Genomic DNA, 144179 nt, shown 5'->3' with positions numbered 1-144179 from the left:
TCGTTATCACTAATTGCACAGACAGAAAGGAGAAAGCAAAAACCTTTCAGGACAAAGTCAGGAAGCAGAAAACTTCAGCACTCTCTAAGCCAAGGGTGACTCCAGCACAGGAAGCATCACCAGCCAGGGCCACAGTCCTGTACAAGCTGAGGGCAGCAGGCAGATCCAGATGTTGGCAGCCCCAGATATGGTGAGGGAGCAATCCAGGTGTGAGGTCTGTCCAGGGGTACAGCCAAAGGCAAAAGATGAAGCAGAGACAGGCAAGAGCAGAAGCCCCCAAGGCAGCTGCCTCCATCCCATGCCTCCTCCTCATCCTTCTCTTCCTTTCTTGTGTGTGGGCCAAGGGCAGGAACATGCAGCTCCTCAGCACCCCGTGGCACAGGCTGCCACCACTCCCCTGCCCACAGAGCTCCCAGGATGCTGGGAATCACCAAACCATCATGTCAAGCCAAATGAAGGATCCACAGGGGCTGGAGAAGAGCGGCCAGCCATTCCCCAGGTGCATTTCTCCAGATGGAGAAAATCTACTCTGCCACAGCAGCTGCACAGCCTGGAGGGGAAGGAATTCCAGCAGCAGGAGCAGCTTGCCTGCCTGACATGATCTTGGGGGCTCAGTGACCAACTCAGGCAGCTAAGTGCCAGGGACAGGTGGATTTGGAATGTCTACAGAGAGGGAGACCCTAAACCCCCTGGGGCAGCCCCTTCCAGAGCTCTGTCCACCCTCAGTGTAAAGTTCTTCCTCAAGAGGTGAAGTAGAACTCCTACAGAAACTCCTCTCTGTCTTTTCTCATCTGCCAGGTGAACTCACTTCTCAGCCCTGGGCAGCCAGAGCGGCTGGGAGCCATCCCGAGCACGCAGAATGCCCTGGAAGGGCTTTAAGGCCATGTCCCAGCGAGCCAGAGACCTTGGCCAAGGAGGAGGACTGGAAACACAGTATTGACAGAGGCCTGTCCCAAGGGAGGTGGAAAGACAACCTAAAATCTCCAGTGCCCTTGAAGACACGGGAAGAAAGCTGGTTTGGATGGAGCTCTGAACGGCCTGGTCTAGTGAAAGGTGTCCCTGCCCATGCAAGGGGCTCAGAATTAGCTGATCTTTAAAATCCCTTCCAATCCACACTCTTCTTTTGGTTCTGTGATCTACAATAACATCTCCACTCCTCTAGCTTATATTAAAATAGTTCTAGTTTCTTATAAATTTTTATTCTAGTTTATTTTTTTAAAGTCTTTTTTTCTATTTAAAGGAGATATCCAGGTGTTGTAAAATTATTTCTTTTCCAAAAAAAATTAAAGCTTAGACTGGTTTTATAATATTTATAAATATTTATATTTATAACATTTTTGTCCTTGTCTTTTTTCCTTTTGGGGGGTTTTTTTGTTGTTTTCTTTAAAAAAAACTCATGTATTTATTAAAGGATCTATTCTTGTCTTTATGTATATGATCTATGCAGCCAATTTTTGGAAAGAAAAGTATCACTCCAAAAGAAAACTGAGACACAGAGGAATCTGATGGCTGATCCATGTACACATGCTACCGAACAGAAACACACAAACTGTGATCAACAAAATACCATCTCTCAAAAACCCATCATTTAACTCCGAAGAAAATTCTACAGAGTAAAAAATGGAAAAAAGTTTTCTTAATGGGCTTTAGTGAAGGGAGGTTCATTTAGAAATCACTTTCTGGTTTGTGGATTAAGATTGGAGCTGTCACACTCCAGAGAGGTTTCATATTTTATCCTTAATACTTTTCAGCAGTATGACATTTTATGTCAAGTTTCTCCAAGTCTCCTTCCCTCCTTTCCTTAATGCATTTTAGTGCTTTTCTCTGTTGGTTCTGCTCTCATACACTGCTGTTTCCCAGACCTTCCCTGTACCAGCAGTGGCGAGGTTACTTGCTTCCACAACTAATTCACATATATTTATTTGCATATATGAAGAATATCCACAGAATCACTCTCTGAGCCCCACAAGCAGACATTTTTTGCACAGATACAAAAAACCTAGAGTTAGAGAGTTCGCAAATCAAATTTAAATCCGCTGATATAAGTCCCAACATATTTATTCTTTTAGTGGGGTCAGAAACTGTAAAGAGGTCCCGCCTGAAAAATAAGTATGTCAGCAAAATACATGTACATTCATTTTTTTCCCCCCTCTGTTTAATATTCAAAAACTTGACTGAAGGATGGACTTCACAGCATTATTTACTGACATACTCCCATAAAATAAATTAATCAAGACTGGTTTTCAAGGAGACAGATGACAAATAATGAACGTGGGGGTTTAAAACTGGAGACCAGCATCACACACAAGCATTGGCCATTTTTCCTGAAGAATCACAGCCCGTGGAAAGACCAGTATTGGAGCCAGGGACCAGTATGAAGAGGGAGCATCAGACAGAGTGTTATGCATTGAGCACAACCTCCTACCTCTCATGACCCCTGCACCATTCAGGGTGAGGAGAGAAGACATAGAAATGGTTGAAATATATCATAGGGGAAAAAAAAAAAGGGAGAAGGTATTTTTATATTTTTTTGTTGTTTTTCACTACTCAAATCTGTTTTAATGGGAATTAACTAAAGTAATTTTCACTGACTTGAGTCTGTTTCGCCTCCAACTGTAATTGGTAAGCAGTCTCCCTGTCTTTCTCTTGACCCATTTACTTTCTCATCCTCTTTTTCCCCCAACCTGCTGAGGATGGGGCAGTGAGAGAGCAGGTGGAAGGACATTTGGCTGCCAGCCAACGCTGGCTCACCATAACACCAAAATTCAACAGCCTCCTTATCTCCTAATTTTTTCCAAATTTACCAGACCTCTTCCCTAAACACTACAGTTTGTGCAAAGAGCTGAAAGGAGCTAGCTTACACAAAGTGATGAGCACAACGATGACTCCCTTGCGAAATGGAAAACTAAGGAAAATAAATGTGAATTAATTGAAATAATTATGTAATAACATCCAAAGCCTTAATCAGAATGAAATTAGGCAACACGATTAAGAGTTGTGAGCAAGGTCTCCTCAATCTAAAGTCCCAAATCCTCTCCTGCTAATGAGATATAGCTAGATGTTAAGAAATAAAAGAACACTGAGCAAGGATCTTCCTTGGAGAAGTGAGAGAAAGGTGTCACAGTGGGCTACCTTTAATTATTTCCTTCTTAAGAAAATAAGCCAGCAAATAGGAGACCTGAGGTCAGTGCTTAACTGAGCCTGAAGGGATTCAAATTTATATTTTCTGCCTCCTCAAGACCCACCTTACATGCTTGGCTAAATGGGGGAACCCTTCTGGGTTCTCTGGGCCAGAGTGCAGAGGAGAGGGCGATAATCAGCCCATTAAGTCTTGCTGGTGGTCATGGGTTCTTCCTCCTCCTGTAATGTCACTGAAGCAAACAGAAGCACAACCCAAAGCACAGAGAAGGCCTTAATCACTGCAGTAATGCCCTTCCTTGTGCTCTCTCTCTTTTGATCAAAGAAATGTTCAATTTTTATACCAGCCCTGTTTACTGGAAGGCAGCCTGATTCAGGCTAGGAAAACAGCTGCCACTCAGCACTTCCTCTGCTCTTGGAGGTGAGTAACAAAAGATAGAACTCCTTCAGGCTGAGAAAGGAATTTATCCTGGTCACACATTCTCTCAGCATGTGTTCTAGCCAATTAGGCTGTAATACAAAAGATGTGTAGCTGGACCATCACATCCCTTTTGCAGCTTTGGAAAGGATCTGTTTCTCATGAAAGATTCTCTGTAAGCAAGCATTAACTGAAATCTATTTGATCTGATTAAACTTCTGAAAGATGAAAGTAAGACTTCCTCCTTTCTGAGCCTTTATCAAGTCAGGGGGCTTTGGTGCTAAGAGAAATAGCTTGGGGAGAGCAAAGCTCAAAACCAAATCTTGGCCCCCATACTGGCACATCAACAGGGAGCTACGTGCAGGGAAAGAGGCTTAAACTTCTAGCTCTGATGGGCTGTATTTTTGAAAGGAATTTGCCCTTATGATCTGTGCTTCTCCTGCACTGAACTGGAGGATTCTGCTCAGTTTTCAAGCTGAAAAAAACACAGCTTCACCTCCTTGCCTAGTTTATAAACCAATTCACTTGCCATTTTATCCAACCATAGTGATTCCTTATCAGTTTTCTTTTCTGTCATGGACTAACCTTTCTGCCAGGCAGTTTGACTTCCAAAGTTCCTTTAAAAAATGCATAGTTCTCATTCTGAAATTAAATTACACCACAGGAGCATTGGTGATAAGCAGTATGCACACCTGCATGCAAAAATCCCAGGGTTAAATGAGCAGCTCTTTTATGCAAAGAAAAGAGCGAGCAGTAGAAACCTGGAAGGGTGAAATAATGAATCAGATACTTCACTGGCAGGCCAACATCTGGAAGTTGCTGCTAAAGCCAGAAGGAGCAGTTATTTAAAAGACTTCTCTCCTAATTCTATCCCATTGACCAGGCTTGAGAGAGTCAAATTAAAGGTGGGCCTGTCCCTTGACACTGAAGAAGCCCAAACTTCTTAAGTAATCCACTACCTATCCCACAGAAGCAATCATGGCTCTGACTCTGAACAAGGAGACCTTTTCCTGCAGGACATTCTTAACGATGCAGCAGGATCCAGGATTTCACAGTTATACCAGTCTCCTCATGTCAGCCTCCACTTCAATTAAAACCCTCTCACTTCAGCTTATCAACCACTGAAATATCTTTTCTTAGGAACCCAGGCTTTTAGGCATGCAAAATGACTAGGGACTTTAAATTATTATCTCAAAATTGTAGGAAAGGAGCGTTCCTTAGGTATTTCCAGAAGGTTGTGACACTCAAAGCAACATTCTCTGCCCATGTCCACATAGCACATCAGGATGACACCAGGATGCACATCCTTTCCTCCTACTCCCTGCTAGCCCTTGAAAGACCTTGGTGGCATAAGCAAAGGGTGCCACATGCACTCCAAGACCTCTCCCCTGATCCCACGAAGGATGGCTGGGGATCTGTGTTCAACAATACCCATACAGTAGCAGACAGTCCAGGACAGCACATCTAACATGCCTACTGACTTCCAAAGCAACTTCAACCCACCACTTCGGCCTGGGGAAGAACAGAGAGCTCTCTACTTAGTAATCAAATCACAGACCTCTACAAACTTCACTTCCTAAATCAAATAAAGTTTTAACAAGAGTTCTCCAAATATTTTAATTTACCAGAATCCAAAGGGACACCTGCACTGCTCCCACTGCTCCACAAGCTGCTCCTTCACCTAGTTTCATCCGGAAATCCCATTTATTCTTGTCCATACTCACCATCAAATCTCAATGCTGATTTCCCCATAATTTTTTCCCCTTATATTTTGAAGAAACATCACAGCCAAGTCAGTGTATGCTGAGGCTCTTTTTGTCAATGTACTTGTCATGATATCACTCGAAAAGGCTGTTGTTCTCCACATAAGAATTTAAACTACCCAGATCTCACACATATCCATAGCAAACTAAGGCTGAGTTGCTTGCAAACTAAACTGCTACCTAATGATCAGAGCTGGGGTGAATGATGATGTTTCCAATTTTACCTCACTTCAAGATAGCAAAATTACCTGGAGAGCCTGGGTAATTGAAACACCAAGAAAAACGTGGCATGGACACTTACAGAGCTGTACACAAAACCACCTTGTGCTCAAGCCAGTTTGAGCTGGGCATTGACCCTCCTAGACCCGAACTAACTCCACAAAACACAGGGCTGCCTCTGCCCCAGGCTGCTCAGCTTCTCTACATTCTATCAAGACCCATTAATCTATGGATGGCAGTGGATGAGCCCCTTGGCTAACAGGCAAACAAGACAGCCCAGCAGGAAGAAAGATGAGCTCTCTTTTATGCTACTAGGCAAGTAATTGTGGTAAATAAACAGTTAACCTGGGCAGTAACTCACAGAAATTTTGGGTGCTTTCTGACAGCCAAAAAAAATTGCGTTTTTTATCCCCCCCCAGGGCTTCTTCTTTTCAATAAATAGTTCACTGCTTGGACAGTGTTCAGCAGAAATTAGCCTTTAATTAGTATTTAACAAAATACATTCCTTAAGCTGGCTGGCTGGACTTCCCTCAACAGTCTCATTATCCTTCCTTAATGAAGTAAACAGCACATCTACAATCTTCAGGAGCAATTTAATATTTTTGCTTTTACTATTAAAGGTGCCTTTATGTTCATTTCCTAGCATGGAATCAATGCCTGCACCATGAAGACAATGCAACTCTCCCTTAATAAGGTTAGTTGTGCCTGTGATTAATTACTTTTGGGTCTTAATGATTCTCAGCATGGGGTGTCTTTTCCTCCTGCTTCACTTCTTGGAACATCTGAGTAATTTTTTCCCTTTCAGCTGTTGTCAAATATCACTGGTTTCAATCCTAATTAAAGCACTTAATTGTTGAGCTGACTTTGTTTTGTGCTAAGGTGGGACAAGATACTGTTTGCCTCTATTATTTCTCTATTTTTATCTTACATCTTTTAAGGAAGAACTTTCTCATTGCATTCATTTAGCAAGGGTTTTTTCCTACAAGAGGTGAGTTTCTCTTTCTATCACATGCATTTTTCAGTCATTCCAAATATAATACCTCTAATCTACTATCTGGCACGTCTCAATCCTCTGCTCAAATCACTTCAAAAAGGATTCCAAGCAGAATATTCAATTAGGAAGTCATGACTGAAAAACAAAAATGAAACTTTAATGATTTAGTTAAAGTCCATGGGTACTTCAGCTAGGCTATCTTCAGTTCTGCTCTCATGAGCCCAAACTGTATTCAGTCAAAGCTGTTCTGGCTGTCATCTATTCCTTGGCAGACACCCCTGCCTCTCCCCACAAAAAATCCCACAAACAAAACCAACCAACCAAAACAAAACCAAAAAAACAGACACAAAAAATCCACACAAAAATGAAACAAGAGAAGGGGAAATAAAAAGCAAGATGTCTGATCATAGATCTAGAAGAATATCTCCTGTAGAAGCAGCAGATCCAGACATAAGAAATGACAATGACATGGAGAAGGGGACTTCACATTGATTAGTGCTTAAGGGACAAATGAGAGCTAATTTCTCACTTTTCACTATAGTGGCTCTTCTAAATCAGCACAAATGAATTGCTCAATACTCCCTGTCCTAGCACATGAGTCACAGCATGGATTCCAGCCACTCTTAAGAATACAGGGGACAGAAACAGATAACCAAACTTCAAACAGATGCACCCCATCCCACAAATTGTTTCTATTTTGTAACCATCACTCTCAGAAGATGCAGCACACAAGAAAACTAAGTGGCTTATCATCCAGACAGTTGACTTTCACCTTGCAAGGTAGTTCTGATTATCTACTAGATTATACCCTGGCAAGAAATTGGAATGCAGAACTGTACACCTACAGGGCTTCTGGCAACAGTTCTCAATGGGATCATTAGGGAGAATAAAAGCACACAAAAGTGGAAAAAGAGAACTTTCTCCCATGACTAACTACATATTTTATAAATGCTCAGCTATCATTAGTACCTATAAATATTACTACCAAAAAAAAAAAAAAGCAGAAAGGGTCAATACAAAAAAAAACCCTTTTCAATATGTTGGTAATTAGAGGACTGACCGAGTCACAAAAATTTAATATGGGGATAAGGGAAAACTCATTAAATGCCTGAGACAGAAAAAAAAAAAAATCAAGGCTGTGCTATGCTGCTGAGATTTCATGAGCAAGGTGGAAAAAAAATCTTAGCTAAAATAAAGTACCACCAGGGCCTCTTGCCAAATATAACAAACAGAGGGAAAATCACTCCTCAACAACAGGATACATGCAAAATGTCCAGGGCATGATACCAAGAAGGCTGCAGGCGATCAGGAAAACCACAGGAAGTAAGACAATCTACCTTGCTCGAAGATGTTAAAATATCAGCCTTGACAGAAACCGAAGGAGAACAATTATCATTAAGGCCACAAGAAATTGCCTGACACCAGCTTTCCCACAGTACAAGGAAATTACCTAGCTTACCTTGCTTCTGCGTTTTAGTCACACTGGTTGTTCAAATGTTATTTAAGGCATTGAAAGGATAAGGATTAGAGGGTACAACCTGGGTACCTACGCCAAGTCCAAAAAACCCAATGCATTGCCAGAAGGGATGTGGGGGCACAGTGGGGAGCACTGAAGGTGTAACACACAGTGAGAAAGTACAAGTGTATGCCCTAGGCATTACCAGTCCTCACTACAGCTCTGGATGATGCAGGCTCACATGGGCTCACAGAGAGTTTGCATCGAGGAGGTGAACTCAGCACTGAGGGAGGAATTAGACCATCAGGCTACAGCAAGCAAGGACTTCCTGGAAATCTGTGGTTTTAGCACTACCCTGGTAGATCATAATACATATGTTGTGGCAGAAGCAGTTCATAAGCTTAGGAACTTATGGATATGATGAAAGCAAAAAGAACCTGTGACAAAATAAACTCCAAGCCTGCATTTGGCTGAGGTGATAATGGTGTGGTGGACTTCATTAAAAAAATAAAGAAAGAAACAAGCAAACAAAAACACCCTCCCCCCCCAAACAAAACTGCACAAAAGAATTACTCCAAAACCACCAAAAAAAAAAAAAGCCAAAAACAAACACCCAAACAGACAACAACAAGAAGATAAGACCCCATAAAATTAACCAAACCAATTTGAATGCTATATGACTTTTCAAGGGGTTTGTGTACATGGATGTAAGACAGCTACATCACTAAACTATAAGAGAAAAAATAAAAAAGAGTTTGAAGGCTCTAGCACTCAAAGAAGTCATTTGGCATTGTAAATGTTTTTACCCATGTTGTAGATAATTTAGTAACATCTACCTTAAAGTACAACAGCCAGTCACCGAGTGGGACTATTCCTCAGCAGCTTCAGGCTGCAGCATGCAACTGTTTCCTATGCATTTGTAACCTTTTGCTACGCAGATTTTGCCCATTTGGGCTTTTTAACAAAAAAGGATTGTTTAGAGGAGAGAGCAAAATGGTTTTAAAGTGCTCTTTCTGAATGTGGGATATAGGTTTGGCTGGGATAGGGGAAGAAGTACAGTCTGAGCTCAGTTTCCATAGTGACTTGAAGAAATCACAGTACAGACAAAAACTTCAGAAATATTCTAGTTTTGCCTCCCAGCAAGGTTTTGTGCTTTCCACATTAGTGACACGCTGAAATCAGTCTTGCCTGCAGAGATAAGCCTTTATCATACTAAGATCTAGGATACTTCTACTTCTATCAAAACACATAATTTGAAATATTCATTTGACTTTTCTGGTTGTAAATTCTGGCTTTGGCTTCTTTTTCCATTTTTCTGCAGACCAAGGAAAGAAAAGTCTGAGCCTGGGTGGCAAAATTCTTCTGAGTTCTCTACTCCTTGTATTCAGAGGGGAGAGGTCACACTGTAATGATAAAAATGTAGGAAGCCAGCTATGCTAGAATTAAATTAGAATTCATGCTCATCCTCTCTGCAACAGCCTGACAGCTTCTCTTCTCCTTCATTAGCAGAAGGAGGCTGAGAGGGGAATGTAAAGCAATAGTATGATTTGAACAGCAAATCTGAAGAGGAGGGAATGCGATAACCACAACCATCATTACCAAATGTGACTGTATGGAAAATACCAGCATACAGTTATTTTGCTTTCATGCAGTTCCCTCAAGGAAAACAGTATAAAAACTAGATGTTCAAAGATTTTGCATCAAAATGCCTCTTGGAGTAGTCATTCTGAACCAGTATCACATGACAGCAAAAGTATTCCAGCACTAGCTTTCAACCTTTACTCTGTCTACACCTAAGGAAAACCTGGAAAAATAATGGCAGACTTCCTTCTGTTTAACTCACCTACTTAAGAAACCAAGACATACAGCACCAGATATCTAAGGAACAGAACCACACATCCATCTAATGGGAGCTTATCCATAAGGAAAAAAGCACACTTCCAGATTACATTTTGTAGCGAATGCTGGGCATCTCTGATCCATTTCAGTGTATGATAAGTTGTTTTCTGGGAATACACAAGGTTGCTTTCAAATGGAGAAAAATGAGTTTGCACACAGCTCTTGGCATAAAATGGTGAAGCCCAACAAAGAGTATACACGCTTGAAGAAATACTTGGGAGCCTATTAAGAAGGGAACCCACTCAGGCTCTTCATAACCTTGTTCTCTGTAGGGAACTCAGATGACTGTTGGCAAATACCTCTGAAGGCCATACAGCCAAGTCTCACAGTTCCAAGCTTCCTACAAGGCCACTGGAATTTGACCCCAAACTTGCTAAGTGCTGCACAAAAGGCCATCAGCTCTCTCCCCAGCATATGTGACACAGGGGCTTCTCATTTTGGGAAGACAAGAATAAAATTGAATTTAAAAACGTGATCTGCCACAAGGCTTTTGAGAAACAGCTTATCTGGTGTGAAGATCAGATCAAAAAGTGCAGCCCCTGTGTGTCCTCCTGTTGCATATGTTCACAGAGAGGGCGGATCTGTAACTAGTGAAAGAAAGAAGAAAAGCTTTCTAAGGTATTTATCAGTGTAGTCCCATCTGTCACTAGCTTTCAATGCCAGTGATCTAAGGCTAACCAAAGGGATGAGCTACTTCACCAGGGCTATTTTCATACACTTTTCAGGTATGAGAATGGATCATTTTCCATTGGAAGGATTGCTACTTCTTTCAGAAATGTCATGGATGCAGTGAATTGAAATCTCTATTGCAAAAGTTGAATAGCTCTGTTGTGCTTTCTCTCCATCTTCACATACATATATACACACATACACACACGTGTTTTTTTATCATACGTATATATGTTGCTTTCTTGTTGAATAGCTGCAGTTGCTTTAGCCTCACAGTTCTTCCAGACAACTGACAGAAGCAATGTCTGCATTTTACAGGCAAGCTAAGCATCTGTCCAGTCTGTGACAGGGCTGAGAACTGAACTCTGAAAATAAAAATATCTTTTTTCCTATGGAGGAAAAACACAGAACATTCATTTTTCTAACTCTTAGTGAAGAACAAGTGTTTCCCTGATGTAATTTTGATAGATCGATCTATACCATGAATCACATTAAGATTCAGTTCCAGGAAAAATCATGTCCTCTCCACAACTGCTAGGGTGACAGGAGTCTTAAGCACTTTAAGAGCAGAGGACCTTTGCTAACTAAACTTCCTTCACACTGTGATACACTCACTGATCCCACTCTCAGGACACTAAGCATGCTCCAATAATGGCAGCACTGTTGGAAGACAATTCACAGACAAACAGCACAGCTCAAATATCCTGCAAACATCTTGGCTGAAGCTGAGTTACATGTATAGTTGAGCAGAAACACATGGGAGTGCCCTTCTTGCCAGGAAAGCCTCTGGTCCTTTCCCATGTATGAAATGCCAAGGAAGGATAAGGAAGTTGACAGAAAAGTTACAAGGCTAGTACCTTCTGCAGTCATATAATAGAGTTTTGTTTTGAATGTCATTTGGAGGTGAAGGCAGACACTGGTGAAATGGAAAAATTGAAAAAGGGTCACAGCACCAGGATATCAAGAGTAGCCATCCCTCACAGTAACAATACAAATCTAGCACCATTACCAAATCTCTCAGCTCTTTGGATGAAAAAACTACAGCCTTGATGTCTTTCAAGGTAAAAGAAATGGGACAGTTTGCTAGGAAAACAGACCCTCAGGTAAATGTAAGGACACAAGATGGTAGTAGGGACACCTTACTAAGTGGTGACTAAGAGATGCACTGCATCCTCAAAGGTTCTCCCTGACTCTGGATCTTGCAGTGCAGATGCCTAGTCCAGGAACTGCCCCATGGTCCATTTCTCATCCCATGACCAGGCACAGCTGCTCAGCAGAGCACAGATCTAAGAGCAACAAGCACAGGGCTGATCTCCAGCACTGCTGTTGGCCTTGCATCAAGGATAAAACAAGACCAGGGCTGACTGTGGGATGCTGATGCTTGTGCACAGCACCTGGCTTATCCAAACCACAGGGCATGGGAGAGGCTTACACCACTGATAGGAGACTTCAGGAAACAGATTTTTATTAATAAACTGCTGTACCTGATATTCTCTGACACCTATACAGAGAGGCAGGACTGTGAAACTACTGCAGAGTAACAGTGATGTTCAAGGCCTGGTATTCACCAAAAGGAGGTACTTTAAAAAAAAAAAAAAAAAGCAAAAACACCTAACTGCATTTCTTTCAGCACAGACATGAAATTCATTTCACTTCTATTTGACACTTGCTGTCAACATAGGGTCAGTCCTTTGTGTGTTGGGTTTTCACACAGTGCAGGAAAATGCCTGCATTTGTTTATTTTAAAAAGAAAAGATTTTTTTTTCCCCTATCAGGCATAGTATATTTTACAGCTTATTTATACAAGATGTTAACGATGGGTGAGATTTAAGCTGACAATGTCTCCTTAAGTTAAGGCTAGTTAATTCTACCGTCTAATAAATTTCAACGTTCCTATAAATATATGAACTTCTCCTTCACGCCAGGCCTAGCTTGACTTTGACAGTCTTTGAGAGAAGGTTATCAGGTCCCTTTATAAAGCTGGTACAAGAATGGAGAGCAACCCAAAAGCTGGACCACACTTTGAAGGGCACCTCACTAGTATGATGAAAACGATCTGCTTTCCACCTAGCATCAGTATGACTGTCTCCTTCTCTCTTGCCAATTCACTTACAGTAATACTAGTAGAATATAATTCTTTAAATGGAGATAGTTCAGCTGGTACACAGGAAAATCATGCTAAAAGAGTAAATTAAAAAGTAGCTTAAGAGCAAGTAAAAATATGACCAAAAAGGCACACCAAATTACCAAGATACAGTTACTGTTTAAACGTGCCTGAAGAAGAGGGAATACCTTTTTGTCACTTTAATGTTAACAGACTCTCTTAGTTTTTAGCCATCATCACTAGGAACCATTGTACTCATCCTTCATCCATGAAACCCTCGCAGAGGGAGAATCTTGGACAGATAGGTCATGCAAGTCCAGCATCAGCAACATAAACAGCCCAGGTACTTTGTCTCCCCACTCTGTTCTCCATCTGCCTGGTGCACTCCGTGCCTCAGGTAAGAGCAAAGAGGGGCCTGAATTGGTTACAGGGCAGATTGCCTCTCTTAGCATCCAGTCACGCACAGCAAAACACCACTACTGCCTGTTACTTCTTGCCAGGAGGATATTGAGATGCTATCCTTGGTTATTTGGGCATAAATTGTTCAGGTGACAGTGCCCTTTGGCTGTGTCCTAATGTTTTTGCATTCAAACCTGTCATTTCAGCCTGAATCTTATGTGCAGCTGCCTACATCATAATGAATGAATTATTTTAACTTTCCAAAAATAAGTATTCACATCCTTTAAAAACATCTAAGCTATTTGCACTGCCAAGGTCTTTCCCTGTCTCCTTGACATCTCTTCCTGCATTGGGATGTAAAATAAAATTCTCTGCTCCTTAGAAAAAACTGGAAAAAGCTAAAATGCAGGGAGAGGAAGGAGAGTTGCTTCTTTCCACTTTAAAGGAGTGTCCATCAAGTTTCTGTAATTTGTCCTCACGTCTGTCCTTGCTCTTTGCTTCCAGTCCCCTCTGGCTTTAGCCAAGCTCAGCTGGACAGCTTCCAGTCATTTACAGGAATGAAAAGTTTAAAAATAAAATAGTAGCTTTGATCAAGAAAGAAGTTCAACAAGGAAGGAAAAAGAGAAGCACAAACACTGACAACTCAGGCGAAACCAAGGCGAAAGCAGGTTCATTATGAGCTGACAGACGTTTCTATGTCTGCTTGCAAAGCCAAAACCTTCCCTGCTGCTCTTTCTTCTTCAAAACAGTCTGCATTAACAATGAAAATAATGTTCTGTTTTCACCTCTGGTTTTCCCCCATGTGGCAGCATTCTTTGCTTTTTCAATTGCAAAGAGTTATTTTGCAGGAGACATCAACTGTACTGACCTCTGCGCTTGTGCATGCGCACGTACGTGCATCCACACACGCACCCACAATCATCTGCTCTTGGATTCCTGTTTATCCATAGCCAATTCTCCCTCCCCCTCCTTTACTTATTTATGCCTTATCTTGAAATGTCCATGTCAGCTGCTGTTGATGGAGAGAGCTCTTCACTACTTCTCTGTTCTAAAGAAGTCATAAAGCTGACATGGAAAGTACCAGGCTTCTCCCAAATTTTTCATTGTAGACATAACCTAGCACATTTTGCATTATATCACAACCAGTCCTCCACCCAAATTCTAAATGTCCAAAGCAACCCCCACACAAACACCTTCCTTGCTTTAGTGAAAAAGATTGAAAAAACCTGCTCCATACGTGCAGTCTGCGTTGTTTGGGATCTTCAAAAACACCACTGCTTGGGGTGTGCCCTAAAATGCAGGCAGAATCAAGAGCAGGGCAGTTCTGGAGAGTCCATTTACAGTAGTTGGGGTAGTTATACTGCATTCATGACACTGGGGAGCCAACTGGCTGCTGCCAGAAAAGTGGTAAATGTCTGCAGTGCAGGCCTGATGGAGAAACCTTTGGGCAAGGGGTAGCAGCACTCTGGTCAGTATATACTGGTAACAACAAAAGCAGAACCAGGTTATTGCAATCCTAATACTCCTGGCTTCTTAGCTTAAACCAAATATCTGCAAATGAACTCTGGGTTCTCCCTCTTGAGCCCTTACTTTGTTGGTTTTTTTTATGACCACAAAATAAAGTAACTGTCACACTAATTAAAAGCACAAGTGAACCAGAGGAAGATTATCCTCAAAGTCATAAAACTACAGGGCTTATTTGACTAATTCTTCTGTATATTACACTTTCAGATCGTGTTTTGATATTGAAAGAAAAAAGCACACATAATCCAAAATGAATACACTCTCTGCCCTTCGGAGTTCATGTTGAGACACTGGAAAAATGCCCTTTCTTCAAACTCTAATACATGTTTTGACTTGTGACTAGTTTTTTGCTTGGCTTTGTTTTTTACTTTATCATGAGAAGCCTAATTTATGATAAAGAAAAATTACAGCAAAAACATCAGTTAAAGTAACTTCAGGTACTGGAAACCTAGGTATTTTTGAGTAATATCACATTTCCATTTTGACAATTACCTTTACACCCCATTTTGACAACTACCTTTATACCAAAAAGTGATTTTTTTCTCTTATTATACATGTAAATTAAATCAATAAAAATTGCATATGACTGCTCGGCACTATGTATTTTGGAAAAGATGCTAAATATTTAGAGGTACAATCTACGCATATAGTTCAATATTTATTATTTTTAAATTACTGCATGCATACATATGGATGAAGAGACGTGTTGTGTGCACAGAATTCTGTTTTAAAATCAGAAATGACTACTAGATAATTTACTTCAATCTGCCATACAATAAAAGCCTGCTGCAACCCAGAAATTTCTATTTTGCTACAGTATATCTTGCAACAAGGCATCACATTCTTTATTAAAAACTTCAAGGGCTTGTTGTTTTATCCCAACAGTTAACCACTCTCCCCGTTAAAATCACATCCATTGTCCCCCAAACTCAGCTGTTTCTCTTTCAAATATATATTTGTCTGCTTTAACTCCCAGCCCTTGCTTCTTGTTATGCTTCTTTCCACAAGACAAAAGGGCTTTTTAAGAACCCAGCATTTTCTTCTCATAAAAGTGCTTGTGAAATTCACTCATCAAGTCACCTTTCTGTGCAATGAGGCTAAACAAATGGAGTTCTGTAAGTCCTTCACTAGAAGATGTATCTTACAGTTTCCCAGTCATGCTTTGCAACCCTATCTCCACTTTTTCAATGTCATTCTCAAAGTGTATGCAGGAGATCCAAGCATGACATAACAATCTTCCGAGTATGAAGCCATTATAATCCTCCACAAGTCAATAAACTCCCACCTATTTTAAAATTAACAAAACTGAGGCAGTGAAAAGGATTGGCTCAGCTCTTTGAAGAGCAAGTATTAGAATCAGGATAAAAATACAAGAATAATTTGGTCACAGACCTGATTCTCATACCTTCTATATGACTGAAGCTCTTGCCTCTACAACAGCAGCTCCTAGGAAATGTGCTACATTGACTCTTTGCAGCATGTTTAAAAAGGGCCTGTGTCACATTCTGGGGGACAAGACATTGGAAAGAAGTCCCACAGAAAGGCACCTGGGGGTCCTGATCAATGGTAAATTGACCAGGAGCCAGCAGTGCCCTGGCAGCCAGGAGGGCCAACCCTGTCCTGGGGGCATCAGGCACAGCATCACCAGGGAAGGGAGGGGATTGTCCCACTCTGCTCTGAGCTGGGACAGCCTCACCTCAAGTGCTGGGGGCAGTTTGGGGTGCCGCAGTATAAAAACTATATTAAATTATTAGAGAGCATCCAAAGGAGGGCCACAAGGATGATGAAGGGTCTGGATGGGAAGCCTTATGAGGAGTGACTGGGGTAATTTGGCCTGTTTAGCCTGGAGAAGAGGAGATTGAGGGGAGGCCTCATTTTGGTCTTCAACATCCTCACAAGGGGGAGTGGAGGGGCAGGAACCACTCTCTTCACTCTTGTAACCAGGGACAGGACTCCAGGAAATGGCATGAAGGTGAGGCAAAGGAGGTTTGGGTTGGGCATGAGGAAAAGGTTTTGCACCCAGAGGGTGATTCTTGGGCAATGGCCACGTGCAGGTCTAAGAGTTGCACTTAATCTTCGTGGGTCCTTCCAACTCAGGATATTCTATGATTTCATGGTTTGCATTATGGAAATTGGTAGAGAAATCTTAAAACTGGAAAGTGAGTTACTTTCTCTCCTCCTTGCAAAGTTGCCCAACAGAAAAGCGAGAGACTAGGCACAATGGGCTGGAGCTCAGGAACAATTAAGACAGGTGGTTAATAACAGGATCTCATTCCAGCCCCCATTCTTCTGCCTTGTGTGCACTGCTGAGACTCTCAGCACCTCTACCATCATGTTGCTCAAAGCAGCACAAGACAACCAGCCTGTCCCATTCATTTCATGCCTAGACCCCACCAGTTTCGGTTATCTTTATCTCATCAAGATACAACCTCAAAATGCAGTAAGAACAGGTCGCTTTCAAGGAAATTTGACAGATACTCAAATTTCAGCCTTGTCTAGATTTACATAGGGTACAGAGGAAGTTTTCCCGATTAAAAAAAAAAACCACACACACAAAAAACCAGAACTTCTTAAAATTCAAATATCAGAAGAATACCAATTGGAAGGATTAAAGTGTGAGCGGGAAAACTCCAGCCTAACTAATTATCTGTTGTAGATAGAAGTGAAGGAGTCCTAAAACACCTCACAGACTGTCATTAGATTCAACTTGGTCATGTCTAAATAAGGCTAAGGTTTCAAGGAAACTGCACACATATAGACAACTGCTTGTAACCCTGTTTACTGCCTGCAGGTGACCATCCATGGCCTGGGGACATGCACATTCTGTGCAGACTGGATAGATGCCACAGGAGACTGAAGAGCTTCTGGAGGAAGCTCTCTGATGGCTGAGGGACAGCATCCAGCACCTGCACAGAGTTATGGAGAACGGCAGGAGTGCCCTGGTGCAGGAATAGCCATCTCCACCCACAGCACTGCCTCTCTCCAGCTGTCAAAGAGAAATGCTCACACTGAACAGAAATTAGTTGGCAGCTATGTGTGTGTGTGCCAGTTATAACCGATTAATTCCTCAAGATGAACGGTCCTAATACTGAGGGTTTGTTCAGTGTTTGGTTGGTTTTTAAAAGAAATCCATGGCTTGGCCAAGTTTTCATCCCATAAAAAACAAAACAGGAATCTATGTCATATTCTCACTACCTTTCTATTACAGGCACTCACAGCCTGCATTCATAGTTGTGGTTGCAGTCCAGAAATTGCTCCTACAGCTTAACAACCATCCAGCTCCATGGAGAACTGATATTCAATTTTGTTTTAGCCCACCCTGCTGGATTCTATACTCGTAGCTAGAGTAATTGCTGTTCCAAATTGAGAATGAATCTTATCTTCCCAAGATATCTATTCTACTCTTTTCTCCCCAGTCCCCACATCTCTCTGGCACACAAACAACATGGTTGAACTTTGCAGTTCAAAAAATTTTATGAAATGGGCTCTAGGGTTTGTTTTGTGGAAGTGGATATAAAGGGTGGAGTAAATGACATTTAGAAAATCATTAGCTTCCACTTCCTGTCAGAAGTCACAGGGCCATAACAAATAATCTTGACACCTTACTACTTAAAACCCAGTGACAGGACCAGTGCTCCAGGACAACGATACACATCTTTGTAAGTCAAGACAAGCCACAGGAAATCAACCTTCTGCCAAAGGATATGAAATAAATATATTTTTACAGGGTTTCAGAGAAGGAAGTAAAGCACAAAGAAAGTGTCCATGCAACATGCTGTTCAGCTCTGGGGAGCAAAAGGCAACCAGTTAAAAAGAGAATGTCTCTACAATAATGATGTGCTGGAGTGCCCCACTTTCAGCTGAAAGAATACCCATTTAAGAGCTCGCCCTGGGTATTGTGCCCTCATCAATACTTATTTACAGGGTTTAGTAATAATGCTCAGTGGACAAAACCAACATTTTTCAGAAATGTTTGAAATTATTTCCCCAAATAACTGCCTCCAGTCTGGGGAGGGTGCCATGTATTGCTGCCCAGAGTGCACTACAGACCTCTGTCACCTCTGCTCGTGGCACCTACACAGATGGGGCACTGGGGCTTGCATCGCCCTCTGCAATGGTGCCTCAAGTTTTCCCACTCAGAGAGGTGACATGTTGCCCAAAGACACTTCAGGCATACTGGAGACTGAAAGGAGACTCCAATCTCAAGACTTGTGCCACAGCACTTTCAGAATAACAGGTCACACCTACAGACCTGTCCATGCTGCAAGTCTGTGTGTGAGCACTACACCTTGCCAGAAAGCAAAGCTACTGTTCAAGGCACAGTGTTGGACAACCTGCTGGCTACCAGAACCCCTAACCTTGGAAAGTTTAGTGATGCATCCTCTACAGGCACCTCACACGTGGGAGTGTGAAACTCCAGCCTATTAACACAGTTATGTCAGCTCAGTGATGGAAGCCTGGTATTGTATTTGCATGGGCAGGGAGGAATGATGAATCTGACTCCATGTTCTCAGAAGGCTAATTTATTACTTTATGATACTACATTACATTAAAGAATACTATACTATACTATACTAAGGAATACAGAAAAGATACGTACTCAATGCTAAAAAGCAAATAATGAAAACTGGTGACTCTTTCCAGAGTCTCAACAGAGCTTGGCCCTGATTGAATGAAAACAACTCACTCCAGAATCCAATGAAACCATCTCCAAACACATTCCACATGAGCAAAACAGAGGAGAAGCAAATGAGATAAGAATTGTTTTTCTCTGAGGCTTCTCAGCTTCCCAGGAGGAAACTCCTGGGTGAAGGGATTTTTTCCAGAGATTGTGAATGCTACGGCCTGGGACAGGTGGACAGGGAACACATCTGCTTTCTCCTAATAGCCTGTGGCTATTAAAGTTGATCCATGCTTGAATAAGGACTACATAAGTTAACTTTCCTCTTGCATTCTGTGTCCAGCTATACGACTTCAACATTCTTTGAAGAGTTACTGGTGCTGTCCCAAGAGCACAGCTAATCACCTCAGAGCCAGCAGCGTGTGTTTGGCCTGCCAGTGAGGATTTAATTCTATTTCCACTCAGGCCAAGTGGTGGCATGCAGATGCAATATGTTTCTCTGTCTCAAAACCAACTCATCATTGCACTTTGCAGTAGTTAGCACACTGGGTGGAGACCAGACATACATCAACCATTGAGATTAAACTCATTTCTGTTCCTAAGAAAATTCCTTAAATTTCCACCTTCCATTCCATACATGTGCAAGGCATGCTCGCACATTTACGTATGAAAGTCACTTTTTCTAGTTAATATTCTTCCACAGCACTATCAAAAGGACATCTCTCACCAGCACTACATCCACAGCATTAAATAAAAAGGGACAAGTGGTGTGTGAGAGAATTATCAGTAGTGCAAGAAGGGTATCATCTTTTGAGTTTTAGACCATGTCACACACTAAGCTGCATAATAGCTGGCTGCCAAATCAGTCCAGGAGTGCTACTTGTGGGCTTTCACTTAAATAAAAAGGCCCTCAAGAGTTTGGAAAGTCTCCCCCAGCAGCATCAGAGAAGTACAGATGAGATCTGAGCAGCCAGAACCCAAAAAGAAAGGCCACAAGAGGATACAACACCAAGAAAATACATCACCTAGTAAAGAAATACACTGGTGTTGCAGGTCCACCTTACCTGCAAAACCACTGCAGGCAGTTTTTTAAGAACTCATACAGCCACCCAACCCATGTCAAGGGATGTTTCTTCCATAAGATCAATAAAAGACAGGTCACAGCATTGCACATACACTCACCTTTCTTTCCAGAAAGTTAGATTTAACAGGAAAAAAAAGAAAAAGAACCCCAAACTGTAGATGGCAAATAAAATTTCTAAGAGCTACCACATTTTAACTGAATTTATTTCTATGGCCCTTAACCATAAATTAGACTATTGGCCATCCCAGCAACAATCTTTATTTAAATAATTAGCCTGAAATATTCCTGGAAGACTGGAATATATGGTGGTGGCTGCAAGGTGACTGAAAACTGAGTGGTTGTCAGCCGATTGCAAAGATCTCATACCTTCTTGGTGATTTCTCATGTGCAGCTCCTCACAGCACTGACTCCTTCTTCTTCACAGCACAGCCAACAAACTCCAGCTCTCCTCTCCACCAGCTAACCCACTCTTTTGTGGCACTCATCCTCAGTGGACACAGCTGTGGCCTGTTAAGGGCAGGCCTGTTCCTAATCTTAGGTGATTAGTACAGCTACAACTCCTCAGGGCTGAGATTGCCTTCTGCACCATCTTTATTTTCTTACATTCTATCCCTCCACACTAAGTTACATTTCAACTTACAGGTACAAATTGCTTAAACATGTCACAACACTTCCTGTACATTCATAAGTGCTCTCAGGTGGGCATCATTTAGAAATGAAGTTATTCTCTAAATTCCCTTCAACCAAAAACAAGAATGTGGCGAAAAGTGTCTTGATGGGTCATTGGTTATCTAAGGGCTGATTCAGTTGAATTGCAAAAGCTTAGACTTGAATTTACACATGATAATTGAGGAAGCAAACAATATTGATTGCAGCTCAGTATCTTCTTTCCATCGAAGGCCAGAGAGAAGCGAGACTTGAAACGTTCTATCCAAATCAATTTCATGTAATTACCCTTGAAACATGACTTTACCATCATGATTCTGTCATGATAGTAGGGCAAATAAGACTGTCAACCCAAGGCATATTATAGAAAAAGGTAGTCATGCAATACAGATATTTCCATCACCTCTAGATACAGCACTCATGCACGCAATTTTTAACAGCCACATTATCTCATCAACCCCCCAGTCCTCCCCAGAAGTGTCACAAATAATATTAGAGACAGTAGAGTATTTCCAAAAATTGATGCCTCACCTATCAAATTTGCCAAGCTTCAGAAATATATACTCTTTCACACACCTTAAAATATGTATAATAAGTCAATAATCTGTGTCCCTCATTCTGACCTTGGGAGGAAGCCAGAAGTGTCCCAGAGCATTATTTTTAGGGCAATTAAGCCTTACATAAATGTGTGTAAGCAACCTTCTTGTGGAGCAAGTATTTTTGTCTTTTCCTTTTTTCTAAAGAAAAAGAATCAGAACATTCAAGCCAAACTTCTCAGAGAAAGTTGAAACAAAGTCCTCCTTGATCATGCCAAATTTCTTGTCTAAATAACATAGTACCCTAATCTAAATCAAGTGTGAAGAAATAAATAAACAGCTTTTAAGTTATCCACCATGTAAGAAGATATGCAAGAGTGATGTTTGGAAAGGTGAAATTGAGACAAATGTATTTAGTGTTCTGGAAACCTTTTGATAATGATCCTCACAGAAGCTTTATTTGGAAAACTCAGTCCATCAAACCTCCTCTCATTAGCTCACAGTATGGCAAAACAAAGCAGGAGACTAACAGAAACCAAACAAATAAAACTGAACTTGAGCCAAGCCTCAGCAAAGCACACAGAGTGGTTGCAGGCACAAGAAGTAGTTCACCTACTTATTAGTGACTCACAAAGAACACCAGAGTACATTTTTTGGTGACATTAAGGTTTTCTAGTTGTTAAACGCTGTAAGTTTTGGGGAAAAAAAATCCCCCATGTTAAATTAAAGAACTGAGCCCCAAAATGGCAGAAAAAGTTGCTTTTTATACATTTATAGTAAATAGAGCACTAACAAAGAACATGCATTCTTCCCACAGGTGCCAGTACATGCAGTTGGAATCATATGGCAACATTCAGGAGTCGACTGAGGTAGCAGTGGTAGGTCAAGGAGGACATTTCAGTAAGAACCGTGGAAAAATTTGCAGCAGCTGAGCACAAGTTCAGCCTGAAAGTGACTGGGAAGCATGGGTTGGATAAATGCAGTATCAGAAACAGTGATGTGAGCAAGGAGAGGGCTGTCCCAAAACGTGCTTGGAGGGTTTGTCATAGTGAGCTAACCCTCAGTAGGAGAATGAGGCAAGGCATGGGGGTAAATGGCAAAGGTGAGCAAGTGCAGTTTCCAACATTTACAGGGGCTCACTGAATTAGAACAGGTCCATGCCTACATGGCACACACAGGGCAGGGGCAGTGAGCAGCCTGAGGAAAGGTGCCAGGGGAAAATGAAGGCTCTGAGCACTGTAAGGTCTGAGCTTCAGCAATGACACCTGCATTGGGAGCTGCTGGTGTTGTGTTCAACGGGAAATAAGAATGTGTTGTGAGAAACACATTAGGGATCTACAAACATTCAAGACAAAACCAACAAGCGAGAGAAAAGCAAGTCACTCACTATAATCTGGAGTCCAAGAGCTGCCACCAAGTCAGGTAAATTATAAATTATGCTATGTACAACTTGCAGAGGAAACAGCAGTTATTAAAAAAAAACAAAAACAAAACAAAAAACACCCAGACAACTAAAGAACCCTCTAAAGTTGCCATCAAAACTAAAGTACCCTCTAAAGTTGCCATCAAAAATGACATGTCTAGAGAATCAGGTGCTAACCCAAGATGGAAAATAGAGCACCCTAAGACTCTAATAGGTCTAAAAAAACCCCAGCATTATATTGATCTTTTGACTTTGTTATCAAAGAGAAGAAAGGAAAGCCTAAATGTTTCATGAAAAAGCATGCAAGCCATGTACAGACTGGCTGTAATATGACAATTAATTTAAGAACTGCTCCCTATAATAGCTGACTTTATTAATTTCAATGTTCATAAATTCTCATTTTTATCACTTCCAAGCATACTTTCAAGACTTTCTTTTCTTTTGTTTTCAGCTGATGTTAAAAAAAAAAAACAACCACTGTGACATAACAATCACAAGAATGGGTAACAATGCCTGCCATAGGAATGGAAGTGTAATTGCTTGAGATGTATTTTCCCTTATTGACTTTTTACTTTTCCCTTCTATCTGTTACATTCTACCTCCATGACTATCTCTATTTCTGCCAACTCTATTACAGGGCTTTTGTACATACCAGATATTTTTTATTATAAGGTCACAAAATCAATCTGCTTGTGTGACCTCAAAGAACAGATTCACAAACCCTCCAAGGTTTCGCTCATCGCAACCGACTGCTGCCTTTGAAAAGGAGTATAAAATGTCATCTCAAAGCATTCCTCAAGGCATCCAAGTCCTGGGTAAAAATGAAAAATTGAGGCACTGACCACTCACGATTGTGGATACAATCCTGCAGGAAGGACTAACCCAAACTCACACAACCTTTTCTTCTCCCTCTCCTGTCAGCATTTTTTGTATATTGTAAGTAGGATTGAGTGCTTGCTAATGAATTCACAATACCTTCTTGCCCCTCTTTTTCTCAGCTGCATGCAGTTCTCTGTGCCTCCTGAAATGCACTTAAATAGAAGAATTGCAAAAGGTGAGTTCTTTTTATCAAGATACTTTCTAGTTATGGTCAGTCATGTCAGATAGGAGACAGCTGCCTCCCTAATAAGATTGGCATATACCTCTACCCAGACTATGCATGCTTAACTCCTGTTTGAAGGTTGACATTTATTCTTTCCCTCCTTCTTCAAAACATATCAAAGGTAACTGATTTGAAACACATGATCAGTCTTCCTCTTTTCTCTACCTTCCTCCTGAAATATTCAGGAACCTGAAAGTTGAGAGATTCACCGTACTGAAACTTGCTGTATACAAAACCTGGTTTACACTTTACTCAAAAAATATCTGCATGTCACTTACATATCTTTAAAAAATTATACATTCTATTCTGAAGGATATAAACTATCCCACAAACTTTGCCTCTGTTTTTCAGTTCTAAAGGTAACTTAAAAAGTGTCTGGAAATACAAAATCCATCTCTTTTCCATTTTTCCACCTCTAAATTCTTTATTTGTGTCTTGCCCTGTATCTGTTTCCTCCTTTACAGCCTCCACACCTGTTCCATTCCTTCTCATCTGGCCGACATGCTGAAAATAATCACAAAGTGTCCCCTGTCACTGCTGCCCCATCACTTCATCCCTTAACTCCATTATCAGAGTGCCTTTACATTGTGCTGGGCCTTAGCCAGTCATTCAAAGCTCTCCAGTTGCACCAGCAGCATACCAAAACCCATCTCAGAAATCTTTTTGCACTCCACTGCATCCACATTTTACTTACCCCTTGCAGTCACAATTCCCTGGGGTCTTCCCAGCTGCACTGTTGGGCATTGCTGCCACCAAGCTCCAGTTCCCCAGATCCTACTCACTCAGGCTCTTTTAAGTCACCTGGATCTGAACAGGGTCTCTCACAGCACCTGGTACATCAGTAGGTTTGGAGTGCAAAGCAAAGGGGGGGGGGGGTGGAGTCAAACAAAAGAGCCCATGTTCAGGGAACTGAAAATGAGCACTGGAAGGGGGTGAACTAAAGGAATGCTTCCAGGGCAGCTCCATCTCTGCTTTCGGTGACACTGCCCTTGCCCTCCCCAAATGGATCATCAGCTGGTTCAGCAGCACAGGGAAAACTGCACAGGGAAAACTGCACAGGCTGCAGGGGCAGCACTCCTCTTGCATCTGAAAAATGTCAAGCAGGTCTGGACTGCAGTAGGAGGTGAGAGAGGACAGAAAAAAAATGCATTTTTATTTAGCTCTAATTGAAGTATCATAGGATTAAACTAAGCGCTTGATAACTTGAGAAGTCACTCTTTTTCATGAGAAAAGTCTGTCACCAATCACTTGTCCTCCTCTCCCCTTGCTAGCTCTTCTCAGCACACATTTCAAACATGCTTGCTATCCCAGTGTCCTGGCATAAATGCAGCATGCAACAAACCCAATCCTGACGCTTGATGTGGCAGAACAAGTCTAACCCTGAGGCAAGATCTGTCCATAATCATTCCTAATTTTTGCCCACCTCATCGGAGCAGTGGCAGACTGGACCTTCAGACTTGAAGTTCTGGGGGTGCTGGAAGAATCTGGCACAGAGCTGCTGCCTGTGGGCAGGTTACTCCCCTGCAGAGCAGCACCCTCAGAGCCCTTCTGCAGAGCAGCCTTGCAGCCCTGAGGTTATTCACAGCCTGCTTGTGCTGCCAGGGGAGCTCAGGGAGCTCACACAGGAGGAACAGCATCAGCTTTCTCCCGTCAAGGGCAGAACCACCCTGAGAGCAGCAGGGCTCCCAGGCTCCAGGGGAGGGACCCAAACTCTTCAGATGCATCAGCAGGAAAAGTCAGAAACACAGCTGATCACAGAGATTGCTGTTTGGCTAAATAGTCTCTTTTCTCACATTCACTGCTGTGCAAAATCACTTCCCCTTGTTTTAAGCTCTTTTATCAAGTGTTTCCCTAAGGAAATATTTCTTATTATCCAAATCAATATCCACTGAAGTGGATTTAAGAACCTTTAAGGCCTGGATGCCTGCTATTAACATCAAGTTAGATAGCTACTCTGTTAAACACAGGCTTTGAGGGGTGATTCATTCACTGGAGTCTATGTGCCACAGGCAGTGAATTGTTTTTTCACCAGAATACTCTGTACCAGCTTCTAGAAGGCATCACTGGATTGTCACTGCTTGTGGCGGTGATTGTTTTATTAGAAACCAAAATATTTTCCTGAAAACACTAGGTTTCTTCCTCCTATCCTATATTATCACCCTGTGACTCCTATCTACCTGTTGCCATGAGTAAATCATGCCCACTTCCTACTGGATGAGCATGAAGCATTCAGAATAGAAAAGTCCCAAATGCTTTACCATAAGGTAACTATCACATTTCTTCATATTTTAAATGAAGAAACACATTGTAGTTTTATGAAAATGTGCAGTTATTTTCTTGGGAAGCTCCTGTTCTCCTAACAAACTGTATTTGTGCCTGCATTTTCTCAAAAAGTAAACAACCATGCATACTTATGTAGTAATTTCCAACATGACTCACACCTTCCTCTTAAATGGTTTTGCACCACGTGCATACTCCTTCAACCCATTCCTGCATCTTTCCTCACTGCTGAGAAAGCCTCCTCACAGAGGGCTTGACCTCCTGAAAGGAAAACACTCCTGGCTGCCACTGATTGCTCACAGTTGCAGGTGCCCAGCACTTCCCAGAACTGAGATCTTAAAGCTGTCAGCTTGAATTGATTCCAAGGAAAATATTATAAAAATCAAATCTTAATTCTACCTTGATATATACCTCCTCCTTCACAATGTATAGGAAACCAAGGCTGGAGGACAGTAATTAACCTCACTTCACCTATTTATTCTGAAAAACTAAGTGGTCTTAGCTTAGCTTAGCTTGGTCAACCAAGCTGCATGTGTTTAAATTGATGCACCCTCTATCTGGTTTTAATCTTTTAAAACTTGCCAAGTTGTTCTTAATTGGTAGGTTAATTATTTACTCCAATATTTATACAAGTTCCTGTCTGACAAGTACACATATAGAAGAAATTGAAGTTTCAGAATTGAGGAATCTGACGATCCATCCTACATGAAACATTCCAGATGTGGAATGCGTTCACTGTGTGTCACAGGTGCCGATGCAACAGTCTCTGACTTGGTTAAAAGTTGCAGCATTTAACATCCTTATGTTTTATAGCAGGGTGATTGATGGGTTTTTTGTAGGGGGGAGAGAGGTTTAGGTATTTTTTTTATTATTACTTACATTACCTTAATCTCTCAAACTTGTATTTAATGTTTCCTTATTTAAATTTTATTGAACTTTTAAAAATCAAATATGAAATAGTAATTACACTATATCAAAATAGGGAAAATGCATCAACTTCTTTTACACTAAGAGAAAAAATATCTTTAAAAAAGGAAATCTAGCGCATTTACATGGCCTTAACTATACTTTGCACCTGCATGACAAACAACCTCTGAAGAAAGTTTAAATCTTCATGAAAGTTATATTTAACAGTAATTTTTCTTCCACACCAACTTGTAAAATATATGTTCAATCTATTCACAAAAGTGTGACATGGAATGATTTTAGATAATTTTTTTGGTTTTTTGCTTGGTTTGGTTTTGGTTATTTTTTTAACTGCTTTTGCACAATTTTTCAGACTGAAGAACCTTATGGTTGACATTTCATCAGGCAGCATGTGACTCTGTTATTTCCACAATAGCAAACTGCATTCTTATGCTCCAAAAATCTCAGCTCTTCATGACACTGATTCAGAGGGATGGTTACAAATAACCAGTGGGAGGCACTAGCTGTATTCACTGAAATGGAAAAATTTGCAGATGTTTGATAAACACACAGATGTAATTATCACTTCAGATTTTTCAGCTAAAGCTAAATAAATTCTTTGCTGTCTCTGCAATGCAGGCACAAACACACAACAACTATGATTTTTCTTTTTTGGGCACAGCCCTCCAGCTGCTTGCTCATCCAATACAAAAAATTACTTTCATCATTATTTTGGATAAACATCATTCATATTTATAAAACGTTTTTGTATTTATTCCACTGCAAAGAGTGTAAAAACAATCATCTGATAACTGTTGTACTTAGCGTTTTTGCAGTAGGAAAGGCAAGAGGAAACCAAGACAAATTAACATGTAATTCATTTGCCCCCCCCTTTCTTCCTGCACCTCAGAACACCCCTTGCAGAAGGACAGGCTGAATTCCATCTTTTCTGAGGCACTGCTGAGGCCTCAAGATTATCATACACAAAGGATATCTGTTATCAGCTCCAAGGCAGATCTCCCAGGGGGTACCACACAGTTTCTGGATAACAGCATCTAGCCCTCGTGGGCTACACTGAAAACAGTATTTAAAGAAGTCAGTTTTGAAAGTTTGAAAAGTTTTGAAACTTTTGCACTTTTAAAATATAACTATTACAAAGTAAATCCAGTGTTTTCTTAACCTTTCCTGTTAAAACAGAAATTAAAATGTCAAGTTTTTAGCATCACACATTTATATTTCTGTGCTTTACTATGCATGAAAAAAATTATTTTCCTCCCTATCTTTTCCAGAGGTGATGCTTTAGGGCTTGAACATGAGCACCAAAACAGCTGATGGACATGCCCCAACACCAGGGAAAAGACAAAGGCAAGGCAACTCTGCTGAAACACACTTTATTAAAACAATTTGCCTTGCATTTTCCCTGGGCTAAGAGCACAAACAGAGACAGGCAGAGCTGCTGCTCTGAGCCTCAATTTTGGCCTTTACACTACAACTATAAGAGAGCTCCACAATAACTGGAGTGAGAGACTGAGGAGAATGGGAAATATCTCTGTCCCTGTACTCTCCAGCTAAAACCCATCACCAACTGCAGCTAGAGCATTTCTCTGCAGCTTTAAGCAATTGTTAGAGACAAAAGCAGAAATCTGTAGCCTGTGTCTCTAGCAAAGAGCCTCACTACCCTCCTGCAGAACTTCCCCCCTGCTGCAAAGCTCAAGCCCAGGCCAGGGCTCTGCTCAGGGTTGGGAAAAGCTATGGCTGAAGAGCACTGCTGTCTCAAGGGAGCTTTCTTCAAGGACACATATAAACATGCAGTCAGTGCTGTCTTTGGTATCTCCATCTCATAAATCCAACTGAATCACGTTTAGACTTGTACAATCATGCTCTGACTTATTTGCAGTCTCTGGATTCCTGACTTGTCTCGCTCAGGATGCAGCTAAGCTCTCCAAAGATCACCCAGGTACTCAAAATGAGACTTTCCTGCACCATTTCAAAAATATCCACAAGCAGTGTGTGGCTGATCTCCTTTCTTTTGGCCAAAGACAAGACAGATGGTATAAAACAAAGGAGAAAAACAATACAGCAACACCTGAAAATCCAGTGAGAACGTCAACAGCAAAAGCACCCTTTCCTTGACAGACTCCAGAATGAAACTGGCAGCAGTGTCTTTTTATATGACAAATGTATGCTTGAGGTAGAAATGTTCAGCTGTCAAGGGAATATTTATGAAAAAGTTGTGTAAGAGTTGCCTAAATAGCTGCCAGCTCTATTGTAAAAGCCATAGTTGAGATTTTAAAAATATTTCAAGATAAGAAATAAAAAATTATTCAAATGCATGCCAGCATTATCTGTTAAATGCTAAAGCTTTTCAGTGACCTTTGCTTTCAGATGTTAATTATGCATCAGACAACACAGCCTTCCAAGTTCCTGCTAAGACAAAGCCAATCAACAAATACTTTCCCCAAGATAAAACAGCCTTACTGTACAACAGTGTAAGTCTCTTGACAACATTGCATACAAAATTCTGAAATAATCCACTGGAAGTAGCAGTTTCTCCAGAACTGTTGGCTTAAGAGTTAGCCAGTAATTGCACCTGATACTAAGCTGTTCCTAGGATGAAACTATTTGCTGACTCTGATGATCATGGGATTATTATTATTTATCAAGTGTCAATGAGATAAAACTGTAATATATGCAAATACCACACGTCTCTCCCAAGGTATTTACAGGACATATTAGTAAGATAATGCAGTTTATCACACCACAGCGAGTAATTAGATAAGTTCCCTGCAAAGCAGGATCTCTTCCCTGGGAGTCACAGTTTTAACAATGTTGTTAGGCCAAGTTTGCAAACCACGCTTCTCCTGAACCAAAGGAACTGCCTTTGTTTTCTAAGGTCACTGCTGAGTGCTTGCTTTACAAAAGCATTTGGATTATAGAAGTATATTGAGTATACTGTAGACTTGGAAATTTCTAGCTTGGTAAACTACTACTACATTCCAGTCCATTTTATCTTCCAAATAATCTATTCCTAAGCTAAGGATAGGACCAGTAGCAATGTCTTTATGCAAAAAAAACTCTTATTTACAAAGTTTAAAGCCTATTTGTTGCTTCCCTGATCTAGTATCTTTTCCCTTCCAAGAGTGTTGGTCTCCCCAGCAGCATTGTATTTTTAAGAAGAAAAATATACCACAGCTGTAAACTCAGGAACAATTTGCCAAGTAAGTGATAATATTGAACGGCAATAATTACTGTGCATGTTAAACACAAGCCTTAAGAGCATTCTTATGACATCACTTCTATCTGGTGTTATTTACTGGAGTCTGTGCCTATTTCTCAAATACACATTTCTATAACCAAACACATTACACTCTTTCCTATCAGTCATTGCACTCATCACCTGCTGTACCTACAAATTTACTTTAAAGTAACACATGTAACTATTCATACCTAACTTCTAATTATTGTTTTGAACTGTTTGCCTAAATGTCTATTTAGCTACTGTTCCAGGCTGCTCTGAAAAGGAAGGTAGTCATGAATGAATTTGGGGGTTCAGAATAGGTAGGTGTTACTTCCTGCTGCTCACCATGTTCCAGACCAGCATATTTTAACTCTTTCCTAAGCTGACCAAACAGTCCAAATCAAACATATCAAGGTGGAGCAAAGGAAGCATAGAGACTTGAAACTTCCTTCTTTCTCCAGAGTCTGCTTTAGGCTGTCATTAAGCATGAAGCTTATGAGCATCTGTCTCTCCCATGGCCCCCAGGCACGGCAGCAAGGTGCAGCAGAGCCCTGGGCTGGACTCAGGTTTGCAGGGGCATTCCACTGGTGGATTCACTGTAAGAGCACACAAAGTACCTGAAGTGAACAGATCCAGCACAATCCCTGAGTGTTCCTTCTCAGAAAGGACTTTTCAGAGCTGAATCAATGAGAATTTTGACTTGTTGCTTCATGAAATGTGAAACAAGAAGTGTAGAAACATTCTCCCACATCTTTTGGCTGTTGTTGAAGGTAAGATGAAATTTGTTTTTAATCTGGTGTGCCCCACGATATGCCAGCACTCAGTTTTTCTCTGCTGGACTTCTGGGCTCCCATATCCTCTGAAACTGGGACAACTGAAAATTTTTCATAAGTAATTCACCTCTTAGAAATTTGTCAGTGGATTTTTTTTCCCTTACAGGGACATGACAGTCCCTAGCAAATATTTCAGATAATTGGTGAGGAATATTCCAGTGAAATTTCTGGATTCAATGCAAATATTGGCCTGTGTTCACCTTGGGAAAGGTAATTTGAAACTTGGTCAATGACAGATGAAAGAAACTCTAAATTCAGTTTTCAGGAAAACCACATTTTAAATTTGCCATTTCAGGGGGGGAATGCTTGCATTTGCATTTTGTGCTATTTTCCTATGGTTTCACTTCCTGTTTTAATCACAATTTTATTCTAAAACATCAAAATTCTTTGCAAGATAATAATTGTTCTGAAGAGTTGCAGGTCCTAGAAAGAACATGGTCATCAGCAGAGCTGGAAAAAAGCAAAATCAAAACTTGCTAAACATAAAGATCTTGAGAACTTTCTATAACGTAAGCTGCCAAGTAGTTCTTCATTTTTAACTGTGCAGCCTCACCCCAGTCTAGGAGAGTTTACTCCTCCATGAAAATGGGTACACAGCCACGATGCCTTCACTTTTTGACAAAATGCTTTTCCTCTGAAGAGCAGTGTCTGCATTTCATGAAGTTCTAACCCAGTCAGGAACCTACTACACAGATACTCTGGAAAAGGCAAGTTGAATGGACACATCCTGCAGAATTCAGAATCACACCTTTTTATTTCCCTTCTGCTCCAACACAGACAGCCATCCCCTGAGCTCTGCTTACTGGGCATTCATGGCAAAGATGTTTTACAACCATCTTCACTGGTGCCTCTGTTGGCACTGCTGGGGCAACACTTTTTGGCTTAGGACTAAAACTTGGAACCTCTCCTAAAAGCTTGCTTCTGGTGGACAAGAGCTGGGTATAATTCTTTCCTTAACAAGCATCAAAACCAAAGGGGATTGCATCCAGCCTGGTTTTACCCAACTGCCTTGTGTTTAAAGACCTGCCTGAGAGGGTTCAATACTCTTTGCTGCCTAAAACACCAAGACATTACTCTTCCCTCCTAACTGCTTTCCCCATCTAGAGCTGGGAAGGTGGTTTCTTTGCTCAGTTAAAGCTGTTCTGTCACCCACTGAATATTTAAAAACCTATTAAAATGGAGTGAGCAGCAGCCTCTAGCCTCTACATATAAAAATAAATTCATCTACTTCACATGAAGTTGTTACCGTAGCAGCAGCAAGGAATTAGCATCCCTTTCCACAAACGCTGCTTTCAGGAAGAAGAGTAAGCTGATCTTGCACCCCCAATTAGTGTTTAAACCACCAAGCTAATTTAAAAAATCCCATATATAATGCTTATGTTGGCCCTGCTTTACAATACAGTATCAGCCACTTCCCTGTTGTGCAAGAGCCCAAATTCAAACATGCAAAATCGGTCAGCTGAGAGTATGTGCAGCTACCAGAAGCAGAGGAACCACGCCTTGTTTCAGGATTGGGAGAGCTCAGGTGTGTGTCTGCTTCTGAACTGCTTAGCTCTGCCAATATTCATCTAAAAACAGATTTTAGCTCTGCCAAGATTCATCTAAAAAGAGTTTTTAGGGAACACAATAATAAAAACAGTAATCCCACAAACTTCAGTTTCCTCAAGGATTAAAATGAACTCAGTAGTTCATCAGAGCAATTGTGATATTGGTCATACAAATCCCAATTCCCTTTCCCCCACTTTGTTTCTCTCAGTGGATGTAGAGCAACACCCAAATAACAGCTTCCCTTGCTTGTCTATATTTTATACTAGTTGGCACAGAAAAGAAATGGGTTGCCTGGAGAGAAAAAGAGGAATGAAACCCAAAAGATAATTAACACTCTCAGTGGTCAGAATGAGAGTCCAAGACTTTAACTGTGACAGAGCCTGAGGAAACCCTGATAAAGCAACACTGCCAGAACCATCAGCAGAGCCACGATTGCTTTTTAGCCTTTCAGTGGGGAAAAGGCAGCTGTAAATCGTCAGCAGGGAAAAGACAGCCATAAACCCAATCTGCAGTGGGCAGCAAGAAGGTTCAATAGTTTACAACTGGTGTGAACCTTAAACAATCCCTCAGAAGTTATTAGGGTGTTCACTGAGTCAAGAGACAGCTTCAGACTAGACCCAGGAGGGGGTGTCCCCTTCCCACAGGTTGGTCAAAGAGCAGAAGGCCACCAGGAAACAGGCAGCCAGGAGAGAGCCACATGGACTCACCTCACAGGCAGCCTCACCCCTGCAGCATTTCCCTTCCTTTGGACCCCACCTGAGGCATTGGCTCTTGTAGCCACACCTAAAGGGCTCTTTCCCCCTGGAAACTCATCTACCCACACCATTCAGCTTCACCTTTACAAAAACCCACACTGGCTCCTGGTGAGGTAACATCCCAAAAGCTGTTTCAGGTGAAGCCACTTTGGTGGTAGCAGACACGTGATGTGGTCCGTATTCAGGTGGGACACACAGGAAAACAAAATCCTGATCTCTTCTATGATGTGCCACTGGCTTTCTCCATCTTCAAAGTGAGCTCTGCAGAGTGGGATTTTTCAAAATCACTCAGTACAGGGGTTTAACTCTGGTGCCTCTGAAGTATCTGATTTAACTCCTGCTGTTCGTAATGAAAGCAGTGGCATCAATGTTATTTATCCCACCAAGAATTTTCCACTACCTCATTTTATCTGTGAATAATAAACACTTAACAACAGTCTCCTGCTTCTCAGTAGGCTGAGATCTGCTGTTAACATGTTACCCAAATACCCTAATCTGGAAAGAGACAAAGAAAAAAGAACTGTCTGGCAGCAGGAATATCCATCTTTTTCCACAAAGGACTCCATGTATCAGCAAAAATGTTCCACTAGATTTTTGCTTTGGGTTTTTTTTTATTATGAGGGGGGAAAGGGTTTTAAAGATAAAACTTAGTGGTGAGCAAACAGTACATGAAAAGGTGTGTCTCCTTACAAAAATTGCACCAGTGCCTCAGTATCACTTAACTGTGATGAAGAGGCTGCCACCAGCAACAGTTTGCCCAGTTCATCTTCTGAACTGGATTTCATAAGAATTAAAAAACAAAGCCAATGGAATAAACAGTCAGGGCAGTGGGGCTTTCTTATACTTTTCTAACTCAGCGAATCTGCAAGGTCATTCCTGTGTACTCTAGAGCACAATGGATTAGGCTGCTCCTTCACTAAGGAGCAATTAATACTTGGAGGATAAGTAGTAACTACAGGCCATTCCAGAAAACATCCTGGCTCTGAGGAAAATGAAGCAGCACCTTAGCAAACCAGAAAACTTGACAGCATTTTCCAGCACCTCAAGCAGCAAATGTTGCTGTTAAGAGAGATCAAGGCAAGGCATCATTTTTTTGAAAACGACAGAAAATACAGAATGTTTTTTCATTCGACTTCACAGGTATTTATTTGGAAAACATGAAAGTCAACAAGCTAACATCAAAGTAAAACCTCTACAGAGCTGAAAAATTTATTTGGCTTCAGCATGACTCATGAAACCATCTCCATTCCTAAATCCCCAGCAAAAACGCCCTTGTGCAGCCAGCATTTCTGTGTTATAATGAAAAGATACATTAAAGGACAGGGTTCAGTAGCATGCAAGGATCTGTCTTAAAATTTCAGATGCTGATCTCACAGCTACCAAGACAGCAGGCCTTGCTTATCTCTTCAGACAGCTATGAATGCTTTAAATACAAGAGGGAATTTAACTGAATGAAATATTCCCTATTCTAAGTATTCACAGAATTTTGAGATAAAGCAATTCTTCTAGGCCTTATTTTCCAGCCTACAAAACAGAGGCCATAGGACTTTGTTTATTCAGAAACTCAGCTGTCCTAGACAGTGCAATGAATGATTTTAAATCCTCAAGGATGATTAATATCTTCATCAATGTGATTTTTCCATTGGTTAATTAGTGTAAAAACATGTGCCTTAACTCGAGTCCAAATTTGTTTGGAATCAACTTCCAGCGACCTGATATTGACATTTTTTCTACTTGAAAAGAGGCCTCTTTGATTTTTCAATTTGCTTTTCCCTAGACTTTGATCAATCCAACATCAATGACCTCTTTCTTGGCTAAACACCAAAATGACATTATTTTAATGTCAGATTAGAAGAAAAAATTGTCAGGACCGAATCACCTTTTTCTGGTTTCAAAACTTTTTTTACAGTCCGACACTCTTTCCAGTGTGTGAGCCTCAGGACTGGCCTGGATATTTTCTCAGTTCCATTATTGCCATAGACATCCATGGTGCTATCATTTTACACATCCAAGGATTGTATTTCATGGAATCACAGAGTCAGGTTGGACAAGACCTCTGAGATCACTGAGTCCAACCTATGATCCAACGTCACCACATCCACTAGACCATGGCACTGAGCGCCACGTCCAGTCTTTCTTCAAACACCTGCAGGGATGGTGACACCCTGGGAAGTCCATTCCAATCTAATCAACTCTTCTGGGAAGCAATTTTTCCTAATATTCAACTTGAACCTCCCCTGGTGCAGCTTAAGACTCTGTCCTCTTGTCCTGTTCTTTCTTAGCTGGGAGAAGAGGGTGATGCCCACCTGGCAGACCCTTCTTTCAGGGGTCTGTAGAGAGCAGTGAGTTCTCCTCCAGGCTGAACAACCCCAGCTCCCTCAGGTGCTCTCCTTTTGTTTTTAATGCATTTATAAAAACACATTTTATTATCCTCCACAGAAGCAGTCAGGTTAAGTTCTAAATGACCTTTCGCCTCCCTACTTTTCTTTCTGCATGACATCCTTAAACACTTCCTGAGCTGCTTGCCCCTTTTCCTAAGGTGATACACCCTCTTTTTTTCCCTGAGTTCCTGGAAAAGCTCCCTACTCAGCCAGGTTGGTCTTTTTCCCTGCAGCTCATCTTCCAGCACATAGGGACAACCTCCTCCTCTGCTTCCCAAGGGACTTTCCTCATCAGTGTCCTCAACAGGCCAAAATCACCCCCTGGAAATCCAGAGGTCTTTGCTCCCCCCACCTTACTTCTCTAAGTATTGAAAATTCCATCATTTCATGGTCGCTGTGCCCAAGGCAGCCTCAGACCATCACATCCTGTCTGTAAACCACAGTCTAGTGGGGCATTGCCCCTGCAGGCTCATTTTTTACCGGCTGTGTGAGAAAGTTCTCTTCCACACACTCCAGGAACCTCCTAGACTGCCTCCTTGAGCGTACAGGAGACATCCAGCAGGTTAAAGACTCCCACAAGAACAAGGGCTGGAGATGGTGAAACATCAGCCAGCCACCTACAGAATGATTTGTTTTAATCACCATCCAACACCACCAATTTTCACCCTGTAAGATAGCTAAACTGAATACTGAAAGTTTTAAGGGGGATTAGCCTCCAAAATATAATCCTCATAAAAGATGTGTAATTCTGAATGCATCACCTTGCATCTAGCTCTATTAATGACATCAATTTGACAAGTAATCAAGATTTCTCAGAAAGAATTTTTACCTGTCATTGCAAATCCTGAGTTTTAACACTTAACCTTCAAGTAGTAACAATGTTTCCTCCTACATCACAGTGTTTTCTAGAAGTATTCTTTTTATTATTTCTATTTATTATTTTATTATTTCTACTTATTTTTCTATTAATTATTTCCACAGTCACTTACTATGTTTTAATTAAGTTTTCACGTGTGTTACCAATTTCTTAATCTTGGTCTTATTTTGACATAGTGTTTGTCACGTCACACAGAAGTCTGTGAGGTCAACAAAATTCTTCACAGTCAATCCAAATGGAAGCATTCCCTTGGGTAAGACTTGCCATGTGAATGACTGCCCAGAAGAGAGGAAACCTCTTCATCACTGAAATTTAGCCAAATAATTGTTTTTCAAATTTTATTTCATTTGTTTGAACATTCAGAGCACTTCCACTTTGAAAGATAGGGCTTAGGTGCAGAACACCAGCTGTTGTATCTAGGGGAGAGGCTGGTGTCTTTGCTCTATGGCCGTGGTGAATTTCTTACAGCTGGGAGAACTAAAACTAATTTTCTTCAAACATTTATTCCTGAGAAATAAAGAGAACAGAAACATTTGAAAATGCACAGGCAAATCAGATGTTCTCGTACAGAAACTGAGAAAATTCTGTTTAGCTACTTAATAGCTACCACTGCAAGGTAGTTCATTCTGGAATGGCTGGAAAATTAAATATATTGGAAGCTTTTGTCACCACAGGGCATTCATTTGCTCTCATAAAAGAACAGAAGTGTGTTAAAGGCAAGCTTTTAAATGCTTTGAAAGCAGTGGTGATGGTAAGCGGAGAGTTCAAACTAGCTGACACTTTCCCAGATAAAAATGGCTAGGAAAACATATTGGATTCTATCAATTCACTGGCAACACTTCAAAGGGAAAATCAAATTTATTTCCTCTTGAAAGAAAAAAAAAACCACAAACCAAAAAAAACCCAGTTTAAATCTTCATGAAGAAATTGGCTTTACAGCGTACAGGACATACCAAAAAGTGGGAGCAGAAAAACCACCATGGCAATAGTGCAGCAATGACAGTCTGGCTACACCTACCTCCTAACTGTGTTTCATAAAGCAAAGAAATAACTTATTACATGTCAGTTACAGACCACCAAGAAGCACAATAAAAGGTTTGGCATTCCCAGTGTGCAAGCTGCTGAATTGCCCTGTCACTGACTCCCTTCTAGAAAGCCTCCAGCTAAGCCGGCATTTGACAAAAGCCAGTAGCCTTTGCTCTACACAGAACAGAATTTGTTTGAAAAACTGCAGAAGATTAACTTTAAAAATAAAAAAACAAAACTAAACTAAAGAAAACCTGACATTGCTGCCTCCTGAAGGGGATATAATCTGGTTTTAGGCTTTCCATCAGACGTCTGAACAGGATGCTGTGACTTTTACCAGGTAGAATTGAAATGAGTAGAATTGAACTGTCTTCACCACGAAAAAGTTCCAGCATGTCTCAGGGAAGGATGACCTTTTAGGACCTTTCTTTGACAGGCATCTAAGCAAGCATTTGCTTTGATAAAAATAAGATCTAGATTCCCTTTCTGAAATGTACAGATTGGTTTTTTGGGTGTTTTTTGGAAATGCATTACATTTAAGCAAAGTCTTACAACAAAAGTCCACACCACAAAGTCCTCTTGCACTTCACATTGTTCTCACTCCAAGACTGATATCTCCGTTATCAGAAAAAACCCTGCAGCTCCTTTCAACCAGCAAACATAAAATAATGAAGTTATTATTTAACTGTCAATCAATATTACTAAATTGTTCTGTTCTATTGTTTGGGGCTTGTAACCTGTATGTGGACACTTACTGAACATGTGTCGTCCTGACATTTACCACGTAAACCCTCCAAATCACCAGCCCAGTAGCAAAATCCCTGGAATGATTCTGGCTGGTGGGACTGCCATTTCCCAAGTTTGCCATCATTAATTTGAGTTCTAAAGCTAATGAGAGCAGTCTTGAAAATAACTCTAGTTTGATAAACCTACCTGGATATCTTCCCTTGAATAGTAATTATAAACATATTCATCATTACAAGTCACTGACTGCACCATCTAAGAAAAGATTAATTATTTTAAATGTGACGCTCCTGTTACTTCTGTTGGTAAAATTGAGGTAGAAGAGAATCATATGGAAATGCTCCTTAGCCATAGTGCTTATTGTTAATCTGGTGATCATTAACCTGTTTGTACCATTGATCACTGATTAATTTCTAACTCTCCATATCAAATGCTCCCAGCCTTTCAATCCATAACCCCAGATGGGGGAGGCAGCAAATTTAACTCACCAGCATAAGGGTGAATGTCCCAAGAAACTGTGGAACTGGTGAAGAGTGTGGAGGGGGAGCTGAATGAGGAGCAGCTGAGGTCACTTGGTCTGTCCAGCCTGGAGGAGACTGAGGGGAGACTTCACTGGTTACAAATTCCTCATGAGGGAGAGGAGGGACAGGCACTCATATCTTCTCTGTGGTGACAGTGACAGGACCCAGAGGAATGGCCTGAAGCTCTGTCAGGGGAGATTTAGGTTGGATATTAGGAATAATTTCTTCACCCAGAGGGTGGCTGGACACTGGAACAGGCTCCCCAGGGAAGTGGTCGCAGCACCAGGCTGACAGAACTTAGGAAGTGTTTGGACACTGCTCTCAGGCACGTGGTGTGACTCTTGGGGTGTCCTGAGCAGGGGCAGGAGTTGGACTTCAATGATCCTGATGGGTCCCTTCAAACTCAGCATACTACATAATTCTATGTAAGTTCAAACAAGCCAAAATTTACCCAAGTATACCTTTTCTAAACAAGCTCAATTACATTCAGGACACTGAGAATGAATTTTTTCCTTTGGAAAACTGAGAAACACAAGGTGCAAAGCTTTCAACCTGACTTCTCTCCAAGAAGTAATCTCTGAGCAATCCAAGTGTGCAATCAGCAGTGCTTTAAAAAGGATGTGCTAAGTCATGCAAAGTTTCTAAATTAAAAATGTTTCTCTCCCGTAAAACAAAAGGAGGGTTTAAGTCAGGCCAGCCAAAATGATGTGTGATTTTCCTTAAAACTTGTAAGACAACTTGAGCTGAAAGATACTTATCAACAAATTATGAAAGCGCCAAAAGTTCTCAAAGTTTTATCACAATGGTCTCTCTGCTGTTTGTCTTCTAAAGCAAAGAAAAGCAGCTGTTTGCCAAAGCTGATCTTGGTTTTACTTTTTATTAATAAAAAAAGATCAGATTCTGGTAAGAAAGGCAAAAATAAAGCAAAGAGCCTAGTTATCTAAGGCATAAGGATTTGATTCCATCTGTGAATCAAGAATGCAAGTGTGTGCACAGCTGTAAGTCTACAAGGGGACAAAAAAGAAAGAAAACCCAATAAACCACCTCACACAGCTGTCAGTGCACACTTTTGAGCCCTCCTTTCATCTGCATGTATTGCAAGTGCCCTTGGTGTTTAAAATCAAGTTACACCAAAGGAACAGGTGGAGATTTTTATAGTTATTATTACAACACCAAGAATGGCATAGCAGCAGTGGAGGAGACTAATGTGCCTCACCTGCCTCTTCCTTAAACTATCCTGAATCTGCCAGCTTCACCAAAACACTTGCAAGGGTAAATGCTCAGGACTTCAGGGAACCAGATGCTCAAAGAAGTTGTCAGGGGCTCGTCACAGCAGAAGTAATGGCAGCACTAATACTCTAATTTCAAAGATTACCCCATATAACAAAACAAAGAACTACTTGCAATGATGTGAAACATGAACTTCCTTGAGAAAAATAGCTTGCTCAGAGTAATTTCTGGTTTGGGAAAGTAGAAGAAAGCTATTAATTGTTTGATATAAAGCTATGCCAACTGATACAAACCTTCTTCAGTCATAAGTATGGAAGCTGAATTCTTCTTGCATTTGATATGATTATACACTATAATTCAGTAGTGGCATGAAATTTTATACACAGCATGAGATACCATCTTGGTGCCTTTTTGAACGCCTTTCAGTTTTCTTTGTTATCATTTCACCATGTGTTTGGATGTCAACTAGATGTATTTGAATGTCTAGGGTATATTTTTTCTCAAATGCCAATTGCTTTTTTCTATGTGGTAAAGCCAAAAGACTGCAATCTTTTAAATTGTATCTCTAGTCAAGCTCAAAAGCACATTTTTTGCGAGTTATCTGACTGATAACTCCTCCATATTCTTTACCCTCCCACTCCCAAACTGTTTATGAACTATATTGGACATGTAAATCCTGAACTATTTTGAAGAAACAGTTGAGACTGAGCGAATAGGCTGGTGCTACATCACTATATATTTAATCTGAGATGGGTGTGGAACAGAACTCCTTATTTACTTTAGTAAAAACACCATTATGTGCACAATAAAATGACTTTAAAAAAACCATACAAGAGCTAAGGAGTTCTCACAGAAGTAGATGTGCTTTGGCTTGCCTGATTACAGGTGCATTTGGTTTGGTTCTAACTTTAAAGCAATTCTGAGAATCTTGGATAATTTGCCTCAATTAAAAAAAAATCATAATTATGTTACTGGAGTCAATTGTTAAACCCCTCCTGCTGTATATGCATGCAGGTTTGATCCCTTCAGAGAACTAAGGAGGTACCAGCTAACACTGACTCTCCTGTAGGAAATACTTCAAGGCAACTGCTCCCAGAACAGTGAGAGGGGTGGAAACTGCAACCATCAGCCACAGCTCATTTTTAAAGGTGAGCAGTCATGCAGGGAGGACCATGCAGGATTTTAGCATGATCTAAAACTCCACTTGGGCACTAAACAACCATTTCCAGTTCAGAGAGCAGGCCATAATGGAAGTCACTTGAATTGCCTACAGGTGCTTTTGCAGGGTCTGGACGTGTGGCTGTGGTACTGCAGGCAGTGCAGCAAACTGCCAGGTGCCAGCTGAGCCACGGCCACCCTGGAGGCTGTGTCCTTCCCTTCCCACAGAAAATGTAAGGAAAAGCCAAGTATGGCTTCTCTCAGTGACATCAGTTACACACAGGGGCTGCAGATCCAGCTTTGCCTCCAGCACACCTGTTATTTCACAGATTAACTGCTGCCTTTGGGGCTGATTCCAAAGAGCCCATCATTCAAATCAAACTCAGTTCTCTTTATGTTAATGGCATTTTATTTCAAAATATATTAACCATTCTGTGCTTACAAAGGACTGCAGTGTGAATACAATATCAAGTTAAAAGCTTCTCAAACCTGCTACAAAACCCATTTTTATTAGGATGAGGACTGGTGCATACAATCAAAATTATTTAGTTTAAATACCTCTGCAGTCTACACAAGTAGTTCTCAGCCTTAACTTACACATTTTATTGGGCCACAGATGGACATAGGGGTTATATTGTCAGTATTTTACATGCAAAACCAGGTACTCCATCAAACCCAATTACCAATAACATCAGTTTTGAACACAGTTCCATTCTGAAGATGTATCACATGTACAGACAAAATTTGTGTCAACAGACAATAGAAGTTATTGCTCCAAATCCCCATGGGGCCTGGTAGGAACACACACTAGAACAACCTGTGCTCTGTAATGCAAAACATTTGCTGTTAGGTTTGAGTAGGGTGTAGTCAGTCTTAGGATAGGATGTCAAAAGTTTCTCTGGATTTGGTAAAATTTCCCAAGGGGAAAAAAACTCCAACCCTCCCACGTCTTTTGACCAAAACATCAAATGCTAGCTAGCATATATAAATATATATAAATATATATATAGGTAAGAACCCAACTACTGATATAAAAAGTTGGTTTCCAACCATCCAACCATCACTAAAGCAGAGAAAATCGGTTTTTAAAGCAACAATCTGAACAAATTGAATGCTTGCTGAATATATTTGTGATGACAGATGACAAGCTGAAAACACTGACCTACACAGACAGTAAGTTATGAACAACACAAAATTGTTTTGTATCAATACTTGAGAAAGATTCTGGTTTAAGCTGAGACTGGCAGAAGAGTAGTGAATACTGGGATTTTGTTTTTCCAGCCTTATGGCCTAGATGCCAGTTCTAAGCCTAATGAACTTTTGTAGCATGGCTACTTTTTGGCTTTGTGATGTCTCTTACATTTAATCTACATGAATACCATGAAACATTTCTTTGACTTTAGGTCCTCATTGCATCACTGCCTATGACACTCTAGTGGGTAAAAAGTGAGGCTAGGAGAAGAAATCAACCTTTTGCTTTAAAAACATCACTCTAAAAGTTCTTTATATATATATACATTTATATATATATTTATATATATGCTAGAGCACTCAGTCTGCTTTATTAGCTTGCAGATTCACTCTGCTGCAAGCAAATCTGCCCTGCATCTCACTCAGACCTGGCTTTGGTGTCACCAAATAGTATTTATATATTTAAAAATTAACCTTCAATTCAATGCAACATAAATTATGTTTGTCCAAGTCCATCCATATGCAGAGCAGATCAAGGATGCATTTATTTCCAACTAGCACTTCCTTCCTGAATTGTACATACTATTTCAGTATGGACATTGAAAGCATACCTTCAGGTCCTGGAATCAATTCCCAAATGGGGATGGAAGCAATACTCTCATGTACTAAACCATATTCCAAACAAGATACCAGAGGAGGTGTGGATGAGTTTAAGAGTCTGGGGAACTGAAGATGTATTTCATTACCTAATTATTTTGGCAGTTTTTTAGAGGATGTGTGCAAATACTTCCAGGAACAGCAATCTCTCAGCAATGCATTACTCGCAGCTTTTCCCTACTTTACATGAACGACAGTAAAACAGCAGCAGTCACACTACCAGGATTTGCTTGGCTCTTCCTCAATCTGTATCAAGTAAACATGAATTGTAGAAAATGTTGCTTGTTTTCATTATATACAGGCACTATTTTGTTTTCAGGTATCTTAAAAAAAAATAGGACAAAATTTCACCTAAAGTCTGAAGAGGACAGAGACTCTCAATATTTATATAACACTGCATATCAATATACACATTTGCAAACCCAATGCAGAATCCCTGAATATGTTTATGACTTTTGGCATTGTTTCTTTCAAAACACCAAATTAATTTTCCATATTTTTTTTTTCTTATTTCCACTTTTATCACTTAAAATCAATTTTGGAAAATTTTACCATAAAGCATTAAGGTACCCTAGTAAAATGACAGACAGTACCAGGTCAAAGATCAAGTCTCCCTAATGTTTGTTAAGAGTTTTAAGACTAGTTTTGTAGAAATAGGAATAATAAGGAAATTGTCAAAGTTGGCTTCAGCAAAAAGTGTAGGAAATAAGAACTAAGAAGAAATCCTTTGAAATACAAATCAATACAGAGTTTATAAAGATGATGCATCCATGGATTTAAGAGATGTCAGCTGACACTCAATAAAGATTATCTGGCAAATCAATTTTCTCTTGTAAAATTGCAAACTTCAAGGTAAGCAACTGCATCTCTAGAAGAATGCTACCTCTGCTATTAAACCTAATGAATGCTACCTCCAACCCCAACACCCTTCAGTACCTTCCAAGGAAATCGCAGCCATTTCCAGAGGTAGCATCCATTAAGGTGGCACTATCTACAGTGACAAATTAAAGTCAATATAACATAAACAATGTCTGAATAAAGGCAGCTGTGGAAACACCCCCTACCAACAATGCAAAGCTATGGAGTCTCAGTAGAATAACAGTATTTTTCCATTCTCAGTGGATCAGGTCCATAGGAAAGGCCACACTGCAGTATTCCTAGTACTAGGGATCAGCAGCATAGCAATTCAGCTTTTGCTTTTACTGGAGAACAATTTCATCCAGTTTTGTTTTTGAGGCTTTCTGAAAAACAATGTTGAACATTGCAGCCATACACCTATTTCAAAAAGTTATGCTTATACCCACAATGGAAAATATCGCACCCAACTTTCCCTGAAAAATGCTTTTTTGTTATTTTAATTAAACAGATTATGGATTTCCTATTTAAATAATCTCTGACAAAATGCACATCCATTATATCCTTCTCCCCTGTGTCTTTAAGAGAAGCCCCACAGAGCTTCAAATCAGACAAGCCGAAGTATACCTGCACACACACAGCACTCTGCATGGAAATATCGTGTGAGTATCAACTCAGCTTCTGAAAAATGTGCATAATATGTATTATAATAATGTTAAACTGTTTCTTTTTAAGCAGCCTTTCAAAATAAGTAATTTCTGCTCCCAAGTGGTCATGGTGCACCTGTGCTGAAAGCCACCATATTGTAGTAAGTCTGCCAAAATGAATGTGTGACAGGTTCTTGCCCATTGCACTTTGTTCCTTGATGGATCCAATTAAGCCAGCATGTACAGTGACCTGAAGCTAACATGCTGGGCCATGAATTGGCACACAGTCACCTCTGCCAGCTCTGCTACACCAGTGCTCAGCCAAGGTACAGGAAGGAAAGGCTAACTTGGACTCGAGTGCCAGAAACAGCACCAGCCCTTTGGCACTACACTTGATTGCAATTCCCCAAGGAGAACAATAAAAACCACCACAGCTGAATTTCACAGTACCATAAGACCACATTGTTTTGCATTACTACAAGCATTCCCTTCTGAACTGTAAATTACTGAACACTAAATGTACTAAATACACTTAGTATGTACCTGGTCCTGGAATGACTGTTTACAGTAAAGCTGAAGACCATTAATTTCTTGCCTACAAGCATTATAGAAAAGATGGCCTCTCCTAAGAAAACCACACTGCAGAGAGTGGTGGGGCTTTTTTTATTGGTTGGGTGGTTGTTGTTGTCGGGATCTTGGAGCAGGGAGTGGGCTGAGTTAGTTTTTTTGAAAGCTACAGTCCATGTACTAAAAACTTGTCCCACAGAACTGCTGGTTGTTTTTGCAGATGAGGCAATATAACCATGAACTGGCACTTTACAAGCCAGATGTCAAAATGACCAGTTTGATTCTTTTCAAGACTGATCTATACTAAACTATTCTTACAAAGGCTGAGTCTGCTCAGAAAATAATATAGATTGCTAAATACCCAGTGACAAGTTATTCTATTTCTGCTGGTAATTAGACACTTGCTAAACATGAAACCTGAATAATCAAAATATGCTCTTTCATAAAAGGTGGTATTTTGTGTTTTGGGTTTTTTTGTGGTTTTTTTCCTGAACATGGTGAAAATCAGTGAATATTTCCTATTCCAAGAAGGTGTTATTGAAAGTTTTGTTCCTTATTTTTCTTTCTTTTTGGCAGTATCTGCTACTGCACCATTACTGAACCATACAGTTAGTTCCTCAATCAGGAACAGCACAGAGCATGAGCTTCTGAAGTTACATTTACTGAGTAAGGATGTACTATGGATGGTTCTTCATGGCAAGTCTGAGCTGAATTTGGAACAGAAAGCATCAAAATGAAGCCTCATTTCAAAGGAGGACAAACTAAACAACATTCCATCAGATGTGAATTCTCTATATAAAAGGATTTCACAATGGAAAAGGAACATTTCAAACCAGCAATGTGTCTTCCCAGGTGATTTTACTCATTTGCATTACTGAAGTTAACGGTGTCTCAATCATGGTTTTAATCTTCACAGCAGAGACCCTTCTTTGATCTAAGGCAATTGGTTGAAGGGGAAGAAGAAAACTTAAAACCAAACAAAATAATGCATTATAATGACTCTTTAAAATGACTAAGTCGAGTACCACAGGAGTATGAAAGATTGTCTCAGAAAATGGGATAGCAAATGTGGACAATAAACATGTCTTGACCAGTGAGCAAAGAGGTGCTTTAAATACTATCTACAAGAAGCTACAAGAACACAACAATTCAGTGCAAAACTGTGAACTAAGAAAAAAAAAAAGTAATACAATAAAGAAATTGCCTGAATATCATGGTGGTCTCATTCCAGCTGGTTAGAAAGTTGCAGGAGTATTTCAGTAAAGCCTGAGGTTTCCCCACATCCTCCACCCTATCCCACCAACAATTATAAAAATATGTTTCACTTAAGCTTTTTTATAAGCCACAAAACCAAGGAGATGATACAGATACTTGATTCAAGCAACATATTCTTCTTATTCAGTTAGTGATGTGTAGATCTTTCAGAATTTAAAATATTAAATGGTATGTTTCCATATTTTGATAAACCTGAGTCAACCTACTAAATTAAGCCCAAGTCTCCCCCTCAAGCACAAACCTGCAAGTGTGCACAAACAGCATACTTCACCCCTCTCATTTAAAACATACAATTTTATCAGTAAAATTGCAGCAGCTTATTTTGAGAATCTGAGGAGCAGAGTATTTGTGTCTTGTTACGCAGCCTTTTTATTGCAAACCTATACCAGGACTTTCTTCATTACTCAGCACCAGAGTACTTTCCAATCATTTCCCATGGCAATGTATTTTTCAAAACAATGTAAAAATACATACAATATCATAGAAAGAACCTTCCAAACCTGTCAGCACTCCTGGAGCTCAAGTAAAACAAACATCTGCAAGCTGTTTGTGCACCAATCTTAGTTATCCTTATTCCTGGATAAGATCCCTTTGTTTCAAGCATTGAATTACTGTCCACAATAAATACAAGGCATGCCTATATTTAGTACAACTCATTATCAATCAAACTCTGAAATCAATTTGAGTTACTGGAAACTGAATGGTGGTTCTTTGGTTAAGCAAGCACATCTGCTACTTTGTACTAGGGCCTCACTGGATTTGTGGAAAAGCTGTGCAATTATGAAACATTTACCAAAAAACCCCACTTCTCATTTACAAAAAGGATCCATTTATAAAGATCCATTGTGTCAAAATGCTTCGACAATCAATACAAAAGGCCTTAAATGTCACCAAAGCTGCATTTTAAGCAAAAATACATATTCAGAATCTTTGTTTATTAATAAGATATACCTTAATATATTAAGATATATCCTATATCTCAGTAGGATATGTGGCCAGATGCTTAGAGAGTTAAAAAGCCCCAAATAAGCTAAATCAAAATCCATGCTCTCTCCCCTTTCTTTCTGGTAGTAAAATTTCTTTAAAAAGTGAATGGAACTCAGCCACAGCATTTGAAAACCAGCATTAAACAATCCTCATGAAACTTCTTCCTATTACTGGAAGGAGATGTGACCATCCTACATTACTACTGTCTGAAAACACTTAAGGCCTTTGATTAAATTTAGTTGACAAGATGACTCCACTGGGAGGGTGGATAAACAGCAACATATTAGATTTTGCTGAAAATGGGGGCAAGATTTAAACTATTTAAACAAGTCTTCCTATGTCAGTAAGAGGAAAACTCACATTTAACAGTTTCCATTTCTATAAATATCAGGAAGATATTAAAAATGCCAGTCTCCTACAACATAAAATTTCAGCGCGTGTAAGTGAATAATATTTAAGTGTTATTATGAGTTACAGATGATGGTTGAAGCTTATAAAGAAACACCTTGAGGAGAAGCAAACTATTATATTATACTTTCATTTCACAATGAGTGGTTTGCCCTTCTTTTGCTGCCCGATTGCCTAAAAACAAATATTTTGGAATTACAGCTTCCTTTAAAGCTACTACAGTTTAATAAGACAAGTAACCCAATAAATAAAAGCCAAGTTAGTAATTTCAGCAGGTAAGATAACGACTCCAGTGGATGTACCTGTCCTCTTAACTATTCTTTTGATAAGACAGAAGGTCTTCGAAGTCTTCAACAAGGCAGCTGACTGTGTGTTGGTATGCAAAGCCATGGGAAGTAGACATTCTCTCTTGAAGAGGCAAAGTGCACAATAATGTAAGGCCAGCAGATGTTCTAGTGCTTTCTCCTAAAACCCAATCTATGCCTCCCTGTGAGCTGCCCCCAGGCACAGCTGGGAAGGGACAGAAGGCCATCCACGGCTGTTGTGAACCCAAGACAGAAGACAGCGATCCCTCATGTTGTAGAGGCACAGCCCAGCACCTCCCTCACTCTGCAGACATTTTCACCTCCTCAGGAGTCTCTCTAGGTGACCTGGGAGATGGGAGGAGGAAAACAAAAATGAAAAGTAAGACACAAATCTGCCCAGTGATTTTAAACAATTGTTTCCTCTAAAATAAAGGAGAACCAAACACACATGAAGATTTTTTTTGTGTACTTGGAAGCTCTGTTTCACACAGGGCAACTGGAATGTAACTTTTACAAGCCAGAGACTACAGACAGGTCCAATTAGCAGTTTTTCTCCTTAATTACACAGATGAAAGGAGACAGCACTATTCATGTGAATAAGGCGAAGAATTATTTCTGACAAGCAGAGAATCCTATTCAAGATATATGTATAATGAGCTAACCTATATAGTTTAATAAGACAGCAGAAACATTAAAATAGCTACTGTTGCTAATATTGTCACAATGTGATTTACAATTCTAAGTAGTTATTCAATTGTGAGTTTATTCCTAACTGTATTATTATTATTATCCCATTCCTAACTGTACAGTTTAAAGATACATTCCTATATTCCATAATTCTGTAACTTCAATGACATTACTAAGGACAATACTTTTAATGGAAAAATGGCATATAATGATATTACATTTTTTTAAATCTATGTTTATATTTTGCAGTACTGTACATTAGGACATAAAAAGGAAGTGTTTTGGGGCAGGCCCCTTTTTAAGGGCAATGAACTCCTAGATATCCAGGAATAAAAGTTCAAAAATTTTGTTCAATCATCTCGTAGCATAGCAGCAACATATAAATTACAGGACATAAAGGTATTATCAGCAAATTTTCTAAATGAGCCTTCTGTAAGAGGCTGAGAACATTAAATAAACACTTCCTATATACATGTTCCATTGAGTGCTTTACTTAGCCATACTTTTTATTTCTAGAATACGGGACAGCAGAATCCTCCTCAAATACTACAGTACTCTCGCAGATGTGAGTGCACTACTATATAAAACCCTTGTACACATTCCCTACACCTGTGAGTAGGTACACTGATGTGTGTGAAAACACAATTGATCCAAGTAAGACATTTACAGCTCACCGGTAAATCTGTAACGGCCACGCTGCCTGTGATGGAGTGGGCACAGAATTCGTCGGACTCACCAACATGGCACTATATATATTGGAAGCGACCACAAGTATACAAAGTAGAATTGGTCCTATGATGGCCCCTTCCAGTCCCAGGTAATATGCTCCACCAGCTACTGCGAGGCCTGTCAGGTAAGGGTGACCCCCTCTGCCACAAGAACAACAAAATTAAATTAAAAACAACAAACACAGCATTATTAATTAAAAAATGTGAATTAATACTGAAGTTTTATTAAGCTTAGGAAACGACCCAGCTAGCTATAGCTACCCATATTTACACTATAAACTGCTGTCTGAATGACTGCACAAAGGTTCCAAGCTGTATTCCGTGCTGTATTTGCACGACAGATCAAACACTGTTATAGCCTGGAATGCTGGTAAGATCCTCAGCGGAGTAGTTAATTTACAGACATCTGCTGAACAATGTCTGAAGGACTTAATGGCAAACACACTTCCATTTTGAGAGTGGAAAGATGGCTGGTTACAGAGATTGTTCATGCTTTATGGTCAGGAACTGTTGTTTATTTTAACATAATTAGCAACAGGTACTATGAGGACCCCTGAGCAAAGCCATTCAGTTGGCTGATGATAGCAAGTTGCAGTGCATCTTTTAAAGAACAGTTAGCATACAGTCTTTAAAGAAATAGCCATGTCTTCTCATTTTGCTCTAAAAAAGCCTCTCAGATCGAGTGTTTGCTATCATTAGCTTTTAACCTTTTCAGATGAAAAACCAAACCAGATTTTAATGAACATATTAATATTTACTGGAAACTTGGGCCCAGAAGAGCTTTTCGATAACAGCTTTTAAGGCAGCAAGTAAACCATGCCATTTTTATTTTTTGTATCTCAGATTCACGTTTTGCACCTGTGTTCAGATGCAAAATGTGAATGCTACCAGCAGCATTTACACAAAACCTGCTCATCATTCTTCATTTTTTATACCTAAAATAATGATGGCAATATGGAATTGTAGAAGAAAAAAATACAGTTGAAATTTGGCACACAATTCCCCGAAAGTTCCTCTAAATTCTGAGTGTAATACATAGAAAATAGCAGCTAGTCAATTCAGAGCTCCAGCAGCTCCTGAAGTTTCTACCATGGTCCTGATTTCTACTCAAAACCGAAATTTTAGGTCTTTACCTTCAACACAATTGTGTGCGAAACAAGGCCATGAAATATGACCTATTAAATCTGACACACCTCAATTATGTCTCACCCAGATCAAACTTAACCTACTGGCAGGACCAGACTGCTTTCCTGAGGAGACAAACGCCTGATGTTTTCTGTTTCTCCAATAACATATATATTATTAATTTCTAAGCCTTTAAAAACTTCCTTTTTTCCCAGAATTTGCATCAGTTTAAACATTTTTTTTGCCTAGTTTTCTAAATTAAACAACAGATCGCCTAATGAAAAAGGACTACAGTACAAAGGTAATCCATTTGGAAAACCCTGCATAACCTAATTATAGCTATTTCAAATAGGTTTAATCTAATCTGCAAGACATCATGATGCTCACTGTTCAATTTATTGGGAAGAACACAATTTTCCTCCACTGTCAGAAAATCTATACCTCTCCCATATATTTTCTGGAGAGTAAACAGAGTCTGTATCCTCTACAGTCCAAAAAAAAAAGCATTCTAGAAAGCAGAAGAATTATTGGCTATTTAAATTGCTACTAACCTTAAATTTATCCATGATTTATTGTTGGGTAAAAACGTAATTTGATTATACTTCACCTGTTAGGTTTAATTAATGCAAAATAACTAGAGCCACAATCAATGAAAATTAGTATTAATATCTGGCATATTATCATTAGGTACTCTCTGTTCAGTGTAATTATATTTAGCAAACAAAAATACTAATTTCTAACAACACAGAACTGAACCACTTTATATCCTTATTCTACATTAACTCTATTTTTTTTTTTTTTTGGTCCCAAAATAGCTCATGGTTTTATCTGCTCTGCAACATTATCTGGCATTAGGAGATAAAAAGAAAATGCTACACACCTTTACTCAGTAATTAGATAAACAGAAAACATAAACTAATTCTAACAATCCAACTGAAACAGCTCATTTTGCTGAGGTTGAGTTCAAGACCTCTGAAGTGTCAAAGCTCACAGAAAAGTGGCCTGGGAAAATGAAGGCACTTAGGCCAGTAAAACTGCTTACTATGAGGTTATTCCTGAGCTTGAAGATACTGTTTTGCATGGTTCAGAAAAATGAGTTTAATTAAAGGCATCAGTGATTGTCAATCATTTTTACAATGCTAATTTTAAAAAGTGTTCAATGTACTTACCCTGATATATCTGAATAAATTGCTGTATCTACAAAATATGTTGGCAAGAGGTGAAAAACCAAGAGCAGAAGGGCTTTGCATCCCTGTCCTTGCACAAGCCACAAATCTAGGACTGCAGGCACTGCTGCCCAGTATGTCCCCAGAAATGGCACTGCTCCAAGGATTGCTGCTAATGCTAGAGCACACAGAAGCAGAAGTGAAAAAAAGATCACAGAAACATATTTCACAAATATATTTGCAGTTACATTCTGACACTTCTGCCACACCAGTAAGTCCCCCTTCCATCAACTGCTATAAATAAAGCACTGTGCCACATGAGGCTCTTGGTGTTTTATAGCTGTGGTTTAGGAACATTCCCCATACAGAGGAGCTTCAGCAACTGACAGTCATAAGGAGTTCAGAGGCATCAGTTTAGAAGAACTTGAAATTATACCAATTGTAGATCTCTTACTGTGTAAAAAAGCAAACAAACCTAAGTGTCACTCTAACTTACTGCATCTCCTGCAGTTGCCCATAATAGTGAGAAAGCAGGCAAGCATGAGATTTATGACTTACATATTTCTGTATGCAAACATGTGCACACAGCTGCACACCATTCTACTTGTAACAAAGACCTGCTGTAATCTAAAGCAATACAGATCTGCTGCCACTATAACTTAATGCACCTCCTGTATTATAAACATAATACAAAGCACAACTAAGTGGGGTAGTTTTTGTTTTTTTTTTTCTCATTAACCAGAAAGCAAAAACCTTTAAGATTTTGCATGTAGTTGAAAAAAATAAGACTGATTACTATCTAAGTAGGTATAGTGACCACCAATGCCTTTAAGACAGTTGCACTTTACAATACAGCCATTTCCCATTATACTGGGGTTTGTTGCTTCATAGCAACAAACATGTCCCTTATGCTTCCTTGTACACAAACATTTTGCAATTACTGTTATCATCATTCCTTTTAGAGAAAGAAGGGCAAAGAGGAGCAGGGGAGAAGGTTTTTCTCTGAGAAACTGTCCAGCCATTTCCAAAACTAGGATTAAATATTAAAAGAAAACCAGAGGCTGGTAATACAGTCAGACAACACTACTGAGAAAAAGAAGCATTCCTCTATCATGCATTTCCATGATACCACCTCTTCCTGCATTTAGACATCTTGAAAAATCAGCACCTGTCAACTGTGAAAGAAACAGAAGCTAAGACAGGTAGAATAAAGTAAAAAATCTGAAAATACTTGTACTGAATACAAGAGAGAAGGAATTGGATGTAGCAAATGAAACAGAAAGAGGTAAAATAGCTGGCAGGGAATGTGTTGTGGAAACAGAAAAAGGCAAGGCTCAGGGTAAGACAGCAATGAGGGCCTTCTCTCCACCCTTCACACAGCCAGATCCTCCAAGACCAGACCTAAGGTTGTCAGCAACACTTAATATTTCTGATTTTGTACAATAAATAATTACATAATGTTATTTATAAATATAATTGCTCAAATTCTTACCAGATGGTATGAAGACTATGTTAATCCCAAATATAGTGTGAGTCAGCCAAGTGTAGAGTCCATAGAACCCAGCCATTTTGAGGGAAGCATCAAACACACCTCTAAAACAATCAAAGAAACTCTGTTAATTTTTATTAGCAAGAGGATTCCAAGAACTACAAAGATACACACACAGGTTGCTTTGAATAACTGAAAAGCCATCAGTGCCACAAATAACACATCTCAAAATGTAACACTGAACCCTTTACACATCTCAAAATGTAACACTGAACCCTTTACACATCTGTTCCCTCTGAGAAGAATAAATATTCACCACGTATGTAATTAAAAGCCTTTACACAAAAAACAATGGGTTCCAGGGAGAGATTCCTTGAAAGAAACTGCTCAAGTTTGAGACCACATTCTCTATCAAAAATAACCTATTTTCTACAAGAAGCAGTACCATTCTGTGTACAAAGTGCTTTCCCTTTCCTCTTTTCCTCTTCTAGGTGTTTCTTCATTTTCTTTATCTGCTTACATTTCTATACCTGCCCTTTTTCGCTGGATCCCCCCAGCTTTTAGGTTGTTTACTAGGCTACATTATTAAAAGCCAAACAGTAAATCTGGGAATCTAATTCAATCCTACTGAAACAGGACTGAACCCAAAGTTCTCCTCTCTTAAGCGTGACCACGGCTTCATGGGACAGCGAACAGGAGCTAAGTGCTCTGACATTTCTACAGCACTAGGGCAGGTACACATATGGAATATCCTGTAACTGAACTGGAAACCCATGCCTTAGATCTACAGCCACAAAAACCATAATCTCAAACTGCTACATCTCATTAATGTATTATGTCAGTTTTTCACCCCTATTCGAGAAGCCAAGTTTCCTGAAATCGCTATTTCAGCTTGAATCCAAGAAACCAAGTCCCAAAGCTAAGAACAGTTCTAACAGTTCCATCACTGCATAAGTGGTGGCACATGCACCCTCTTAGCAAAAATAAACATGAAGTTTCCTGATGTTAATTTCCCATTCATAACTTACAGTGATTGTGTCTTGGCAGTTTTGGGAACTCTGGCAGTAGGGCAAAGAGGACAGGAAGACACACAACATCAATCCTTAAGGGCATAGAAAAACTGCCCTTTCAGATCTAAAGTCTGTAACAGCACAGTTTCCTTTCTCCACTGAGTCCATAAAGCCTTGTAGCAAAGAAACCTGTGATTCTGTGGTATTAAGTTACTGGGCAGAGTCTTTTCTGAGCTACCAAGAAGAAGTCCAAGACTCCCAGTTTTTGCTCCTTTGGCCACTATCCTCATTCTTATTTCTGTAGGCAGTGTGCATATTTTTGCCATTGTTTCCTACCTAAGGGCTCACTTTTAGATTCCTACATAACTTCAGAATCAAAATTATCTTATTTAAAATTCATTCACTGGAAGCTATGAGTGCATAATAAACCTCACACATCAACACTACTGTTCAAAATGTGAGATTCTCTTAACAGACTAACCAGAAGCAACTGTTGTCAGCCGTTTTCCCTCCAAAAGAGGGAAAGGAAAAATAAAGAAAAAAAAGCAAGCTTTAAAGAATGACCTGAACTAACAAGTCTAATTTTGACAGGCAAGAATTATATGGTGCAAAAAGAAAGGCAGAGAACATTTACAAATGTGGTGGCCCCAGTAAAAAAAAGAGCCTCAATACTTCTCCATTTAGACGAACTTTTATTATATTAAAATGGAAAACCAGACCAAAATATATAAAATCTACATAGTTTGAAGTGTGACATACGCAATTGTATTTGAGTTATAAGAAAAGAAGTTTCAGACATAAAAAAAAAAATGGCAAGGAGGCAGGAAAATCCCAAGATCCAAGACCCAGTAACAATGCTAAATGTGAGTTTGCATTAAAAATTCAAGATACTTTCATACTTTAGCTACTCAAAAGTCTTAATTTTCTGCATTTTTTGTGACATTTAACTCATGTCTACTCTTTCTGAGGATACCAAAGGAGCATAATATCTTTCTAAAAAGAACCTGTGCAGTAATCTTCAAGCAAATCTTTTTCTTATCCAACAGGAACTATGGCACAAACACATCACAGATGTCATATTTTTTATAACAGTCCTTGAGTATCTCCTTATTTTTACCAAAAAGAAGTTTTCTGTACTGTAGTAAAACTTACAAGGTCTTAACATTTTCTATACATATGCACCAAAACTCCATTTCAGTGTACAAGAGATGAGACAGGCCTCTAGCTTGAGAAAAGTATGGGAAGTATCAACTTCAGCTGAAATTAAAATAACCACCTACAAGCAGTCATTTTAGATTTTCCCAGAGAGACTACAGAAGAAGGGAAGACAGTGCTATTATGGTAGCCAAAAGAGAGACAGCAATCCAGGAGAAAAAAACATTGAAGGTATCTAGAAGACGAGTTGCTTTCTTAGTCTCAGCTCAAGGACTTGGCAGTCAGATGCACTGGTAGAACAACAGAAAAACTAGTCTGGGACTAACAGGTGGTCCTGGTCTGATGCCATTCTGCAAGTTGACACACAGTATGTTTCAAAGGCCAAACAGTGCATACCTCTGGTAGAGTGTAGAACAGCAGAGCATCTCGCTGGCTCCGTGCTTCTAACACTCACAATTCATACACTGAGAGGAGAAGCCACCTCACAGTGCTGGAAGTTGAGAAGTGCCAGTGATCAAGCAGGAGGAGAGAGGAGGCTACACCTAGTCTCATTCTCCTACTCTTCCTCCCTCTGGTTTGTGTCTGCCTCAACTGAAGACAAAACATAATAAAAGCACAAGGGATACTACTTTGTGGCAGGTGTGGACCATGAGAACCTTAATCTCTCTGAAAACTCATATTTGTTACTTTCTGGTAACTGTCACAAAAACTAAAAATTGTATCTTAAACTCTGGAGATTCATATCTATTTTGCTTCACGGTTAAGGCAGCAAAAAAAATATTCTGAAAACACTAGAATCTTATCAGCAGCTTGCTTCAGCCACTCTGCACCTGAGATACCAGACCTTAAAGATGATGTGGGTGTGCCAGTGCTGCATGAATTAATTACCATCTGTAAAATGCAGACCTTCCTGGTGTAATTATGACAGTAAGTAAGCTTCATCTCTTAATACATTACTGGCACACATACAGCTTCTTTTTATATACAAGAGTAATTGTATGATTCAGAAATCAGAAAATTCAATTGCTGCTCACGTTTCACTTTGGCACTGTATCTGGATGAACCACTTTACCTGCAAGAGCTGTAATCTGCAAATGTGTAATTTATGAGCACTTCATGCCAATTTGGCACAAGGCACACTCAGACATACATATTCCATTTTAGTGAGCTTTGAAAAGCATGCAAAATTAAAATAAATAAAAATCAGAGGGCATGGGTATTGCTATATATTATTCAGATTAAAAATGAAAAAACTTCTGTGAAATGCTTCTGCACAGCTGGCCTACTTTTTTTATTTTTGGGTAAAAGTTCCTTCTACTAAGTTCTGTCCCTAAGGTAGTGAATTTGCTTGTAGACTCCACAAAGGAAAGGGCCCCTTTTTCAGGGTTCCATGGATTTTTTTCTTCTCTTTTACAGGCTGGCCAAAAAAAAGTCTAGAGCATCCCTTTTATTACTACTGTAGTTTATATCAAATGTATGTCCACCTGAATCCAGGTGCACTTCACAGAGCCTGCAGGTAAAGTCTGCTCACTGTTACTGACACAATGAGATTTCAAAAATTTTAACCTAATGCTGCAGCAACCCCAGCTGAAAAGAGCCCTTCAGCTCAGATCATGGATTTTTTGACCTTGGAGTTAATTTGATTGTCTAGATCTCTCTGCTCCCACAGCACTGGAGGAAAGAAGAGCATATGGGCTGAAATAATGAGAATTTGAGTTACCAGAAAGATTAGAGAAAGCATATCATAAGTTCAGAAGAGGAATTTTCTGGTTATTATACTAAATTTATATGAACAGGCATATGAACCCCAGCTTGTGAATGGGCATGAGAGTAAAAACTAGAAAAAAGTGGTATTCATCTTTGGAAAAGTTTGCAAGAAATAGTGGTCCTCTAAATTCTTACAAAATCCTTTACAATCCATACAACAATTTATAATCCAATTAAAATGCAACCCTCGGCCAAAGACACTGTTAGAATAAGACAATTTCACTTTTTTGTCATCTTCCTCACACCACTGTTTGGTATTTTCCCATATTTTCTCAGTAGAGACTAAAAGGATTGTACTACATCTTTGTTGCAAACCTTTCTGTACAGAGAACTGGCTAATTCAAAATGATGCTTTAAGAGACCTCAGCTATTCAGTTTCTCTTGGGAATACAACCATCACATTTTAAAAGAGAGTTCAAAGAATAAGAAAAATGCATTCAAAATTTCACAGCATGGTTTCAAAATTTATCTTCAGAACAGGTTAGCTCAGAAGTGTCCCATGAAAGGAGCCCTTCCATTCCCCTGTTCCAAAGATTCATTTCTGTCCCAGATCAACCTTCCTCTGTCTACCTGCCAGCACAGTCTTCATTATGTGCCATGACACTTTCTACAATGAAATCAGCTTTTTCATTTTTACAGTGAATTCATGACAATGGTTACATGACAGGTTAGTTTTAACAAAATAGCTCAGGTCTCCACTCCCCAGCCAACTCATAAGCAGTGACCTAAATAGTTGCATTCCTACCAGGAAAGAACAGTACACTCATGGCTGGAGAGCAAGAACATATCAGTGCTGTCTCACCCCAGCTGAAATTAACACTCACTGTCACCTTAACTTCAAAACCACAGTACTCCCTGTGGTGTGCGAAGAAGTTACTTTCTTCACACACCACCAAGATCTGTCGCAAAAGACAAGTTGCCAGTGACAGCTATTGTCTTTGAAAAGACCAATGTATTCTTCTTCTACAATAATCCCCCAAATTTCAAATGATCACCAGGTGAACATTGAAGAATGAAATGACTTCAAGAAGTCCTTTTGAACAAAACCTCTTAACCTGTTCTTTGACTCTCTTTAAGGGTTCTGTTCTTTCAGGGATAAAAAATGACCCTCTTTATATTTCAGTTTCAAATTTAACATGAAAGTAAGCTAAGTGCACTAAGACAGATTCCAGCTACGAATAAAGCTGAAGTGGCAGGAAGCGTTTCTTGACAGAGTAAGATCATCTCAGGAGCAATATAAATATGCAAATTACTTCCAGAGATGACTCCATGACAAGATTTCAACAGTTTTGCTGCTGAAATTAATTCCTCCTCATGAATGATACAACTAAACAAAACAGCTCCAACATATGCAGGCTAGTAATGACACTAATCAGATAAAGTGATACAGTCTTCTATCAAAGCATGGTTCCTCCAGATGGTAGAACTGATGCAAATATTGCATATGCCTCCCAAGGCAGGACAAGGCTCCAATGACTTTATCAAAACACCATTAAAGTGTGGCAACCAGCCTGAAGTACACAGTGGCACACAGACATCCTTCCCTAACAGAGAAATGTCTACATTCTGTGAAAAATAACAATTAATCTGTGAGAAATTCTAGATCTATTTCTTTAAAATGCCTTTGTATCTGTATTCATTTTTTAATTACTACTTTGACCTGTAATTGTAAGCTTACAATTACTCTTCTGAGAAGCACATTTGAAAGGACCTGTTATTTCTGAATCACCTGTTTCTAACATTTCCAGTAGACATGTCCAGTAGACAATTTTTACTATGTGCAATACTGCACTGGTCTTAAAATTGATCTTGGAACATAACATAAAAAAGGCAAACTTGTTCAGCCCAAAGGTCTGTCTAACCAGCTTCCCATCTCCAGCAGAGTCCAGAAGCAGATGTTAAGGGAACAAAGGAAATAGACAAACCTCTTCAACAATCTGCCCTGAGCATTCTTCCAACCTCTGCTTCCACCTCAGGGGATATTATGAACCTCATATGCAGGCTTTCTAATAATTAATCTTCAATTCATGTATCTTCTTAGTCGTCCTGTTCAATAATGCAAGTTGCTGCAACGCCAGTGTTCTTTTGCAAGACCTTTCCCATGCTCTTCTGCCTGCTTCAAGAACCAATGCATTTTTTTGGAAGTGCCTGGTCACTTTTTGGTGATGCAAATATTTTATCCTAGAAGGGACCATAGACAGTCCAACTCAGTCATCCTTTTTACACTGGTTCTGATGGTAGAAACTTCAATTGTGTAACATCCTTTGTTCTAGGCTGAAGAGTCCTTCCTCACAGAGAAACTGATGCATGCCTACATTTCTCTAACCAGTCTTGTTGCACTCCTAGCTTTTTAAGATGCAGGAACCAGAATGGCACACAGTAACTCATTCTTTCATACAATGGGACTATTCTATGTTTCTGTTTTCTAGGTCTGTGATAAAAAAATCTTAACGTTTGATATGTCTGTGTCGTGGTTTGAGAGGAAGTAGGTTTTTTTGGGATGCTGTGGTCAAACCAATAGGTGCTCAGATTTGAATATTGGCACCTGGTGTGGCCACTGGATACACCTCTGAGAACACAGGGGGTTAAAAGCTGAGAAGTCCTGGGGGAAAATTCTCTTGGTTCCGGTCCATGAAAGAGCTCGGACCTCCCCTGCCCGGCTCTGAGTTGGGTGGGGAAGCCACGAGGCCGGAGTCAGGTAGGCTGGGAGCCTGGACAGAGAAGGGAGGAGAAGGCCCTGCAAGATGGAAGGGTGGAGGAACCCGGAGAGACATCGGGCAGACTGCCCCCAGAGGGAGAGGGAGAGAAAGAGAGAGAGCGCGAGAGAGAGCGAGCTGGTGTCTGTGCCACCTTGAGATTTGATAGCACGGCCAGCCAAGAAGGAGAAGGGGGGGAGGTGAGAAGGTGCCCGTCGGAGTTCTGCACAGGCCGAGCCTGAGACTTTGAACCCTTTTTTTGGATAATGAGAACCTTACAAATGCTGATCTTCCTGGATCTGAATGAGGAGAGAAATAGAGACGGAATAGCAGGAAATGGGCAAGTGTGATGAAAGTCCCTGCAAGTGAAAAATGCCAGCTGAATTGAGAAGAATCCTAGTTGGGAGGAGATGATGGAGTGGCCTTTAGCCGGACTTTTCTTGTATAGTCATGGACAGAACCATTTTTCCTGTGACACAGAGACTGCGTTTAGGGGGAGGCAGTGACTCAGAGCCAAGGAAGTGCAGTGATGTGATGGAGTGCGTGAACAGAGACGATGACGGGTGAGGAGGAGGGTGGTGTTGGTGCCCTCCGGGAAGAAGAAGAGGATCTTTGTTCTCGAGACCCCTCAGCCCCAGGGGGTGAAATTTGGCAGGGGAACATGTGTCCCAAAGGTGAGAGACTGCACTTTTTTGGAACTGGGCAAAGCATCCTTGAAAAGGAAAACCCTAGAGGCAGCTCTGGTCGATGCACAGTGGTGAGAGCACTGGGCGTGGAAGGAAGAGGTCACGCTGGCAGATGATCTCCAGGCGGTGCCATGTGTGACTGGGAAACACAAGAAGTTTCAACTGTGTTTCCAGGGGAAGCCCATGGTGCAAGAGAGACTCCTTTCTCCTTGATGAACTGAGAATTGATTATCTAAAGGGTGGTGACAGATCAAGAGTTGATGATTTGAAGGGTAGATGTATGGGAAATTTGGTGAGGGGAGGAGGAGGGATGAGACATGTAAGGTTTTCATTCCAAATTGTGTTTCTCTTTATGTATAGTTGTAGGCTAATAAAGTTTTTCCTTTTTTTTATTCTGAGCCTGCTTTGCTCTATTTCTGATCGCCTCTCACAGCAGATACCAGGGAGGAAGCATTTTCTTGGGGGCACTGGCATTGCGCCAGGCTCAAACCATGACAGCCTGGCACATGTTTTTTAAGTATTACCAAGCACTGAGCTAGCCTGTGTACCAGAAAATACAGCTCGCAAGTGATAAGAGTCAGCAGAGCAGTAATCAGTTGATGTGTGAAGCTAGGACTGGTACTCCCCCACGTATATCACTTTCATCTACACTACATTTCATCAGTCATTTTACTTCCCAGACATTGCTGTCTTCTGAGTTTCTCTATAATCCTGCTGCATCCACGACTTCTCTGGGAAACCTGTTCCAGTGTCTCACCACTCTCACAATAAAGAATTTCCTCCTTATATCTAATTTAAACATACCCTCTTCCTGTATAAAGACAATACCCCTTATCCTTGTGATACTGTAAAAAGCCTGTATCAAATTTTGGTAGAACATAGCACATAGATGAACTTATCAAGGGTCTTGTTTGCCCACACTACAAAAAACATGAGGCAGAACTTCTCGTCTGTGAAAACTCCACTGATTCTTTGCAACTAAATCATATTCACCAGGTGCAGGTTCCTACTAAGCTTTACAGTACCAATACCCATCCAGCTTACAAGTTTGTATTTCCTGGGTTTCCTGGAACAACTTTTTTTTTATTTTGCCCCTGAGATTTCTATAGTGACTTATCATCAGTCATTCCCAACAATTTGCTAATGCTCATTTAATCTGTTTTGTTCTAGAAGCTCTTCTACAGTCACTGTAATTTCTGAGATTCTACTTTCCATAAGAAAGCTCATCCATAAGAAAGGTTTTACAATGTGATTTCCTCTACTTAACTTCACAGCAATAAGCAAAACAACATCAATTTACCTCCCCCCTGCAACAACCTGAGCCTTGTGGTTGCTGAGTACTCCTTGTCATCCCCTCAGCCCTCTGACTGCTTGTTGCTCCTGTTGCAGTTGAAAAATTATACTTTAGTTTTAATAGCATTTTATGCAGCTTTCAGTAAATGAATCCAACTCAGCACCTATTCTAGGTGCTATATGCCTATTTCTATCTACTGAAGTTTATGATCCTTTCATTTCATAGCAAAAACTTCAGCTTTTAAGAGGATAGTTTCTCATTTCCAGGGCCTTTAATATTTTGCTGTTCAGATGTGCACTCTCTTCCCTTCAGCCTTACTCAGTTATTAGTATTAATATTTATTGCTCCCCACACCACTTGTAAGGATGTAAATTCTTTAGGATTGCCATTTTAGCTTGAAAAGTTCATTAATGAGAGCAACAGCTGTCTTGAGTCAATACTGCTTGAGATCCATTGCAGTCTTACATTTAGAAACTCCTAGGCTGTTCAGATTATTCATATTATAAAATTATGAAACACAAGCACACAGAAGGGAGTATTTCATTGCTTATGTTGGTGGAGACAATAAACAATGGATTGACCTTATAACTGGAAAAGAGTGAAAAGCTAAAACTGTGATGTTAAATCTTTGAAATATCAGGAAATCCTGAAGTTTTATATCAGACTTCATGCTGTCTTCTTACACTACAATACATCTGTATTTTAGACAGCAGAAACCTAACCAAGATTATAATAACATATACTGCAACATTAAAACACACATAAAGAATTATCAGATGTGCAAAAACAGAACCCTGCAACATTATGCTAAAAATAATTCTAACACTATACTTTTATTCTTAGAAATACCTGATGGAATATCCTTTTCCTATATATTGAAGTCTTTCAGCAACCTTTTTCTTGCCATCCCTTCCAGTTAGTTTTTCTCTTTGCTTCTAAGGCAGGCTAATTGGCTGATCTAAATTTCAGATGTAACTTAAGCATCGCTCTCTTTACTGGTAGAGTTTATGTCATTACCAATGAATGACTCATTCATTCAAATATTGGGTTTAGACATAGAGGTAACTTTTAAAAAACTGCTGTAGTAAAGAAAAGTAGTGTATAAATAAAGCCTAAGTGCGACACATAATTAAGGGACTTGCACCTAAGTTGCAGTATAGTTATATTAAAAATTGCAGGGAAATCAGCTTATATGTTTAAATGTGCTCCCACTCATAGATGCACTAACCCACATCCTCTGCATGTTTACAGATATTTTCAGTCTTAAAAAACACTGGACAGCCAGAGAATTACACACTAGAAATATACACTACGACAAGCTACTGTTAGAATATACAAAACATGCCATTTGCAATATGAAAGAAGCCAATGGCAAAATATCAGCACTGTCCCTCAAAAAGCAAGGAGTCCTCAGTAGCCTCTTAATATGTTTGATACCAGCCTGCAGGGCAGAGAGAACAGAACTGTCTGCTTCAGCATCAGGTTATGCACTTAGATACTCTCGTGAACTAAGGTTAGTAAACTGTAAAATTCAGATTAAATTTACAGACTATTTAAATAGCTACCAACCTTAAATTTATCCATGATTTATTGTTGGGAAAAAACGTAATTTGATTATACTTCACCTGTTAGGTTTAATTAATGCAAAATAACTAGAGCCACAGTCCATGAAAATTAGTATTAATATCTGGCATATTATCATTAGGTACTCTCTGTTCAGTGTAATTATATTTAGCAAACAAAAATACTAATTTCTAACAACACAGAACTGAACCACTTTATATCCTAAATATATATATTTATCACCAAAATTATATATGTGTAATAATGACCTTTTTTTCATAGTTTCATGTCTATTTTGGATTAAAGATTAAGTATGCGCAAATAAATTATTTTCTGAAATTTTCTTTGAACATACATTTTTCTTTGAAATATTCTTTGAATAACTGATTGAAATCATGTGTATATAAAACAATACACAGACAGCTTTTGTGTTTAAGAAGTATTTTCTATATAAAAGGAAATATGGGTAAAGACAAATCCTAGGGTGGTTCTTTTTGCAAATACGAGACTATTTAAGACTAAAAAGGTGGTATGAGCAAGTCATGTGTTTATTGCTACTAAAATAGGCAGCTTAAAAATACTACTATCTACCCCAAAAGATAATCAGGTTATGGTTATTTTCAGTTTGGTTCAGCATATGTACCGAAACAATGTGGCATCTCTTATAGATTTACAGACCACATTCTACTCTTTTTCCAATAACTCAACTGAAGCTTTCCTTTCTTCAATGTAATGAAAAACAAAAAATAAGTGTCTGTTATTCCCAATTTTAGACTAGGCAATTACTTCATTAGAGAATCATACAATCATTTTAAGTTGGAAAAGACCTCCAACATCATCAAGTCCAACCTTTGACCCATCACCACCCTGTAAACTAAAAAACAGCACTAAATGGCATGTCTGGTTGTTTCTTAAATACTTCTAGGAATGGTGATTTCACCACCCCCCTGGACAGTCCACTCCAGTGCCTGACAACCCTTTCTCTGAAGCAATTCTTTCTAATGTCCAACTTGAATTTTCCCCGGTGCTGCTTGAGGCTGTTTCCTCTCATACCTGGGAGAAGAGGCCAACTCCCAGCTGGCTACAGCCTCCTTTCAGGAGTTGTAGAGAGCAGGAAGGTCCCCCCAAGACCCCATTTCTCCAGGCTAAACAACCCCAGCTGCCTCTCACAGGACTTGTGCTCAGACCCTTCACCAGCTTCATTGCCCTTCCCTGGACTTGCTGCAGCACTTCAATGTCCTTCCCATACTAAGGGGCCCAGAACTGGACACAGCACTCAAGGTGTGACCTCACTAGTGCTGAGTACAGGTGCCCTGCTCCCACTGGCCACACCGTTGCTGACACAAGGCAGGATGCCATTGGCTTCATGATTAAGACAGAGTCATTAAGACAATTGTTCAATTCTAGTCCCATCTCATAACATGCACCTCGAGTAAAGCTTGAAAAATTTCAGTAAGGTCCTATTAAATGTATTCCTGTGACATAACATTTCAACAAGAAGTAACTCCCGCTACTAAAGAACATTCACTACATGCAAAAATTCTGTCAAAACACAATCAGTTAACAGTTTTCTTTGAAAAATTAATCTGAAAGAAATTATTAATGTTGCAGTAAAACAAATGAGATCACACATTTTGCTTTTTCTAAGCATTAGCTTAACATGCTGGAAGATTATTGTTTTCTGTGGGAATTGTATCATTGTCTCATTTTCTCCATAATCATTGCCAGGATGCCACAGCAAACCAATTAGATGTTGAAACAGCTGAGATTTTTGTTTGTTTGTTTACATGCTAGCTCTTTACAGATCTCTTTAGATGCTGATAAATAAAAGTTGAAATTTCATTAAGAACCTATTTCATCCATCAAGACGCTATAGGTTTACTTCACATCAAATATTTTTTTTTTACTTTCCAACCAATTACGGCTAAGGATAACAATTTCCTCTTTAGAAATAAGTAATATTTTAAGTAACTTTTTTTATAAACAATGAAACATCTGATCAAATTTGAGGTGTGCACGGCAAATGAAGAAAATGAAGCAAATAATGATAACCCTTCTCAAAATGAAAACAAACAGTACTCATCTTCCTGGCATTACTGAACAAACTCCCACCAACACGTTTCAAGGCATCACTCAAAACACTGATCTGGGTTTAAGACCATTTCACAATGTAATCAGGCCCCACCACAACTGAAAGCTGCAGTCACTTTAAGCCACAGCCATACCCGTGTGCATGCACTCATGTGAAAGTATCGCACACACTAAATTGCACTGAGGCCGTGAGAACATGCAACTTAGTAATGTGCAATATCTCCACCAGAGCAAGCAGAATGGGAGCTTCAGGGAAGAAGGGTATGGTGCATTCAGGAAGAGAACGACATGCTGCTCAGGGAAAGGAAAATGGTTCAGGCAAAGGTGTGCATGCTACTACTTGGAAACCTGTGATTTGGAGAATTACTGCTTCATCCATTCAGAGCAAAAACAAAACAAAAATAAAAATACAGACAAGAGCACCCCCTCCCTAGCTCAGGGGTAAAGAATTTAATTTTCCTACTTAAGCAGTAAAGTAGGTGACTTATAACCAACTTTATTTTACAGAACCCTTCTGAACAAAGCAAATCTCACACTGTTATGGGCAGATAATGATTCTCCCAAACCTTCAAAATAGTACATTATTAACTATAGTTACAATGAAGAAAATCACTAGCTACTATTGAGAATTAAAATTATCTAAATACAGTAAACTTGTCCAAGTGGTCCTCATGTTTCTAAAGCAAGTCATCTTCCTAAACCTGACAGTGGTGCCAAAAGAATTCCTACAGATCAACCTACTCTGGCATAAACCTTCTGCCACAGCTGCCAGGCCCCTCCCTGCTTCCCTTTCTTTGTTCCTATCGTTGACTTTAAATGGTTTCAGAGTAAGTAAATCATGTATTTACTATATTCACAGGCAACTAATCACTGCTGTCAGTAAAGGGAGACTCTCACACATGACAAATTATTACCCCTTTGTAATTCATCACATTTTTGCCCTGATACGCACTTATGCAATGTAGAAAAAAGGACAAAAAAACCCAAAACCAAACAAAAAAAACCCCCACAAACAAACAAAAAAAAAAAAAAGAAAAAAAAAATGAAGAAAAATAAAAGGAATTAAAAAGCAATTAAATGTGGCCACACCAAGAAAGTTAGAATCAGACTGAGAACAACATGAGATTGCAAGCCAAAGAAAAAAAGAAAACAGATACACCAACTGGCTTGAAGGACCAAAACTACTAGAGGACAGAAGCTCTTTTACTGCTGAGGCACTAGCAGTATTTGGGATGATTATAACTTTCCTAAATTTTTATTTCCCATTTATAGGCAATGGCACATGAAGTTCCAGCATGGAATTTTGAATTAGTTGGTTGATTTGAAAGAGAACCAGTACTTCAGACATCAGTGAGAAATCCCTGTGGTCACATATGCCATCAGCAGTAATCTTACTCCCAGATTTTTTACTGTGTTTTAGGGAGTCATCACAGAACTACTGACCTTTCCTCTTCCCTGTAGATTAAATGCTGCCTTCCACAGATGCAAACAATGAGGAGACACAAAAGCAATATATGACAACAACGCACACACAAGTGTTTAGTCTAATCATAGGAGCATTTTCATGATGAAAGTTACTCAAAATTGGGAAAACTGGTTTACGACCAATTTGCAAATCTGTTTGTTCCATAGTCCAAACACTGTCAGTTCCCATCTGGAGGGCTGCTTAGAGGCAGGCAGCACTGCCTGGTACAAAGGCATGTATCTGGGGTAAAGGCAGATGCCCAGCTTACAGTCACATTCACAACACAGGAAATGACCAAACTATCAGCAGATCATTCTTTAGATTGCCATTTGTCTTCCAGTCCCAAGGAAGACCTAGGAAAAAGTTATTTTGTTGACTGTCAAGGGTTGCATGGCCCCTTCTTTCCCACTGCCCCTCATAAAAAGGTGCCATCTCTTGAGCACTGAGGCCTGAAGGATTGGGGAGAGGAGGACCTTCCTTCCATCAAGCTGCTGCCTTCGCCACCTGGCAAGGGACACTCCCATCACCTGTCCTGCCTTCCACAGATGGGAAGCGACACCATAACCATGCAGAAGGTGATCTCCCACCATCACCCAAGCCCTCACTCCAGACCATCCCCAGCATCAGCCCCATCACTGCCCTGAGTCACACTACAACCAGCAGCATTTCCAGAGCTGGAATTTGTCCTGCTGAGCACACAGCAGAGCTCCTACAGCCATCCCCTTCTCCTGCCCATGCTCACCCAGATGGTTACTGTGGGAGGCTGTCACAAGCCTTGATGAAGTCAGAGCAAGTAGCAGTCACTGCTGTCCCCTGGTCCTCCTTTGAGGACAGTCACCTCCTCAAGGCTCACACTTTTCCCAGCACAACTTGTCCTTGGTGGAGTTGCGCTGGCTGGTGCCTCCAAGTGATCTTCTGTCTTTCCCAGCTCTGTCTTTGTACCACTAGGTTTGCCAAACAAGCTCTTGGCTCAGGCATAACATGATGCTCTTGTCAAATCCCTGATCAATCCCACCACCTGATACATGCTACTGGCATCTTGCTTCTCTGGCATCCTGGATGAATAAATTTCCTATCAAAGGCCACCAGGGCAATACATCCCATGGTTTGCAGCAGGCAGTTCTTGGATCACACTCAGCTTCTTCAAAACTCCTATAGTGCCACCACAGCTGCATCTATTTTTTCCCACTACTCAAGTTCAAATTTATAATCTGTGGTATTTTGACAGAAACGGTGAGATTCAATACTTGGCTCAAAGCAGCCTGGAAAGCTGCTCTTACCACTATACAGGTCATAAATCTATTTGTGTGAACAGAGAACTGCCACTGTATTTGCAAACTCACTATCAAAGGAGTTAGAAAAGTATTTAAAAAATTTATAGCTATTTATTGTCCATTAAATAAAAAACACAGCACAGTTCTAATGAGAGAAACTGAAATGGGAAAAGATCCTTGTGATAGAGCTTCCTGGGTAACATCTTGAAATGAAGGGATTTCAACATTTTCAACACAAATTCAACAGAAATGAGTTGCCAATTGCTCTCCTCTTCTTTCCTCCTTGCTCTTTTCCTCTGAAATAAATGGCAAAGAACACAAGGGAACAGACTTCCTTTATTACATCCAAGTTCCCTAGTGCTTTTTACAAACACACTTTAAGTAGAAGAACACAGAAGTGACTGGCAACATGGAGGATGATTATTCTTATGTCATTTGGTTTATGAGCAATAGAGAGATTAGGTCTATCTCTTGCCAGGGGATGCCTCCTCTCTAGACAGGACTAGTTAGACTGTCTTAGCTGTCTTAGCTTTGTGCACATGGTGAAGAGTGGTGCGAGCTGGAACACCGCCGGTGACTTCTGAGATTTATTAACTGAATCTTTTTGGTCAGCTTGAGAGCATGGGTATTGTGAGGTTGAATTCATATTGTGTAATGCTGTCATAGTCTCATAATGAAAGCAACTACAGGTGTTTCATTATTTGATAATTCATAGCACAAATGGAGCCTCTTCCATCCTACCACCAAGCACTAATATACATTTTGCATGCCATTTGCAGATGAGGGGAAGAAGCCATTTTTAGGTTCCTACCACTGCAGCAACAACTCATCTCCGAAAAGAAAGAATAGTTCCTACTTTGGGACAAAAGAAAGGGCTTGAAGTAGCAATTGTTTTTCATATGACAACAGATTGGGCATGCATAAATTGATGAGAAATTGTTACTACGCTTGCCATATTTACATACTGAAGATCACCGTAGGTTTTGAGTGGAAAGCAGGCTAACTGAGAATCATTAGGATAAAACCTTAGGGACAACTGAGAAGTGAGGAACTTCTAAAATTCTCGAAAGAATCATTCCAAAGAATTCAAATAAGGCACCAAGTACAAGCTACTCCAATCAAATATGAGTGACTGATTCAAGCTACCTTAGTGAATACGCAGACTGAGGTCCCTTGTGTATAACAAGCTGCTTCCCATTCCACATTGTGCAGATTCTCCAGACACTAGCTTTTTCTCATCATATTTGCTACTGGTGCATGCTGGCTCTTTCCTACTCCTTTTCCTGTGGCTTCTCTAAAATTATTTTCTTTCTTTCCTCCATTCCAATTCTGAGAAATACCTTGGGTTGCCTGTGTCACATACCTCTAAACTTGTAACTGCATTTAATACAATCTCCCTCACATAGTATCCATGCCCAGATAAACCATATCCTACTTTTCCACACTGTTCCCTTCAACCTTGGGCTAAAGAGAACAATTTGTGAGACTAGTATCAGTTTCTAAATCCACTCACACTATTCAGAAAAGATAGAACTGAGATACTAACCATGTGATCAATGAAAACTCAATAGCAGTCACTCAAGAGAAAGGCTATTAACTTTTTGGCAGAATTCCAAATCTGCTGCTTTTTACCTGAATTGCCCCTTCATTTCAAATGACTATGGCAGTTAGCATTGTAGTTCAAACTCTTACACGACATAATATAAACTTGCCATTGTTAAAATGGCAAACATTTAGCAATGAGTTTGGAAAGCAGCTCTAATACCTCTCCAGTTTAAAGCCTACTCATGTATTGTATGTATGCACAAGATGGCACAGAAAGCAGTGGTGTACAGGGCAATGGCTATAAAGAATTCAGCGTGAAGTCTGTTCACTTTGCCCAGACCATCAACTTTTTTGAAAAAGTAAACTATGACTTAAACCCCTAATTTAAAATCCAGTTCATTACATTATCAGCATGTTAGTGTTTCAAGCTGCTAACAGGTGAAAGCTGATGATCTTATTAATCTGTGATGAATGAACTTTACTGCACCACCCCAAAAATAGCTTTACTGTGAAATCTTTGTGAACCATATTTAAAAACATTAAAAAATTCTCCTTTAATTACTGAAGTAGTTTAGAGCCAACACACAAAAATGGTGACTCAGCCTGAAACACTGTGGACTCTGTAGGTGCAGCACAGTAGTGTTCCAAGTGTGATAAGGAGAGTGCTCCCCTGGTGTTCCCTTTGATGTAATTTGGTTTATGGAGATCATGAACCAGATTTCTTTCAGGTGAAACTGAACTGGAAAATATTCTCCAGAAGCATATCTAATACATTCCAGGTACAAATGGGTACTTATTCTCCAATATTAGACAAAATACTTCAAACTAAATAATTCTGAAATGTGTACAGCACTGGTGTCAGGTCCTCCATTTCTACTGTTTTGCTGCATGCATCTGCTCCTACTGAGCTGCACCAGCTGTTACTGCCAACACAACTCCAAACACTGCTTCCTGATGAGTTAGGGATGTCATGGATGTAGCAGTTTTACAAAGCACTCCTATTCATGACTGCACAGACCTCTGAAAATTCTTTAGCTAAGTCCAATCAAATTAACAATCAAACAGGAAAAAAATCATCAATGCTAGGTTCTTAAAATCATTTTTGCAACTCATCCTTGAAACACAAGTTGCTGCAATTGTTAATTATTTGCAGCTGAACATCAGATTTAAAGAAGACATGTTAAACAAAGGGCAAGAAATCAGCAATTTACCTTATTGCTTCCTCCACAGATTGGCCAACTATATTTGAGGAGGGACCTGGCTGAGACAAAGGTGTCAGGCTTATCACCCATTTTACTGGCTTGTAATATTCATCACTAGAGCTTAAGAGGTAGAACAGCGTGGTCAGAAAAATCACCTGCAAAACAAATTGAAGTCTTAAATTACAAGGTAATAAATACTTCACAGAATTAGAGTATGCAGCTATGCTTCAGATATTGAATTTTACTGAAAAGGAAGAAAATACTCTTCCACAAGCCTGGATTTAGAAAAACAGAGCTGAAAGAATTATTTACTCCCCTGCTCCAAAAAAGGACTTAACATTTACAGCTAGACATTATAAAACTTCTGCCTCTGTTCAGCTTCTTTCCAAAGTCACATCTAGACCAAACAACTAGAATGCTGATAAACATTATAGTTGCAATGCTCTTGGTTCTTTTTCAGCATATTTAATCAAAAAATTTCAGCATGTTGCAGATCAAAAAATTGCTGAATAGCTACATCTATTCTCCAAACAAGCAAACAAAACTGCCAAATAAATTTGGGCTGTCTCAAGAGTCATTATGCAGCTGGGTATCATATATAAATTACACAACAATTCACAACCATAAATTTTATATTAAGCTGGCAATCCTAAGTGAATATTCCTCCTGGGACTTTGATGATGAGTCTCAGCGGAAGTGATGGCAGTTCCACTGTTGCAGTTAAAAGACAAAAAAATTATAATCAGTTTGGATTAGCTTCCTCTATGTTGCAATCAACTATGCTTCTCTTATCTTCCTGTTAGTGGGCTCAGCAACTTCTTGGGTAAGAATGAATCACAGAACTGTGTCTATCTTGAAACAGAATACCTCAAACAAGCAAAATCCATTCTGTATGCTCCAAATGTATACTATGGCTTATATTTGCTTTATGTACACGACTCAGATATTTTTTCTTTCCTCCCAAGATTAGAAAGAATTCTTTCAATTTCCTTGTTTCCAACCTACTTGTATTCTAGAATAAACCACATCTTAATATTTTCTTTATGAGCCAAACAGCCTGATCTCCATAAGTCTCTTACTTTCAAGCATTTTATCCAGTTTGCCTTATGCTCTTTTCCTTCACTCCCTCTGAAGATGCTCAGAAAACAAAATGCAAACAGCATCACAATATTTCATTACCAATCTCAAAATGACATCTATCTCTGTTCCTAATTTCTTTACACTCAGTAAAATGCTACTACCATTTTCCTCCTACTCTGCCCTCTCAAACTTAAACTTGAAAGTCACTTTCAACTATTAACCTCTAATGACCCCCGTCCAAATTGCCATATATTGGTTTAGCCCATATTCCGTCCCCCCAGGTGTTTAACTTCTGCCTTGGGAGATAAACCAAACTAGCTAATAAAACAAGTCATTATATTAGCAGATTTTAATAGCATGCTGTTAACATTAATTTTGAGCTTAAAAAAATAACAACAATAATTAAGCCTTGCTTTAATGAGAGAGTCTAGCACCAGTAGCAGTATCAGCTATGTTTTGCTACAGCTTCAAGTAAGAGAATCTTAAATCACATTTTAACATCCTTTGTAATTCTCAAACTATGGCCATTTTTCTTCCTTGATGGGCTTTGCCATTTCTAAGCTACTATATTTCCTGATTTCAGTAGAAAATTCTATACTGAAGCAGGCACTTAGATGATGTTGTGTCTTCCTTCCACTGAGCAGATCCTTCTGCACATGTAGTTTTCAACACAGAGAGCAGCATATTACTCTAAGCACAGTAAGTATAATATCTGCTTATCCTAACTTTTCTTCCTCAGTGTTTACAGAAGAAATTTGCTTTCTTAAGGAGACACAAGACAGACATACCCACCCAAAGGGTGAAAGCCAAAGCAATGGCTGGGAATGAACAGCAGTGGAATAAAACAGCATTCAGCTGAACTCCAAGACAGAAAAACTCACAAATCCTACTCAATTTCTGCTAAAAGAAGATGGACCACACAAAATTAATTTTAGAATTTTGGAGTATCTGCCTTTTAGGAAATTAACGCATTTCCTTTAGCAGAATAGGAGTAGAAATGCAAAAAAAAACACCTGTAGTCACAGAATATAATAATGTATTATCAAATGGCTTGCTGACTCTTCCAACAAGTAGAATAACCTCAATACTACATTCAGCAGCAAAAGATATGTACTGTCTTAGAGCGACTGGAGGCTAAAAGCTTTCAGACCTCTTTTACAGGATTTCTGAGAAACCTAAATTGTTTCCTAAGCAACAATTCAAGATCCTGCTGATGACTATGACAAATAATTTACCAAAGACAAAACAGTATGACCTTTCCATAGTTAAACAATTGATGGATTACTACTTCATGCTGTAGCATTTGTCCTGTAGCTGAAAACATTAAATACTCTAAGTTGAGGAGGGATAGACTGAATTCAAGGAGAAAACTCTGGGTAAACACTCTCTACCAAACTGATAATTCAGCATTTCCACAGGTATCAAAAAACACACAACCTAAGTGCTTGTGCATCAGGTCCACTGATTCCCTAAATATTTTTGTATCTGCTTTTCATACTCAATTTTCTGCTGAAAAGCTTCAGGGTTTTTGTTTGTGGGGAGTTTTTTGCTTGTTTTGGGTTTTCTGATTGTTTGTTTAGTTGTGTGTTTAACAGCATCCGAAATCTGTGCATTCCCTGCAGGACTGTAGATGCCCATCAGCCAAATGGAGCTTTTTCTCTTCCAATCTTTGTAAGAGAACATGAACAGAGTGAGTGAGTGAGTGTGTGCACATGTGAGTACACACATGTGCATAATTACACTCCCACACAAAGGCATATACATACATCCACGTGCACATGTGTGCAGACAAGAACTTGTATTCAGAAGGGAAATACAAGTGACACTTCTGTAACTAATGATCAGTTTTCAAAAGACTGTTGAAGATCTGAACACAGTCTTACTGGACCGTGGATGGATGTGCTACACAGATTGACATTCCTACTTGGAAGTTTTTTGATGGGAGATGCATTTGTCAAAATTGAGCTTTTGAACAGTGTCCATTATTTCCATGCTTTAAAGAACAAATTTTTAAACCTAAAATAGAATTCAGTATTTTAATTTCTATTCAAGATGACTAAAACTGGATTGAAATGTAACAAGAAAAGCCTATCACTTTGAGCATTATCTTTTTGAAAAATTTAAGTTAATTTGTGCCACCCCGAATTACTAAAACCTTTTCTGTAGCAACTAGGAAACCTGAAAAATGAAAAAATAAAAGTACAGTTCAAGAATCTAATCTTCCAAAGAATTCCAACACAGCAAGATCCCAACTACCTCTGCTAAAGCAGCTGACTGCACAAGTGCCCCAGTAAGAGTCAGGATGCTGCTGGCAGACAAAAAGTCAGGATCATGCATCACAGCAACAGCATGCAATGAACTTGATAAAAGCCATTAGGCATTTAAAGATAAATTTTGTATCTGAGCCTGAGTGCCTTGAATCATTGGCAATTAGTCCCCAAGCTTGCAATTTCTGTATACTAACATTTTGGACACAGTTTTAAACATGCCATCTTGGGTGAAGTTGTGGACTAGGAAGAAATAAAATGCCCTCATGCTATCTTTTTTATGGAAGACAACTAAAGAACAAAATTGGTGATTTTCCTGCAAATTTTTTTTCCATCTCCTGACCTCAATGGCTTGCATAGGGATATGCTCATGCAGACATGCCATAAGATTTCAGCAGTTATGTAGGACATTACAAGCTACAGCTTAGTGCCTTCAAAGCCTGAAACAAGAATTTTCCACTAACAAAACAGTGAAGACAGGAAGACTTACTACCTCCTAATCTTGCTCTCCATTTCGAATGCCCCCAAACAGATAGCAAATTTACAAAAGCTTACAGAATTTTGGTATTAGATAAGTTTAGAAGATGTTTTCAATGCGTTGGGTTTGAGTTTTCATTGTTGCAATATGTGCAATTAGGTTACTCCAGTGAAATGGACCATGTAAATCAATGACACACTACTCACCACTGAAAGCACAAAATTGAGAAGAGCTGTACCACTGTGGAAAAGGATTGTCACTAATGCTGTAACCGTGGTAAACAAGAGGCTCACATTGCGGCTCATCACTATCCACAGAGACTCCAGGATCTGGAAAAGGAGGGAGAAGACAGATTTAGACATTGGATGCTATTAGCAAGGACAGAGAATTACTTGCTGAGTGATTAATCTCCATCAAGCTAAACAAAGACGACCTAAAAAAAAAAAAAATCATCTTCCCTCACTCCTATACTACAGCAGGTTCTATCAAGTGAAAATGTCCACTTTACCAAAGGTAAGTTTCCGTGTAGCTGATTATAAGGTTCTGGAATTTTTCTCTCAGTATTCAAAATTATTTCATTAGGCAAAACTGCAAAAAAAGTGGATGTGGTGACACTTGTTTACCATGATTAACATTCCAGCCAAGCAGATCTTGTCTTGGGAAAAAATATTCACCTTTTCAAAAGCAGAAATGTTAAAACACAAAGAACAAGGAGTAACATCACAAGGTAGAAATAAATCTGATGTTCGATCAAATAATAAATTTACTATTTCAATATATTTGTTGTTAAATGCTTTCATGGTAATGAAATACACGGTTTTAGTAAGATCTGTAGAAAAATGCAAAAGTTGTGCTTTTGAGTTACATCAAAAGCTACATCAGTTAATCAAGTAATTATTAAAAACTAGCAACTATTAGTCTTGGTTTAACAAATAGCAATTAGACCAAATTAAAACAAAACCAATCAACCAGCACCTCCTAAAACCAAAAAAACCTTCCTCAGTAATCAGCAATTGTAGAGTAGACATGTGATCACCTCTCCTTTAGAAGTGAGTGAATCATATTAAACATGAACTTGAGAGGGGAATAAGTGCTGGAGCAAATGACAGGGAATTACAACACAGAAAGACCTACTTAGTTCATGCTTCCTACTATTTAATGGGAATCATGAATGTTAAAGCTAAATCTTTTGTACAGATTTTATTAGTGTCTCTTGAGAATTCAAGTGAGGTTAGAAGTGAAGAGGACACTGCTGAAAAATGTTCGCCCACTGGCACCTATTCCTTTGCTTCTTCTATTGACTACAAATTCGTTCTGGGGGTGTAGCAGTGCTACAAATTCATGCAGCCCCTAGGTAACGTTATCATGTGCACATTATGTTAGGAGGACTGTAGACACAGGACAGTGAATTCTGAGGGAATGGTTTGTGGCTAAAGCAGAGGCCTTCTGGTTGGTATTCAGGAGGGATAGTGCTATCATTGTTAATAGCAGGCCTTAAGCTTTATGCATGGTTCCCCTCCCAGATATTTAAGGCCGTTACTAGTCTTGGTATGTGAACAGGAGCTTCTGTGCCACAGGTCTTCTCTTATAATGTGCAGTTTAATCACAGAACAGCAGCAAAGGCCTTTAAAATAGGTACATAAGTTGAAAACAAAGGTCCCTGAAACAGGAGCAGTGCTTTGAGTAAGAAGATGCTTTGTGTTGAAGATGCACAACTTTATGAGCTAGGAAGATTGGTCTTCCCTCAAGAAAACGAGGTAGGAACTAAGAAAGGAGGAAAGAAACTACAACAGGCTTACAACAGGACAAGGCAGCTGTCATGACCTGGAAAAGTAGTATTTTCCCAAGTATCACAGCACACAGTCCAGGGCAGAGGCCAAGGGGTGGGAGCTGTCCGGAATAAGAACACCTTATGAAAGGACAAACTCCTTAACTTAAGGGAAGATGATGTCCATAAAGTTCCAGCTTTGCATACCTCAAAGCTCTTCAGCCAGCTCATTTACACTTCTGTGACTCAGCCCATTAAGCAAAGCCTCTGTTGGTGACAACTACACAGCACCATCATGATGGTTTTTTAGCCTCACAGCTCATGTAGGACATGATTGTTAAGGACTGACCACTTCCAATACATAATGATAATGATTAGCATACTGCAAAGCAAACCACGGGCATCAAGCACGTGGTTAATGAAAACTGGTCTACTAAAGTTTTGCTCTAAAGAGTAAAACTACTCTGCTTTAACAGCCTTCTAACTAGTAATCACAGCAATTTTTAAAACCCTCACTTGCAACACATAAGCTGAACTGATACCAGTGAGAGTTTACAAGGAGAGGAGCTTGTTCCATCTGCCAGAGGAGAGCACAGAATTGGTGGGACTGTGAAAGCTTTCAAAATAGGATGTTTCTCCAGCATAGGCAGGATTTATTGAACACTTTCCCTAGAAGCTAAAGCCTGAGGGCTGATAACCAGGAGTACACAACTGCAGGTAGTTTGAATGTAGGTATCAGGTTATTCCAGTAACATCAGGAATGGCTCTCCTGCATGAACATCCTTGTTCTGTGGAGTCATTGACTGGAACTGTTGAACCAGTTATCACCAGCATCTGCTTTAGAGTAAGTGTAGATAGTGCCTTTCTACAGCTTTGGTACGTCTTAGGAAAGCAACTGCATCTTATAGGATTCCGTCTCCAAATACAGAGTATTCCTTGTTACACATATGTATCATTAAAATTTCAAGATACAAGCTTTTCATAGCTAAGGTGAGAAGACAGACATAGCAGACACAAATGATTACTGAATACAGTGTCAGAACGTGCTCAAATACCTACCACTCACAAATCAAATCACATGCAGCTGCACCTAAGAGTTCATAATGCCGTTTGATTCCCAGACCCTACTGCAGTTCAGTTAATGAGGCCACCTACTACACATAAAGAATTGTTAACAACTTACCAGCTGAGTGCTCCAAAACACAACAAAGTGTGACTATTTATGCAACAATGTTACATTACTTTTAGTTACTTTTTTCCTACTAAATAACAGAAAACCACACCTCTTTCCGCAAACCTCTGTAAGCAGCTGTAAGGGATCAGTGTTTAAGAGCTGCAAAGCTGCACAGAATTCAGGACTCTCTTACACATCACACTGTGCCACCATCAGCATCAGTTACTCTGCCTTTCCAAGGTGTAACAGGCAAGAAAGAAAAATTGCACCAGATATTCTCAGGTATCTAGAGAGTCCTCTTGGCAAGTTTTAAACAGGTCAACACCCAAAAATGAGGGTTAAAAGGCAGTAATCAGTAATTGATCAGTAATTTACTGAGAACTTCAAGCCAGCAAACCTCTGCAAGCCAGATAAAACTGTACCTAACTCAATTCTGTATAAAGGGAATAAAACCGGATGCAAAGATGTGAAAAAAAAACGCCAACATGCTAGTTGATACATTACTGAAAAATGGACTGAATTAACTTTAAATTTACGAGATTACTTAAAGAAATTACTGGAGCCATAGGAAAATACTAGGATGTGTAGTAACTCAGTGAAATATTTGAGGAGCTGACTTGATTTAAAATGCACAGATCAGTCATGCTTGGAAGGGGAAACCTAACTAAGCTGAAGCTTGCTGTGAATATCTCTGTGCAGGGTCTTCCATCTTCCTGTCTGGGAAATCTCTGAATGAGATACCACCTGCTGGTGGAATGATGGCTATTCTTGTGCAAGGAGCCAAAAGATCAAATTAAGAAGACATTAGCAATGTCTCATGTAACATCAAGGGAGCTCTGAGTCATCATTCACAGATTTAGCCAGCAGCAATTCACTTTCTCAATGCTACAAGCATACAAGAGATGGAGAAAAAGATTTATGAATGGAAAAGCATGTGAGTGAGGAAAGAATGAGTCTTTTTTATTTTTCAGAAATTAAACCTTAATAGTCCAGCTACATGCTGCCTATTTCATCCATCTGATAAACTACCTTGGCGTGGAGTATGGGGTGCAAAATACAAAACAAAGTGAGGTTCCACTCTTGCTCTCTCTGCCAAGAATGAGATTAACTAAACCCCACTTCAGAAACACACTACTGATTATATTATGTTGGTTTTCAATGCTACTGCTTCTAATACTGGAAAAAGGCAGCAGTGCTGCTAACACCAAAGCTTTTAGAGAAAAAAAAAAAAAGGCAAACTGATGACTTGAAAAAGCTTATCTTCATATTAAATCTTCAGGCAATTTACATGTTTATATAGTAAATTACTTTAAAATAATTAAGTCTGTCTACATCAAACTACAGCTAAGCATAACTGCTATAATGAACAGCACATTTTGAGGGGGGTACGGTACAGAACCTGATACTCCAAGTTGCAAAGTTGAATCGATGCATGTTGTTACAAATTAAATGAACACCAGCACACCTACATCAGAAGCAATTCCCCAGCACACCTACATCAGTAATTTAATTACATGCCTTCAACTCTTAAAATGAAAATTTCTTCCATTATGGGAAAAGCCTGGAGTGAAACACTAGCATCAGTCTTCTCTTAACATTTTTCTTACAGCAAACACTCCTATTAAGGAGGAAGAACACTTCCTTTGATTTCCATCAATGGAAAAGAGCTTATCTACTTGTGGCTGTAATATGACATTGTCAAATGGCTGCATTTTTAGAGAAAACTGTCATCTGTTCTATTCTGAAGTACTTCAGAAAGCCAAGGGGCTAGCAAGACAGTTATTTTTTGGTAAACTCAATCTATGCATAAATATTTGTTACATGCAAGCAGTGTAATCATACACATTTATTCTTTTCCAAAAGTGGAGGAAATCTCATTAGAGCTTTGTATCTGCTCCTTTACACAGTTCTTTACAGCTCTCTCATTGTCTTTAAATTATCTGTATGTTAAAAAAAGCCTGTCAACACAGCTTTAGGACTGTACTGTGTCTTGCTATATTCTTAAGAACTGCAAGCCAGCATTGATTTCAAGTGTTTGACTTCACTCTCCCCACAAACAACACACTCAAGCGAAAAATAAAAAGAACAGTTTGGGTTGGAAGGGACCTTAAAGATCATCTGGTCCCAATCCCGCTGCCATAGGCAGGGTCACCTTTCCTGAGACCAGCTTGCTCAAAGCCCCATCTAATCTCATCTAAATCCCACTCAAAGTTCCATAAAATATGAAAAAAACAAGCAAACAAAAAACCCAAACTAAAGAATCCAAGCAACAGAAAAATTAAATCCCCAGATCATACACTCCCAGAAGCACTCACATAATTTAAAATATTAACCCTTCCCAATTCAGTATGCCATTCTGACAACCCATTGTTCCACTTCAAAATACCAGGAGAAAGATTTTCATGCTCTGGTAAGAACATAAATCCTGAATACAGTAAGGCTGCTTTGTATCTTAGGCTAGGTAAGAATCTTGCTTAAACATACCAGACTTAAGCAGAAGCCACTCTTATTTCAATAATCTCCAAGTTTTAATGACCTAAACAAGAACAGAGACTGTATTTTCATCAATTTTAATTAAAAACATTAGCGTGAGTAATATTTATGCAATGCACTGTAGATGAGCAAGCCAGGAAAGAAAATGCTGCCCAGTAAGGATGTGAAATCAGGATTTAGAGCTTTATACTAAGCTGACTGGTTTACAGTCTGCTATTAAGGACATGAGTACATGGAGAAAAAAGACAGGTGTTTCCCCACTGCTGATGAGTAATGAGTTCCTGGAAATAAACAGGAAAGCGAGTCAATCGCTGACACTTTTTAACTTTTAAAACCGGTTTTAGAAATAAAGCAAGCCTGTTAGCTAGATGAAAATTTTAATGTTAATGTTTTTCATTCTTAAATATTTATTCTCTTTACACTTTACTTTGCCTCTCTCCAGCCTGCTAAGATTACTGAAGCACATTTTACATTATGGTTTCTGAGCACTGTGCAGCAATGCTGCAAATGACACACTCTTATCAAGTAGTTTCTCCTCCTTCTGTGCCTCTTGCCTAGAAGGAAGCTCCACATTGATTTTAAATCAGGATGTGCTGTGCATTTTTAAACCCTTTGCCTCAAGCATGCATGGACAACTTTGAGAAAGTACCAAGCAAATTTCATAATTAACTGAAAAAAGGTTTACTGCAATAAAGTTTCTCTCAACTCTTCATGTATCACATCTCCTTCTATGGTAGAAGCTCTAACAACTTAAGCAGCAATTGGAGGAGGACAGAAAAAGCACAGATGCCTATCAGTCTAAACCAAGGACTGCTTGGAGGCAAATATTAGCTTCAACTACATCCACAGATCTGCTATAGTGCCAGTTAGGTAAAAAATAATAGTCTTACAAAATTGAAGATAATGTAATGGCAACAGCTCAAGTCAAGGATGAACTATATTGGGGATTGACTCTATGTATTAAGCATTTATAATTGAACATGATTTTTTTAGTGAAACACTTAATTTGGATTGCTTTCAATGCTTCCTCTTTTTCTCCTCATAAGGTGAAATGTTTTTATTCAGGAATTCACACTGTATAAAATATTAATTTCATTCTCCACAGAACTTTCATAAAAGGGGAAAAAAATAAGCTCCTTTCAACCCAACAAATAATAGTAACTTGAGGTAAAAAAAAAAAGATCAGCCCCCCCCCCCCCCCCCCCACTTTTATTGCTTGGTTTTGTTTTCACAACCTCCAAGCCAATAGCTTCTTCAGTTATAACTTAATTGTCTTCCTCTTTAAAGAGAAAAGACTACATAGAATAATGCACTGAAAATCAGCTTGCAGGTGACACAGGTAACAATATGCCTCAGGAAGACATACAGCAAGCTGGTATCCATGAAGATACTGAAAGCACAGGAGCTTCTTTGTCATAAACATTTCTGTTTGTTTTACAGTTATACCTTAAATAGGCTTGCAACAATTGCTTAGGTAATTGTAAATAACACTAACAGCATTTCTATAATTTTCCATTTACCTGAATCCATAACCTCAGTGGTACTCCAAGGAGAAACTGCTATCAATTAAAAATTAGACCAATTTCTTAGTAAGAGCAAAGAATACGTACGGAGAGAAACGTTTCGATGTTATCGTGAACGAACGATGCAACATCTTGCCAGTCCAGAATGTCTCCAAGCCAGCTGTTCTGACGGTTTATGTGCCACTTGTGTCCTTTGTGTCTTCCAGAATGTGTTACATTCTTAAAAACAAAGAAAACAGACATTTGAATAAAATAGAGATACAAGAAGGACAGAAGCTAATGATTTAGACTGGTGTTTTCTTAATGAGGAACAGATCCAACATGCATTTAAATACTTAGAGCTGCTTTAACTGGCATCCCCTAAAATACCTGGAAGTACTCTGTGCACTGGAAAAATTAAAATCTGACAAAATACTGTAGTTAATTATCCCATTTAATTACATACGTGTATGTTGTATTGATTCACCTCAGTTAAAAGGTAACTTTACTGCTTGACTGATACAATGGGATCTATTTTGCTCTTAATGAAAGCACATAAGAAAGAGGTAATAATTTCAGTTATTGCCTACATAATTTACTGTCTGTAACACACAAGTTTCCCCAGCACAGCCCATAAAGAAAAATGCAAGCAGAAGTCCAAGCAACTAGTTTTCTCACTATTAGTTTCTACCTCTCCAGAGGAAATGTTCAATCACACAGAACCTAAAAGCTAAACTGGATGCAGGAGGATTTCTTCTGACTACACACCTTTGTAACTGCAACATAACAAAACAACAGGACATGGCCATAAAAACAACAGCTAATTCCTTAAGTGGCTCCTCCCTAATTATGATGCTGCTTTGCCCAGTGAATAATACCTGATTACCATCTTGTATTCCACAGGCTGGGATTGTGACAAGTGTTTCAGAGAAGGATGTCAAAACTCTCTGTAAGCAAGCTTAAGCAAACCTGCTGATTAAATAGTCTAGTCTTTAATAGAAGGAGACTTCTCATGTTCTTAATTCTGATTTTTACAATAAAAATTTACTCAACTTTCCAACTTTCTGCTAATCTCTTCCTCAGAAATGCATACTTGGCATAATTATGTCAGAGTACCAAGTGATAGTTTACATGAATACCATTTAAATGAGTTACCCACCTTCACAAACCAAGAGTGATAAAGCCTGTCCCAGAGCTCCAGCACTTGTTTTTCAATCACAGCAGTGTTATTTACTTTTTCTCCTAAAATCTTATGGAGCTAAAACACATAAAAATCTATTATTATACAGGACAGAAAAAAGCAGGCATCCACTGATGAACTTCATGCTTGATGACTAATGTAAGATTGTCTGTAAAGGCACATTTCAAACCCAAGTTATTCGAAAAATCAGCATCAGCATGAAATACACACTTCAGATAAAATGGTTCACAATTCAAAGACTTTGTTAAAAAACATTCAGCTGTACTAAGGACTTCTTTCTGTGCTGTAACACAAATGCTATCTCTAAAATTCTTAATCTAAAGCCGTTGATTGTATCTTTAGAGTAAATATTTCAAACGATTTGAGATGTGTGCTAGACATCAAATATGTGAGTAAGAAGCTTGGCAAATTCTTCTTCTGAAGAATATAGCTTAACTATTCAAATTATGATTTTAAAAATGTCCAGTATACCACACCCAGCCCACACAGATATTAGGGGAGAGGGAGGGGCAGTGGTCGCAATAGAAGTTTACATTGTCTATAATACAACAGCCAAAGTCAGTTAAAAAAAAATTACTTAATTTTATTTGATGCATTTTCACTGGGAATCATTAGAATAATGACAGATTCTTCAGTTCTTAAAAAGAAACTATCCCCTGAAAAAAAAAAAGACTACTGAAATCACTCCCACTCTTCATTCAGAAGTCCCAAACCAGAGTGGAAAGAACAGATTTGGCAACAAAATGGTTAAACATGTGGAAAAGAACTACTGACAAATGTTTTTTTATTTCTTTTTACTTTTATAAAATACAAGAAATTAAAACAAAAACCAAAGAATTTGAGCTTTCTGACAGCTCACTCCTACCTTATGTGTGATCCATTCTCGGCCATACTGGTAGACATTGTTGGCTGCAGAATTGAGAGCCTTCTGAATGACCTGGGCTTCTGGGAGCCAGCTGAGGGGGGTGGATTTTAAAGAGGGAAAACAAAGTTAACTGTTATATATTTTACCCACTTAATTACACCCAAAACACATTGCAAATTAACATTCTGAAACAACAAATCATTATGGTTAAACTCATTTAAAATTACTACAAGTCAAATGTTTCCTTCTACGTATTAAGGAATAGATTTTCCCATAAGCAAAGCAGAATTAAATCTAGGGCATGTCATTGCATTTAAAATCCTCCAAGGTTCCTGAAACTTTAAATTATTTGATATCTCAGCTTTTTCAGAAGAGATCTGTTCTTCAATCTCTATGTGTGCTATTCACACAGTATTTTTTTTCCCCCCAGAGTTTCCTGAAAATATCGTATGAAGCAGTCTCATCTAGCTGCAAACACAACCTTTTGAAATTACAAGCTGAATGTAAATTGTTAACATAGTTTCCATGAAAAAGCAACCAGCTGACAAAAGGTCTGGACATCAGTTATTTCTAAGTCCTCACCTAACCACCTGCTTGTGAATTTCTTCAGGGCTCACATCACTTCCAAGCAATGTACCCTACTGAGTTGTCAGCATTTTATCACTTGTGAATACAGGGCACAATCTCTGCTTTGACTTTCTTTTTACATCTTGATTCAATGGCACTTGTTGGAGCCCTTCCAAAACAAAATGAAAGCATTCAGGAAACAGAATTGCTGTATTTGTTCACCTGACTGAAGACCAACATGGAAGCTCCTCTGTCTGTATAATGCTTAAGAAATGTTCCAGATTGGAATCCCAAAATATTTCAGTCACTCACCTCAAAACATAATATGAGCATTGAGCTCTGAAAGCTGGTAAAGCTTCATAGATTTGGCAAGAGGCATTCTTATACTTAATGAACTAAAATATAGTGCTATGGATAAATAAAAATTTGAATGCAAACACTGGAAATAAAAAGTAATACTAGAATTCTGCAAATTATTTAACTAGTACTCCACTAGTTTCATTATGTAAATAAGCTTCTGACAGTCAAATTTCCATCTCCATTAGTCCCACTTATTTCCATCTTACAGCAAAACAGAAAGGCCAAACAGCACAAGACACGCCATGAAAGAATAAAACCAAGTGCTTTAAGTGCTTTCTGTTCTCATTATTGTGATTACTTTAGTAGTGCTAAAGCATGTATTACTACAGTGGTTATTAACTATATCCTTTTAGTTCTGTTTTTGAAAAATTGCTTTGCTCTTATAATACAGCATATGCTTTCTTTCAATATTCCTAAACCACCATCACTTTTATTTAGTATGTGCCCTTGAAAGAGTCAGCCATTCTTATTCTGGAGAGATCTTTTTTTTGCTGTCATTAAATTGGTATCTCACACTTGCCCAATGTCTGTTTACCTGAAGCAGAATGAAAGCCACCTGGAACATGCCCTCCTTAAAATCACACTTTTCAGTCTCACCTATTCCCCCTCTGATGTTCATGCAATGACTCCTTTGCTCACCAGTGTGCCCATGTTTTCCTCTAGATGCATTTCTCTCAACACCGTCTCTCTCCCTTACTACTTGTCTTGGTGCTTACTTTAGTCCTTACACAGACCAAAACTTACAAACTCCTCACTACACACATCTACTCATACCAAGAATGGCTCTGCCCAACTGAGTCACACCAAACTCCCCCCACCTACCCCTGAACTCTTCTTCACTTCACTCCAGGAACAAAGTCTTCAACTCCTATTCCTTCAAATGCACTCCACATCCATCTCTCTCCATTTAAAAAATAATTTAGCTCTATTTGAAACTTTCTAGAGCATTCTTTGCCAGCACTTCTCTTTCATAGAAAGAAGGGACAAAATACAGATCTCTTCATTCTCTGCACTATACAAGTTTCTTCTCTACAACTGTAGCTAGAAAAGTTCATAGAGTTATCCTTCACCACCAAAACCCAACCAGTCCTCAAATGAGATACCACACTGATAGTCCTCCAGACTGATGCACAAACATCTCTGATGTCTGACAGTTTAGCTTTTACATCTGCCTGTGAGAGGTACCCACATTTCTGTTCATCTAGGGAATTTTTTAAATTAAAAACTATGCATAAGAGCACCTGGAAGCTTGTTCATCCACCCTATACTATTCGCTTAACTTCAGCATTCTTACTTTGCCCATTCTGGGTGACTGGCTACTGTCTCATTGATCAAGCTGCTTGTGACTTGAATCATGTGAACGCTCTCTTGATGTACCTAAATTAAAGAGAGAGAGGAGAAATGTTATGCAATGCAAACTACAACTCTTCCTACATTCAGAAAGAATTCTTTTTTTTGGGGGGAGGGGGAGTGAGTGGTGAAAGAGGAAGGAGAATAGGGAGGAGGGGGAAGGTGAGAAGGGATCCAATGACCAGTTTGTACACTTAAAATGTAATTCTTTCAGTGCAAATAACCCACTAGGAAGAAAGAAGTTCCATTAACTCCAGAAACACCTAGTCAATACAATAATAAATTCTGGTCACTAGTAATAGCAAATGGAAATTTAAATCTTATCCCATCAGTGGAAAAAAATTCAAAAATAACAGCAGTGCTGTCAAAAGAAGTACTAAAATACAAAGCAAAGTTTCAGATACAACTTTTTAAGCCATGGATCAAAGAAGTGCAAAAACTAAAGAATACTTAGCTCTAATATGACCAACCCTGCTATGAAGTGCCTAACTAAATAAATTCTTCCACAAGAATGATAAAATACACCTTTTATAAATATCTTAATACTCCTTCTGTGAATGTAAGGGAGCTTTAGGCAGGAATGTTTGCACAACTTCAAAAGTCTTTAATTTTAAGTACCCAACATTACATATGCCTACATTTTGGAAAAAGGAGATTGACATCAGAACCCATTGATCTTTGTTCCATAACTGAATTCAAGTCAAACATTCAATCTCCATTGACCATTTCAAGTATGAGCACAGCTCCATTAAGCAAAAAGGAAAAAAAGTACACGAGTGACCTCTTCTGGTGAGCAAAAAAAAAAAAAAAACCCACCCAAACTCAACTATAAACCAAACATCAATTTCAGAGAATACTTGATCATGAATCTCAGTACATTTAACTCTGAAAAGGATACCATGAGGTTGTTACAGGCAATTACACAAACAAATTGACAAACACACCTTAATTATTTTGCAAATGTTTCTGATGTGAGGCAAATTAAAGAGAAAAAAAATCTAAGTGGCTCTTCTGTTGACAAAGAAAGTGTCAACAGGATGCAAAACAAATCTGTTCCTGTAATACATAAGCTAGTAATTCTTTTACTAGAATAAATTTTGTATTTACAAATGTCTATATATTACCTTGTCATATAGGTAAAAACCACAGAAATACCAAGAAATAGAAACAGTGAGATTTTCATATATTTTTGTATATTTTATAGTCTTGGAATGCTGACAAGTTCAACTACAGAGCAATTAGTTCCTAAACATTTAGAAAAATTCTTTAAGCTATACAATCTCATATAAGTATCCGTAACCTTCATCAGCAATGAAAATGAGCTTTATGATTATAGTCATTAGCACACTGTACCTTTGCAGTAAGGAGAAGAGCTAGCAGAAGGGTTCCTATCACCAGCAAAAATATTATGAAAATGCTGATTATTTTATCTAGCATTTTCTCCAACCACACGATAATCTGTGCAAAAAAAAAAAAAAGAACAAATTATAGCACATAAATCAATCTTTAATGAAAGCAATGCTATATGTTATGCAATAGTATTGTTATTTTTATTTACAATCACAGTACAAAATCAGGCTCTAATCAAACAGCATTTATGCCCAAGCTTGGAAATGAACAATTTACAAGCAATGTTAGCATGATTAAGATCATGGTATGACGTGATTTTGCAAAAAACATGTACACATTACCACACAACACAGCAAGCTCTCTGCAAAGCAAGCAATAATTCAATAATTACTTACTAGACCTAGAGAAGTACCTAAAGAAGACATTCATGCCAACTAGAACCCAGAAATTTGTCTTTGTTTCTTGTCCTTCAGCAACCTGGAAACTTACGGATACTGTCTGCATAGGACTTCAAAACTATCAAAGTATACTTTTAAGCACAACCATAACTTTCAGATTTGAATAGCTAAGAGCCATCTAAATGACAAATGAGCTATTTTTGCAAGTAATAAAATTTTTAAAGCTGCCTCATCACCTTCTGAACTGAAATGGGACAGGTGGGGTTCTGCATTATTGAATATCAGGCCAATTATTCAGCACCAACTATTTCTATCCACTTCCAGTCTCAGTAGGATGCTCAGCATTAAGCATGCATCAGCTAAACTGACTGATACAGGAAACAGGCACATTTGTTGTTCTGTCAGTTTTCAAAAGGCCCATTCTATACATGTCCATAAGCAAATGGTGATACCACATTTGAGTAGAGAAATTCTGATAATGTCATTCAAAACAATCAAACTGCTCAGTCACATGACTTTGCAGAGTGCTCTGGAACACAACAAGCTGAGCTTCATCTCATACACAAACTGACTGTTTACATAAAAAGCTGTGAAAGCACATGCAAGCATGACCAAGTACATTTTTCTAGCTCCTATGGTTCAAATACCAGATCTATTTCTATTCCATTTAGCATTACTACAGGAAAAAGCAACAGCACAATTGTAAAATTTGTGATTCATGAGAACTGGGGTCAAAGCCAATGTGCAGTAAGCAAAAGTACTTCAAATCCAAGTTATATATTCAATTATTAAGTTGGTAATTTTTTAGTTAGAGATCTTATAAAACCACTAATATGCATGCTAATGGTTTACATTTGTTCTTTCCACATTATTTACCCTATCCCTACACATGAAATTGACCCTGGAACAAGAAACTTCTCAGACTGCTGTGTGGTGACTGAATTGGTCAACACTGAAGTCAGATCTCCTATCTGACAAAAGCAAGGATTTTTTTGTGTGTGTTCATCCAGTAGTATTGGAACAGTTTACATACATCAAGCAATTATTTTTAAATTTTAAGTTTTTACAACCAGCTCCTTGTTTGATCTAAATTAATATAAGGTCTTGTAACAAAGTCTGTACTACATTAAGATCTGCAGAAAGGAACTCGGAAAACACGAAGAAGTGTGAAAAATCATTTGTCTTAAATATTTTTAACCTAAGTTTGGTTTTCAGAAATCTGCTAGCAGATTTCAGCCATCAGAAATGCATTGCCAGTGCTGGAGGGATGTGACCTTATTGCAGCAATACCACAGCTCTCTGAAAAACTTTGAGCAGCCTATGAAGGTAGGCCATATATATAGGGGTTACCTCTTTGGAAATAAGACTGAAATGAGATTTGCTGTGTCCTTCCAAGCCTCACGTACATCTAGTGATTATGCAAGAGAAGCAAGAAATGCAAGTCCTTGTTTCAAAGGACAGAAATAAAAAATATCACTGATAAAACACCACTGGATACGCAGGGGAAGAAAATTTTGTAGCATGGACTTCAAAATGAAGCCATTAAAAATTAAATCTGCACCCATCATTTCAGACAAATTTCAAACTGCTATTTACTTTCTCAGTCAGAGTTTAAAGAAATCCAGTAGTCTTACATACAGCACTTTAATCAGACTTACTGAATCCATGTAATTGGAAGTACTGTAAAAGATTTCTAAAAATGCTAGGCTCAATAATTGTGTGAGGGGTATTTAATAGGTGAAATCTCAGTGGAAGCGAGGCTGAATGCTTTAGATGTTTTGCCATGTAGCAACTACTGAAGGTCAAGCTCCAAAAGACCAGGAAGAGGACTCTCTCTGAGATGGCACAAGGTATCCTTCCCAGACACTCATACGGACAGCTCAAATATGCCTGGACTGCCATTAAGGTGCAGCTGCAGCACATGTAACTCCTGGATTACCTTTAATCTAGTTAGTAAAGTCATGGCAGCACTGATGATGTACTGGTATCAGATGTACTGGTATCAGCAGCAGCCTCAGACATGCCAGCCCACCTTGTCTCTATTTACTTGGGCAGGTAGCCCAAGGAAGCCTGATGAAAACCAGCTTTGGCAAGCCTACAGGTACTGCAATTACATCTCCCAACACAGACTTAAAGGGATCCAAGTTATGTAAGTGGTACAGATACACCACAGCAGAAGACTGAATTGGACTGAGTACTGTACAAGTAAAAGCAGATGGACATTCACTTAAGGTTATATTTACTCTTTTCTTTATTCCTTCTATTAAAACATACTTTCTTCCCCTACATTAACCCACAACACTTCCTTAGGAATCCCTCGCCTTCTCACACTCATGGTAAATAATGCATAGGTGCAGGTAAGCTACTCACTGCAGGAAAGCTGCAGTGTTAAATGCCTGAGTGGTTGTATTTATCACCACTTCACTCTCTACCCCAACCCTGCCAGACCTCCCTTTACACCCTTCCTGTAAACCATGGGCATGCACACAGAGACAAACACGTACTGACTAAACACACTCATTAGCCGGAGGACGTGAAGTTTTATATTCGGTTCCAAGCCTCTAATCCAAAGGTTAGTCACCAGCAGAGAGCTGAGGCTGCCACAGCATCTGAGATTATGCAAAGGTAAAGGAAAGCCAGGCTCCTAAGCTACAGAAGGTCAACTTGCAAAACCAAACTGAAATATTACTGATTTGTGACAACTTGTCCACAAAAAAACTATCTTTAATTGTCACAGTTTTGAAAGGAAAGGTTATCAAGGTTTTTATTTTTATTTAGCTCACTGTAAAAAGGTATTTTATGATTGAGTTACGTTCTGTTAGAAAACTCCTCAATAATTTGCAAGTACTCCCTCTTTCAACTTTTGGATGATGACACAAAACCATATTACACGAAGCTGTAACAGAACTACAGTCCATACCTAAAAATCAGAAATCCTACTATCTAGACAGGTTCTCCATGTTTTGCAGTATGATACATCATCTATGAATTAATATTTGCAGGTTTCATACTGCATAGCCTTCAGGGCAATAGTTTCTCTAGTGTGCTTAATTTGCTACATTACCCACCTAGTAAAGCACACCTAGGCATCTACTTCATATTTGATTAAATCTACGTTAAAAAAATTACCAACATAGACTTTTATTTTTTTTCTGTAAACAGCTCTGCTGTTTAGGAGGATTTTTTTCCCCAAGACATTCCTTAGACTTCTCATTTCCCTTTCCTTAGTTAATATTTGAAGATACCATCTCATTAATATCATCTGCAGAGAATAAGGGGAAGTCTGTAACCAGAACACATCCCAAGGTTATGCTGAAATGAGTCAGCTGAGTAGTTAAGCTAGAAAATGTAGAGAACAGTTTGTGTGAGGTCTCAAGTCTACCTACACCAGTATTCCTCCAAAAGCAGCAGAAGAATTTAGCAATTCCTTCTGAAGACTCCTGACGTAGACAATGTTATTAAGAACAAACTATGCCAGGCTGACTGAATCTATTCTATATTTTGGGCTATATATACCAAAAACAGGACTCAAAAAGTCAAGGTTTATCACTAGCAGTCATAATCAACCATCATTTCTAACTCTACCATACCCATATGATTTTAAATTTCCTGCTGGATTATCAGAAATTTATGTCTGTAGTCTCTGAAGTACATCACTTCAAACACAGGCAAAAAAGGAATCACCTTTAACTGCAGCCAGTGTTCTGTAGTGCAAATCCCCTCTTTTTTCTGCCTCTGGTAGAGTGTGACTTTTTTAAAATTTTTTTTTTAAATCACCAAAACACTACACCCAACAAAATGATCCCACTGATGCACATTTTTTCACTTTTAAAAAAATCTTGATTATAATATTATTACTGTAGGTTCATGCACAGAAGTCAACACTATGTAATACTATCAGGATTTCAGGATTTCTACTTATGAAACTGTAAAGTAAACCAACACTTTTCAAAGATAACTCCAAGGAACTAAAAAACCATACTCTGTTAAGAAAAAATATACATGGGGTTTTGTCAAATAATGCAAATTTCTAAACTAAAAATAAAATCCAGACATTTTGGCATTTAAAGCTATTACAGTTAAATTGGTTTGGCAACCTACCAGTATTAAGGAAAAAAACCCATATCTACTCATATGAATTTTCAATGAAAAGTACAGAAAAAAAGCAGTTGAGACTACACTTTCTCTTGTGGGTCACCAAACTCAGCTCTTTACCTGAACTCTGCTAACAAACCAGTATCTAATTAAAAAGAAAAAAATTATAACAGGTTACGGTTGCACATTTTTACTAACCCCAAGTCACTCACATAAGATAAACATTTCATAGTTGGGAAATAAAAATGCGATTTTTAAACAGGAGAAATACAGTCAAGGGCAAAAGAACATTAAAATGCCCCTCTTCATGGACAATTATAACTCAATCATGAAAACATATCACACAGTTTTAAAAGCCACACAATAGGAAAAAAATATTTTAGCCATAGCAACTACCTAGTTGTTTGTTTTTTTTAAACCAGGCTTTTTCTTCCCTTCAGACTTGTTAAGATTCAGCAGTTCTGAGGCCATGCAAAATCTCATTTTGTATGCATTCACTCCTGGTACACTAGGTACTGTGCCTGTGTACGCAGACAAGTCTGGCACTTCAAAAGACTGACAGCACTCAGTGAAACCAGCCCATGCACCATTTGCAAGCACTTACAGAACTACAACTGTGCTTCACACCCTCACCGCTCCCCTGGTAATTTGGTTAACTGCTTTCCCTGTGCAGAGAACAGCTCTCCAGACTGGGAGAGAACTGGTTTTTTTAGTTGTACAAGTGGGGACCAGGCAGAGATCAACTATTCTTAAATAAAAGTGTCCCTAAATCACTCTACCCCTTGAAATGCTAATGCAATACTCTGCTGTGCTAAACACTTCACTATGTGCATTCACTGGAGTAGAAGAGATCAGATAGAATTATATGACCTTCAGTAGCTTATAACAAGAGCTGGAAAAGAGTCATTTGAGAGAGAAATCTATATGAAGCAAGGCATGTTAAGGAGTGTTCATGCTGAAAAAAAAAAAAATTATAAAAAAATGAAACTCCCAAAACCACAGAATCCATTAGCTGGAATCATAATTTTTCTGTTTATTTACCTTCTTATTAAGCCAGTGCCACAGCTTGTCAGTGGCAGGCGGAGATGGAAGAAAAGGGAAAAAAACACAACACAGTGGAAAATTATTGAAAAATGCAGTAATAGGGAAAAAAAGCAATGAGAGGCAGGCAAAGTCATCCACAGAATGAAAATGAAATTGTTCTAGACACAAAGGTAAATTGCAATAGGAAGATCATAACAAATTCTAATGCAAGAAACTGGGTTTTACAACTAACATGCACTTTTGAAACAAAGAGGGATATAACAAATAGGAACAACTTTAATGGCATTAAAAGAGCTATCAACATAATCTGGACCATTCCAGTTTAATTATACTGACAGCTACCATCACATTTCAGAGCAGGACTTGTACTCTCAGAAGGACATTTCAGCAAAACACCAAATCCTGACATGAGGTACTCATTTACGGCATTAATACTCCCATCCAGGCATTCAAATATTCCCATTCTATGCATTTCAAAACACTCCTATTATGTTAATTACCCTTGGACAGATTTCATATGGTTTTTTGGTACAGCATTCATATTAAAGCATTCATATTCAGTGGCACAACATCAAATACATAATTAAGTCTGATATACATCCAACAGCAAATTGTAGATCATATCAATGTACAGATTTCAGGCAATTCTCCTTGCACTTCTCAACAGTCAATTTCTCCTTCTGCACTGAAGTTATTTTTCTTTACTGATGCTCATCCACATGCTAAAGTGTACCCATTTCAGGACCTAGTTTCTGCAGGACTATACTCCTAATTCTAACCATTACTAATCATTACTAGCACAATCGTAACAGAGAAGAGCTTTAATGTTGTCATTCATCTCTATTAGAGATTAAGATCATGTAAGTGAAGTTTGTTTCTCCCTGAAAACAAGACATCGAAATCTCAGTAAATCTAACATGTTCGCCAGTTGCCAGAAATTACATTAGCTCCCAATGGAAACAAAAGATATGAATATTTCAAATTTATACAAATCTCATAATGTTGATTAAATTAGAAGTAGATTTGCAAAGAAACATAAACTTTAGGAAATATGAAAATAAAATATGTCACAAAGCACCCACGTTCACTAGCTTTTGCTACTTATGGAAAGAGTCACAGTCAGAGAAATCAATTACAAGGCTTCAAAAGCCTCAAACTGACACTGCAGAATTTGTTTCTACCTCTTTCTGTATGGAATAATTTATCTGTGAAAAAAGGGAAAGTTGTTTTCTGATTAAACAACATACTTTTAACTTTATTTCTGCACTTTAAAACCTATTATCTGTACCTGAGGTTTGTTTTGGAAAAAACACAGATCTCATGGCAGTATTGATCCACTTTGCAATTCCATACAAAATACAACAAAAGAGCCCTAAGATTTTAGCTGAATGTGAAAGAAAGTCTTTGGTATTTTTCTATCATTTCAGCCTCTGGGAACTGGACGATAAATACAGTAACCAGAAAATAACATCATATATCCAAAATAAAAATATCTTTAATCAACATTTAAGACAACACCTGGGAGGCTCTACCTGCCTATTAGCTTATCAATATTGATGTTTAAATAGTTCTACAAATGTAATCAACCTACATTTGAAAATAGACTACAGCTTAATTCTAAACTTCAAGTCATCCAAAACTAGTAAGTCTATAGCCACTTTTCCAGTATTGTATTGGAAAACTATTTATCTAAGTTCCTACATGTGTATGAAAATATTTTCTATAATAATACAACTATTGGCAGAGATTCTGCTTGTTTTCTGTGCTTGGTTAAACTACGTAATGAACTTGGTACCAGAAGAAATAGAAGCTGACTTTACCCAAAATCCAAACAATTTAAATAATCCACATAGAAAATTCTAGTGCATTATACCTAGAAAAAGCATATAACAACTACATGATTCACTCAAGTACATCAGAAAACATGTATGTAAAATATTAGTGCATTCCAAGAAGTAAAAGTCCAGTGCATGCAGCTGAGCCACTGCCAATGCTGCTAAATTCCCTCACAAACTCTATAACCAAACTGCAGTCATCATATTGCAAGACAACAGTCCTCTTTAAAATAAAATTTAAAAAAAATCAGTAAAGAAAATTATTAATTCTCTACTGTTGATAAGAACACCCATGATACCCCATCTATAAAGTTTAGGATGGTTCAGTGGCTGACAAGAGAAACCTCCCTACTCTCTCCTCCAGGAAGTCTCTCACATCTGAACTGCTGTCTGCTGACTCTCCATGAGGCAAATGCCCAGCCACAGAGTGTACAGTAAGGACAGGATACAGTATCCACATCCTATTTTCACAGTCCATACTTAAAGGAGACACATTCATACAGAGCCTGACCTACTGCTTATAAAAACAATAAAATCCAATGCCCTTTCCTTTCTCATGACCAGAGTTTCTCTTCATTTCAAATTTCTCTGCACTTCCACGAGAACCAGGGGTAAATGAGAATTATCAAAGCAGAGGAGCAGTTCTTTTCTTGATGGCTTTGTTTAAAAAACGGATATAATCAGTAAAGCTCAGATTTGTATGCTTGAGCAGTATTCACCCATTTCTCACAATGGGTTATTTTCCAGACTATCTACACTAGCCTCCTAAAATCTGTTTGGGAAAAAGACAAGCCACTCTAAGATAGTTCCTCATTCTCATTACTGGAACTATATCCCAGTTGGACATACCATGTTTGCCAGCCCAAGTACTACCACTAAGTATTTGTGTGAAAAAGACCTTGTCAATGGCTGGCTGTACTTACCTAAGAGCCTCAATACATCCTGATGCTAAGATTCACTTTCCAACTAACTTTGCATATCAGCAAAAAAACAAACCAAAAAAAAACAAAAAAAAAACCTAAGGAGATCCAGCTCCCATGAAAATAGGCTAGAAACAAAATATTAAAAATTAAACTTCTAATTGCAAAGGAAATGATCCCTCAGTCTTGGTTTCTCACACACCTCAAATAAAAGGTAAGCTGCAACAATTTACTCTTTAAATTTCTATTGTGTGTTTTTTTACTTTCTCTTCAACAGTGCCTACTGAAGCCAAAACATTCAGTAATATAACTTAAAAAATCTTGCAAGGATGTAATTTTCACTTCTCTTGTTTCCCTGTCCCTACAAAAAATGTAACTGCCAATAACCTGTGGCATTGCTACCCAAATTCTGAGATACCATGCATCCATCATCCCACAATACACAGAATAAGCACAGCCAGTAGAACTTAAAAGATATGGACATATTAGTATGATAAGTATTGGAAGACTACATATAATCCCATCCAGCCATGATAAATGCTGGCTGAAACAGAATTAGAATAGGCACAAATGAGGACAACAGAATCATGCAGATTATCAAGCGCCCTTCTTGTAATGTTTGGGAAAGCTTAAACTGCTTTAATACACAGAGCACACACTCAGGAGGAATACAGCTGTCATCTAAAAAATGGAGGGGTGAAGGGAGATGGGGAAATGAGTTGATCAACACTGTTCTCCTGCTTAGACAAGAACAACATGTAAATAAACTGACCTTAAGTACATTTAAGCTGAAGAGCGAGAGGTTCTGCTGCACATTAAAGCCCTACCTTCTTTAAGGAGAAAAGACTTGCTGGAATTAGGAAGGATACTGTATCATACAGTTATACAATACAAGGATACCAAACTTGTCAACTCATGAAGCAACAACACATTCAACATTGTGTCTAGAGTGGCTTCTTACTTACAGAACAAAATCTTTTTATGAAAAGCTTGTATAATGTAAGCTTTTATCCTCATGTTAGTAATTTTTATTACCTTTGGAAAACCACTTTATTGTATTTATAGTTGTATTTTGAAAGGCATTTCCTTTTTCAAATTCTTCCTCAATGAACCCTGTGAAATCATCACTTTTTTCCTACAGCCATTTTAATGCTTTTGCTGACCTTTTGTCATCCATTCACCCATTAGATCCAGGCTTAAGCTCCTCCCTCTCCTATAGGAATTTAGAGCTATAAACTGCAAGACAGCTCTGACAAATGTACTTACAGGGTTCAGCTCTTCAGTTACAGAAGTCCTAAGAGAAAGGCTTTTGCCAGAGCAGAGAATACTTCAACAACACAGTTACAGAAAGCACACTCTTACACAGCTATTACATACAAAATAATCCATCTATCCGTTTACAGGAAAACTTAAAATTCTTAATGAAAGAAACTTATACATTTCCTGGAGCCTTCCAACTATGCAATTTGCAATGCAAATGTTGGCATATTTTGCATGGGGAAGAAGTGAAGGGAACACAGAAGCCTTATTCTATGGCAGTTCTCAAATACTTTATCCCACATATTTCTTCACATACAGAGGGAAGACTCATTTCTGTAGCACCATAGTACTGTGTGCAACAACTTTGTTTCCACATAGTACAGACAAATGTGTCTGAATTAACTTGGGCCCTACTACCCAAACACAATGGTCTGCTTTTTAATTAAATTTTCACATAAGAAGTAGGAACATCTTATCCTTCAGACTAAAGTTATTAGGTTTAAATTCAAAATCTTTGTAACCAGGTAAGATTAAGAGAACTTTGCCTTACTCAGATAAGGAACCTTATAAAGGTGATTCAACATTTTAAAAGTGACTTCTGTAAAGGTCTGCATGCAACCATTTAACAAATTTAAATGCGCGCTTAAGTGTGAATAGTGATAGAAGAGACATAATTTAAAATACACCATAAAACAGATACAGTTTTACATGAAAGACATATCCATTAGTGACAGACATTTATTTTAGAATTAAAGCATCTCAGAATATGGTGAAACAGAGAATAAAACAAACTTTCAAGTTGCTTAAGGAAGTAAGTAGAAATACCTTACTGTCAAGCTTTAGCATAACACTTCCAAGTCCTCTGATGGGCCGTGGAGCAAGAGCTTCCTGACGTTCCTTCACAAAATTTTCAACCAGTTGCCACCAACTTTTGCAGTGCTTTGCCGTGAAGTTCAAAACTCCAAAATGAACCACGAATTTTTTAAGTGCCCAAACTGTAACCACATGAAGGAAATTTAGTATCAGAGATTTCAGAGGAGGACCACAAGATTACTTATTATTTATTCTATTCTGGAAGGCTGATGAAAAAGAAAGAAAGACTCTTGAGTTTTATTTCCCATTAAAAACTTCTGGAATTTGCCAGTGTTTTTAGTACTAATCTCCTCACTATCTTTGCAGCTGTGCTTATCCACATGGAACTCAGATGACAGCACAAGAAAAGTGACAACACACTACCCAAAAATGCAGCTCAGACTTGATCAAGGCCTGGGATAAGAAGGTGCCACTCCATGATTCCAGTTCAATGGATTTCTTCCATATCCACACACACCATGCCAAATGGCTCCACATAAAGTACCATAATCAGAACTTAACAGCACGTTTTACACATAAAAGAAAATCTTCAGCCTAAATTCTTAAGCTTTAGGCCTTCTAAGTTGTTAAAGTGTATCTTTCCTTCAAGAACTGACACCGCATCATGCAGAATTTCACAGTAAAGAAGCATCCATTTAAATCTTCTTTTGAAATATTACTGATAAGATTTTGCTTTTAAACATTAAAGAAAGCTACTTGTGATTAGCATTTCATCTTGGCAACACAGGATACTGAAGTTCCTATCACCACTTGTAACTTTACTTTTCTAATAAATCTTTTTTTTTAAATTGTGACTATTCTCCAAACCAGATTCATTACTTACTGACATACATGAGCTCCACAACAATTGGCAGTACATCACTTCATTATCAAAAATTCACATCATGTTTCTACTTGAAGAAGTGTAAAATGGCATACATAGCCAAAAAGGTTAACTTTTACTGCCTACAGGGCATTTATCCAAATTCCACAAGAGCTTATTCTCTGCAAGCCACACGTGTAATAGTTTATGTTCTTGTTTTGGAGACCCAGTGCAATGATTTGCTGACATTTACCCTCTGGCACCACCATGTGGCAAATATGGGATTTATTCTCTTGAAGAAACAGAATAATCTAATAATTTCTCTAATAAAATGGGTGGTAAAGATAAAAAAAAGGAGAAAACAGTGCTAGTGCCAGCACTGAACTTAAAGGCTGAAGTTTTGTATGATGAAATGCAGCTCATGGCCACAACACAAACTGCTGCTCAGCAAAGCCAGGCAGGCTTGCATTTTACAAGGTGAACAAGATCCTCAAATGGCATTCTAATCTTCCACTGTTATTTAAGAGTGTTTACACAGTATCTTCTAAAATAAATGACTGCACACTCATTGCAAAGGAGATGCTACAGTCAATCAAACAACTGTAATCATATTAAGTTCAAAAGAGACAAGAGAGGAAAAGCCAAAGGTCTGTTATTAGAAAGCAGTGAGCAACAAGAAAAAGTCTGCATAATAACAAGTTCCAAGTATCTGCAGGAAGCAGAAAATTACCTGAAAACAATTAAAAAAAAAAAAAAAAGGACACAACAGAACAAGCAAGGAAGCAAGTGAAAGATCTTAAAAAAAAGACAATACCCAGATTTCCAGGCTCAAATCACTCAGTAAAATGCTGCAAGAGTTCCACAATGTGTTGCATTGCTTAGCTTTTCAATTCATAGCAATTCTTTCACCTTTCCATTTTATGGTATAATTACGGTATCATTTTCTCACCCTCTACACTAAGCAATTTTGCAAGACCATTTCATTCCAACTGAAGTATAAATGCATTCAAGGAAAAATGTTAATGGCACCAAGATCTTCTGATAATCTAAATGCTACTTTGTATGAGTCCTCTTTACCAATATAAGGAACTCTGGTAAAATTAACACCTATTTAAGGTTTTGGGGGGCTTTTACATACTGGAAGCATCCTCTCTAAGGTCTCAGAAGTGCCTCAAATTATTATCAGTCTCTTGAAGCTTGAACCATTGCAAGGAAACTTGCTTTATCAGCCTTCCTGTTTTCCTAGTATTTTTACTACTCCCTCTCTTTTAGCCATGCAGACTATCATCACTCACCTGCTGACCTTTAATGTAACCCACTGTTCTAAGCTTGGCTCTGTTCATCATTATACTGCCCATGTGTAATATCTTTCTGATGATTCAGTTCTATGCCATGAAAAAGCATATCATGGCCCAGTGTCACTGCTAAGGCAACAAGTCACAAATACTCCCCAAAGCAATTTCTCTTTTGGCTTGAGTTTATTGTTTGGGTAGTTATTTTAGACCTAATGACTGTCAGGAGCAGTATTCATTGTCATTTAATCTAGACTTGTGTAGCTCAAGCTTAAACCCTCCACTTCTGTCTAGCTGCAGAACTGCTGCTCCCCTTTTTCCTCACATGTAGGGGTTTCTGAACAGTGGTTAAGTTACTCCATGACTTTTCAGTAAACTAGTCACATAAACTCTGCTTCTAATAAGTCTAAAATTTATTTTCTAATTGCTTTTTCACTCATGATTGCCATCTCCCATGACACCCAGACATCAAAACTGGGAAGTTCCTTCTGTAGTAACTACTGGGATGAAACAAAGGTCAAACCCCTCTGTGCTTTACCCTGCATTCAGCTATTTATATGTCTTGCCATCACATTACCCTTTAGCTGCTGCTACAGTGCCACAGCCAAAGGTGCAGCTGTTCCTTTCTCCATGCCTTGAAGTTCACAGCCCTTCAAATCTCTAAGTGTGACTGACCCCAAGTCACAATTCCAGATGGTTTACAGCAGCTTTGTGCAGTATGCACAGATCTCAAGGCTTTGGTAGCAGGGTGGCCTCTGGGGTGGTCACCATGGGAAGAGACCAGGGCTTGCCTTGTCCCAGACACAGCTCCAGGTGGCTTCACAACAGATCCATCACTGGGCAAAGCTGAGCCCATCAGGCACAGGTGTGGTGCTTCAGTGGAAATGTATCTAAAGAAGGGCAGAAACCCTGGGCAGGGAGAAGGAGAAGAGGAAGGGACACAGAAAAAGTGACTAGAGAGGAAAAAGGAAGAGAGGGATGAAGAGAGGTAATGAAAAGGCCAGGGAAGCAGAAGTGCTCTGCAGAGAAGCACACACACCCCTCAGAGGGACCATGGCCTACAGAGGATCCATACTGAAGCAGGTACAACTCTTGAAGGGACTGTGGCCTAGGGATAAGGAAAATCCCAAGCCCATACCTCCCTAAAGGGAAGAAGCCTACTGGAAACACTGGAAAAATTACTGGCTTTGAAGGTATTTGGCCACTAGCTGGGGCCAACCCACCACACTTAGTAAAAAAAGAAAATAGCTACACTCAAGTGTTAAATGAATTTTAAAATGCTAAAACCTAGCATTTTAACTGAAGTTTAGAGAAAATCCAAGCAAACTAGGAAACTCACTTTGTTTACAGTAGGGAGATAGGAAAAAAAATGCCTTCCAATTCATAGTAGCTCACACATACTCCTGGAATTCCCATTTTCCCTTTACACTCCCCCAAAAGAGCAGAGGAAAATGTGGCATCCAGTTCTAAAATAATATCTTTTGATAGCTATCATAACTACTGCAATTCTTGCCAGATATATAGCAGAACAGATTCATATAGATGTGAAGCAACAAAGCTAATTAACCTCAGACCTAAAACTGGAACTAAATTTATCTTGTGACTCGTCCACAGTGCCTAGCAACCCATTTTTTACAGAAATTAAAAGCTAATATGAGCTCTTCTTCACTACTGAATAACAGCTAAACTATTCTTCATTTATAGGTGCAAAAATATAAACTGACATCAGGAGGAAGAACAAACTGATCCAGACCAGAAGTATTTTTACTATGTAAGGTATGGCACTATATTATTTAAGGTAACTACAACAGTCAATAGACAAAGCAATTTAACAGAGTTGTCCACTACACGCTAATAGACAAGGCACATCAATCCTCCTTTTTGAAGCTACAGTTCATCTTAACAAGTCATGAAAAAGCTTTTAAATAAAACTCATACAAGCCTACAAGCCTTTCCTCCTGTTTTATTTAACACAATGCCAAACATTTCCAGTAACTGGATTATTACCTGCAAACGGCACTGGCAATAGCTGCACAATCCAAAAATTTAGCCAGATCTGAACAATGACAATGGCCCACACAAGAGTAACAAAGTAAATATCACTAGTTTTCTTTTTTCTAAGAAAAGATCCAATCTCAGTTCTTTGTCTGTTCCCAGAAGATGATGAAGAGGAGGTGCTGAAAGATGATGAAGCTCGTGGAGGTGGAGGCTGATCACTTTCTGCTGTTGATCCTAAAACAAACACATGCAAACAAAGAGGTGGAAATTATCACATTAATATTCACCACAAAATAGAATATGTTCCCTATTCCCAAATTATCTCCTTTTTTTTGGAAGGTGGGGGTGAAGGAAGGGACAGCAGCAGAAGGCTGTGTTTTTGTTGTTTTGCAGTTGGTTTTTTTCTTTTAATTTCTCTAAAATACTGAGACAGCCTTGGCACTGATGTGAATTTTGAAAAGCTAGAACAAGGCTGTGTAAACTCTCCCACATCCTGCATCACCATGCCAAGCAGTGCTGAGAGGAGGAGAGATGAAAAGTTGCTACAGCCTCTAAGAGGACTCCTGCAGGTAAATTACAAGCCAAATATGTTTTATCAAAGAACAGTAAGACCATGAAAAACACAAAATATAATTGGCTTCTAGAAAAAAACCTGAAGTCTTAAAATAAATCTTTCACTTCCCTTTACTTCTAGTACTCAAAAAGGAATCTTAGATTTGCTCAAAACTCATTTAAACAGAACAAAAAAATACAGAGTAAGCATTGAAGAGAAAGCTCGTATCTTACAACTCTCACTACTTTTCCAGATTGCTCACGACACAAACATAGGAGCACTCACACTGTCATCCTAAATTCCTTGCTGTGTGTAACAAATATTAGTAATATCAAGCACAAGTTAGTGGATAACAAATTTTGTCACTCTTTCACTCATAAGTTCGCGAACAAGAAATTAAATTCAAAAATGTAAACTGATGTGTTAAAGACCCTATACATAAACAACAGTCTTTTCATGCAAAAATATTATGTTCAAATTAAAATTTTTGGATGCAGAACATGCCAGTTTATTTATCTATTTGATCTTTCAGTTGCTGGATGACACCAAATCTATCTTCAGCCGCTCCACGTAAAATCTCTCCCTGAGAACACCAGCAGAAGCTTTTACAGAGGCTCTGTGCTGTTGTCCAAATGCACACATTTCCCACACACCACTACTTGAGGGAAGTCTGCAGCCATGGTGCAGGAACACACACACAAAAACCTGAAAAGTTACTCTGTGCTGGAGCATAGAAGACAATTTAATATGCTGGTACATACCACACAGCTGGTAAACAATGAACACAACTCTTTCACTGGAATTGTGCCACAGACACATCTTCTCCCATGAAGAAAAACTGCATAAAAACTCTACTACAGCATACTACATGCACAGTAGTCAAACTACTTGTGTTCCACACACATTTTTAGCTGCAGTGTGTCACCAAAATCATTTCTAGCCTAAAGCATGACAGCTAAAAATGTTCAGAAAGGCATCACTCATTTGTCATACAGTAAGAGTACGTAACAAACTGCATCCTCACACAGCAGGTGAACACTTCTCTTTTCTTGCAGAAATCTGCACTGGTATTCTAGGTAAGTGGAATTACTTTTACAGCTTATGAACACATCCCCACCCCACCAAAACAAGAATCCAAATCCATTGATTCACCCAGCCAGGATTGACACTGAGATGATGACAAAAACATCAGATGGTTGCTGGCGATGTATTTGGTGGAACTTCAGAATATTCATGAAGGAACTATGGCATGCAACCTGAAAGAAGGAATTCTGCAAGCAGCTAAGCACAGCAGAAGGAAGTTTCAGGTGGGGAGGTTCTTGGCAAATCAGCGTGTACCTCCAGGGGATGATGGCCAGCCCTACTATACAACTACAAAACACTTTTCCTAAGGGGAGAGAAAAAGTTACCTGTAAACAGAAATTTTCCTAAAAAGACAAAGTATTTTTGTCATATAGAAGAGGGTCTATGATTCCCCTGTACTTCTCAGTCTATATGTAATGAAGCAGAAGAGTACTAACAGAAAGAAATGGATGCACTAAAGAAACCCAAATATGAAAGCAGTATACCCACAATAAAGAATTCCCCCTTCCATTCATTCAACACTTCTTCCTGTTCTGCTCCAAACTTAATATAATCAACATAAGAAACAACAATACAACAAGCAGAAACTCAAATATTTATCAAACAAAAGGAAGCACTAAAAGCAAAACAAGAATAATTAGCTGAAATCTATGCCTAAGATGAAAGTTATTCAATATTTTTTGCCGATAAACTCCTTAGTAGAGTCAACCTTTGGGAAATAAAAGAGAACATTCCTCCTTTTAGTAATGAAAATTTGATTGACATATTTTTGCAATGAAGAATGATTTAATTAAAAAACAGCAACAGTAATGTTAAAAGCAGTAACAATTTAACAGTCTTATTTCACAGAACACAAAACAGAGGGGCAAGAGATGAGGGAGTAAAAGAGGAAAATAAAGAAAGAGGAAAAGAAAGAAAGAGGATTCTCCTCATGACAAACACAGGCCTGCATCAGAACTGCCATTTAGATGACTCTCATAAACCAGTTCACAAAGCTGATCCACCCAGAAAAGAGCCAAAATTGCAAATGAAAAAGTCACCTTCTGCTGGCAAGATATGCTCTGCAAACCAAGGTGTGAGTGCCTTGTCAACACAAAGAGAAAAACAGAACTGTCAGTACAGTGATTTTGAGTAACTTCAGATTCTGTAAAAACCCATTTAGTGTGCTTCATGATATTTTGGGAGATGAAACCTGAAAAACACCTTTCTGTCTTCCAACTAATGAGAGCATGACAGCCTAAATAGCTAACACAATACTCAGGAAAAAATTCTAGCAAAATCAGAATGAATGGTACTTCTTTGAACAACAACAAAAAAAAAGAGCAAATTTTCCAGGCTGTCTTATTAAGACCTGTTCTCTGTCACATCAATTTTTTGCTGTCACAGAATTTTGAACTATTCTCCCTTCCAGGGGTAAGACAAAGCAACTGTAACATAAACAGAAAGGCAGGTGTCTGTATCTCTATGCAGGACATAAGTTAGGAAAACAGTAATTTTATTACTACTAATGAAGAAGTCCTCAGAACATCAGGATGAAGGTGCTCCTTCATGAAGGACCACATCTTTCTGTAATTTCAAGTGAAAAATACTTATGCTTTTTTTCTAAGAAAACAAAGAAGGGAGGGCAAAAGCGAATCTGAGAGTCCTGACTTCATTTAAGAATTTTATTATCTATCATATTTGAAGCCAACAAGACAGTAGAATCTTCTCTACACAGTACTGCAGTGGCATCTGCTTCAGAAATTGCAAACTTCTTTGCTGTGTACACTGGAAACTCTTGGAAGACCAGGAAGGACCACTCAGACCACATGAACTGGTCAAGTTCCAAGAACCATTAAACTCCTCACCCCCAGTACTAAATACCAGTATTCAACAATAAAATTAGGAAAAACATGAGTGTTCAGAAGAAAATATAAAATCAACAAAACTTATACTCCCTCATGGTCTTTTAATAAACAATTTTAAGCCTAGCTGTTCTGTAATGGATTTAATGCAGGGTCAGGAAAGCCAAAAAAGCTGTAAGGTCATAAGCTTGTATGTAAAACTTTTTGCTGTATAAGAATAATGTTTCATCATCATTCACAAAAGATCCAAAACAAAGATGGACAAAATTATGATTAATATATCACAGAATAAAATACTAATTTTTACCAGATTGTTGGAAAATTATTTTAACTATTATTAGGAGTTAAAAGAAAACTTCATGGGATTTTTTTTGTGCTCTGAAGGAAAACAGAATTCACAAGACAAAAAACCCTCATCTGGTTAGCTGTTCCAAGAAAACTCAAAAATATAAAAGATATAAAAGACACCTTTGAAAAACTGCTGTAGTTATCTCTTCTTGAAAACAGAAAGTAAACTGTCTTAAAGAAGTGAAAAAACAAGAACTGGTAAATTTTAAAAATAGCAATAAAAGAACAAACCCACTTACATAGCCTATTTGTGGGCATCTATTACTTTTCCAGATTTTAAAATTCAGCTTAAAAAATTCTCATTTATAAAATTAAAGACTGGACACAGAAATACAGGAGAACTGTCACCATAATGCTCTGATATCAAATTTCAGGATATAATTCCATAGGCTTCTATGTTTATATTGACGGTAGTAATGTAAAATGTAGAAAAGAAGATAAAAGTAAGTTGTCTAAAGCTGCCATTTTTTAGATTTAAAAATTAAGTTTTGGAATTCACATTCTGTCAAGTTGAATGATCTGTTTGGTTTGGTTTGCAGGAAATGATGAAATTTTTCAATTTCCAGAGATCTCGGTAACAGCTTAATTTTCTAGTATCACATTCCACCCAAAACAAAGATGGTAAAGTTCAAAACCATTGATTGTTATCTAAACACTTTGTCTGAACTCTTTTAAGCCAATTGCCTTATACAAAGTGAAAGTATCATGTTACTCAAGCTACAAAGTCAAGTAAACTCACTACAGGAAGGATTTTGAGCATGCCATATTTAAAGTGGTGGGGTTTTTTTCTCACTGCAATGTAGACAAAAATTCCTCCAGTCTGTCTGTACTTGGTCCAGAAATCCAGCTATGTAACATAAAACTGCCAACATATCAAAAGGCCAGAAAAATTAAAATAATTAACAATGAAGAACAGGAAAAAAAAAAAATCACACCTTCATTCTAAAAAAAAACCCATAAAACAGTAATAAATCCTTATAGTCAGGTCTTTGACAGCCACATAAACTATCCTTTGTTAGACAGCTTTTATACTAGCATCTTCTTGACATTTTTTAAAAACAGATAAACCTGATTCACAATTTGGATGCTACTTTAGACAGAATGAAGAGGTTATGGACTATTTTGAAATTTTATCTGAATTCCATCCATTTTCATGCCTTTAGAGCAAATTCAAATGTTTCTTACAGAGTATTCAGTCACCTGAGGGTTGGGAGGAATGTTCATTATTGGACTCATCTTCTGTCATTGAAATTGCCATGGCAATTGTTGAAGCAGCAATGGAAATCATCTGACCAGGAAGCTCTGCCCCTGTAAAATATATACATGCATGTGAGTAACAAAAAGCTTAAGCCTTAAAATGTTTTATTTTGTGTTAGATATCCACTGGAGCTGTTAGGCAGCAGAAATTATATGCATAGATGCTGTGAGTGTTTAGTATGTATTATAAGTAGTCAATATGATCAAACAGGAATGAGTGCACCTGCAGCCAGAACTCAAAAGCAGTTATTTGCTTAGTGCTTTTCTTGATAATGAACTGCTACCAATCAAGACATTCACAGTTGCTGACAGTCTGATTATTAAAAATTTTTTAGACCAGTTAATCATCTTTACTGACCAACTAAAACAGCCAGACAGGAAAAAGGTTTCCTCCATCGGGAATTTATGATGCCTTTGCATTTTTCAAAACTGACTTGCAACAGGAAAAAAACTATTCTTCTCAAAATCTAAACACAAAACATATTTTTAAGAAACTATTTTAAAAACAAATTACTGGACATTGGAAACTTGCTGGATGGAGTTGTCTTGCTTTCTCTCATAGCCAGCATTATAGGAGCTACTAAACTCATATTGCTCATTTCTTTCAAAATTAGCCTCTGATTTCAAACATCCTGGGCTATCTTCATGCCTGAAACTACATATTGAAATCCATAAACTCAGGGCATTTGGCTTAATAATGAGTCACTACTTTACCACGGAAAAGAAACATCAGTCCATGGCAATCATCTTCTGTAAAGAATCCAAGATTCACTTCAGCATGAGTAAACCACTTTAAAACACACTAAAAATCCTATAGCAAATTCTTGCAATCCATAAGCTATTGAATTTATGGGGATACAGTCCAGATTATTTCATGTGACTTAAGTGAATTTTTGCTTCCAACAGTAAAAGAAACAGTGACTTTTCCTTACCAGAAGACTCCTTTCCATTCTGCTGTTCATGCAACATGCCTACTGTCATCAGAACAACTATAACCAGAAATACAGGAATTCTCCATGAACCTGCCACAGAAGCTGAAAGATACAGGGTTGGGATTTTTTTTACAAGAAAAATCACACCATTAATAAACCCTACATTTAGCAAAACCAACAAAGGCAGCACATCAACCAAAAAACAAAGAAGTCATAAAACAAAAGGCATTCTGCATTAAAGAATAAAAGGAAGAATAGAAAACAAACATGAACAAGTTTCTCAATGAACAAATCAAGCTGTTACTGTTCCTAACTTCAGTGACATTATATTAATATAGAGAACAATTTTGAAAAAACATTCAAAATCATGTGAAAATACACACAAAATTAATATATTTTCGATAACAGAGAAAAGTCGTGTTCCCCCCAAAAATGTGTATTTATGTTAATCTCCACAGAATGGGATTTTTTCTTGGATTTTGCCTATTCAGCCTATACCACCAGTAAATACAAGACTGTCAAAATCTAAGCAAATGCAAAGTCACTACATATAGCTTAAACCTCAGGGAAGCATCCCCACATGGTCCGAACAACCCCTGAAACCTGCTGCTATAGTAAAGTAAATCATGAGGTACACTGTGAAACCTCCTATCATGGTAATCTTCTATTTACTGCATAATTCTTCCCCCATAAACTCTGATATGAGAATATCTATTATATTAAATGTGTAACATAAGTCTAAAAGATTATAGTAAGCTTATATTTGTATTAACAGATTATATAGATTGCTGGCAAATGTATTTTATACTGCTGATATCATCCTGATATGCTTATTGACTACCGATAGAATTTTTTTTTTTTTGCTTCTGTTACTACTATTGAACACATTTTGCAGCTTCAGCCTTGGTTAATGGCAGGCTTTCAATAAAATATCACAAATGAATGTCTAAAGCCAGCCTCATGTGACCCCAGCCTTTCCTCACTGCCAAGAAGCTCACAATGTCTATGAACCAAATAGGGGGAAACCATGGGAAGTGCGAAGGCATGAGGAGTGGAAGGCATTGCTCAGCATCTTGATGCCCTCCCATCCCCTACTCTAATGCTCCCTTCTGGACAACAATTACTGAGCAGACAAAACAGCTTGCATTTCAGCTAAGACTATTTCACAGATTTAGCACAAGAGTAAGCAAGGAGCTTTGTTTACAGAACCCTCAGTTATCAGAATAATAACTTCTTGTTACTCACCTAAGTGAAAGAGCAGCATAATCCAGACAGGAACAGAGACTGCTTTTAAATAACGTTCAGTGCTTATATTCCACTTGAATGAAACCATCAGCAGGTAACCAACTACCAGTGTCCATATCTTTAAGAAAAAGATACACATAGGTATGTATACATACATCAAAAGAGAGCTCTACTGTGCTCATGTATGTGTGTACACTCATGCACACACCCATAACTGTCACAGACAGAGAACTGAAGTCAGCTTGTAAGTCTTTAAGAAGCCCACATTTCAATTAATTATATGAATTCATCAGCAGCACCTGTGTGGCCACAGGGAGACAGAGCTGGCCAGCACAGCATGCTGCACTCATTCCAGCATGGAGCAATTTGCCAGCTCCTGCATTTCAGTCCAAAGAGACAAAAGGGAGCTTAAGCCAAAGAAGCCATTAGGAAGCACAACAAAAACTGCTGTTCCTCAGTGGTGCCGGTTCACAAAATAGATGCCTTTATAGGACATATAATTTTTTCATTTTTTCAACTAAAAAAACCAAGGACAGGAAGACATCAGTGACAACTTGTGTTTGCTGCTTCTAACTGCCTTCTACTACTCTACTCATCAGATAAATCACAATACACACATAAATCGCAATTTGGAGTTAAGAATCTTGAGATGATGAATTTAAGCAGAAAACAAAGAAGAAGGAAGGAAGAAGAGGTAACAGGAAGGGAAAAGCTGCTGCTCAGGAGAGGATGTGAAACAGAAGTACAAATACCTGTAAAAATTAAAACCCAGTGTTTCATTCTTAAAATAAATAACTAAAGACCTTTCTGGCTTGAATTCAATGAACATTTCTTATCCATTACCAGTTAAGTACACCTTCAAATTTACACTTACAAATCCATAAATTCCAATGGAGTTTGAATAGAATTTCTATTAAGAGAATCTGCTGAATCAGACATCACTGTAAGAAGGAAGAATGCACAGGCAGAGACATAGAACAAGGAATTAGGAAGAACACATGAGAGGAGTTTTCACCTCTACTCTGCACTACACAACTCACACTGCAAAGACAAGTCTTTGTGAAAAGCAGGTTTGTGTGACTACTGCCACATATCTAATTGGTGGAGAGAGCTGTATTGAATTGAGCAGACAAGCAGCGAGTGATAACTTCAGAGGGAACGATCGCATATGCAAGGTAATTTAAAATCTCTTAAGATACGTGAACAAAGGTATACCTGCCCTTTGCACACTAATGCTTCTCATCTAACCAGATCACTCCAACTTTTCACTTCTTTCTAGTTTTGCATCAAGAGAGTTCCATAATGCTTATTATGGCCAAGTGCAGACTCAAAATAAATGTCTACAACTAACACAACCCGTGGACATCAAGACTAAAGTCACAAACAAACAAAATTTTTTACCAGAAATGCACAGTAGTACTCCTTAAACAGGTTGAAACAGAAATTCACTCATAAGGCACTTCACATCTAATTTCAAGAGACAACAAAGATGCTATCCTACTCCCAAACACCAGCCATACAGCATTTTTGTACAATGAATGTTCCAGTTCCAAGCTGATTACCTCCTTAGCTTTTAAATTTAATGATAGATTACAAACAGGAGACTCAGTGCATTCAGTAATTTAAACTTTCTGTTTAAAAACAAGTAGGAGACTAACAGGGTATAAGCCTATGTTGAACAGCCAACAAAGCAAAACACACTGCGCTGGTTTTATCCATGCATGTAGCTGAGCATTACAGGGCTCAGGTATTTAATAATTTTTTGGTGCTTGAAATTAAAATAATTAATCAGTTATCATTTCTAAAAGCTCAGCAAATGATCCAAGTCAAAGTCTTTATTTCTACTGAGTGGAGAGAAATTGCTTACTTTTAAATAAAGCCGTCACCCTGTTTCAGAGATCAAACAATAACCTTCCTGAAGCTCTGTAAAAAGAACTGTGTAGTCAACTGACTGGGGCAAGAAGTTTAATTTCAGTGACACCACAGAATAATCAGCTCTTTATTGGTTAATGTTATGGCCAAGCACATCCCTAGACTGCAAGAACCAGTGCACAGGAACTAGGGTAGCCTACTTCCAACAGTTCATAGCTGAAAGCAACTGACAAGGCAAATTAACTTAAATTGACATGGACTAGGATTTCATCCCATACTGACTTGGCAACAGCATACTTTTTTTTTCCCCCTTAACCCTTTAAAAGCATAGTTACATAATCCTTCCCACTGTTTTTCTGGATGGTCTCCAAAAGTTTTGCCTTGAAAAGCATGGAGAATATTAAGAGCCTCTCTGCTATTATATGTCATTCTCAAGAACTGACAAAATTGAAACAAAGAATGAAAGACTGCCTTTGACTAAAATGAAGCTACAGCAATTATTGCACCAAAACTGTAATTGATAAAGTTCCATGCTAAGACAAAATGCCTATAAATTTAATTTATAAGGGTGTACAGCTAACCAGGTAACTAACACATACACTTCAGATTTTGCAGAATGTGTACGCTATCATCAACTATTTATCAAGCTGAAATCAGTTGCAGATGCCTAACTTTCACCACATACTCTGAGATTTTAAATCACTCCTCAATCACAATTTTTCACAGGCATGCACAACTTCCATATCTTGCAATTTTGGGATAGTTTAATCCTTCAAGCTGCCCTTCTTCCTTCCCTTGCCTATCTTAACAGACAGCCAAGACCTCACTTTTCACATCTCTGCATTTTGTAGCATCTCTCACAAAATGAACTAAGCCCTTTAGACACATAAAACTGCCCACTTTTCTAAATAAATAGTGCTAAGACTGCAGAGTAACTTCTTGGATTTTAGCATCCATTTCTGTGTTAAAATGGTAAATTGAAGAGGCAGATTTAGAGACGTCTAGGGCAACTAGGAAGGGCTTTAGTTCTCTTTAAATTGCCAAGAAGAAACAAAATTACAGCACAGAAAGATGCAAGTTTTAGGTTAAACTCAAGCATCTGCTTCAGTGATTTTTCTTTGAAATTTCAGTGCTGGAAAGTCAAGGATTTACCAGCATGAACTATCACCAACAATACTGAAAGTTTGTTTCTCCTTGCTGTTGAAGAAATTGAAGGATTTGAAAATCGCACTCTTTGGCTTTGACCTCATTTTTCAAGAGCCAACTCTGTCTATTCAACTTTTGACAACTGATTTATACTGATTTATGCTGGAGAGTAAAGCTCTTTTATTTACACAGTTCCCTCCCCTTTTTCCTACCAACAAGTTAACCTCTATGGGGAAGATTTTGCAGATGAGCGCATTCAATAACTCACTGCTACTGGAAGTGGCAATGCATTATCTCCTACTGCCAGCTGGGCAGTCCTACCTCTTCTTCTCAACAGCTTCAACATTCATCCAGCCAGCTAAGTTCATAAAGTTCAGTCCCTAAGTTCATAAAAAAACTACCTGTTACTCAGTTATAGCAAAATAAGCTCACAGAAGGATGGTAGGCACCAACCACAGGGCAACAGAAGCATATGCAGAAGTGCAATAATCAGGAAGCACTTCCCACTGCAAAGCTGCTGGAATGATTTAGTCTTCCTTGGAATGCTGCCCCAACTCCTCAACATCCAGCAGCAAATGCATTTCCCACCTGCTTCATGTGCCTTCTCAGGCATATGTGACTGCGACAGTCTGGTCAGAGAGAGAAAGCCAGATAAACTTTCCCAGGAATTGTTCTGGGAAAAGCTGTGAGAAGCTCAGAGCAAAGAATTAAAACAACTCTTATTTTAAGGCTCTGCAGCTGGTCTTTTGAACAGTTGTTTCACATTAGAGGTTTACCAAAGGGTGGTTTCTTAATTAGCCAATGGTGACAGCATTTTGATTACATGACCAATCAGGTTCACCTGTATCGGAACCATGTATAAAAAGAATGGGCTTCCTAATAAAATTATGATTTGCCTTCTGGTGATCTAGAGCCTATAAACGGACATGGACTTAAACTGGACCTAAATTAATAAAATTATTATTAGCCTTCTGGAGATCTAGAGTCTAAGTGCCACTCGCTCATTCATTCCTGACACAACAATGACAGGCACACAGTATGATTCTTGGGGTGGTCCTGTGCAGGGCCAGGAGTGGGACTTCAGTGATCCCTCTGGGTCCCTTCCAACGCAGGACATTCCGTGATTCTATGAACCACACAACAAGCAAACACAACAGTGAAGACTGAGAAGATGAACCAACAGTTAATTGTCAATATGCCCTGCCAAAATTTTTCAGTTTTTAACAAGTCAGCACCTAGAAAACTGAGAGTCTGAACTCCTTCCTTCTCTTATTGTAGCTCTACTCTCTCCCCTGGCCATTTTGAAATGATGTTTTTTCCCCTGGCTGCTCTTTCCCACTTGGAAACCATACAGCAAGGTTTTTAAGAGTTTGGTTTAAGTTTTGGTTTGTTTGGGGGATTTTAACTGAGCTTTAAATTTAAAACTGTTTGATGGATCTACAGATCTAATTCAAATTGCTTTCTATTTTCCAGTCTCAGTTTTTTTGGGAAAAAAAAAAGGGCCAAACTACCTCATCAGTTCCCTTTAATATTTTAAAACAAAATTTTCATTTGGAAATGGAGATTTTAATTAGTTTTTCTCAAAATAAAAAATAATTTAAAACATTGACCAAGCATTAACACAGCACTTTTGCAAACTTTTAAAACAGCTCTCTGCAGAGCGAAGATGGTTTAAAGAGGTGATCCTATGATACCAGTTCACTATTTCTACATCTCCCTCCTCAGTGGTGTTGCAGGCTGACAAAGGAAAATGAATCTACCATAAAAGCTGAGCAGAAGTGTGTTGGATTTAAAAAAGGAAGTGACACAAGGCATTAAATGCACTGCTACAAGCCAAACTGTGTCTGCCTTTGAAAAAGAAAATCTTTTCTTTACCTGCCTGTTCATTTCAAAATTGTTTTCTAAACAATATAAAAGATAATGAGGCAGGTGACAAATTATGAAAATGTCCCTTTGACTCCAGTTTCCAGAACCAAAATTAACTTAACGTAGTTTTAGCACATTTTCATTTGTACACAAGATGAAACATCCCATAATGTGCAGAATAAGTGTGTAAAGCCTGTCCTTTAGCATGGAGACAGCTTCTATCAAACATATAAGAAAATACCCAAACTCCAGCTAACACACATGTAAGACTATTTTTCACCTCAGAGCAAAGACAAGCACCTCCTCCCTTCACTTAGGAAGCCTTCATTTACCTAAAGCAGGTTCTAAGTGGACACAAGTAAGCTATTCCTTGTCCCAAGTCCAAAGGACTAGAACTGTGTGCCCATTCTGTTTCTTCTAGAACCCCCAAACGTGACAGATATCCACACTGGTATTTCTGGCATTAAAAAAAACCACAGACTACTAAACCACATGAAAGAGAAACATGGTGTCTGGTGAGATCACCCCTTTTGAAGGGATGAAAGTATGAACTTATAACTAGAACCCTGGGGCAGGGGGAAACTGACCATTAAAATTAACACTGACACACATGGGCTGAAAATTATTTTCAATGTGTCCTGCAACATTTCCTACAATGAATTTAAGAAAAAACAAAAAAATCTAAGATATTCAGAAGACTGAATAAATGGATGTTGAGAATACTTCTCCTTTAGTTCACTTTTCCTATCTTAATACAGAAGCTACTTATAAGAAACTGGTAATAAAAATGTTGTTCAGATACCAAATGTATTAAGATTCTCTTGCAAAAAGAGGTTTTTCAGAGCACATAAAATTCTTTCCCTACAGACAGAGCATCACTCCTCTGGCAAACTTCATGGTAACACTTTTGCAAGTGATGACTCCTCAACAGATACAATTTCATCACCTTCTTCTTTTATTATATAGAGCACAGAAAAAATTTTGCTGGACAGTTCCATAATGATCATTCCTTTCAGAGGTGCTGGAAAAAGAACCATCATTGTGTTCAACCAGTACACATAAATACCAGCAAATAGCTAATATTATGTAGCATGTATCAGTAGGCTTTAGGCAACTGCCAGCTTTGAGGCTGTAGTTCCTGCACGTAAACTGGAACAAGCTCCTTGGCTTCTCCAAGAAAGGTATCTCACAGCAGGCTCTTCCAAAACTGAGGGTGGGTGTGGAAGGCAAAAACAACAGTAGAAAACACTATCAACATCCCAGACTTTCCCTGCCTCTCCCCACCTTGTTTTTAAACAGGCCACATGTGGTCTCTGCGCAGTTTATCTCTATCACACAAAGTTGTGAAAACATACCAAAACCTGTGGTTTTGCTAAGATGTGTTTACAGTCAGTACTTGGCTGTATCATTACAAGCCAGGATACCATAATAATAAAGGATAATAAACAGCAGAAAGAATACTTAAGAGCTTGTTCAGGCATTTGTTTTGGTTTGGGGTTTTTTTTAAGGTGGGCAAATTTTAGAAACTTGCAAGACTGCTCTAAGAAGAAAGGGAAGGGAAAAAAAGCCCACCTATGCTAAACCCTCAAAGAAATAGAAATTGTACGCACATTAAAAATCAGAAGTGTGCCCTTTTCTTTAATAGAAGAGAAACTGCCTCATCAGGTGAACTCAACAAAACACAGATGCTTTTTTGCCCCCACAGGTGATATTCAATAGGACTGTGGAAGCCAAACACCTCAGAGCATGAAGAATGCTTGGAGAATTTCAGTCTGCAAGGGCTGCTGGGCGGGTGACATTTAGTGCAACACAAATGGAGGCTTCCCTGGTGGATGTCTTGCACAGAATCCCTGATAGGGAGCAGACAGTACACCTGCCAAAATAGGCAGCATGGACTCTGACAATATCCCAATACAGCAGTCATGGCAGTGGTGGGCAATGGCATTTCCAGATCTGCCCAGCACCCTGGTGAGGATAAGACTGATTAGGTGCTCTAACTGCATGGAAACCTCCAGAACAACACGAGTTGCACCTCATACAGACAGAGATATAAAAATACACTGACACACAGATGTGACTACGCTGTTGTGAGCCTGCAATAATCTGTGACAAACTAAGAAAGACTGGCCAGAGAGAAAAATTTTGACAGCCCTATAATCAAGTTCACCACAGAGAATTCTGCTCATTATGATTACATCAAATTTAATTTATGAAGATGAACCTCAGAGTCAACATAGAGCATCTGTATAATTCTTTACATCTGCTGGGATCTGTTTCCCAGATAAATACGAGCATGCAAATTCTTCTTCTTCTTCAAAAAAAAAAGAAAATATAATGAATAGCTGGAATTGGACATATATTAAGTTAAGTGTAAAACATCAGCCTAAAGCAGTTTGAACTCTTACCACAAAGCAAAAGAATTTGGTTTTTAGATACAGTGCTGGACATAGGCATAGCTCCTGCAAAACTAGTGAAATTGCTGGAGTGCAAAAGAGTGTAGGACTATCTTCAGTCCACTATGGGACCAACTCCCATCCTTTCCAAGAAAAAAATACAGAGAAAAACATTCCCCTTCCCTATTATATGAAACTGCTCTTTGTGCAGGGCACTCTGCACAAGAATTCCGCAAATAACTAAGAGAAGATTGGAGTCAGAACAAGGAATTCATCTGGAATTTCTAACCAGTCTCTAATTTAAGGCCCAGCAGCCAACTGCATTTTTTGAGCAAGCTTCTTCAAAGATTATAAAGCCTGAAGGGAAAGAAAAGGAGACCATGGGAGCACAATGCTTGTAGACTAGCCTAAGATCTTGAACTTGTTCTCCAAATGCAGTGTTTTGCAATCAGCTATCAAACAATCCAGTCATGGAGGTACCCAAATTCCTGAACTGCAGGTGTGACTTACGAGCCACCCATGGGAACACAGGCACTTCTGAATCTTGACTCATCAACACCATGAATGGCTTTGCCAGATGTGAGGACAGCAGGACAGGAAAGCTGTTTAACATACTGGTGCCAAGATACACCTTACCATGTCATTGTCACATGCAATTTCTGCATTTGAAGAAGTTTTTTTCTAGAACTTAAGAGGAGAATTTCTGTCTCAGTATCATGGCCCAATAGACACCATAAAAATACCTTTAGCTAGAGAATAACAAATCAGTACTCCAAATCCCCATAATTCTAATGGGAGGCATCCACTCAGTTCTCTAGCACAAGAGTGGGAATCAGAAAGGGAGAAGATTATCATGCATACAGAAGGAACCAGAGCCCAGAGAATAACAGTACAATGGAGAAACCAACTTGTAATATCCCAAATTCCTGTGCAGCTAACAAGCAGGACATATGCATGCAAATAGAGTCCTGCAATATAACACGGCAATTAAAGGGCTTTTTAAGTGCTTAACTGAAGTTAAAACTGACAGTATTAACTGATCCTGCTCAGGGCTCCTCAATCTCATGGATAAAATTAAATTATTCTGCTACAGCTCTGAGATAATACACATCAAGCACTGCAAAATTAAAAAAACTGGACTAAAAAAACACTGCAAAATGCACAGATGATGCCAGACTGAGTTGCAGTTATTTATAAAGGAAAGCCCACAATTTTTTTCTCCTGTAAGGCCTCAGAAAGAGACACAGACAGGTTGCTTAGAAAGCAACTGGTTTGCTTAAGGAACTCTGTGATCAGTTACCTTGAGACAAACCCAAAATTTTCCCAAGTAACTCAGGTCTGAAGAGTTCTGGGAGCTTACTATGTTTTGTGCAGTTAATATCCTACCACAGTTCAATGAACAAAAGTATTAAATCAGAAATACCAGTGCCAACCAGAAGGATCACAGACTGCTAAACAAGGTTTCACTGAGCAGGCACAGACATCCAGCAGTGCATTACAGCCATAGTTACAAGCTTCAATAAGTGCAGCTTCCTTCAATACCCGTATATTTACACAGCATTAAGTATGGGTTAATTAAGAAGCTTTTAATAAAAGCCTGGACTTAGCCAGATCAGTTAGTGCAGCAATATTATAGATTTGTTAATAATAAAACGAAGATGTCAGTGCAAAGTTCTTAAAAAAATCTAAAGTTTACCAAGCAAATTGTGTGGCAACAAGTCAAAGCTTCCCGCTAGTACCAGGCCATGCTTTAGTTCTGTTACTATTCAGCTGAAAGTAAACATGGTAGTATCTTCCCTCTTTATAAAGAGAGAATGTATCTCTGTCTACTCAGTCCTAATTATACTCTGAGGATGAAACAGACCAGAAACACATGTTCTCTGACATCTTCCAGGACCAAATAAAGTCAAGAAAATCTTTTTCTCCAGTGTTTACTTTCAAGAGGCTAAACACATTCTCCTGCCCATTCTATTCACTCTAGAGGCAGTCAAAATAGTCTCTGCCAATCCATTCAGGAGCACTATTACCTAGGGGAAGGGCACACTTCTTTTGTTTAAAAGACAGAGCCGCTTTTGAAAAGTCTTTGACATTAAGAAATCTGAGCATGCCAGTTGTACATCAGTATTTAACAAAAGTACAACTTACTGATCTGATCCTTCACATATCCATTTGCTTCTGATATGCAACACTTTTTGTATTTTCAGTTTTAAGTAACAAAGTGTAAGAGCTCTGCCAGAAGTTTTAACTACGCTACCTACTGAACAAAACACAGGGAATAGTCTCCCAGGATTTGTTACCGTCAGTAACGTTTCTAAGTTAAACAGCTTTACATTTTAAACTTCAAATTGCCTTTGCACTGTTCAATACGCTAAGAAGAAAAAGAAAACCCTACACAGTACACAGAGAAATAAACCTTTAGGCACCTTCCCCCATCCTGGGTCACTTGTGGAGTTGCGCTGCTATTTCGCAACACTTTAACACACACCTTAGAACTCAACAAGCCTCGATGTTTACCCAAGAACTCGCCTGAATCACCTCTGACTTCTCAGCATCTCCAGACGCGGGGCATGCCTAAAGCGCGGAACGCCGACCCTCCCTCCCTCCCGCACTCACCCACTGGCTGCTGAAGTAGTCGAGCCCCTGGCAGATGATGCGGCCGGCCTGTGCCAGCAGCAGCTGCACGCCCAGGGAGCTGCCCAGGCAGTAGAGCCCGTAGAGCAGCGGGCCCCCGGCGCCCAGCAGCAGCAGGAGCCGCCGCCGCCGCAGCACCTGCTCGCCCAGCGCCTCCACGCCGTAGTTGGCGAAACAAATGGGCAGGACGAGGGCGGCCAGCAGCACCGGGGTGCGGGAGCGGTGCAGGCGGCCCAGCCAGCGCCGCCCCAGCGCCGTCAGCGAGGTCTTGAAGGGGTGCAGGAAGGTTCCGCAGAGCACGGCCCAGAGCAGCGGCCGCAGGAACGCCTCCAGGATGAAGTACACGAGGACGGCGGCGCCGCAACACAGCCCCGCAAACAGCAGCGCCCCGGTGTTGTAGAAGGCCTGCTTGATCGGCTTCTCCAGCCGCGGCAGCGACATTCCCGCCGCCCCGCCCTGGCCGCCCAGCGGCAGCCGCGGCATGGCCGCGCCCGCGCCGGTGGAGCCGCCCGCCCGCCGCTCCCGCACCGGCGAGCCCGGAGGGGCCGCGGCGGGACCCTCGTCCGGAGCCGCGGCGGGACCGGCGTCGGGAGCCGCGGGCTCTGCGCTGTCAGCCATGGCGGGCACGGGCACGGCCGCCGCTGGCGGGCGCGGAGCGGGGCCGGGACTGCCCGGGCGGTCGTGCCCGAGGGCGCGCAGGGGCCCTGGGTTGTAGTGCCGCCGCCGCCGAGCGGCTCCGGGCGTGCGCCCAGCCCGGCGGGAAAGGGGCGGTGCCGGCCGGGAAGCGAGCTGGGAAATGTAGTTCTGCTGCGGGAGAGCGGCGGCTGCGCTCCGTCCGCCCCTCCGGAGCTGCAGGGCTGTGCCTGGGCCCTGAGCCTCCCCCGTCCCCGCCGAGCGCCGGGCCAGCGCCTTCGTGGCGTCCGCTGAAGAAGGCGGCCAAAGGCTGGAGCACGGAAGAGCCCAGCAGCTCACGGCGCAACCTCATCCCCATCCCAGAAGTGCAGCTCTGTCCTGCTTCGCTGAACGCCCTGCTCTCACTACTGCTGCTCTAATCTCAGGGAGCAGAACAAATTCGGAGATCTGGAGTGTCATTGCATGGTGGGAGAGCAAGACTGGTTAGGCCAGCTGGAGGATTTTGTCTCGTCTGAACATGTTCTGGCAACAAATCGTTTTACAAGGAAGCATCTGCTTTTTTACTGGCAGTCAGGCCCACTGAAGTAGTTGAGCTGTGTGGTTTTTTAGACCTGACATTTATGACACTGTACCATGAAATGCTATGTGCAAATAATCTAGAGAGGAGCTAACTTCCTGCAGCTGGCATACACCAAACACCCGAGTGCAGGCATGACGATAACTGCTAACATTTTGTAGGGGATCTAAATGCATCTGTAATACATACACATGGTCTGAGCAAGTTTTCGTAAGGGCCGAAATCCATGACATTTGAACTAGCTCAGTGCTGGCACTGTACTATTCAGTTTCCCTTCCATAGCTTAAGACAACCCTTTATAAGGTACTAAAGCTATTGGTAATGCTGCCATAAAACCCTCAGAGGGATCTTCCCCTTTTCAAGGAGGTACAGCTTATTCTCTAAACCGTAATAAAAAAATCACATACCACTGAACATATAAAAAGTGCACAGATATTAAAAAAAAAAAGGCAGAAAATAATCAAATTCCTCTATTTTTTAGAATTTACTTGCAAGTTTAACCTTATGTAACTTCATGTTAGACTGGAGTCCATGAGGACTTTAGTGGAGCATTTCTTGTATAACAGAGATGTTTAAAAATTATGCTGAAATTATCCTGAGCACAATTGTCTTTAACTTGTAAAGTGGGAATTCTACACCCATTCATACCTAGCTTTTAAATGCAGAGCAATACCAAGACAATGGCTAGATGTGACCTATCCCTATCATAATACCAAGGGTGAAAGGTAGAGGTTTTTCCACACCCTTCCCGTGACTATGTTGCACCTCACACACACTAAGGTGTGTGTGAGGCTGGGCCCAAGCCAGTTTTTGAGGTTTGGCACTGCAGTCCCGACTTGTCCCTGAAAAGCCTTTCCTGCCAGTTACGCAGAAGTTCACACTTGTAAAGGTTCCTCTAAGCTACTGCAGCTCCTTGTTTTCCCTTTGCTGAATAGACCACGTGTAGGTTCAACAAAGTACTTTAATTTTATGCCGTGAAAGCACTTACAAACCTACAGGCACTTTGTTTGATCCTGATGAAGCATTACAAGCAGTTGTCCATACAAGAAGCTTTTATTGAACCTTAAACTGATACTGTCACTCACAGCTCTTTGATCAGATAGATCTACCTATTTCAGCACCCTGCCAGGAGGCAACAAGAATGCATCATTACCTGAACTTTTCTCTTTAGTTCAGAAGCCAAACTCTAATTGCTCATTACAATACCTTTATTGCATTAAAGTTCAATTAGCAAGTGTCATTTAAGATTTACACAGGGGGAGAGCAGAAAGTTCTAATCCTTCTGTTAGCTAAACAGAGGTGCCAGCAAATCAAATCTTCATAGGCACATCTTTATTCCTTTGATTTTTCTTAACAGATTCAGTCAGCCATTTTCTGCAGGAACAGAAATTAATGCCACCTCCTTGAGTTGAGTGAAGCTATAAATATTGTTTTACATAAGCCAAGGATCTGGTCCCTACTGTTTAAGACCTTTCCTTTCCAAATATGTTTTTCATTCCCCATTATAAACAACTAAACAAATTAGAAAGAGGGAAAAAAAAAAAATGCAATAAAATAAAATATTTCTAATTAATGTATCACCACAACAGGATCGCTTAAGAACAGGACATGACCCACCAAGCATCAGAAAACAATCTCTGAATCCTTGACAGCTGAGGGGAGGATGTGTGATTTTCACAAGACACACCCCAGCATCTAAAGTTTAACTCCACAACAGATTTCAAATAGCAACTTAACAGCTGGTTTTGCCTAAGATTTGAAATGCTAAGAGATTTTAGATTAGATGCCAATAACTTGCACAGATACATTTGATGTAGGCATTTTTGTGGTCAAAGATAAGTAGCACACCTCAGGCTCCTATACTGCCAGAAATTCTACAATGATCTCTTTGATTGTATTTTTCCTATCAGGAATTCTTCGAGGGAAAAGAGGGCAGCAATGGAATGCTTTGACATCAGTGGAGAAAATACATATGTACCTGAAAGTACATGTGATAAGTATTGATAGTCTTTGGTCTCTTGTGTAGAGGGAAGTATAAAATTAGGTATTAATTAGTAGACGAGAAACTTGTAACTTCTGTCTGCTTCTGCACTAGCTCCCACAATTTTGTGCTCTGAACTGACACCTTTTGAGCCCAGTTCAAGAGGTCAGAGACACCCCTAGCTCTTTATTCACTCAATGTGAACACAGTCAACATAGACCAAAGTTCCAAGCTGTTTTACACATGATACCAAAATACTGGGTGCTGAGGCAGCCACAAAGCAGAGGAGATAGACAATGCCAGCAACTGCAAGTTAATCATTATTTACAACCAAAATAACCACATGGAGCTATGAAATAAGTCAGGATCAAAGCCACAAGGTGTCAGCACTGGCCTGTGTATTTAGAAAATAACTATCCCTGCATGACAGACTATTTGTTTTAACCTGTATTACTGAGCATTTGCAAACATTCAGTTGAGGTTAATCTCACTTCATAAATTCGCTTCAGTTTAAAGACAAAGTAATACTGTTTTCAGATCAATGAAAAATACTTAATGTAAACTATTATAGTTTCACTAGTACCAGAAGCCAAGAAAAAAAAAAAAAAGTAAAGTCAATGATTTAAGATACAATCTTTGCATCTTCAGGTCATCTGCATATACCTTTGCATTTTGGGCTAATGAAAAAATTATTACTTTATGCAGCTCCACTGCTAAGATGAGAAGGCTCCAAATCAAATGTCATTTACAAAATATTGGTGAAAATGAAATGAAAACCAATTATTGGGAACACCATGTCTGATTGCCAGACAGGCAATCCCCACCAGGTATTATAGCCTGACTTTATTGCAGAGACAACTTTGTTCAACATTTCAGTTAAAGTATACAAAATTATCAGCCGAGTGACTCTTGAATGATTCACACAGAAGACTGAATCTTGTTCAATTAACAAGGGGAATTAAATACATGGTTGTAAGGCAGAGTAGTCAATAGCACCGACACAAAATTGTTCAATCACTGGAAAAAGCATGCAAAACAGCAGCAGTAGGACCTGTGGACAAAAGTCAGAGCACTATCTTTCATGGTTATCCCACATGATAGCTGTGTGCACAGAACACGAACTGGATATACAGAGATCTGAGTAACACAGGAGTGTTTTGGATTCATCAGGTTTGTGACAAATTCCTCACCAGTCCGTCAGCAGTCACGTAACAAGACAAACAGAATATAATTTAAATAGATTTGGTATATGTAATGCCTCCACTGATCATGCCTTGGACAGTGCACAAGTAGCTGACACACACAAGATCCATCCTTTCTTGCAGCCTGCAGCTACAGGCTTGCAATAATACTACAAACACAACAAACAGACCACACAGTGTAAAAGCAATACATTTCTTGTTGGCCTGAGCCAACTCTTCTTCCCTGTGCAACAGTAAGGAGGAGTAAGGAGCTAAAATACCTGCTGAAACCTGAGCGATCTCAGAAACTGAAGCATCCCTGTTTGAGAGACTTCTACAGCTGCTTTTGCTTGCTGAGTATCATGGCACTTCCTCCTCTCTGTTGCCAATTTCTAATATAGTGTCATTTTCTTCTTTTCTGCAAAAGCCTGTTCTGGGTGCTTCGGAAGCCATTCTGGCTGAGGAACAGGGCACTGATGACAGCAGATAAAAACCACCCAATTTGTAACACTACAACTTGATAATATTTGTATCAAATAGTTACAAAAACACAGCACAGGGGTCACCACAGGAACCTCTAAATTCTGCATACTTACAGCAATTGACAATGTGATTAATATTTTGCTAAAATAGAAATGATCACATTTACTTACAGCTTCATTGTGATTTACATAGTGGGGAAAAAAAAGGCAGTCTTCTCACATCTGTTAATTTGCTAATGACCAGCCTCACTGACTTAAATGGAATTAGTCAGCCTAAGAAATTCAAGACCATGGCACAGGAAGGAATTATTAACATAGGCAGCACAGACTTCTTTAACCTCATGGAGACTTTTTCCCCCTTTATAAATGCCATACCACACATTTTCTTAGACTAAAAAGGCATTTATTGCAACAGGTTTTATAAATATCATTGTCTGTCACTGTCAAATCGCTAACAAGGCTCACTTGAACACCAACATTTAGTATAAAACAGATGTTACAAAGCAATACTTTAGGGCATGCACTGATTGTAACGTAGTCCCAAAGGTCACTGTAATTTCATTATCTATTCACTCAGTGTTATTTTTTCTGAAAAGATTAGAGCACAAAGAAGTTTGGCAAATTCTTCTGGACTACAAAACCTCCATTCTGCACTCTATCCAACCAAATGCTCATTGACTTCACATGGCTGCTGGGTATTGACATACAGAATGAAGCCTGGCATAGAGAATGCAGAACACCACTTAACACTATAGTTACAAGTTTCTTATTTGTATGTTTTATCTGTATATTAGTCTTGACAAAGAACTGAATAAAGTCAAAAGGTAGAGATGGCATTTCAGGTTCAACCATTACACTTCATGTAATAAGAAACAAGTGTCAAGAATTAACACAGTTATAACAGCCAGCTTATTTGCAAAGAGGTTAAAGCAAACCAGACCTCAGGATATATAAATCAGAAATAGCAAGATTTATCAGGCATCAGTTATAACCTAAACAGAACTCAACATGCTGACAAAAGATATCTGCCTAAATAAAGGCTGGGAACATCACACACAAATGTCAGGGTCCCACTATTTCATTTTTCTAATGAGTTAATCGGTCTGAAATTTAATCTTTGAATCCTTTTGTCAAGACTTGAATGATAACTCCAACTTTAAAAATTCTATTGTGGTAGTTTTTTATGTTTCAATATTTATCATTTGTTTCATATGACCAAAGGTAAAAAAACAGAAAAAGAATCCATTGCTTTCTATATGAAAAGTCAAGTATTTCAGAAGCAGACACCCCATATTCTGGAGTTAAATAACAAGATTTTTCTTTTTCCTCCTAGGTTTAACTGTGGCAGATGTGCTTCCTTTCCTCTTACCCTAATACTCTATATGACAACATTCTTTTGACTCATTGAACTTATTCTTGTTTCAGCTTGTATGCAAAAAAAAGTGAAAATAACACTGTAATACATCTAAGACTGTGAGGCTAATTTTTGTATTGAAGAAAGAAGGTGTGTGTATAAGAACTGCAAACATAAACACCATGCACGTAATATCTCAGGTTTATATATTTTCTTCCTCTATCATTCTGTCTCCCCAAAATCAGCTACGAGTCAGGAAACATGTAAGGTTATGTGTTTTGTCTCCAGAGCAGAATTTAGCCTTTTTTTTTTTTTAGACTATCTTGTATACTCTTGTATAATTCTCAGACTTTACATGCACACACAAATACCTTCAGCTAAATCACATTGCCTAAACATTAATTATGCGAAGAATACTTTTCATTATCTAAACCTTACAGATCACTATTGTGAAAAATCAGTAGGAATATTTTTATTCCTTGGCACAAAAGCTAAGTGATTTCTTCATTTCTTTAGTCTTCTACCAATACCACCAGAGGAAATTAAACTGAATGACATCAAAACTAAGAGAGAGATATGAAACTAAATCACAAGTTACCATAAAATGTTCACTTCCCTGAGTAAGCATTGGAGCCATAACAGATTTACAGCTGCTCAGCACTTCTGAAAAATCCAATTACTTCTTCAAAAATGCAATTATGAATTTAAGAATCATTTAGAAACAGCTCAGAAAAGTACTGGTAATTTTGTAATGCTCTAGTCTATAAAGAGTAAAACACCTTTACAGAAAATGTCTTAAGAATGCCACATGAAAGTTCATCTTGTAAGGACATTCCTAATTAGCCTTTAATTGCAGATCAGATCGAGCCTATGTAGAGCAGCAGCTGTTCTAAGATACCGGATGTGAAGCCCTGCAGTTATTCCAACCCCACATTGGTTTGGAAGAACATTCCTACTTAGCTAAGAAACACAGAAAGAGGACAAAAGCAACAATTGTGAATGGCTATGGAACCGTGTCAGGGGAAGTTCAGATGGGACCTTGGGAAAAGATTCTTCTCTAAGAGGGTGCCCAGTCACTGGAACAGGCTCTACAGGGAAGTTCAAGGAGCATCTGGATGATGGTCTGAGTCATATGGGTTAGTTTCAGGCAGTCCTGTGAGGAGCATGGTGTTTGTTGGGCTCTAAGATCCATATGGATCCCTTCCAACCTGAGACAGTCTATAGTTCTAATCAAAATACACAGTAATCCAAGGGAAGAAAAATCTGTCCCTTTCTTTACAGCAGATTCATTGCTATTGCCAAGTCGTAACACAGATTTTCAAAGCAAGGAATGTCTTTTAAGTCTGCATTTTCACACCTATCAACTCCATAAGCTGCACATATCCTCTCTGACATTTCGAAATTGCACTGCTTTTGCCTCACTATCTGAGCCCAAATTAGGTAAGTTAAGTAACCATGTTTAAGCATATATAATTCTATCAAGCCTACTGTGAAAATAGAAAAAAAAAGTTACCAAAGGGATTACTTCATATTTATAAAAAATGTTTAGAAAAGGAAGGCTTACCTAGATCTTACAATGTATTTGCAAAAATAAGGTACCTTGACATACAAACTGCATATAAATAACTAGATAAGAAAAAAAAAGTAAAAAGCTGGAATATGGTTAAAAAATTTATTTTCTTTTTTTATTAATTTTTGTACACAAGGACTTGACATTTTCTTTAAAATCTTCCTCCTAGATCCATCTCTATCCTGGGCAGGTTGAGGGAGAGCTGCCCAAAGAGACCGCTACAGAAATACTACTAATAAAATTTTAATTAGAGGAGCTAATGTACAAAGCTGTTAAGATTTAGAGCCCCCATCTTTTGACACTCAGACTGCAGCCAGCAGGGAGTACCTGCTCACTGGCCATTCTACAAACTGAGTAGGTACTCCCTGCTGCAGCTGACTGCTGCTATTGCCTCTGGGGTCTTGTTGCGTTTTTGTACCTCTGAAAGCCAGATCAAGCCTCCAGCTCCTAACTTGGAGCCTGACAGCAGAGGACATCTTGTGGCACGGTCTGACCTGAGGTCCACATTGGCCCTTAAACAGCTGGGACCTGCCTGAAAGCCAAGATCTCTTTCAAGTCAGACTCTATTGCTTCCTAACCCTACATCAAGTAATACTTACTTGGATAAAGACTGCCAGGTGGGAGCTGCCACACAAATTTATACAAAAACAGAAAGTATGCCAAAACCATTCCATTCCCTTCCTTGTTATTTGTCCTTACTACCAGTCTCTCCAGTCTTCTCTTCTAAACTGTTTGGAGTCACCAATGCCTCACTGTGCAGCATTCAAGCAAACTGCTTTGCCAGTTTCATTACATGGGGTTGAAAAGGATCACATCAATTCATGTAGGCTGAGCACATCCACAGCTCCATGAAGCACTGAAACATTGTAATATTTAAAAGTATTTCTGATTCTATTATAAATCTAAGGCTCTATGCAAAGTCATCTTTTGTATAAAACACTAACATAATAGCTACTTCTGAAAATAACTGGTATTAGATCTTATGTAATCCTTTGAAATACATATTTTCTTCTTGTTATGTCTATTAGCAAATACTTTACTTTGGGGAAATTATTTGGAGATGTTAAAAGAAGAAGAAGGTGGGGGGAACTACACCTGCTACACAACAGTGTGCCAAACCAACGAAACCACAGAGTCACAAGATGCCATTTAGATACTATTAAAGTTACATAACTTGCATATAACCCTTAATTCTGCCTCTGGAGTACTGGACGGTGCAAACTTCCAACGGCCCAAGAAAAGCTGTGAAAGGCCAGATAGAGGGTCTACCCTCTAAAACAGGAATAATTTTCTTTTTTGTAAATCTCGCATTGGAGGAATAAGAAAGTAAGGAGCAGCAAAAAAAAAAAAAAAAAAAAAAAAAGTCCCTGTCTTCCCTTGAATTTACAACATTTGTATTAGTTATAGCAGTAACTAAGAAATAACTGTGCAGCTATTTAGTAGAGGCAGCTGCAGGGCTCTTTTTTTCAGGATATGGTGCCCCAAGCGAGCTTCAAGACCACTGCCTGGGTGCCATGCTGATGTACACCACACTCCAGTCATTCTCTAATTCCTGTGCTGAAGATGGGGAAAATCAGTGCCAAACACAGCTTTAACATCATCTAACCCAGACTGGGGGTTTCTTCAGATTAGGGAGGCCACAAGTGTTTATTTTCTTACTATCCAAGTAGTGCAAAATCCATCAAGAAAAAGAAGGCCACAGAGGGAGTTCAGACTTTTCTCATCAATATGTTATCTTTCAAAAACAGAATACTTCCCTTGTAATAATAGAAGACACCATCACCCATTATCCAATGACATTACCAAAGAAAAAAAATTTTGCAAAAAATATCTTTCTAGTTAGTACCCACAGTCAAATTTCCAAACACCATACTCTAAAATATGCCCTCTCTAAACTCAATGCCTTTGTATGAAGTCACTCTGCAGCAAGAAATTTTTAAAATTAAAGCACACAGGAAATATGCTTTAATAGTTGTTTGGTAGTAATCACACTAAAAAACCAAAATATTATTGGAGAGGGAAATATCTGCCTCCTTTTCCCAAACACACCTTTTCTTCTAGTTTGTGTTAGTACCAGTCAATTAGAAAAAATAATAAAAAATCTTTGAAATGCCATAAACAATTAAAAATTACTTTGAAGTCTGTTACTTTATAGTAACTTTGTGTAACAGGGATAAATCCTGCTTTTCAATATTAAAAAGAAAAAGAAGACAACACGTGAAAACCAAAATAGTCTCCATGACAAGTTACTATGCCCATTCAAATGTTAAGACTTACCAAATATCATAGAAACTTACATACCACATTTCCCTTATAACCTTCCTCTCCTCAGATTTCATCCTAATGACCAAGTTCTAGGTCATATCTCCATTGTTTGGAAACTTGAATTCCACACTCCTGATTTTCCCACTGTGAAGAGGAACTCTTAGATGAACTCAGTGCTAAACTCAACCATCCATTTAAATGCCAGATAATAGATTGTTCTGCTGCTTCCTGTGGCCTTTTATTTCCTCCCTTTTGATTAGAAACACTTTATTAGGCTAATTAAGTACTGTGAAGCTTGGATGAAAGATTTTTTAGAACTGCATATTTCTGCTAGTACTTCAACAAGAGAAAAATATGATGACAAAAACATAGCATGCTGACAAGCAATTTGAAAAAGGAATAAAAAATAATGTAAAACATTTTGCTCTTGCTTCAAATCCTGAACTTTAACCACATCTAGCTCCATATATGTAGAAAACAGATTGACAGCTGTCACACAGTTTTACCTTGGTATTATTATTGTCATCTATAACATACCTGTATGCTCAGATCCAACCAGGCTATCCTAAATCCAGAGCTCTATTAAAGAAGAAAAGAGAAGCCAAACTGGGTTTCTAGCCAAGTTCAGTACCTTTAAATTATTAAATTAGCCCTTTAGTGGGTAATCAAGTAAACAGCTGAAACAGTAAAAACCAAGCCATAAACTAAAGCAACCCTCAGGCTCTGAGAAAGAGCTGCAATATCTCAGCTGCCTGAGAGAAAGAATTTACCCTAATGATTTCTTCACTTCACCTGTTTGCTGAATGTAAAGCTCATTATCCAGGCTTTTGCTTATCTGCTCCAGCCAATCTTAAGGCTAAATTACACAGCTGTTGTGGGCCAAAGCAGACCTTATTAGGTGGTCTCTACTTGATCAGATGATGAGTAAGTTAACCAACCTGAGAGAAGTAATTTATACTAAATAAAGCTACTGTATGCACATTAGAAGTTCACTTCTGAATTTCTTTTCCCTTTCCTGAACTCTAGTCCAGTAATTTTAAGTGAACAAATCCTTAAAGACATCAATGAAAATATAAAATATTAATCAATCTTTTGAAATAGGGATAAAGTGTTTGTTATGAAGATAAGTTCATCTTCAATCTAATTCATACACCTTAAGCATAAGTTTGAAGAATTCTGAGCCTAAAAAAACTTAGGTCTACAGACATCAACCTGCTACTAATGATGCAAACCCAAACAAGCTAATTAATCATTTTATACTCCATGCAGCAATGAGAATAGAAAGGAGTTACATTACACATACTTTACCAGATTCTATGTTAGAGAGTCCTCAAGTGTATCACATTAGATAAAACTTTGGCACCACTTAGATTTTAATTCTACTTAAGTAGAATTTTAGTGTAAGTTGGCAAGTGAAAGAGTAACCTTACCTAAGCACGTTTGACTGCTACATGTAAACATGTCATACACTTCCTATTATGTAAAGAACAGAAATTCTCCACTCCAAGTTTTTATTATAGTCTGTGGCTCATAAATGCATTATGGCACTTTTCGTCTCTGTAATATTTAGCATTGCTCTTGTACTATTCATTGATGATAAAAACAACTAATGTATTTCCTTTTTAGCTCATCTTTTCCCACAATACCTACATTTTAACAGTGGTTTGATGAATGAAAGATACTGCTGTTCTTATTAATCCCTGTCTTTTCTTACAAGTAATCTCATTTATATTTCTTTGTAAGATAACACCAGCTGCCTACAGTCACCCTTAACATGAACAGGATTTAGTGGCATACAACACAGAAAAAGAGATTACTTCATACTACTGCACAATTACTTAAAAATATATTTACATGTCAGAAAAATTGCTTTTTTTTCATAAAAAGAGAAAAATTGATTTAATCTATTAGGAGGGCATCCTATGGCTTGTTGGCAACTTTTATATTCTGCATGTTTTTATACCTGGTTTTCTTATGTACGGAGAATTTATTTTGCTGTATTCTCCCTTTCCCTTGTTTAAATTACTTTATATCTCACTCTTAAAAGAAGTAGGCAATTCTTTCAAAAAGGCTACTGAAACACAATAAAGACATTCATCATCTATTTCTCTTGAAAAAAAAAAATCATGCTAATGCTTGAATATGCAAGCTTAGTTTTGGAAAGTACTACAGCAAGTACACTTTGATAAATATTAAAAAAAAAAAAAGAACTTGGGAGAACTATCCACTACTGAAGGGCAGTTTTTATACTGCTGTGTTGGTTTCCAGGTCTTAATATTAGAAACTGCACTTGTAGTTGTGCTCTCTGCTTTAGAAGTACCAAACAGCATTGCAGTGTTTTCCCAAATTTGCTTTTTTGTAGCAATTTGGAAGGCAATTTTGTTATTTGATAAGATGTCCATCACTAAATTCACCTGAGCACACATACAGGCACCCCTCCCAAACACACAAACACACACATACACACATTGATTTTACAAAAGTCTCATCTTCCTTAAGCAAGTAATCACAACACTGAAAATACTCTCCTACGTGTTCACTGATTTTCTCAAATGATTTGTCACCACTCTGCCACTCAAGGGAGATGGTTATTCCACTCTTCTGAGAAGCTAACTATGTTCAAAAGCAGCTAGATGAGGATGGTGATGTGATATAAATTCCAAAAGAAAAATGCATTGTCCATCCATATAGCCGTCCATCCTGAGAAACTTCCACTGCCAAATTCTTGCTATTTCCCATTGGTCATGGGGTTCCCATCAATAAATAGAAGGTGAGTGCAACAATGAGGAGCAAGCAGAATGGAGAAGAGAAGGTCTGATAGGCAGCCGAAGGCATGAAAATATCTTCATACTTGTAAATACTGACAACACGCTCTGACACGGGTGGAGAGTCGATATCATGACGAGTTATAGAACCTTTAGCAGGTAAGGGCAGAAAGAAATAACATCAGATGCAATTTTTTCTATAACTCTACTGAAGAAACAGGCAGGGAGGTAATTTTCAAACCTATGGAAGCATGCAATATTACAATGTCAGGGAGCACAAATGAAAGTCAAGTAAACAACAAACATCCTTCAAATAAATTAAGAACTTCTAGTTATGAAGTTCTTCTAAATCCAGCTTTAAGAAATGGGGATAGTAGATATATAGCCAGGAAAACAAGACACGTCCTGTCTTTCTTTTTTTAAGCCTCATGCTTCCATTCATTAAAATAAAAGGGTGGGTGTGTCTAGTAAGAATGACATAATTAAAAGACATTTATCAATTTTGGCACATCAGGTCAGTTGGTGAGATCAACTTACCCTGGATTGCTGGGCCCCAAGCAAACAGGTAGTACCAACTCAAGTGCAAGTCTACGATGGTTTCTTCTCGGGGAACATAGACAGGACGCTTGAATCGGCACGTTACACGGTTGTTTTCAAAAACCCCTTCCTCATCTCTGGCAGGATTTCTCTGGATTTCTTTAGCCCACTGACCAACGTTATAGAAGTGCTGTATTCGGACTCTTCCATTATCATCATGAACACAAGCCATAACATCATCTCCTCCCTACAAGGTTAAAAAAATTCAAAGATGGAAAACAAAACGGTCATAAAACACTTCCTTGTTTATGTACATAATTTTAATTATTCAAAGCTAATCAAGACCTGGGATGCTCTTTCCTTCTTTCCAAGTTATATATACACAAATATTTGTATCCCTAATCAGATGTCTTCAGTAAGATTAAAAAGCACGTTCAGTGTGTAGCAATAATTACATACCCTTACTACCTGTGAATTCTCTTTTGGATCTCTCTAAGAGTTATTTTACTTAGCATATATTTGTAGGATATGATATTACTCTGACATCACATAATTAATTGATCTGTGGAAGGCTGTTTTGTTATTTGTGAAGTTCTGGCATACTGCTTCATAAAATGTTGCAGTCTTGAATCCCTGATGCGTACAAAATCCACTGCATCAAATCATGGACAGAAAGCCAATATACTTTAGTGAGGCAGAGGAAACAAACCTACTACATATGAGAAAATAATAGCATCGATTACAGTAAGTCTTTTCTAATCTCTTCCATGTTCACTTAGGGAACATCTTTTCTCATATCTCTTATTTCTTATAAGAAATGTTGTAATAACAGAATACAGTATACCACAAGATACAGAGAAAAAAGTAATCAATATGTGCTTCTTCACTTAGCATAAGCAGCCACCAAAGAACCAAGAGACAGAAGGGAGAAGGAGCCACTTATTTGTAAAGGTCATTCATGGAAATACTAAAGCAGTTGCTGGAGTAGTTACTCAAGGTGACTGACAGAGTGGTAGAGCACAGGGATGAGCATGAACTTCAGGAGTACTACCCCACAGAAGCCTTAGCACCAAGAGCCATCAGAACACTATCCAAGCTGGATGAGTGCCACAGCTATCAGTGCTATATTAAACACAGGCCCTACTCCTCCCATATCTTTCTGATATGTCATACTGATGAAAGACATGGTGCTTGCTACTGTGATCATCCCTTAGTTCTTTATTACAGGGAAAAGAGAGGAAAAGGGTGTATTTCAGCACTATGGGAATATTGCAATGTGCATTTGCAAAAGATGTGCAAGAAGTGGGTGGAAAGGGGACAACTAGATAAAACACATGCTTGAACAGTTTCTGCACCTTGGTGCTGCTGCAGACCTTTCCAGCCTCTGTCTTGAGATTACTAACACTGCTCTCCATAACCTTTTTCCCAAGTTTAACTTTTATACATCTAAGCACAAGTCCCTCATTCTTAAGTACAAATAGGCAAAAATAAAGGTATTTTTATACTGAAGGAAGAAAACTAAAAAGGAAAGAAAAAAGCATTTTGAATCTCAGGCATTCTCATGACATTTCAAAATCCTGCTAAGGCACAAAAACCTGAAAGTGGAAAAGCATAATGTTATTTGAGACAAAGAAATAGGTCATAGGACTTTAAAAAAATCTATTGAGGACACAAAATAGTTAGTTTTTTTCTCTTAACTTCTGAAGCTATCTAGGCCACACCATTTTGATTAGGGCCTCCAAAGCACAACCCATTTCTCAGAGCTAAGATGATTTGACCCAGAGACATATTCTCATCAAAGCCTGTGCATCCAAGGACACCAAAACATTCTGGAAGTTATGAAAAAAGATATAGTCAGCAGGAGAGCCAGAGAGGGAGAGAGATGCTAGCTGGTTTAGCCCAGCTGACTTATGGGCATTACATGATAAGTGGAGCAAATTTGGAAGCAAGACCTTTTACTTTACACTTCCTGTATTCTTTTTACCAGAAGCTCAGACTTAGTCTGCTGCTTGCTATGCCTGTTTTCCAAGTGGCTGATGAGAGGAGGGCAGTGGGACCCTGGGATCCACTGCAGGTACCTCAGAGGTACAAACTGGTAACACAACCTGATAGTTTGGGGGCAGATACTTAGAGGTGCTGAGCTGCTTTGAAAACCATGTTGAGTACCTGCATTGGCAAGCTTCTAAACTCTTCCCAAAATTTGGCTGTAAAGCTGTTCTTTACATCAAAACCTCAAACCGTTCCTTGTGACACAAAAACCTTCTATAGTCACTGTGTTTATTTACAGTGTTATATTAAAACATATGTAGTAATGACTGAGAAGCACTTGTCCTCACATTTTCTTTCTATTTCTCATTTTGGGTCAAATGATGCTTTAAGTTACAGCTTTCATTTTTTTCCTGTACTGCATTTTTATATAACTCTGAACTTCATATAAAGTGTCAGCAAGTTCTCTTCACAGCTTAGTTAGTCAAAACAATGCTTTTCCAGCCTGAGAACCAAGGACACTGTTGCAGCTTCAGGCACAAAAACTGTAAACGAGTGAATTGAGAGCAATCTCGGAGGATGGGACTTCATAAAACTGCTGTTAAATCAGTGCAAGTCTTCCAATTAATTTTTTTGTGGGTCCTATCCCAGGACATCATCTAAATCCTGTATTTTTTCAGACTGCTACTTTCAACACCACAAGAAACAGTCCTTTTTTTGACTTGTGGTTTAGGACATAGGTCTATAGTATTGTTCTATAAACTCAGGAGAGTTTCTGTACATGAACACCAATATTATAAACTGCATTTTAATCCTAAACATTTTACCAAGGATCACAGACAAAACATCTTTGCATATGTCATCTATTGCCCACATTTTTAAAAGTCCACATTACATGCTTATGTTTTGCTCATTGAAATTCAATGAAAAGTGGAGCTTTGAATTAAAAAGTAAGTACAGGAATAAGCATAAAACAGAACCCAATAACAATCCAGAGGAGAGAGAAGAAATTTTAACAAGACTGCCTTCTTGAGTATAAATGTTTAAATTAGCAGGAGTCATTTTCTCATGGATTTGTGGCTTCTCTGGAACAACACATGGGTATGAAAAAAACCAAAAACTTTCCCAAGTTAAACAAAAGTGAAATAAAAATTTATACTGCTGAAAGTCAGCTGATTTTCTCAAGAATAAAATTATTTGCTATTCAGTTTATGATGTGTCTTTTGCACAAATTACACTGACATAAAGCACAACAGGACATTTCCATGTGAATTGGCTTATCCCTGAGGGCTTTTCTAATGAAAAGGCAAAAAGCTAGTGACATTCAAACATTCAGAGCTGAACTGAAATACTGTTGCAGTTCTCAGAGAAGAAAGGAAAGGAGATGTTAGGAAGGATGAAGCAGTTTTCTGTGAGGCAGCGCTCCCAGGGGGGCCACTGAATGGTGCTTTGTTTTCAGCAAGCCAGTTTTACCTTACGTGCTCTGTTTCTCACCGATCAAATATATAAATGTACAGAAACTATTTATATCCTAGCATGTGAAAGTGTGTATAGTGCCAACATGAAAAGCTGTACATATCTTACCATTTTCTTGTCTGAGGAAAATCCCACTGCCACCCAGCCATCTGTGTCAGCACTCAACTCAAATTCAACATCAGCTCCAATTCTGCGGTAACTTAGAAAGTAGTCACAAGTCTCTGCATTGCATCCAGGTTTACCATACCTAAATGGAATTGGAAATATACATAATTCTTTCCTTGAAATGTCCTGCTATGGAACTTAAATAAGGTTTAGTGAGTCAAAACTAAAAGAATGTATTTTGGTATAATGGCAGTAAAGCATATATTCTGCTGGACATAAAGTAGCATTAATTTTTCGCAAGTATTACTCTTTTAGTGTATAGTATTCAAACAGTGCAGCAAACAATAACACAAAATATTACTCTGTTGACCTTCCTTGCTCTGTTTTTTTAAGTGCTTCATGAAAATACAAGAAAGACCTGTAGGTCCATGACTATGACATGTATTCTTAAACAATCTAATGTCCTCAAATAATATATGTCCTCAAATAAGACCATACCATAGCAGTATGGTCTTAAAAAACAAACATTTATTAAAATTACTATGAAACACCAACCAGATTCTCCAATATCATCAGTCAGCATCTGTAAACATAAAGATATCTGCACTCTTATCTCAGACTGACCTGAAGCATCCCTTGGTCTTTCCACAGTCATCCACTCTGATTTTTGCGAATGGGTCCACAGGAGGAGCAGTAGGGAAAGGGTAACCTGTATAATCAGAATAAACCATTACTAAACAAAATACAAGGACTAAAGAGCAGGTCTTCCAGTAGCATTTACTTTGGTGATAACTGAACTGTTCAGACAAGTGACTACTTTGTCATGTACAAAATCCACTGCTCAGATGAACCTGGTAACAAAGTAACATAGATAACTGAAAACAAAACTTTTCTAAGGTTTCCTACATTCATCAAGGAGGGAGAAGAAAGCTGGAGGGCAAAAGTTAAATGTAAGGCAGCAGGATCATGGACTGTTGCAGTCAACTAACAATTAGGGATCTCTACTCAGCTCTCTCTTTATGCATTCATAGTCCCCTCAGGAAATCCGTAAGGGAGTCCTCAGCCATAAATGACAGCATTAGGTATAAATGCAGACAGGGCACCAGATGCAGAGCTGCAGGAATTGATACTGAAAAGACCTTATAGTACATCCTCCTTTTTAAGTAAAATAGAACACACATTGCAGTAAAAGGTAAGAGAGTATCAGGGCAGGGAATTGCCTGCAGTTATGGCGTTCAACCACTGGTGAAGGCAGACCCAGAAGAGTCAGATAGTGAGAGTCATGATTCCAACCTATCCCATCTGCTGGACTGTAGTACCAAAGAAAAAGTGAGAAAGTTTACTAACAGCCCTATTCAGTCTTGGCTTGTGGGAGCTGGTGTTTGTTGCCTAAGCACAGACATTTTAATAGGATGCTCTTTTACTTAGCCAGATAAAAACCAAAGTGCTAGCCGTGGAACTAGAAAGTCCTCTGAAAATGCTTCATTGAGTGGGAAATGAACACTGCAGTTAGTTACAGCACCAGCACACAAACTTTTGACCTACACAACTTTGGCATTTGGGAGCCCTGATTTACTTCCCTAGATTTCTGACAATGGTAATGGCAAAAGTATGCTGTAAGCTGCGAATCACAGTTACACGAACTCTATCAAGGGAAGGTAAATTACCCGCTATAAATTAGTTTGCAGAATTTCACAGCAGCGTGTAGCGGCGCATTACTGAAACACAGGTCACAGGCCATGCAACTTCCTCACTCCTTACTTATTTTCAAATCCATTGAACAAATAGTTTTCCATGCAGCCTAGCTGCAAAAGTGGTGTTTTAAAATTCCACCACTTGTAAATTCAATAAAAAAACCCACACCAAAACGCACGAACCCACTGCTTCTTGACACTTTAGGGCATCACACGCCCTTTCGGAGCCCGCACAGCCCGGGACTCCTTTTTACGCTACGAGCCCGGAAAGCTTTGCAAGAGGGGAAGGCGAGGGGCCGCCGGCTGGCCCCTCTCTGCGGGAAGGCGATGGCCCCCGGCCCGAGCTCCCTCCCGGGGGGATGCCCGTGTCCGGGAATGCCGTGTCGGGGGATGCCGTGTCCGGGGTGCCCGCGGAGCGAGGCGGCGGCCCTGCGGAGCGCGGGGCAGGGCGCCCTGCGGCCCCGGCCCCGAGCGGCAGCGCCGGCTGAGGCGGCCGGGCCGGCGGAAGATGGCGGCGGGCGCTGGCCTTCGTGCTGAACAGCGCTGCCACCGCCTCCCGCCCGCCGCCCCGCGCCCGCCCGGCCCGGCCCGGCCCGGCGCTTCCTCCCGGCCCCGGCCGCGCCGGGCCCCTCGCCCGCCGCGCCCCGCACGGCCCCGCCGCCCGCCCCGGCCGCCGCCGCACCCTCCTCGGAGAGGTAGCGCAGGTCGTAGAACTCGCTGGCGAAGGTGCCGTACGAGGAGTCGTGGTGCCGCGCCGCCTCCTCGCCGTGCTCCCCGCCGCCCGCCTCCCGCCGCCCGCCGCCCTCCTCCGCCGGGCTGGCGGCAGAGCCGGCCAGGAGCAGCAGCAGCAGCAGCAGCCGCCGCCGAGCGCCGCGGCTCCGCTCCGCCATGGCGGCGGCGGCGGCGGGGCGGGGAGGCGGCGGAGCCCGAGCGCGGCTCCGCGGGGGAGCGGGGGCGGCGGCCGGGGGGACCCAGCCCCGGGCACGGGCGGTGCCGGAGGGACCGCGGCGGTGGGCGAAGAGACGGAGCGGGAGGGTGCTGGGGGGAAAAGGTGTCGGGGCGGCGTGTGCGCGGGGATGCGCGGAGAGCGGCGTGCGCGGGAGAGGGATGCGCCGGGAGCGGGATGCGGCGGGAGCGGGATGCGCGGGCGGTCACAGGCACAGCCCTGCCAGCACCGAGCCCTCCCGCAGAGACCGCCGCGGACAGGTTGCGCGGTGGCCTTCCCTAGATCACTGATTTCCCGCATCCCACAGCGCGCCCCACCCAGCAGAAACCCCGCCGCGGACACGTCTCCCACAGCCCGGGCACAGCCGTCGAGGGGCAGTACCCAGCCATCCCTGGCTGCCCCCGTGGCCTCGATTCACTAAAGCCTCTTGGCATGTGCTTCAAGAGGACGTGATAAATCCTGCTCAGTAATTGCCGGGCAAACTTAGATGTTTTCATTTTTTTAAATTTATTTTATTATTATTTTTTTTAATGACTTCTGGGATGGGACTGGAGACACAGCGCTACTTAACATTCTTTTCAGGTAAAACCCCATGGCAGTGAGCGTTCGCTATCTGATTGCATGTTCTTGCTTTGTGTTTTATACAATGTAACTGCAGAAATACCAACATACTCCAAACCTGGCAGGACTGAAGGAATTCCCAGGTTGCCCCCAAAGTTGTCTTGGGCTCTGGTATCCGAAGCTGGACTTGCAACTACGCATTAAGCATACAAGTGCATTCTTGCTGTGCTCTGTATCCACAAGTTGATGGAGGAACCATGGCCTTTCATCCCTTGCTTTCTTGGGTTTGGATTGCTGTCTTTTGGTTATAGATATAATTTTATTTTTATATTATTATGCATGGTCACACTTCCTCCTCTGAGAGTCTGGAATAAAATTTGGGAAAACATCAGAGGGGAGGGAGGGAAGGAGGGAGGGAGAGAGAGAGAAAGAAGAACACACAGCAGTCTATATTACTATATATATTACTATATATATATTACCATATTCTGGAAATTAAAATAACCTTTCATTTAAATATTTTCTTTTTTTATTATCAATGATTGTACTGTTACTATTTGGTAGGGCACTGAGACTGCCCAAGATCTAGGCTGCGTTAGTGATAAGTTCATTCCTGTGGGTCGAGTGGTGACTTGTCACACTGGAGCGGGCTCAGTTGCATCAAGTGGAGGATGTTAATTCACATCTCCATGGTTTATACTGGTAGAGTAGCATGCTATTTCTAACTGCAAATAGAGGAATAGCCATGCAGAGAAATAAAATAAGTTAAAAAAATAATACCAGTTGTGTGCAACTTCAACATGTTCCGCAGTAGCATATAGAGAAAGCTATCGGAAAGCAACGGCAAGCTCAACTGCAAAATATTGAGTCCCTTCTCCCTGCTTCACTGAGCTTGGCAAACTTTAGCAGGCTAGTGGAAAACAAGCAAACAAATGGCAATAGAAAAGCCCTTATAAATCAGGCTAACAGGAAAGTGAGGCTGCAGCTTATTCTTTCTGGCAATAATTAACTCTGATGAAGGCCCCCCATCTCCCTTTTTGAAATAGCTAGCCGAGGGTTGTGGTGCCTGTGAAGAAGCATTTGCTCAGCAAGGGAGCAGCTGTCAGCTGCATGCTGGTTTCTCCTCCCTGGGAGCAGGCTTTAGCACACTGTGATATGGGCAATGCTTCACAGTTATCGTAAACACTTAGGATATTTGTCATATATTGTTTGTGCCTACATGACACCTATCATTTTAAATCTGGCAGCTGAGATATCTGTCTGTGATTACAGTGGAGCTGCACTGATTTTCTGAAGTGAAGATATGGCTAAGAGACTGACCTTCCTCCTAGTAAATCCTTAAAAATTAAAACTAAAATACTCCTGAAATTTTCTTGCTTAGTAGAACCTCTTGTGGTTGTCTGAAGATCATCCCTATCTCAAAAATGGGTTGCTCAGGGAAGCAACATCACATTGAGACAGGTGGAACTCTAATGAATACCTTCAGTTTTCACCAGACAGGAAGGTCTACACTGCAACTAACAGCACTGCCAGCAGTACTGCAGGAAAGATCCTTATCTGATTAAGTAATTGAGGTTGTCATCAAAAAAAAGCATTAGCAGAAAGAGCCCAAACTGTAATTGCATGAGCAGCCTTAACCCACAAATCCCTGAACTCTCTGAATGCCATATCTCTCAGCCTGCACGTGCTTGTAATGCCTTTCTCAGAAGAGACACAAACAAGCAGTGTGAGAGCCACAGGTTGGAAGTCCTCTGGCAGCAGGAGTCCTCTTGCTTTTGCTGAATTAGAGATGTGAGCATTTCCACCACTTCTTGCACCATTGCCTCCTGCCTCAGGGGAATCTAGCAGTCAAATTCTTTGGATGATTAATTGCTCTAGCTCATGCCATTCTGTGGTGCTAGCACTCTGTCTGTGGGTATCTTCCCAGGACTGGAGACCAGACTTAGCCCCAGCCTATTCTTGAGGCCCACTGTGCCTTCTTTCTCGGCTGTTTTTGTCATTCACAGTAGCCCTTTCCCCTGGAGGCTTGTGCTTCTTGCAGCCTTTGGACTAGAAATTAAATTTTCAGGTATAAGTCATAGTTTATATAACAAACATTCAGAAAAAAATTCTTAGTTCTCCTTGTCATTTTCATCCAATCAACATGTACTGAAAAATTAGTATGTATCCATCAGTGCTGACTGAGAAAACAACTCCTGAGACTGCAGTTTTCTTACAGCAAATCTGTAGTAACCTGAACCAGAGTTTGTAATTCATATGCAGTTTTCTCAAACTCTTACGACACTCTTGTTCAGTGTGGGGAATGTATCTACTCTACAAGTCATTTATCCTGGACTTTCCCTTATTAAATAACAATAAATTGAGAAATTGTTGGATCATAAGTTTTTGTTAGTAGTCATTTATGCCGTGCCCTAGTTAACCACCTGAGATTCTACAGAAGCATGCTTGTGGCGTTAGTTACTCAGACTAAGAAATGGGAGAAAAAATGGTAGGAATTTCTTGCAAGCAAAGCTTTCTCACAGCGTACAAAACAGAATGATGATGGGAAATATGTCAAATGCCAATACATGAAGTACATCTCCTATGAGAAAAGGGAAAACTAAGTGACTGCCTTAGAAAAACCAAAGCATTACAAAGGAAACAGATGTGTGCTATTTCTGAAGGCAGCTCACAAAAGAGATGAGTGAGCTTTTTAGAGGCATGGTATTGCTTCAGATCTTCTGGAGAAAGGCAAGAAAATATAAACTCTAAATATTCTATCACCCAAATAAAAACTGCATTAGATTCTTAGATCATCTTTTGCTCAGAATTGGTGAATTTTTCATTTTCTGCTGTCCCTGACTTATGTATCTGGCCTTGCTCCAAGAGTGACTGTGCCATTACTGCCCACAACAGCACTCTTTCTGTAAAATTAATCTAATGTAGGAAAAAACAATGCCTCCAAGCTCTTTTCCACAAGCATAACATACACCAATCTAAAGACTAAGTCCACAACTAAATCAGCATGAGTTTTGCTTCAGTAAGCACTATGGACCCTTCCCAAGCTATACTAAAACTGCAGCTTTGTTTATTTGTTTGTTTGTTTATGTGCTTGTGTGTGTGTGTGTTGGTTTAAATCGGGTAGTTTATAACTTTTTTCCCAAGTTTGCATTTTTTTACCTTCTGCACCCTTTGCTACCCCAGTGGAATGCAGTTCTGGGAGGTGTATCTACCCTGAAAGCCATATCTACCAGGTGGTGGCACAATCTGCACCAGGAGGTTCTAGAGCAAAATGGTTCACTTTTTTTTTAACAAGTCCTCATTACAAAGAGGTTATTTATAGTGTTATTTTAATAAGGAGCCAAAGCAGAGCAGCCTTTTATTAGAACTCCCAATAAAGGGCATTACACTGAGGCCTCCCTGTGCATAAATACCACTTACTTACTGTGCAAAAGTTGGCCTGGAGAGCAGAAAAATTCTGCTTGTGTTAGCAAAGAGTTCATTTAGGTAGGAAAGTTATAAACAGTTTAAGCAGCATTAATTCAATTAATTCCACATGTGACAATGTAATTTTATCCTAATTATTTAAGAATTCAGAAATGAGGGGGGGAAAAAAAAGTGAAACTGATTCCTCATGAGACTTCATCTGAAGAATTATAGTAAAAGTCCTGTAAGTTTGCCTGTTGGAAAATAACCATTTAAAACAGCCTTTCTCCAAGTCAAATAGAGATATCTCTGAGTAGTAGTAGTAATAATAATAATAATAATAATAATAATAATAATAATAATAATAATAATAATACCCTTATTTTCTAGGTGAATATAAGTGGGTGAGAGAAAGCAGCAGAGGAGCTCCTTTTGGCTCACTGCTCTGCAGTGAAGGTGCTTTCTATATATCGTGACTGAAGCATCTTCAGCCAGGGGATCTGAGGGACATAGGTCTTGGCCCCTCCTGGCACAGGCTCCTGGAGGGTATGCTTTGTTTCAAAAAACCCGTGAATAAATTCCGGGATTAGGGTAGTTTTCTCTGTCTCTGGGAGTCGTTGGAGTGCGGGTGAATAGCAGCCCCCAGGCTCCGGGAACATGCTCCAAGTCTGGCTTAGGGATGGAGCATCCCGGTCACCTGCCGCTGCTCCTGGTGCTGCTGCCCCGCTGCCCAAACACACCCAGCGCTCTCCACGCTGATTTTTGGGCTTGTGCTGCGGGACAGGGGCCTTCTCTCTCTTCCCCGCACAAATGCAACAACGCGTTGCGTTACCGCCGCAAGTGCAGCCTCGGGGTGTTTTTGAGGAAAGGGGGAAGGAGGGACAGACGAGAGAGTGGAAATCGAGGAGACAGATGAGAGTGCCCGCAGGATAGAGCCGGATTGGGCTGGGGACGATGCGGCCGGCAGGGATGGGCGCACCTGCCCGCTGCGCCGGAGCATCGCCCCCGGGGCCGCGCTCCCTGCCCGAGGCCGGTCCCGGGGAGAACCGGGGCCGGCAATGGCACCCGCCAGCCGCCGAGCGGCACCAAGGCACCAAGGGACGGCGAGATGCCCGGAAAACACACGCCCATCGCGGCGGCAAGACGGGAAACTGGGCTTTTCCCTCTCTGCC

General features: G+C 39.3%; 2 protein-coding genes across 4 annotated transcripts; both read right to left on the bottom strand.

Moving 5' to 3' along the window:
• Nucleotides 1–41950: 41950 nt before the first annotated feature.
• TMEM245 (transmembrane protein 245) lies at nt 41951–120107 on the bottom strand (the record flags this gene model as incomplete). 3 transcript variants are annotated; one of them, XM_084210846.1, is made up of 18 exons in its annotated part: nt 41951–48749; nt 49766–49960; nt 52114–52288; nt 53603–53703; nt 71357–71502; nt 75379–75501; nt 82218–82349; nt 83269–83367; nt 84176–84266; nt 86397–86479; nt 87806–87910; nt 93337–93360; nt 98180–98349; nt 102329–102553; nt 107348–107455; nt 108337–108438; nt 109582–109699; nt 119472–120107. In XM_084210846.1, the coding sequence occupies 18 exons, from the start codon at nt 120105–120107 to the stop codon at nt 48704–48706; spliced, it is 2679 nt and encodes an 892-aa protein (XP_084066972.1). In that variant the 3' UTR covers nt 41951–48703. The 3 variants fall into 3 exon arrangements, with proteins under 3 accessions (XP_084066972.1, XP_084066973.1, XP_084066974.1); XM_084210847.1 differs by lacking the exon at nt 93337–93360 and having other exon boundaries at nt 119472–119939; XM_084210848.1 differs by lacking the exon at nt 102329–102553 and having other exon boundaries at nt 119472–119939.
• Nucleotides 120108–132274: 12167 nt separating this feature from the next.
• FRRS1L (ferric chelate reductase 1 like) lies at nt 132275–138985 on the bottom strand (the record flags this gene model as incomplete). Its single annotated transcript, XM_084211780.1, has 5 exons — nt 132275–132447; nt 132835–133081; nt 136405–136543; nt 137026–137110; nt 138778–138985. The coding sequence occupies 5 exons, from the start codon at nt 138983–138985 to the stop codon at nt 132275–132277; spliced, it is 852 nt and encodes a 283-aa protein (XP_084067906.1).
• Nucleotides 138986–144179: the final 5194 nt, after the last annotated feature.

This window comes from Fringilla coelebs, assembly GCF_963513975.1.
Source record: "Fringilla coelebs genome assembly, chromosome: 1".
NCBI classification, from domain to species: Eukaryota; Metazoa; Chordata; class Aves; order Passeriformes; family Fringillidae; genus Fringilla; species Fringilla coelebs.
The sequence above is the reverse complement of the archived record's forward strand: the minus strand, read 5'-3'. Positions and strand labels throughout refer to the sequence as shown.